The 135,522-nt window shown below is 35.5% G+C and overlaps 1 protein-coding gene across 6 annotated transcripts; it reads left to right on the top strand.

Moving 5' to 3' along the window:
- Positions 1–15,847: 15,847 nt before the first annotated feature.
- On the top strand, positions 15,848–131,903 carry YAP1 (Yes1 associated transcriptional regulator). 6 transcript variants are annotated; one of them, XM_081261246.1, is made up of 9 exons: positions 15,848–17,123; positions 20,645–20,895; positions 63,953–64,068; positions 91,838–91,951; positions 108,528–108,721; positions 111,565–111,612; positions 122,226–122,356; positions 126,301–126,413; positions 128,063–131,903. In XM_081261246.1, exons 1-9 carry the CDS (start codon positions 16,803–16,805, stop codon positions 128,299–128,301), a joined length of 1,527 nt encoding a protein of 508 aa, XP_081117372.1. In that variant the 5' UTR covers positions 15,848–16,802; the 3' UTR covers positions 128,302–131,903. The 6 variants fall into 6 exon arrangements, with proteins under 6 accessions (XP_081117372.1, XP_081117371.1, XP_081117373.1 ...); XM_081261245.1 differs by having other exon boundaries at positions 91,838–91,957; XM_081261247.1 differs by lacking the exon at positions 111,565–111,612 and having other exon boundaries at positions 63,935–64,068; positions 91,838–91,957.
- The last annotated feature ends 3,619 nt before the right edge of the window (positions 131,904–135,522 follow it).

Genomic DNA, 135,522 nt, shown 5'->3' with positions numbered 1-135,522 from the left:
TGGGGTTCAATCCCCAGTACCAAAATAATAAAAGAGAGCTGAGAATGTAGCTCAGCAGTAGAGTGCCATTGGATTCAATTTCCAGTACTTGGGGAGAAAAAAGACACAAATGTTAATATTACTAATAGTATAAGATAGCTGATAAGTATCAGAGATGATAATTGCTAAAGAGTTGAGCAGAAAAAATCATATCTATACAGGGTAGTCAGGAAATTCTTCCAAGAGGATCTGGGGGTCTTGTTAAGAGAAAGTTGGTAAAGGAACAAAAGAATATCACTTGAAGAAAAACAAAAACCAAGAAAGATTAAAATGTTTCACATTCATAAGTACATTACAAAGAAATCTACTTAAGTTTTTTAGGGGTTACTACATCTTTCTCCTTTACATTAACTGTATGGTTAAAATATTTAGCAAGAAATCAGATTACCCACTTATTTCTATTTTTATACTAGCAGCATTATTTAACATTAATTACACGAACAAACTAGTATCCCTCACCAGAAAGTGTGTTTATAGTTCCAGAAGCAGAATGAAAATATTATTTTTATTTCCTTTATTTCAGTCACTGATGTTATTGCATGACATATTTTATGTAATCCTCTCATCAAACCCTTTTGAGATTAACTAAATCAGTAGAATCTTGGGTTTATAAGTGACAGGAAACTTGATACAAATTATTTTTAAGCAAAAAAATAGATTTATAAGCTCATGTTACTGAGAAGTTCAATAGTATTTTGACCTGACTTTTCTCCTGATTTAATACAGGACATATTTTTTTCTCTCAGTGCATTTTCTCTCTGTTGACTTTTTCTTTTTTTAAAAAAATATTTATTTTAGTTTTAGGTGGACACAATAGCTTCATTTTATTTTTATGTGGTGCTGAGCATGAAACCCAGTGCCTCACACATGCTAGGCGAGCATTCTACCGCTGAACCACAACCACAGTACCCCCCACCTTTTTTTTTTTTTTTTTGGTAGTAGAGATTTAAACCAGGGCCATTTTACTACTGAGCTATATCCCCAGCCCTTTTTATTTTTTATTTTGAGACAGGGTCTTGCTAAGTTGCTTAGGGCCTTGTAAGTTGCTGAGAATAGCCTCGAATTTAGAATACTCCTGCCTCAGCCTCCCAAATCTCTGGTATTACAGGCATACACTGCCTATTGACTCCATTCTTAAGCCACATACATCTTCTCATGTAATGCAAAATTGTCAGAATACCCAGCATATATCCTATGGAGTTCAAAAACAGTAACAAACTAGAAAATAATATCTCTCCCTCTCCCAAGAGTCTATTTTTATACTAGCAGCATTATTACTAGCATACTAGCAGGAGAAGTTCCATTGGCTCTCATGGGGTGCTGTGCCTATTCCTTAACCAATCCTTGTAGCCTGAAATGCTAGCATTGGATTGACCAAACCTGAGATACATACCACTCAAACATATACTACTCAGAGATGGAGTGTAATGAGAGCCCTAAATTCAAAATGAGGAGCAGTTACAGAGAAACAGCTTTCTGACATTAAAAACAAAAATAAACTAGCTCCCCTCGTTAGTCAGAGGATGTACTTATAGTTACAGAAGCAGAAAATAAGCTAGTTGTCAAAGATTACTATCATATCTCCACTTTACATGAATAAGCTAAAAAGAGGTTAAATAATTTGCTGTATGTCACAGGGCAATAAGTGCTGAGTTAGGATTTGAACCCCAACCGGTCTCAATCCAGCAAATAAAAAATGGTTTTCAATCCTGGTTTGCTTGAGAATGATGGAGGCTTTTTACAAACACAGATGACTAATGTCCACCTACTTTGATCCCTGGTGATTGATCATCTCTGCAGTGGATCCAGCCATTGCTTTTTTTTTTTCTCTTAATATGTAAAAAACCCCCGGCCTTACCTCAGATTTTCTTAAGGAAAGCTTCTACTCTTAAAATACTTCTCTCCTTTCTAGAAGTAACCAATATCTTGAAATCTGTGTTCATCCTTCTCCTACATATATTTTTGCTTCTTATATGTTTCCTTTAACAATATATTATGCTATTTAATGAATTTTTAAAAGTTCCATAAATGCAAACACTATCCAAAGGGTTTTGGTTTTTTTTGTTGTTGTTGTTGTTGTTGTTTTGTGGTACTAGAGATTAAACCTAGGGCCTTATGCATGCTAGGCCTGTGCTGTACCACTAAGGTATTCTCCCATCCCTTTTTATTTTTTTATTTTGAGACATGGTCTCCTAAGTTGCGGAGGCTGGCCTCAAACTTGTTTTCCTTCTGTCTTAGCCTCTGGAGTAAGTGGGATTACAGGCATGAGCCAATATGCCCTGCTCAACCTTTTTTCCTTAATATTTTTTCAAATTTATCTATATTGATTCTTGTAGCTTTTATTAATCCATCTTAATTTAATGGCTTTACCTTATTTATCCACCCCCTTATCATTAGATATTTTGATTATATGAACAATGCTGAAATGAATATAATTGTACTTGTCTTTTACAGAGTGTTCTCTAGGCTTATATTTTGTAAAATTCTTGAGTTATATGATATATTTAGCCTCACTTGATCTTCACAAATTGCTCTCTGAAGTAATTGCACCAACTTATGCTTCTACCACAGATGTAAGAATTCCTATTGCACCATTGTCTAGCCAACATTTAGTATATGTCAAATCTGTAATTTTTTAAATTTAATAAATATAAAAAGGTTTTATTATTTTAATTGCTCTGACTTTTTGTAATGAGGTAGAGAGTTATTTTGTTTATTTCTTTGAACATGTGTATTGATTCTGGTGAGCAACTCCAGGGTTGAGAGCCACTGCTCTATTTCTGCTTCTTGAATTTAAGAGACAGAAAGAAAATAGAAAAAGAAAGAAAGAAAAAAAGAAGACACAATAAAAGGTAAATATGCTGTCTCTCAGTAAAAACTATTATCACTGAAAGCTGCATTTAGTGTTACATTTATCAAGATCTCAACTGGTAAACTCTATACCAGCTGATATTCCTGATCTCCTCCAATGTTGTCTTTAATCTCCTGACTTGGGTCACACATTAAATATTATTGGGATAGGCATGCTAAGCAAGGGTTAAACTTATAAATAAGGTTGAAACTTACCTTTCTATTTATATTTTTTTCTCTCTATCATAAAGAAGAAGAAAAAAATAACCTCACTGGGCTTTAACAAACACTAAGAGTCTGTCAATTTTCTTTTGTTTATTTGGTTCCTAACAGAATAGTAAAGTAGAAACTACCTATGACCACATAAATTAACTTTTATTCAACCAAATTTTATCAACAGCTACCCTTTATATATTGAAAATAAAATGCATGTTTAAAAATACTTAATAAATATTTTTTAAAGTTAAAATATACCACTGAGGGCCTAGGGGATCAAGAGAGCCATATCAGAGTCAAGGATGATTCTTAATGAAAGGTGTCTTTAAGAAAGGAATTGAGGTTCATTTAAAAAGTAATAACATCCATGGGTTGGTTTATAGAAGGAAAGATTCTAGGTAGAATGTTCCATGCAGGTGCAGAGGTAGGAAATATGTTTGGGTTTACAAACTTTCTTGAATAGTGACAGATCTGCTTAAACACAGTGGTTAACAAAATACTTAATAACTACTTTCAAGAAATTTATAATTTAGTGACCAAAAAACATGGTAAAATACATAACGTAATTATAAATTGTAATTTTGTAGGAAATAATAGTGGTAAAGCTGAGAAAACTCTTCTAAGGAGGTAATAATTAAGGCTTAAGCATTCAAATATTCCCAGAAAAATTTCAGCATATGCAAAAAGTGTGGTACCACATAACTTTCCTCTCGTATATGACTATATGACCAGGGTAACTCCACATAATGTGCAACCACAAGAATAGGATCCTAATTAGAATAAGCTGTACTCTATGTATGTACGGTATGCCAAAATATACTCTACTTTCATGTATATTGAAAAAGAACAACAACAACAAACCATATTAAAAACTAAAAAGACCAACTTAGACAATTCATTAAGACCCATCTCAAAATAAAATTTAAAAGGGTTGGGGGTGTAGTTCAGTGATATGGTGCCCCAGGGGTCAATTCCCAATACCACTCCCCTCCAAACAAAACAAAACAAAACAAAACAAAAAAACTAAGAGGGATGGATTAAAAGGATTAAAATATGTTTTCTAGTTATATGCAGCATAGTTATATTATATTGGGTGGAATCACGTATGTCAAAATTTCAAAACTTCTTTAATAAATTAAGAGTTATTCTTTTTGTATACCTGCATTTGTTAAAAAAAAAAAAAATTTTTAAAAATTTGTTCTAATTACAGATGACAGTAGAAAGCATTTTGACACATCGTACACAAATGGAGCACAACTTCTCATTCCTCTAACTGTACATAGTGCTGAGTCACACCAGTAGTGTAATCATACATGTATATAGGGTAATAATGTCTGTCTTCTTCTATTGAAAATAACATTTCTTAAAATTGCAGTTCTTTGAAACGGCAAATATGGTGATGACCCATAGCAGTTTTCAATCAATCTTGTCAAAAGTTTTAAGTTAGGGGTTGAGGTTGTAACTCAGTGGTAGAGCGCTTGCCTAGCATGTGTGAAGCACAGGGTTTGATCCTCAGCATCATGTAAAAAAATAAATAAAATAAATGTATCCATTTAAAACCAAAAAATTTGAAACAAAACAAAACAAAAAAAAAGATTTAGGTTATCCATCAGGGTATTCTAGATAACTGCAGTTACAAAGCTGGGTGCACACAATTACCAACCATAGAGATATGCATTTATACTTTTTTGTTTTTACTATTTCTTTTTTTAGTTGAGGATCGAACCCAAGGCCTCACACATGCTAGGCAAGCACTCTACCACTGAGCCACAACCCTAGCCCACTTTTTGACCTATTTCTTTATGGAAATGATTTATCTGGTCATAACTCTTACATTTATGCTACTATGGTTAGTAACTCTGAGCATTTATTCTTGCAAAAATATGTATGCTTATTTTATTATAGCCTATTTTACTGTGTAAAATTATGTAAGTATTTATGAAGTAAAATTATGTAATAAATACTTATAAAGTATTCCATCGTGTTTTATGTTTCTCAAATAATTTCCCTTTAAAATTTTAAGTAAATGTCTTTTAACAAATTAAAAAAAAAAATTTTCCAGAATATGTTTTCAGGATTTTGATTGTTTGGGATTTAGAATTTATGAGTTTTAGATTTTAGGGGTTTCACCATTCAGGATTATGGCATTCAGGATTGTCTTTCAGGATTATGACCCAAACCCCAAAGTGTAGCATAATTGAAGCAGGAAAAATAGAAAGATCACATACCTCTTGTAGGCCAATGAAAGGAATTTGAAATTTAATATAAATGCAATGGGAAACCTCCATATAGTTCTAAGTAAGGGAGAACTGGACATTTTCAAATGATCACTGTGGCTATTATGTGATAAGTGTATTCAAGAGGACGTGGAAGTGGGGAAACTGTATGGGCAGGAGGTTTCAGTGAAGATGGAGTGTCATGAGATGAATGAACTATATCCCTCTCCCCTAATTTTTATGTTGAAATTTTAACCTCTAGTACTTTAGAAGGTGACTGTATTTGGAGATGGGCTTTAAAGAGGTAATTAAGGTGAAATGATGTCATATGGATAGATCCCATTTGACTGATATTCTTTTTAAAGCAAGGGATTAAGACAGGAGACACACGGGGAAGGTCACACAAAGAAACTGGAAGAAGACAGTCATGTACAAGCCTTGATCTTGAACTTTCAAACCTCCAGGACTATGAGAACAATTTCTGGTGTTCAAGCCACCCAGTCTGTTATGATAGACTTAGCAAACTAATACATGGAGGGAAGAATATATATTCCAGATGTATTTTTGGACATGAAATCTACATTATTTGCTGATGGATAGAATTAGGGAAGTCAAGGAGGTTTATTGGCTTCCTAATTTTAGAAATTTTAGAACAGATCTACTTAAAATACTTAACAAGAAACAATCTTATGAAATAGAAAGGTGACAGTTAATTGAGAGTTTCAAAATCCAGATAGAAGGTTGGGAATTAAGTAAAACAGGATAGTAATTGTAGAAGTTTTGAGAACAACATAAATGTCATTGTTGTTAACTTCACTATAGTTGATGTTAGTGTATAATATACCATGGGGTTCCACTATAGTTTTCATTGAATGAGCAAGGGTGAAAATGGCACTCAAGGGAAGTTGGTATAGAATTAAAAACAATTGATAGGAGCAGGAAAGGCTGGATGGAACCTGGGAGACCAGCCAGAAATGGAAGTGTGAGCTGAGAAGAGTCTGATGTCCCTGAGAAAGCCAGGACTGGAAATATCTAAGTAAAACACATACTTACATATATAAATACATTAAATAGCTGGGGGCCAAAAGGGAAAATGTGATCGCATCACCTATCATTTTCTATCCAGGCAGCAATCCTACCTAAATTTATAGACTTCTTAAAAATCTATGTGGGGTCAGGATTCATTCCTTGCCCAAGTGCTTTGTACACAAGATATGATTGTATATTAGTGAAATCATCTTATACTTTGCCTTCACACCCCGCCTTTTGATTTGCTTTGTTTTTTGATAGGGTCTTGGCTAAAAATGCTAACTCTATTCTAGAAATCATGATTCTCCTGTTTCAGCCTCCTGAGTTGCTAGAATTATAGGTGTCTACCATGGCTCCCAGGGAAGGTCTTTTAAACTAGCACTGCCCAATAGAAATTTCAGTGATAAGAAGACTGTTTGTTCTATAGATGGATCATCTAATATCATAGCTACTAATCACATGTGTGGCTTTGAGCCCTTGACACACAGCTAGTGTACCTAAGAAACTGAATTTTTAATTTAAATGTGGCTAGTGGCTACTATATTATACAGTGCACTCTTCAAGACCTCAAAGTCTTCTATAAAAAAGGGAAATGGGGTAAAGTGCTTTCCTTTGCCTTTTAGTTTTGAAATGCCATTCAAATTTTGAGTTTTTGAAACAGTGTATCATGAAAAAATGATAAATTAGACACTTTTTTGCATATAGGAAATCTTGACACATTTTAATTAGCTATGTAAATACAAGTGATTTTGGGGCTGTATATAGCATATATTGTGACATTAAAACTGAAGAACATAGAGTACTTGGAGAGGATACAGATGATTGCAAGAAGATGATTAAAGAGTTGAGAAACAAGACTGAGTAAAGGTTAAGGAACTGGGATTGTTTAGAAAAAAAGACTAAGGGAAGATTTAATAATTACATTCAAACATATGAGAGGTTATTAGACAGAAATGATACCTAGCTGTTTTCCATTTAATAGAACACTAGGAAATTAGTTAGATATTAAAAGACATTTCCAGAGAATTAGGCACATTAAATTCTTAAAAGAAATTTAGTTTTTAATTTAATGGTTTTATAAATATTTTTGTGCCACATGCCATGCTGAAGTTATGCTTATGTCAAAACAGAAATCATAGATGTTGAAACAACAATTAAGCTGGACACCCACTGCCTATTGTCTCCAGTTATTCAGGAGGCTAAGACAGGAGGATCGCTTGAGCCCAGGAATTCAAGTTCATCTTAGGCAACATAGTGAATAAATTTAAATTTATTTAAATTTAAATTTCTTTTTAAAAATTTTAACAAAACAAAAAATTACAAATAAATTGGAATCACTTATTTAGAATCTTTAAAAATAGTATTGTCAACTCTCACATAAGATTGAAGACATCACTTTTTAAAAAAATATTCTTTTTTACAATTTTTTAGTTGTAGTTGGACACAATACCTTTATTTTAAATACTTTTATGTGGTGCTCAGGATCAAACCCAGGGCCTCACATGCGTTCTGCTACTGAGCCACAACCCCAACCCCTCAAGGCATCACTTTTAAAGATCCTTTATAACTCAAACATGTTATCAAGTAGACATTTTCAGTTGTCAACTAAATATATATTATATATCAGATACAAGTATTTCTGGAATAAATGAGATTAAATGACTAACATAATGAAAGTGTTTACTTTGATGCATAATGCTCACAAAACATGGCATTATATATAGAATGAACAGTATGCAGAATATAGAGGAGCAGTTCTCAAATTAGGATATGTCAAAGTCACCTACAGAGCTCATTAAAACCCAGATTGCTGATGTGTCCTCCTGCAGAGTACCTGAGTTAGTTTGTTTGGGGTATAGCCCAAGAACTTACATTTACAGTATGCAGTTTTCAGTGATGCTGTTGCTGTTGGTTTGGGTACCACATCTTGAGAACCACCGGTAGAGAATAACATTTTTAGTTTTCAGAAAACACCATCTAATTTTTAGTATAATTTAGTAAAGTATAGTAAATAGTGGGATCAGCTAGCCTTTATTTTCAAGCCTGGAAAGCACAAGCCTGCATTTGATAACCTATATTAGCACTGGAGAGGCTATTTGGGGACCCATTTGATACATGCCTCACTCAGTTCTGTCCTAAGAAAGGCCTATTCCAAAATTCCTCACCCCCAGCTCTTTGACCAAACTTTCAAATTCTCCCATATGGACAACTGTAGCTATATTTTAGAGGGAAAAATATGATTGAAAATTATACATATGATCTTATATTTTTCATTTAAAAGTCTATTAATCAAAATGCATCTGTAGTTGGAATAATATATATATATATATATTTGAAGGAAGTGGACCTTATTATAACATCTCCAACATACAAAAGAACAGAACTGAGCCAATTAATTCACCATACAAATCAGTGTCAGAGAAACCAATTAATATAAGTAAAATGCTGTCATTATAGTTTCTAAAAAATATATTTTTAGTTGTAGATGGACACAATACATTTATTTTATTTACTTATTTTTTTATGTGGTGCTAAGGATCAAACCCAGTGTGCCTCACGCATGCTAGGCAAGCACTCTACCACTGAGCCACAACCCCAGCCGTATAGTTTTTTTTTTTTAAGATATAATATTATTGTCATATACCGTTGCTCACATTTTTTCTGACCCCAGGCTCCCACCCTAACTGACACTAAATAACTAAACATAAGTGAACATGGTTGTAGTTTTTTTAAATATTTATTTTTTACTTGTAGTTGGACACAATATTTTTATTTTATTTATTTATTTACTTATTTTTATGTGAAGCTGGGAAACAAACCCCGGGCCTCACACATGCTAGGCAAGCACTCTACCACAGAGCCACTACCCCAGCCCTGGTTGTAGTTTTTAAAATATTTACTTTCATATGAAATCTGTTTTTAAAGTGCTTTCAAGGGGCTACAGTTGTAGCTCAATGGTAGAGCACTTGCCTAGCATGTGTGAAGCACTGGGTTCAATCCTCAGGACCACATAAAAGAAATAGAGAGAGAGAGAGAGATAAAAAAATACAACACCATTAAAAAATAAATTGATTTCAAATTGTTCTCTAAAACTGATAAAAAATGACTGTGTATTTTTCTTTGCTTAGGCATATCATAGACAATTATAACCAAGGTAAAAAAATCTCAGAATGACACTACTTATTGTGACAGATACCAAAGTCATGTTTTTTTTTTTTAACTTTTAAACTGGTAATTTTATTTTTAAGTTTTTTAAATTCTAATTTGTTATATATGATAGCAGAATGCATTACAAATCATATTATACATATAGAACACAATTTTTCATATATCTGGTTTTATACACACTATTCATGTCTTCGTACAATGTACTTAGGTTAATGATGTCCATCTCATTACACCATATTTTCTACCCCATGCCCCCTCCTTTTAGAGTTCATCTAATCTTCCTATGCTCCCCTCCCAACCCCACTATGAATCAGCCTCTTTATATCATAGAAAACAATTGGCATTTGGTATTTTGGGATTGGCTAACTTCACTTAGCATTATATTCCCTTAATTAACACATACTCCCAGTAGCTTTGTGGTCAGTTTGTCTTCAAACATCTGTGTGCTTAATCCCTTTTCCAGCTCTACCTACTATCTGTACTTTATAAGGAGTTTTGTTTTGTTTTTTTGTTTGTTTGTTTGTTTGTTTGTTTTTTGTTTTTTTGGTTCAGGGATTGAGCTCAGGGGCACTAAATTACTGAGGCACATCTCCAGCCCTTTTTTTGTATTTTATTTAGAGATGGGGTCTCACCTAGTTTCCTAAAGCCTTGCTACACTGCTGAGGCTGGCTCTGAACTCACAATCCTCTTGCCTCAGTCTCCAAAGCCACTGAGATGACAGGCATGTGCCACCACACCCAGCTGTAGGAGGTTTTTTTTGTTTTTTTTGTTTTTCCTTTTTAAAAAGCAGGTAGTTTAATTGGTAGATTTATGATTCCCTTCCACTTATAACTACAGATGTTCCTCAACTTATGATTGGGGTTATATCCCAATAAATCTATCAAATTTTGAAAGTTAAGCCAAACTATGTTGAAAATATCTAATCTGAACAACATAATTTAGCATCACAGTGCACTGTGGAGTATGTAGTTTCTTCTAGCGAGTTTGTGGCTGCCTGGTAGCCATAGCTCACTGATGCTGCCAAGCATCTCTAGAGTATCATACTACATATCATTAGACAAAAGATGAAAAATCAAAATTTGAAGTATGGTTTCTATTGAATATGTATCCCTTTTACATTATCATAAAGTCAAAAATTCTAAGTTAAACCATCTTATGTCAGGGACTGTTTACATAAAGATGGAAAACAGTGTTCAAAATCAGCAAGGCTCCTAGTCATTATGATATGCATTTATTGTTCACAGTTGTTTCTAACTCTTTGCAGGGGTATCCCTTTCAAGTAGAAATCTTTCATAATTATTGATTAGTATCTAGAGTGTAACATGCATAACAAGGAAAGCTGTAATAATAAACATTTTATATTTGAGAATTTAGAACATGAGTTAAAATGAAAGAATAACTTCAGGGCTACATAAATTTACAGACACACACTAATTTCTTCTAAGCCATGTGTGGCGGTGCAGGACTATCCTTCCAGCAACTGGAAGGCTGAGGCAGGAAGATCGCAAGTTAGAGGCCTGCCTCAGCACTTAATGGTTAAGCTCCCTTGGTTTTAATTCCTGGTACCACCAATAAATAAATAAATAAAACTATAAATATAGAAGTAGAGGATTCTGAAATAATGTCCCTGAGTTCAATAATTAAATCTTATTAGGTGAAGTGGAAATTTCTTTAGCAAGTTGTTCCTTATAGTTTCTCTTCATGCAATTTTTCTAAATCAATTATATCTTTTTTTTTTAAAGAGAGAGCGAGAGAGATAGAGAGATAGAGAATTTTAATATTTTATTTTTTAGTTATCGGCGGACACAACATCTTTGTTTGTATGTGGTGCTGAGGATCAAACCCGGGCCGCACGCATGCCAGGCGAGCGCGCTACCGCTTGAGCCACATCCCCAGCCCCTCAATTATATCTTTAGTATCCTTAATCTGCATGATACAATAATAAAAATTCATTCAAACTTCTTATTCAATCCTCATTATTATCCTGTGAAATAGGAATCATTATAACAATTACTACCAATGCCCAGCACAAAAATCAGCACCCTAGAAGTGCTTTTACAAGTGTTTCACCTTAGTTTTTCATTCACCCAATGCCAGATATGTAGTTAGCAAATAGTAGGAAGACCAGAAACAGAAGAGAATAAGCATGATGAGCTTTGGAAGCCATAAATAAACAAATCACAAGGAAGAGAGGAAAGTCTTTGCAGAAAGGAAGACAGAATCCTGGTTGTGGCTCACCATGATAGGGGAACTCACAAATAGGGAGGGATGGATTTGGAGGGATTATAAACCACCTCCAATGTAATAAGGGCTACACTGAGTCCTGAGCAATACACAGAGCTCTATGAGACACAGCTACAGTTGCTAGGACTGTTTTTCCTTTTCTTCCTATCAATTCTTAAGTTGATCCTCACTAACTGAGGTCATTTATATCAGTTGCAATATGAAAACTCCCCAAACTTATATTAACCAGTAATTTTTTTCTAAGCAACGCCTTATTTGGAAGAAAGATTTTTGTCTCCTCACTCATTTATTCTGACTTCCCAGAGATCAACTCAGCTTTGTCCTTAATGTTTAAGATTATATAACCTAAACCAACACTATTGGTCAAAATAAATAAATAAAACTCTACTCCTTAAATTACAGATTTCCTATACTCCCTTATCTTTCTATATACATAAATTTATTGATAAACTTTTCACAATGCATGAAATTAAACATGCTACGGATGGAGTGTTTGAGCTCTGGAATCAGAAATGTAGGTTCAAACTCAGGTCTGTCATGTTCCAGCAGTACAATTTGGGGGCAAATATTTAACCTCTGTACCTCAATTTCTTCATGTATAACAGCTTGATTTAAATTTTGATTTTTAATTTTTAAGAGTTGTGTGAAATAAATGAGATATTCCATTTAAAGCACTTAGCAAAGTGTCTGGCACAATATTAACTGTTACTTTTATTCTATTGAAAATATTTGAGGACTGGGAGTATAGCTCAGTGGCAGAGCGCTTTGCCTAGCATGCATGAGACCCTCAATTCAATCCCCAGAACTGAAAAACATTTATTTTTTAAATTTAGGCAAAATTCATTAGTGTTTAGTAAATGATGTAAAGTTTTCAGGTGTCTGGTAGAGAAACATCTGTCTAGGCTGTGGAGATTGAATTCTCAAAAATAGAATCATAGTAGCTAGAAGTTGAGATTCAAACCCATACCTCCCTTCACTTCTGGGCTCTGGGATTTCTCCTTAATTTCCCTTCTCCCACTTTTCCACATTTATTGAGCCCATACTATTGGGTAAGCATTGCTGTCATGGGGACAAAGAAATGGGAGACACTGTTGCAGAAGCACTCAGAGGAATGTTGAGGAACCAGACACATATATAAATAAATACTTAAAAAAACCTGTAGTAGATTTCATGATAGAGGCAATGGCCAGATTCTGTTAGAGCCCAGAGAGGAAGCCTGTTGACTACTGTGGGGTGGCAATCTCTGAAAAGGGGACTACCAAGGAGGGCTTCCTATTAGAAGTTAAGTCTTGAAGTTTGAGTACCAAGGGAAACCAGGTGAAAGGCAGGTAAGAGAGACACAAACATCTGCAGAGGGAAAACAGCTTGTTCAAGGAAACACAAGTAACTCAGTATGCCTGGAAAACAAAACAAACAGATGTGTGGTAAAAGATTGAGGAGAAAAGCAAGGACTAGGATGGTTAGAGGCCTCCATGCCATACTCTGGGGGTTAACCCAAATTTGTTCTAAATGGTACCAAACCATGAACAAACTTGCATGTTGGAAAGATCGTGCTGCCATCAGAATAGAAGTTTGATGGAGCCAAATCACACTAGAAACAAGAATATGATTTTGCAGGTGCTGCAAAAAGTGACAGAAGATATAATAGACCTCTTTTATAAAGGCCTTAATCACATTCATGAGGGAAGAGCTTTCATGACCTAATCACCACCAAAAGGTGCCATTTCTCAATACTAATGCATTAGAAATTAACTTGTTTTGTCCTATTGTCTCAGATGTGAAACACCTATAAAAACGTAAGTATGGCATATAGTATATGATTATATAATATGTAATATATAATAAGCATATATAGTACTTATATTAGCTAATATAACATTACATATAAATTTTTAGATTTATATATAATGATTAGATTACAACTTCCAACCTATTTAAATTTTTAGATTTATCTATTGATTAGATTACAATTTCCAATCTATTTTAACCACCTGTGTCAATTTCATTTACATATTCACATAATTGAAAACTTGGAACTTAATAGGTTAAATCGAAACTTGAATTTTTTGGGACACAAACATTCAAACCACAGCAGAATGAAAAGAGGAGGGAATGATAAATTGTACAAAAGGGAAAGAGAGAAGTTAATAATAAATGAGGTTGAGTAATAAAACAACAGAATTCAATGGCTATTAAGAGAATGTTTTAACAGTCTGATTTAACAACTGGAGTAGTTCTGGATGATGACAGGGACTAGATTTAGAAGCAGGTAGCTAAAGTGAAATAAAGATGAGGGTCCACTGTAGTTGAGAGGTTGAGGAATTTTCTAAGAATAATGTTTTGAGATAATAATCTCCATAGATTTAGATAATGATCCAGGATAAAGGTGTATCTTTTTTATGAACAAGATACCTCTCCATTTCCAGGTGCCTTAAACAGATAATTACCCCAAATGGGGAGAGGGGAGAAAGAAAGAGGACAAAGAATCACATAATATTGTCTTTATCCCTTGTATGTGACTGAAATTTTATAGACAAGGAACAGTAAATTACAAAATCTTGGTTGATGATACAGAGGCACTTATAGAAGATAAAAATCACTCCCAAATGCTTTCAATCCACTTATCAAAGTAATTTAGTTCTCAATTTAATGTCAGATGAAACAATATTGAACAAAGCAAACTCTTGTTGTCTCTTAAGCCCTTTAATTATAGTGTTCATAGTAGTAAATGCTCTAGTTAAGGGACAGCTTCCATTACAACCTCATCATTTTAATTATTGAAGTTTTCTTTTAGTTGAAGTGTTTAATGTATACTTTTCCGGCGTTTTGTTTGAATTGATCACTGGAAGGGAGTGCATACAGGGTTCCTGAGACTGCATTAGAAAGGGCTGCAAAGGAGGAGCTGTGTCATTACTTGTGAAGTAACCTGTAAACAAGGGACAATGATGATAGCTGACATTTACTCAGAACTCACCATATGTCAAAAACTGGGCTAAGCACTTTATATCCATTGACTCATTTAATGCTTCAACAATGTATGAGGTAGGTGTTGTTACCCCTGACGCCCATATTAAAGAACAGGAAATAAGTAACTTGTCCAGTGTCTTACAACTAGTAAATGCTAGAACTGGAAAACAAGCTCAAAACTCTAGCTCCAGAATCTGCAAATTTGTGGTTAAATACACTTGACATTTGGGGGCTGGTGGGAATGAAACCAAGAAGCAATCATGGGGGTCATTTATACCAATTCCTTTCTTCAGAGGGGAAACTGGAGTTCCAGAACAGTTCATAATCTTGCGTGTCTGAAGCCTGTTCACCCAGCTCTACTACACCAAGTGATATGGATTTCTTCTCAGAATTCTCTTGGGCATGTCCTGGCTGGAAGAAGATTATCTTTTTGCTCAGGGGCCCTTTCCTTGCATAATCCTATTTATACCTCTGTTTCACTAGCATTGCAGACAAAATCATTAAAAGCAGCAGCCAGGTTTCTTTAGAAAGGGTTAGATTTAAAATTAGAGTGATATTGCGCAATCCTGTGAATGCACTTTTAAAAATGCCCAATTCTGTGAATATACTTAAAAAAAAAAACTACTGAATTGTTTAAATAGACCAACTGTACGGTAAGTTTTATCTCCGTAAAGTTTCTTTCCAAAAAGGAGTGTATAACTTAAAAAAAAAAGAATTCCATTGTTTTTGAGATTCCAAATGGACTCCTCGCATGTAAAACACGGTGACCTCCTCAACCATTTCTTCTTCTTATTATTTTTATTTCACATTAGAAATTCAACTAAGAGGTAGGCTCCCAGCGCCTCCAGGATGAAAGATAAGTACAGAGGAATGTTTGTTCCTGAAGTTAAGCACTGATTTTAGATGTTTGTGTGTTGAGATTTCCAGTGACTACGTTACAAATTTCACTGCTTAAAAAAGCTGAAGAGATTTTCAATTTTTTTTTTAGTAAAATACATTGGGTTATAGACCTAGTCCCAAAGTTTTAATTACAGCAATCATTTATTCCTTTCAAGTTTTTTTTTCCAAATTAAAGGTAAGTGAAAAAATTACAAAATTAATGTTTTAAAATGGACTTTTATTAAAGATCGGTGCCTGTTAATAGTATCTATTTTTAACTGGAACCTCTTTGCGGCTTTAAGCCCGGACAGCCACTCCGCCGGGTGCGAGTTAAGTGCCTGTCCACGTTCTCTCCCGATTTCTTTCGGCCTGGGTCAGTTCATTTGTTCATGCGCGCTCAGAGTCTGTCCTGACCGCTGGCCGGGAAGGGGCCAGGCAGGGTGGGAGGACTTCCTGCGGCCAAAGGCGGCCGAGCCGTCAGCAGAGATCTGGGGGGTCCGAACTCAAAGTTTCTCAAGGAGCCTTACACAGGTCCCTGCTCGGGGAAGCGCTGGGGGAAGACTGGATGGAGGACGAACTGATCACGTGAGGCCGGGAGAGGAGTGGGAGGCCGGGAGTCTGGAGGAATGTAGTAACTTGCAGGGAAAGTTTTCCTCCGAGGCCGGCAGCAGATTCGGCGCGGGCGGGCGCGCAGAGGAAGGAAGAGCCGGGAGGAGGCGGAGCCCGCCAGCGGCTCGGGCGGGCGGTTCTCTCAACTTTAGTTTTGGCGTCTGAGGCGAGTTTCTGTCTCAGTCGGGCGCAGCCGCCGCCGGGAAAAAGAAAGGGAGGAAGGAAGGAACAAGAAAAGGAAATAAAAGAGAAAGGGGGAGGGGAAAGGCAACTGGCTGTCCGGCTTCAGTCAAGGGAGTTGAAGGGAAAAAGTTCTCAGGCGCCGCAGGTCCGAGTTTCTCGCAGCCCCTCCCGAGGCGCAGCCGCCAGACCAGTGGAGCCGGGGCGCAGGGCGGGGGCGGAGGCGCCGGGGCGGGGGATGCGGGGCCGCGGCGCAGCCCCCCGGTCCTGAGAGCGAGGATAGCGCCGCTCCCGCCGCCCAGCGCCGCCCTCGCCGATTCTCGCGTCTCGGCCCGTCGAGCCGGGGCGTCCGGGCGGAGCCCTCGCCGCCTGGCCAGGGGGTGCGCGTCGCGGGAGGCCGAAGCCATGGATCCCGGGCAGCAGCCGCAGCCCCAGCAGGCCCCCCAGGGCCAAGGGCAGCCGCCCGCACAGCCCCCCCAGGGGCAGGGCCCGACGCCCGGGCCTGGACAGCCGGCACCCCCGGCGTCCCAGGCTGCGCCGCAGGCCCCCCCAGCCGGGCACCAGATCGTACACGTCCGGGGGGACTCGGAGACCGACCTGGAGGCACTTTTCAACGCCGTCATGAACCCCAAGACGGCCAACGTGCCCCAGACCGTGCCCATGAGGCTCCGGAAACTGCCTGACTCCTTCTTCAAGCCGCCGGAGCCCAAATCTCACTCCCGACAGGTAACCTCGTCGCCCTTCTCCCTCCTTCCCGGGCGGGCGGGCCCCAGGCTGGGGGGGGGGGCGCTCGGGAGCCGCGGCCTCAAGCTCGGGCCTGGGGAGGGGGTTCCGGAGCTCCAGCGGGGGATGGGGGGGTGTCTCGTGGTGAAGTGGAGAAACTGGAGGCTCCCAGCCACGGTTGCCGGCCACTCCTCCCAGAGTCCCAAGCCGAGATTTGTTTTTCCCTTTGGAGTTTCTGTGGTTGCAGCCCCCCCCCCTCGGGGGGGCGTGCTTTCCCCCTTCTTCCTTTCTTTCTTCCCGGGGATCCCGGGAGGTTGGCGGGAGTGGAGGGGGATGTGGGGGAGGAAGGAAGGGGGTGGGGAGAGTCGGGCCCCGGCCGCGGTGGGCTTGCACAATGCGCGCGCCTCCGCGCGCTCTGCACCTTCTCTCCCGCCGGGGCCGGGCCGGGGAGGGGGGAGGGGGACCTCTGGCATTTGTGTGTGGGTGAGTTGCCAGCGGCGGCGGAGTTTGTGAAGTTGAGCCCTGGGCCCCCTTTTCCTTCGGGGCCTCTCGGTCCACTTCAGTCTCCTGGGGAGTCAAATAATTGTTCTCTTGTTTTCCAGTGTTGATTAGGGGTGGGGGTTGAACCGGTCCATTTAGTTTCTTGCTCCTTCTCTCCCTCCCCTCCGCCTCCAGCTCCCGAAAGCATTTATTTCCCTCGCGGCCCAGGCGCTTTCAAAATACAGGATTCGGGCTTCCCCTGCCCAGACTTTCCTGGAAGTTGTTTTTGGAGTTTTTTTTTTTCCTCCTCTTTTAAATCCCTGCGTTTCCCTTATGCGTTGGAACTCGGGCAGGCTCGCCCTTATCAAACTTTTTAAGTTCACGTGTTAGTTTTCCTAATTGTAGACTATTATTTACAGTCTGCCGAAATGCTTTTTAAATTAGCCACATCTGTACGTTGCGCAGGAACTGAGTTGCGCATTACAATACGGAGGTTTTAACACAAGCCTTTGATAATACACTGCAGGTTGACTCATAGTCCGAGTCCTGCCTAGTTCAACTGTGATTAAAAGTTAATGTTTGGGAAGCGATGACTAATTCTAGGATCGCCATTGCTTTTTAATTCCTATTGAGGATATGAACATGGCTGCTTTTCTACACACACATCGTTCGATTATTTTGCCAACTTGATTCAACATTGAAATGAAACGATTAAAATTCCGATAGGCCCTAGTAGACTTATTCAGTGTAGGATTTTCTTTCTTTCTTTTTTAAAGAACTCGCTTCAGGCTAAACTAGCAAGGAACTTTGCCCAAGAGTTAATTGGTTTTCCAAGTTAGCCCACTCGGGCTGTAACTTGAGTGGAAAGAAGAGGTACCGCCCCCACTCCTATTCCCCTCCTTTTTGCAGGCCTGTTGTATTTTCTGTTGCAGACCAAGGGATTTTTGGAATAGAGAAAAGCTCACTAAACCTGATGACAAAAACTTGGGTTAAGGAGGAGGAAGGAAAAATTATTTAGTTGCTTGCCTAAACAATTTGTTAGATGCAGACTTGGATAGGTTTTTTTCCATACCCCTGGAAGAGGGTTTCTGGACTCATTATGGGTAAATGTATATTGGCATGCACACTATAGACAACGCAGTGAAGTTGTTAGTTACATAATAGCCGTTGAAAATATACACAGGAGATTTAACTACTCGTTTTGTGGCGTCTGTAACCCAAAAAAAGAAATGCAACTGAAACATGAAAAGTGTACTTGCACTTACAATACACGGTGTCACAAGAATTTATATGCAGAAATTTGCAGATACATGTTATTCATAATTCCCTGTAGTTTGTTTAATTTTTTAAAAAACTTAAGTGTTGTGCATCTGAAAAATTATTTCTGCTAATGATTTCCTCATTAAAATTTAATCTGGCTGGGCACGGTGGCGAATACCTGTAATCCCAGCGGCTTCGGAGGCTGAGGCAGGAAGATTGCTAGTTCAAAGCCTACCTCACCAAGCAAGTTAGTGAAACCTTGTCTGTAAAGAAAACACAAAATAGGGCTGGGGATGTGGCTCAGTGGTTAAGTGCCCCTGAGTTCAATCTCTGGTACCCCCAACCCCCCCAAAAAATTTTTGATGGGAAAGTCAGAAACATATATGACTTTGCCTTAAGGTGTAAATGCGTGCTTGATTCCTTCTGGTTTTCTTTTCCTTGCCTATATGAATCTTGGAAATCCTAAGTTTTTGATGACCAAGCCCTAATTCTATTTTTTTTTTAAGAGAGAGGAAAGGGGGGGGGGGGAGAGAGAGAGAGAGAGAGAGAGAGAGAGAGAGAGAGAGAGAGAGAGAATTTATTTATTTATTTATTTTTTAGTTCTCGGCGGACACAACATCTTTGTTGGTATGTGGTGCTGCGGATCGAACCCGGGCCGCACGCATGCCAGGCGAGCGCTCTACCGCTTGAGCCACATCCCCAGCCCCAAGCCTTAATTCTAATAAAGAAATTTAAAAAATATACAATATATGCTATGAATCTGGGTTGCAAATATTGTCCACAAATTAGGAACTATAAATTCTCATATCTTCATTTTCCTATTACAGAAGAAGACTATTTTACAAAAGAGAAAACAGATTCACAGAGGTTATGATATTTGTTCAGGGTCACATTATCCCACTTGGACTTGGAATTCACATCTTTGGGATTTTGAGTGCAGAATTTTCCTGCTGTTGCATAGTTGTAAATATGCATGTACATTCTTAGATTTGCTAGGTACAAAGAGGGGTTTTTTTTATTCCATTCATTTTTGGACAGTTCTGAATCTTCTGAACTCATATAATGTTTGATGACTGATTTGTTCATCAATAAATCAGCATTTGCTCATAGTGAAAAGTATGAACTTGTTCACAGTGATTTGTTTTTTTTCTAGACCTAGGAAGAAACAGTAACTTTAAAGCCTAGTGAAAGAATACTTAGTAGTTCTTTGGGTTGTGCTTATACCTGGAATATTTTAGAACTTGGAAAAGCAGTGCTCTGCTGAGCACTGAGCTACACCTCCAGTCTTTGCCTTGTCCTTTTAGAAATTAGGTTTTAAAATTTAGTATTTACTATCTAGGAATCTTTCATTCTGTACTAGTTGTCTCTATAAGATGTAGAAGCCATGTTTTATTTGTAGCAGGTAAAAATTCATTTAGATGAACTGCTCATCCATAAAATTATGTTTATAGAGCATATTAAAATTGCATCATTTAAGTGTTTTAAGAGAAGATCTCAACTGTATTGCCCAGGCTAATTCCTGGGCTTAAGTGATTGATCATCTCATTTCTGCCTTTAGTAGTAGCTAGACCTACAGGCATGGACCACCACAGCTGGTTTAAAGTTACATAATTTTATAGTATTTATTTGAACATCTGTGTTTCTTAGTGTTAGATATTAAATGTTGAAATTTGCCTTTGTTATTTAGATATTTGGTTGCAATAAAATTCTATCTAGGAAATTTGAAATTTTTTTTTTCTAAATTTTTTTTTTTTTTTAAATTTTCATTTTAATATTCCTAATAGGCCAGTACTGATGCAGGCACTGCAGGAGCCCTGACTCCACAGCATGTTCGAGCTCATTCCTCTCCAGCTTCCCTGCAGCTAGGAGCAGTTTCTCCTGGGACACTGACCCCCTCTGGAGTAGTCTCTGGCCCAGCAGCTACACCTACAGCTCAACATCTTCGGCAGTCTTCTTTTGAGATACCTGATGATGTACCTCTGCCAGCAGGCTGGGAGATGGCCAAGACATCTTCTGGTCAGAGATACTTCTTAAAGTAAGTGAAAATAATAATAATAAAAGCACGTATTAGAAAACATACTAAAGAGTCAAGATACCGAATATTATTTTTAATATTTTACTTAATATTTATGTCAAGCTCAATGTCTTCTATAATTTTTTCTTTCTAGTTTGGTATGAAATACCAAATCCTGTATACCTTCTTTAGCATGGTTAATATTATCGAATGCTTGCTTGATTCTTGGTTCAGAGCCTTTTTACAGTCTCTTTTGGCAGTTTGGATAGTCTCATTTTGAGTTTTTGCCAAACATGTTAATTAGTCTAGCAGAAAATAATTCTGAGAGTTAAAAGACTGTCATAGTCATATGAAATGTGTATGGTATTATTTATATAATTGTTCTATTTTTATTCTTTGGTTCTGGGGATTGAACCTAGAGCCTTGCAAATGTCAAACACACACTACTACTTAGCTGTACCCCAAGCTATCTATATTTTTATAAAATATGTTATTGTTAGAGAAGAATTATAAGTAGGACTTTTGGAGGAGTCTATTTGTACAGTATTTTCAACTATCTTATGACAAACATTTTAGCTGTAGTTTGATGTGATTTACCAGTTTTTCCCCAAAATGTGAAGAGGAATATACATTTTTAGGTTTGATATACACTCAGTGGCAAGCTTCTTTCAAGGTCATCAAAACAGAACCTCTCCTGGGAAAACAAGGCCACCTATTTGTTTTTATCAGTCTTTCTGTCTTTAATGAAATGGCAAAATTACATTAGGCTGAAAAGACCTAAGTAGAATTTCATCCTCTCTAATTTTGAAATTATTGGTAAAACTTTAATTTTGTCTGGTTTGTTTGGATCTAGTGTACACATAGTATTGTCTAAAACTAGTTGTTTTGAGGCTGAAATTACTCTTTAAAAATTCTTTTTAAATAATGAGATTGAGATAATAAAGTGAAAATTCATGTTTTGATTCAGATTTATCTTGATAGTCTACTCCCAGCAAATGTAAGATGTATTTATTAGATCAAATAATGCAGTTAATGATATTCTTTTAATGTGTGTCTTAAAATGTGTTTTATATTGACTCTTTTGTGGTAGGTTGCTACTTTGCATTGTAAAATATAGAGTTTTATGACAGGCTTTTTAATAGCAGCAGAGGAAAAGGTTTGATTTTGAAAAGTTTCTACCAATATTTTTATTTCTTTTCCTGCAACTTTTTCTTCTTTTTAAAAATTGGTTTTCTGGTATCCTGGTTTCTATTTCAAACGGTTAGGTTTCAACCAGAAAAATAAAGGGCCTGAGACTGGAAAGTACACACAAGTCTGGCAAACTCATCTGCATGAGCAAGATCATTTGTTCTCAAGCAGACATCCAAAGTAAATGATTGAAAGAGCTGCTAGCTGAGAGGGATGTGTCTTGAAGGAGAGACAGTGGAAACAAACCAGGTTGTTAGGAAGAAAAAGAAAAAGCTGTACTTTTTGAACCTCTCCCTGCTGGGTCACATGTTGACCTGGGGAGATTTTTAAACAGCCTGATAGCCTGTTTGCCTTCTTTCTTTGATGCTGTGTTTGAAAGTATAAGGTTAAAAGAGCAACATTTACATTCTTTGTCTTTTTCATCTTACCATAATTGTAGGCGACATCTGCCTATATTTTTATTATTTTGAATGGTCTTTTTTTTTTTTAGCTGAAATAGACTCTAGATATTTGTTTTTAAAATTTTCCAATAGGTCTTCCTTTGAAAAGAAATGTTTCTCTTAAAGATATTAATATGTAGATGAAATAATTAAGGGTGTACACATTTTCCCTGCTCATCTCATTTCATCCCTTCCCAGCCGGCCTTAAAGAAGGTAAACCAGGCCAAAGTCAGAGTTACGCTCTTTGAGGAATGGTTGCAAGATTGGGGAAAGCTTCCTCCAGAAAGAAAAAACTGGCAAGTGGAGAGGTTAGACAAAATGTTCTTTCCATATTTTTGAGAGAGACTCATGCGAAAGTAAGATTCGGCTTATTATAATATGAGAAGGTTTGATTCTGTAAAACTTTCTTGTATCACTTTTCAGAAATAGAATGCTTTTCCCTGAGAAGTAAATCTTGGTCAGTAAAAGCAGGTGAGATGAATTAGTTGATACCTTTTGGGATTGTATATAAAGAGGGCCTCTAAGCATTGTATGTGGAAGACAGATTGTGGGCTTATAAAATTTCATATTTTGGGGGCTGGGGATATAGCTCAGTTGGTAGAGTGCTTGCCTCACATACACAAGGCCCTGGGTTCAATCCCCAGCACCATAAAAAAGAAAAGAAAAAAAATTCATAGTTTTCAAAGTTACCTGCCCTATGAAAATATGCAGTTTGAAGAAATGTTAAGATTAGCTTATCTTCTCAAGTTGTTATTTTTGTGTATACTAAACAGCTAAATGGAATTAATATCCTCCCTGAATAAAAGATGATGATAACCTAAACTTCAAATTCATTTTTGTCTTAGTTTTAATGTCTTAGATCAGAATCTCATACTGGGTATATGGTGAATGCCTGTAATACCAGCTACCCCGGAGGCTGAGGCAGGAGGATTGAAAGTTTGAGGCAACCTGGGCAATTTAATGAGACCCTGTCCCTCAAAATAAAATAGAAAAAGGGGCTAGGGATGCAATTCTGGAGAGCACTTACTTGCTTTGCATGTGTAAGGCCCCAGATTCAGTCCCCAGGACTACCAACCAAAAAAAAAAAAGTACTTTTTGCAATGTTTCTTATGTGTTTTGTGTCTGAAGATTATTGTTAGCAGCTGGAGGTAGACTAAAGTTTTAAACTTGTTGTATGCTTATATTTGAACAGTGAAAATTTTATCTTACTATACATTATTTTAAATATTTGATGGAGCTTTTAAGTTACAAAGTATAGCATTTATTGAGATTTATGCTCGGCAGGTAAATGGCCCAAACATGCAAGGTGATGTAATTTGAGAGAACACTTAGAAATGTTGACTTTGGAAACACTAATTATTAGCTTTGACTGTAGATAAATGTATTTTTAAGTCATTTGGCCAACACTCTATTTTGAAGGCAGTATACTGAAGAATTACAGCCATCATTAGTATTTTTAAGCCCTCCCTGGGTCAGTGAGACCTTCTGGAGAAGACTTGACCCTTGTCTTGGCAAGTGATATAATGGAAATATGGTACTAGGACAGTTATCAACCATAACGTTTTCAAGCTCTGAGAAGATTATGATATATGTGAAAAAGACTAGTCATTATATACTACATATAATACTTTTTCTACTGAACTTCCTGTTTGAAACTAATTTCTTCAACATAGTACCTTGAGATTTATTTTAAAAGAATTAATTCTCCTAGAATGGCAATATGTAAATCAATGGAAGTGTAACTGATGTGATACAGCAATCTGTATACGGGGTAAAAATGGGAGTTCATAACCCACTTGAATCAAACTGTGAAATATGATATATTAAGAACTATGTAATGTTTTGAACGACCAACAATAAAAAAAAAAAAGAATTAATTCTCTTTACAACTCAGTTACTGCCTTCTTCAGCTGTCCTTATAGTTTTCCTACAGGAAATAGTTTTTCAAGTAGTTGGTCAACAACTTCCTATTTCTTTATAAGCTGCTGAATAACTTCCTGAATTGGTATTCTATAATATCTTTGGTTACTAGGAGTGTTTTTACCTCTCAGATTTATTTTATTGACTCTTAATACCTTGTTAACCATTACCACATACAGTGAACTTTTTGTACATACTGTACTGTTATAATTCAATTTAAAGAAAGTGATCCAGTGATTTAACAAGCTTGTATACTTGCATTGTTTTAATATTGCTGTTCTAATAATTTTTAAAAGATAGTTTTATTTCATTTTTATTTATCATTTTCTGAACAGTGGTGTTATTGTTTTTACTTCTTGAAGATTCAAGATTTCTTGTGGTTGGGATTCACTTAAAAGTTATACTGAGTGGGGCTGGGGATGTGGCTCAGTGGTAGAGTGCTCGCCTAGTGTGCATGAGGTACTGGGTTTGATCTTCACCACATCAATATAAAATAAAGATATGTGTCCATCTAGGGGCTGGGGTTGTGGCTCGTGTGAGGCACTGGGTTCGATCCTCAGCACCACATAAATATAAAATAAAGATACTGTATCCATCTAAAACTAAAAAATAAATATATATTTTTTAAAAATTATACTGAGTATCTTTGTGTGTGTGTGTGTGTGTATAGTTGTTGTTGTTGATGATGAACCTTTTTTGGGGGGATACTGGGGATTGAACTTAGGGGCACTGAACCATTGAGTCACACCCCTAGCCCTATTTTGTATTTTATTTAGAGACAGGTCACTGAGTTGGTTAGCACCTCGCTTTTGCTGAGGCTGGCTTTTGCTGAGGCTGGCTTTGAATCTCAACTTCCCAAGCCACTGGGATTACAGGTGTGCGCCACCACGCCCTGCTTATTCTTATTTTTGTGTGGCTCTAAGAACCCAGTGCCTCACACATGCTAGGCAAACACTCTACCACTGAGCCACAATTCTGGCTTGGATATTCTGAGTATCTTGATCTATAGTTTAAAAGGGTATTTTTTTCAGAGTTGTTTTTTTTTTTCTTTGACACTGTGCAGGATATAATTTAGGCACATACCATCATTAAATAAAACTTGCCTGGAGGATCCAATTGATGCTACAACTATTTTAGAAACAAATGTTCTACTGCCCTAATTAAAGCTTCCATGATCACCATTGTTTCAGTTAAAGGAAGCAAACTGCTTTTTTGTTATAATTTGATCATACCTTCTCTTCTCAAATATTTGCCCAATGGAAAATCATAAACACATATGGTGCATACTATCAGAATAAAGATTAAATTATTTTTAAAAAGGAACAGTTTCATAAAGAATATAAGACTATGCTGTTTGTTTTAACTGTAGCTAATATAATTCAAATGACTTTCATTTAAAAATGAAAAGCTCTTAACTTTGCCTTTAAACATCAGTTAAGCTACATACACATATCACAACAAAACACAACAAAAGCATTTCAAATTGCAATCAAAGTATTTCCCTGTCTGAGGGGAGGGTCAGTCTCTGCCTGTTTGTCTTGCTATTGAAACTGAGTGGAGAGAGATGATGAAAGTATGCCTTAGCTCTCAGAAAAAAAAGTGCTTGCTTATGCTCAGTGGGTGGGCATCCCTGGGAAGAATGGCCCCCACTGGCACATTGATTTAGGGAGAAAAACTCAGGAGGAAATGTATTCACCAGTGGCAGAAGAAAAACAGTTGGAAGATAGTGGATGTGACGGAGTAAATAGAACATAAAGATTAACTGATTTCCTGGGGAAAATAGTACTTCTGAGGTGATCTAAAAAAAAAAAAATTTAATTAAGAAACCAGATATTTAATACCACAACCTATTGTTGCAAGATGGTAGGCTAATTTTCTTTGAAATATAACATTCAAAACTACCCCCAAGCCTCTTATTAACCACTTTTAAAATAATTAAAAACTAGATAGTATTTGAGTAAATTAAAAAAAAAAATTCCAGAAAACTTTTTGATTCCCTGAGATCAGTTCTTCAATAATATAAAGAAATATATTTTTCTTTATAGTTGGGAAAAAAATGTAAATTAGCAACCTAACATAGTAATGAGGTCATGATTCTGAATTGCCTTTTACCTTAATGCTTTTGGGGAGAAGTGAACTCTAAACTTATATAACCTTTTAGTTATCAGAATGTATGTTGGAATTTAGATTTAGAAAAAAAAAAAAAGAACAAAATGAAGTCATTTTAGAAATCAGCTAAGATTTAAAATTATTCAAAATTAATTTATTCTCTATTGTAATAGCATAATTTAGTCATTAATTATGGCTTGAAAGTTTAATGACTTGAGTAGCATTGTATGAAGGGAACTCTTAAAAAACTGTGGTTGTATAGCTGTGGTTACTAAGTGATAAAGTTCTTACAAAAAAAGCTTTTGATTCTAGGATTAATCAGAACTTTAAGCCATGAAAGGGACATTGCTGTTTTTATGAAGAAGAATTGCTTCATGATTCTGGTTGCTCAAGTACCATAGCACCAAAATTCCCAGGAATAAGTAATGCCACTCGGGAAGCACTTTATTTATGTAGGGCTTGACCCCTCCTAAAAGAAAACAAAGAAGTTGGTATTAATTACAACAGTCCTTCTTTCCCCCCTTCATATTCAAGATGAGGAAAAGTAGTAAATAGTTTAATTTTTATTTGGCTCTTAGCATGAGAAGGATAATACTCTATATTAAATGACAAGTTATTATTTTTCATAAAATGTTGCAAATTAATAAAATAATGGAAATGGAAGTGTTGATTAAAATACCAGGTTTTGCTGGGCCTTTGTGTAGACCTTCAATCCTAGCTACTCAGATGGCTAAAGCAGAAGGATCACAAGTTGGAGGATAGCCTGGACAATTTGTAGATCCTGTCTCAAAAGGGGTGAAGGTATAGCTCAGTGGTGGAGTACTTGCTTAGCACTGCATTCAATTCCCAGAACCAGACATATAAAAACCTCAAAACCAAAAAAAAAAAAAAAAAAAAAAAAAAAAAAAGCCAGGTTCTCAAATCAAATATTTTCAGTGCTTTATTTGTGTTTAATGCTTTTATCACTTCGTCTTATGTGCTTCTCTTTCTCTTTGTGGAATAATTTTAGTAAACTTACTAAATTATTCTTCAACTGAGTCCTGATTTAGTGGGGATAGGTGAGGGGACATTTTATTAAAAGCTCATTCCTACTCCTCCTCATAATTGTTTATTTAACTTGAGGAGGATTGAACCCATTGCCTCATGGGTGCTAGGCGAGCACTCTACCACTGAGTCATAACCTCAGCCCGAGGAGGGTTATTTGTTTGTTAACCAGGGGCTTTATTTGGCCAACAAATATATTTAGAGAGATGTGATTTTTGATAAATGCATGAAAACTTACTACAGAATATTTATTAGGGGTTTAGAGTAAAGATAACCTTTTTTGGAGTGCTAGTATATGCTTTGACAAAATCAAATATAGATTAGAAAGTTGTTTGAACTCATATATCCCAATTTACTTATAATATGGAATAGGTTCTTGGGAAGTAAGCCCTCCAATCTAGGAGATGTGAGCTATTTATTTATTTTTAATATATTTTTTTTAGTTGTTGATGGACCTTTAATTAATTAATTTATTTATTTATACGTGGTACTGAGAATCAAACCTATTACCTCATGAATGCTAGGCGAATGCTATACCACTGAGCCACAACCCCAGCCCAGATGTGGATTATTATTTTGTATAAGACATGAATGTGGGGTTCTTTTGTTTTTTATTTATAAAACTATCCTTCTTCACTTTCCTTCTTCATTAATCTGATTTTGTGGATTTTTTTTATTAGTTGCTCAAGACAATACAATGATCTTGACATATCATACATTTGATTCAAATGGGGTATGAATTCTCATTTTTTTGGTGTGGATTTTTTTTTAAATAAAAGCTTGTTTTTTTATTATAGAAGTATCACTTTCATTAGAGTATTAGAAAATTCTAGAAAGGAGAAAGGAGAAGAAGCAGCTGGATCCTACCAATGAAGAGTGTGGAAATACTTGCTTCATCATTTCATTTACAAACATATACTTTGAAATTTAATTTTAAGGGAGTAATGTATATTGATGTAGAAAATTCCTTGATATTATGAGGGTTTTTGTTTATCGTTTTATCCGGTACTGGCCATTGGCCTAGAGCCTATACCTATGCTAGGCAAGCACTGTATCACTGAGCTACATTCTCAAATCAATACCGTTAAGACTTTTATTTAATTTTTTTTTTTTTTTTTTTTTTTTTTGGTATATGGATTGAACCCAGGGAAGCTTTACCACTAAGCCACTTCATCAATCCTTTTTATTTTGAAACAGGATCTTGCTGAGTTGCTGAGGCTCTCACTAAGTTGCTGAGGTTCTCACACTTGCAGACTTCCTGCCTCAGCCACCCAAATTACTAGGATTATAGACATGTGCCACCATGCCTGGCTATATAAGATTTTTAAAGACAACAGTGATCTCTTTTTAATCTTTGGCTTTCAGTCTCCAGAAGCAAATACTTTTCCAGTCCTTTCAGATTTCCCCCTCCTTGATACTTTTTAAAATTCCATGCTTTTTATAAAATTATTAATATTTTCTATATGCTTATTCATTATTTCTTTATTTTCTTCATCCCTTACAATTCTCATTTCCTTAATCTTCCCAGTAGAATTACTAGAATTTGGGAGGGGGTTATTTTTGTGTTTTTATGATGATTTAGGTTTTTCCTCCACCTGAGCTGTATATATGCTATGATTTTCTTGAATACTTTTATATTTTCTTGGAATTATTAATTGCATTTTTATTTGCATATCTGTAGCTTTTTTTGCCTCCCCGCTATCCTCCCCATTTACCTAAGAATCCTTAGTGTTTTTTGCTCTGGGTTACCTAGATTTGTTGCTTCAGAGTTGTCCCATTAGGATGTCCTTTGGCGCTCATCCTGAGAATTCCTGCATCACTTTTCTTGGTTGGAGACTCTGTTTTTCTCTTTCTGGATTTGTTCACACTTAGAATTTGTTTGTCCCGGGCTGGGGATGTGGCTCAAGTGGTAGTGGGCTCGCCTGACATGCGTGTGGCCCGGGTTTGATCCTCAGCATCATATACAAACAAAAGATGTTGTGTCCGTCGAAAACTAAAAAATAATATTAAAAAATTCTCTCCCTCTCTCTTAAAAAAAAAAAAAAGATAGCATTGTTTAAAAAAAAAAACAAAAGAATTGTCCCTCAGAAATTTGCTGAGACTGATACAGGTTATGTTTCCAAAGTCATGTAGTTTGGATAGGCTCCAAATGATGTAAGAAGATTTTTTGGGAGGTTAACTGTGTTGAGTTCTTTTGTGTCTAAAAATATCTTTATTATCTTTATTTGTTAACTTTTGATGGGCAGTTTGGTTATAGAGTTCAAAGTTACTTATCCCTGGAATTTTGAAGGATATGTTCCCTTCTTTCCAATTTTTTATTGAGCAGTTAAACCCAGTTTGCTTTCCTTGGGGATTGTATTCATTTTTGGGGTTCTGAAAATTCGTCTGCCATGGTATGGACCTTTAAAATTCATTGTAAAGAATGCATGGTGTGGAAATTTGGTTTTCAGTGTGTATGATGCTCCTTAAAGTTTTGTAGTGTAGTTTCCCTAAATGTCCTTTAGTCTTAAAACATTTATAAGTTCCTAGATAATTTCTTTTAGTCTGTTTTATCTGTTCTCTTTTTCTGTAATTCCTGCTTGTCAAAATAATTCTGATATTCTTTTTTTTTTAATATTTATTTATTTTTTTAGTTATCAGCAGACACAACATCTTTGGTATGTGGTGCTGAGGATTGAACCCAGGCCGCACACATGCCAGACGAGCGTGCTACCGCTTGAGCCGCATCCCCAGCCTAATTCTGATATTCTTATCCCTACCCCACCCCCACCGCAATATTCCTTCACTTAGCTTTTTGCCCTGCTTTCTGGGAGATCTCTTCAACTTTGACTTTTTAATGTTTTATTTTATTTTATTTTTTCAAAAAGCTATTTATCGTTCTTAATTTTCAGTGGTTTCTTTTTTGAGCTCATTGTTCATTTGTTAGTTTTAATAATATACTGTTCTTATTTGATCCATGTAGTATCTCTCTGGGGATATTATATAGGGAGTTTCTTTTTAGATTTTCTTCTTTGGGCTTCACTGGTGAGTAATATAATATGGGACCAAGCCCTGAAGTTGTTGGGAGCTCTAAAAATTAGCATCTTAGTTATTTCTTCTTATATTTGCCAGTTTCTCTATATAAAAATCTACCAGTCTCTGAGAGGATATCAGGGACTGTGGGTGTGCCAGGTGACTGTATCTAGAACCTCCTGGTCCATTTGTCTGACACACGTACATCCCATATCTTGCTTGAGCTGGGCAGTTGTATATAAGCTGAATGGATCCCATTTATCAGGTTGACTACATAAAGTTGCCAGTTTAATAAACCATTCTGTGGTTATGTAAGCATTTTTAGAGTGCTAGAATTTCAGGAAGACTGGGTTTAGGTTAAAATAAGTTCAAGTAATCTCTTTTCTTTTTAGGTAAAAATCTGTTATATATGGAAAACTACTAGTGGAAAAAAAAGAAAGCAAACCTTTGAAAACCTGCATAAAATCTTTAGTGAACAAAACCAGACCAGAGCACTAAATAGCAATTGCTTGAGAGGGTTAAACATCCCCTCCCCCAAAAGTGGATATTTCTAAGTTCTAAAATGTATTAAAATATTGAATAATGTAGGGAAGAAAGGAATAGAATCTATACATTTTAGTTAAACACGTAGAACAAGGAAATGTGTTAAAAGTAGTAGTAGTTTAAGGTTAGAAATGAGCTAAATAAATGGAGATTTCTCAGACCCTGCCTGGAAATAATACTCACAGTTTAAATTTACCAAGCTCTCCTGGATAACTCTTTTAAGATTAAAAAACAAACTAGTGAAGAGTTATCCAAATACAGATGTTTCTGTTTTTCTTTTACACATGTTCAGACTGATACAGGTTATGTTTCCAAAGTCATGTAGTTTGGATAGGCTCCAAATGATGTAATAGGATCACTTTTAACCCCTTCTAGCTGGAGGGTGTGTGGACTTTCCTGTTAGGACTGGTTACAGATCTCTTATGAGTGAGAAAATAATCATTATTTCTTCACATCGATATCTAAATATCATTGTCATCTATATTTTAGGACAAAGCATGCCCTTTGTTTACCTGTCGATAGACAGGTAAGTTTTCAGTTAGTGCCTATGATACTACAGACAAGAATTTGTGCAGCTTGGGCTTGAGATGTAGCTCGGTGGTAGAGTAGTGCATGCCTAGTATGTTTGAGGCCTTGGGTTTGATCATCTCTAGCAATCCAAAAGAAAAAATAAAAACAAAAAATACACACAGCAATCCTGGTGACTCAAGTTCGAGGCTAGGCTCAGCAATCTAAAAGTCTGTCTCAAAAAGGACTGGAAATATAACTCAAAGGTATAGTACTTCTGGGTTCAATCCTCAGTGTATGTGTATATATATATATATATGTGTGTGTGTGTGTGTGTGTGTGTACACTGCTGACTAGGTGCAGTGATGCATACCTATAATCTCAGCTACTTGGAAGGCTGAGATGGTAGGATATAAAAGTTTGAAGCTAGCGTTGGCAACTTAGTGAGGTCCATCTTAAAGTACCACTGAGATGGAGCGCAGTGGTAGGGCCCTTGCCTGGCATGTGTGAGGCCTTGGATTTAATCCCTAGAACTGAGAGAGAGACAGACAGACAGACACACACACACACACACCCCACGATACTTTCTTCTTGATATAAATTAACAGTAGTTCTACCAAGTTACAAGTCACGTGCACAGTGTCTGACTACTTTAAAATTAAATAAAAATAAAATTATTTTAATCCCAGCAGCTCCCGAGGCTGAGGCAGGAGGATTGCAAGTTCAAAGCCAGCCTTAGCAAAAGCGAGGTGCTCAGCAACTCAGTGAGACCCTGTCTCTAAATAAAATATAAAATAGGACTGGATATGTGGCTCAGTGGCCAAATGCCCATGAGTTCAATCTCGGATAACACCCACCCCGGCCAATTATTTTAAATTGACACATGAGAAATGCATATATTTGGGGTTACAGTGTGATAATTTAATACATGTATACGGTGTGTGTTGATTGAATCAGGATAATTAACATTTCTGTCAGAAATGTGAAGACACAGTACAAAGGTGAAGTAATGAGGCAATAACAATGAGACCTATGCAAAGAGGTATTACTCATATCAGGCTTATAGGAGTTGACATTTTCAATTCAAGGAATGTGGGGATAGACAAGGTAGAGAGTTGAAGACAGAGCTGCAGACAGGTTTTCTGGTAAAAACCAAAGGGCTTGCTCTGATGAGGTACTGTGTCATAAGAGAATTCTTTTGTATTTTAAGAGATTGGGGCTTGATATACTGTCCAGGATGGCTCAGAATTCCTGGGCTCAAGCTGTCTTCCTGCCTCAACCTACCAAGTAGCTAGGACTGTACTCAAATGCTACCATGCCCAACTGAGAGTCCTCTCTGATGTTGTTGATTATGGTTAACTCTGCTCTGACTTTGGCATTTTTTCATTTTTTTTCAACAGTTCTTTTGTTATCAAAATACTTAAGGGGAAAACCCCACTAAATTACCTCATTTTATTCACATGTTGAAACAAATTGTATAAAAATGAGAAACATGGATTACAGAACATTGTCAAATATAATTGTATCCTGTACACATTTTTAAAATTTATTTAAATTTAGTTTTTTTAGTACTGGCAATTGAACCTAAGCATGCTCTACACTGAGCTATATGCCAGACCTTTATTTTTTTAATTTTTATTATTATTTTTTAAGTAGTAGTTGGGCACAATACCTTTATCTCACTTATTTATTTTTACGTGGTGCTGAGGATCGAACCCAGGGTCATGCATGTGAGAGGTGAGTGCTCTACCACCGAGCCACAATCCTAGCTCTATGCCAGACCTTTTTCTTTTTTCTTTTTACTAGTTTGCCCAAGCTGGCCTCAAACTTGGGACCCTCCTACTTCAGCCTCCTGAAAAGCTAGGATTATAGTTGTATGCCACTGTAACTGACTCCTAGTATTTTAAATTTATTAATACAGTTTTAATTTATAATAAAACTGTGGAACACATAGCAGTCAGAATTCTTTTTCTAAACTCTTTAGGTCAGCTATTCAAAAGGGCCAGCTATTTAGATAGTATATTAAGGGTCTCTAACTTTTTTCTTGGCATTGACTTACTAGGGAAACCTTTTACTTTTTCACTTGGAGGTACCAGACTAGCAACTTACTGCCATACTTATATATTACTGCTCCTGATTTAACAAGGTAATAAACAGCGTATACATTATGTGTAAATGTGTGGTGTGAGAATTCAGTTTTTTACACTACAGTATTTCTTTGTATATTACCTAACGGTACATACTATGTGCTGATATGGTATGCTCCTTTTATTTATTTTATGAAAAACTTGAGATATATGGGGAGAAGAACGTATAAAACATACTTAACATGTTTAAGATGCAAATACTTACATAAGCACTGTCTAAGTTAATAAGAGTACTGCTAATTTTTTAGAAACCTTCTATGCTGCTCTTTCCATTCAGAGAGGTAAACACTGTTTTGACTTTTACTTTACTTTTTTAAAAAATGTTTTTTAGCTGTAGATGTACACAATACCTTTGTTTTATTTATTTTTTATTTTTATTTGGTGCTGAGAATTGAACCCAGTGCCTTACATTTGCCAAGCAATTGCTCTACCACTGAGCCACAACCCTAACCCCTTGTTTTACTTTTTAATTTACTCTCTACATCTACATCCCTTTCAGTTAGCTGCTATTGAATAATAAACTACCCTAAAACAAATTATCTTATAATTAAAACAAATTATATCTTATAATTTTGTGAATCAGAAATTCATTCAAGACACAACAGAGTGATTCTTTTTTATCTTGTACTAATGGAGGTCATGTAACTACTGGACTATGTCATTCCCAGGGTTTGGGCTTGGGTGTAGATGGAAGGCCAACTTTGCTGGGTCTATTGACATGAATTCCTTCATGTGGCCTTTCTAGTGTTCCAGTCTCAAGGTGGTTGTGTTTCTTAAATGGCAACTGAAAATTCCTGGAGAGGAGACAAACATGCTCAGGCCAAAGTTTCAAGCTTCTTGTACATCCCATTCTGGTTGGTTAGGCCAGTTGGTCAATAAAGCAAGTCAAAGGAATTAGACTTGTTTTTTCTTTTCTTTTTCTTTTCCAGTGCTAAAGATAGACTTCATTCATTAAGAATTGGTGGTGGTTATTAATTTGCCTCAGTCCTTAAATCAGTTTTCCCAATTTTTAACTTTATATAAATAAAATACTGCAAATATTTTTATAATGTGCTGCTTTTTTGTGTGGCTGAGGGAACTGGGATAGTACTGGGGATTGAACCCAGGGCCTCCTGATGCTTGGCAAGTATTCTACCACTGAGCTACTCACCCAGTCTATTTTGTTTTGAAACAAGATTTTGCTTAATTGCCTAGGCTTGCCTCCAATTTTGCAATCCTATCTACAAATGGTAGAACTCCATTTTTTTTTTCTCAAATAGAGATCTAATTTGTGATTGTCCTGCCTCAGCCTTCCAAGTAGCTGGGATTACAAGCATGCACCTATAATATGCAGCTTTTTATCAACTTTGTGAGACTCATGAATGTTGGTATAGATTTTTTCATAGCTGTATGGCCATTTTATATGATTAGACCAGTATTAACACATTCTGTTGTTGAGGAACATTGGGTTAAGTAACTGATATTTGATGAACATTCATATTCTTATGTAAAGGATTTTTTGCTTATATGTAAAATAGGTTTTCTAGGTTGTATGTAAAGAATTGAATTGCCATATGTTATAGGTTAAACGTATCTTCAAATTACAAATATTCCTGTGCTTGGGCAGGGATGTAGCTCAATGAAAGTACACTTCTCTATCATACATGAGGCCCTGGGCTCTATGCCCAGCCTTGCAAAAAGAGAAAGAAGAAATGAATTCCAATGCTTAGTACCTTTGCTAGTTTTCTGTGTTTTATTGGTATCCCATTGTACATTTTTTTTTTTTTTTTTTTTTGGTACTAGGGAATGAACCCAGGGGCACTTAACCCCTAGCTGTTTTTTTTATAATTTATTTTGAAACTCTCACGAAGTTGCTTAGGGCATTACTAAATTGCTGAGGCTGGCTTTGAACTTGGGATCCTTCTGCCTCAGCCTCCCCAGCCACTGGGTTTACAGATGAGCACCACTGTACTCAGCCCATTGTGGTTTTAACATCACTTGGATCATCATCAGTGAATCAGAGTATATTTCATATACTTTTTTGGCCTTTGGCTGTTCTCTTTTCTAAATTTTGTATTTATCTGCTTTTTCTGCATAATTTGTGCTTATTTTCTAATCTTACCATGTCACTAGAACATGAATCTTTTCTCTATATTCAGAACATTTCATATATAGGTTTGTTTAATGCTCTTGGAAGTGATGTTTATGAATAATATGAGGAAAGCGGCGCGGGTTAATTTTTCTCAAAAGCCCACTCCTTTCCTCTAGGAGGGATTCCACCTCTGTCCATAATAGCTGCATATCTCTCTTACTCTATCCTGTTTGTTGTTGTTTTTTTCCCTAGCCCTGTGCAAGTATCCTTGTCTTAATTACTAGAGCATTAGAATAGTGGAGAAAGCCCTTTTATCTTGTCCTATCTTGACTATTGTCTGTCATATTCAAATGAATTTTAGAATTGATCTATCAAGTTCCACAAAGGACCTCCTGAAATTTTCATGTTGCCATGAATCAATGGAAAAACTTGAAGAATTAGCATCTTTATACGAGTAATCTTCCAATCTGTGAGGATGGTATGAACACCTCCTTCCTTTTTCCCCCTTACATTACAGTAACCTAAAGGTCTAGAACTAACAGACTAGATTTGGAAACTCAGTTTGTTTCTTATTGACTTAGGACTTTAGGCAAATCACATAAACTCTATAAACGAGTTTTCTTACATATAAAATTAAAGTGGTGATACCTACCAAGCAGAATTGTAAATTCTTTGCATAGAAACTGCTGAATAATAATAATCTCCCAATGAATACAAATTAATACCTTGATTCTATACCACAATTTTTCCCATGAAGTTTGTGAAATGTTCATTTTTAAACTGGATGTTCAGTTTGTTTTGTTTTTGTTTTTGGTACTAGGGATTGAGCCCAGAGGTACTTTACCTTGAGCTACATCCTCAGTTTTTTTTTTTTTTTTTTTTAAAGGCAGGGTCTCACTAAGTTCCTGAGGCTGATATCAAACTTGTGATCCTCCTACCTTAGCCTCCTGAACCGCTGGGATTATAGGCATGTGCCACTGTGCCCAGCTGGATGCTCAGTTATTTTATTATCATTTTTTGATGTTAAAAAAGTTAAGCTTATAACAGATTCATCATACTGTATATGGTTAGAATTAAGATGATGGGTATATGAATGTGTACTGTAAAATTCTTCTGATCTTACTGTATGTTTGAAATGTCTGTAAAAAAATTTTTTTTGAGGAAAATAATAGGAAAAATATACAGTGTTTAAAAGAATTTGCTTCATCTCTTTCCTCCCTTGTGAGGTCACAATAAGGACAAGTTAAATTTTACTTTTTTTAGATGACTTTTTTGAAATACAAGCACACATATATTTATTTTTTTGCCATTTTTGGGATTGAATCTAGGGCCTTACACATACTAAGCAAGCCCTGTATCACTGAGCTACATCCCCCACCACACATGTATTCTTGTGGGCTGCTGCTATATTTCTAAATATTTTACAAATTATCATAGTCATTGAGCTTTTTTGTTTTTGATTTAGAGTCATGGAGTTTCTTAACCTTATCTTCTTAAAGTGTTTGTAACCCATCTCATAATTATCTTTAGATTTTTGGAGAGGTGAAAGGGTTCACCAAGTTCTTTCCTTAATGTATTAAGTATTATGCAGTAAATTAGTTACTTAAAACAATGATTCTGCCTTTTGAATTGGGCTCAACTGTACATTTTTTCTACTACTGTTACTTGAGGTCAGTCATATAGCTATATTTAGCAGCTGCATTGGGATTGGAAGGTCTGAGAAAATCTTTTTCAAATGTCTGGATGTTGGTGCTGGCTCTTGGTTAAGCCTTTGTTTTCACATGGTCTCATGGGTCTACTGGTTTCAATCCCCAGTACCATCCCAGTTCCCCTACCCACACGAAAAAGCTGTAGCACATTATATCTGTTACAGGTTTCCTTACATGTTGGTGGGAGCATTCTCAAAGGGTGATAGAGGAAAGTTTAAGGCCTCTGAAGGTCACTATATAGTGTCTCTCCTATATTCTGTTGGTCAAAGCAAATGAGTTAGGCCAATTTCAAGGGGCTGGGGAATGACTCAGCCTGTTGAATTAAGGAACTGTGAAAGATTGTGACCATGTTTTTTAATTGACTGCACTTGGATTAAAAGTTTTATTAAATAATGGTAACAGTAGAGAAATTATCTGGGCTCTAAAAACATCATAGTAGAACGTGGCATCAATGGAAAACAGTTTATACTGTTAAAAATTTCATTTCTTGTGAGTTTGATAGGTGTTTCCTTTTGAGGTGCCATCAGATCAGTTAGATTATTTTAGGCTATTCATTAGATTGGACAGAATATATTCATAGACTTTTGGCTAACGTTCATTGTGTTCATGAACATGAATCCTAATTGACACTTAATTGTAATTACCTATAAAACTTGACTCTGGTATTACCAAAAAAAAAAAAAAAAAAAGGCCCCCCAGACTGTCTCATGTTACTTATCTTTAGATAAATTTAGGCATGAACTCAAATGAAAAACAGCAAAAATGAAACCTGGATTCCTAGTACCTGTGTTATTTAATTGCTTTGAATTACCAGTTCAAATAAGTTGAAAAATTGCTTATTGTTATTACTGATAGATTAGTCTTTATTAATTTACTGTTCATTGAATTTTTTTGTCATTTTGTAGACTGGTAAATTATTTGAATTATCAAGTTATAGATTTGTATTAAAACAATGTAGGAAGTGAATACTTACAGTGACTTTAGAATGATTACTTAGTTATGTTGTTCCTGCTTCTCCGAAGTACTTTCTGTGATCACACCACACTTGTCCAAGTTTCCAGGTTTCTTATAATGAACCCTTATCTTCCTTCACTGGAAGATAATGAAGACATGCTCATTTAATTTTCAAACTAAGCGTATAAATCTATAAAAATGATAGTTTTTTTCCTCTTCATGAATTTGAATCATAAAATCATTCAATTTTTAATTCAATAATTAAAAGACCGATTTTATCCACTGTAATTTTTTGTTACCTAGAAGTTGAATTTAAACAGTGAATCAGATTTTAACAGTATGATTCATACTCCCCAAATGAGTAATGAGTAACATGATTAGTGGGATATCCCTAGTTGTTCTCTTGACTTAAAAAAAAAAAACGTAGTTTGGTGACTCCTCCATTTTTGGTAGTGGAGTTGTATTGGATCTATGAAGAGGCTTTGTAAGAAAAAAGAGCAGCTATTTATGGAGCATTTCCTCAGGCCTGCAATTTGAAGCCATTATAGCAAAGTTGCTGAGCAAGTCAGTGATTGCAGGCTAGCAGTCATTGAGGCCCCTACCCTGTAGCCTGTGTGGCGTGAGAGTTTAGAACTACTGCTTTGCAAAGTTTGCCCTCTTCAAGGTTTTTTTTTGGTTGTTGTTTGTTTGTTTTGTTTTTTAACTTATTTTTTGAAGAGCAAGAGCATCCTAAACCCACTTTGTTAATAGCTAGAGTAAGCGATTATAGGATAGGAGTTAAATTTGGGGTTTTAAGGAAGTCTTTCAGTATCCAAGAATACAGAGATGCCTCTATCCCCTATTCCCTTTTAGTTACTTAAAATTAGTTCATCTTGTCAAATGTAGACCTGTCTACCAATTTTGCTTAAGCTCATAGAAACAGATATTGGACTGTCTATCAAAGGAATTACATCCCTTAGACTTAAAGTTTGTTTTTAGGGAGGAGTTTGTTTAATTTTAGGTAACTCTGTTGCCTACCTATGAAACTTCATTTCTTTGTAGGTTGTTTGTTTTTGTTTCTTAAAATAGTGTACAAAATGAAATCAAATTGGTTTCATTTGTCTTGTCATCAAGGGATAAAATTGGCATATGATATTTGCACATAATAAACTGAAAGTCATCAATCTTGAGTCCGCTCAGAATAAAATTAGTAATGGTTTTATCTTAAACAGGACACTTTTAACCTGTGAATTTTACAACTTATCTGTGGTATCAAACTATTAAAACATAATAAGCTTTTCTATTAAAAAATTTGGGTGTTGTTTCATGGTATTCTCTAGCTCTGTTTAAAAAACAAAATATTTTTCCATTGTTCTGGATTCAGTTTCAGGAGAAATATAAATAACTACTAGAAAGTTTATTTAGCAACAGCTGTAATTTTAATTTCAAGAAAGCATCAGATAAAATCAGGAATTATATAAGATTGAAATTTGCTTTTAATTGACATTCTTTGAAAGTGTTGACATTTGATTAACTATAATAATCTACACAATATTAGAAAATGATGTTTTAGTCCTGTGGGCATTATCTAATAAGAGATGAGTATTTCCTTACTGTGATTATTTAATTTTAACCACCCCACTCCAAAAACAAACAAAAAACATAATAGCAAGATTAAAATGAAGAGAAGAGTATCATTATTGCATGTCCCCCAAATTATCCCCTTTTAAAAATGGCACCCTAGATTGCATGAAATATGTGCATGAAATATGTTTTTTTAACCATGGTAGTTATAATTGGGAGAAATTTCCTAGTTCTCTGTCTTAAACAGAAACATTCTAAATCTCAATTTAGGTAAAGAGTGCCTTTTTAGTACTGCTCTTTGGACTTTCTGCCTCACTTTTGCTCCACCACCTTTTTTTTCCCTTTCCCTCTCATTTGAATTTTAGCTGCCTGTTTATCTCCACTAGATACTGCAGGACTCGTTCATTGGGTTCACATTGTGTCTCAAGCACTTAGCACAGTATCTGGAATATAATAGATGTTTAATAATGTTGCTTTCTGACTGAGAGGACTGGTTTCCTCATCTGTAAAGTTAGTGGATTGGAATATATGATTTATAAGAATTTTTCTGCTCTGAAATGCTGTGAAAGTCAATGAAAAATTTTCCTGTAAATTACCAGTTGTCTATATAAATATCAAAATAAGTGTTTTTGCTGTGATAATATTGTATTTACAGTGCTTTTCATTTAGAATAAAGTAATACTGTTTAATATATAAATTTATCCTTTAACAACAACAACAAAACAAAACAAAAAACCCGAGTAATGTTGGCAAATGGAGTTGTTGTTATAGAAGAGGAGTTTTTCTTGTTCTAATTTAACTTGTGGAGGAAAATGAGAAGTGAAAGCTCTTAAAATAGACATTGCAAGGTCTTGGTAGAAATTAATATGGACTTGATAGGGTTGAGTTAGGAAAGAGAGGGCTGCTCTTTTTGGAGAAAGTCAGCAATATGTTTTGGGTATAGTTTTGCTAAGAATGCAAACTAATTTTAAGAAATATTTATCTGTTTCAGAAAATACTAATATATCATCAATTGTTTATCATCTGTCAAGCTGTAAAGAAGAAATAAAATTTGAGATTTAAACTTCTGTTTGGTTTTCATTTCTACCTCTTCTTTTAGCACAAAAATTGAGAGGCAGTCACCATCTCTCAATGCCAGAAAAAGGCTTTTTACAGTATTCTGGGAGAAGAGCTATTCATTCATGTCAGAGCCAGATGCTTTCCATGTCTTTGGGAATCTGTTTTTCATAATCAGTTTTAATTTCGGACTGTTGATTATCAAGTAAAACTTAGTATATCTGAATATGAAGTATTTTCAATTCATTCAACTACTACTTGATAAGAGGATACATATTATCTGAATCACCTGAGGAGCATTTGAACCAGTAGTTAACTCATTCTTACTGTTTTTAACTCATTATAGGCAGTCATCAAATTGCTGGTGATTGTTTAGTTGTGTTATTCATTAAGGTGTAGGGAAGAATGTTTGTTTTGTTGAGTAGGTTCATAATTTATTCTGTGATTTAATTTCAAAGAAAAGCACAGCAGTTAATAAAACAATATAATTTTCAGTCTTCATCAGTATTTGGATGCTAAAGAAACTTCCTTTGGAGTGTGCAAAACTTGTTTTGTGTGCTGCATTTACTATTATTACTTTAGAATGAAAGCAACCATGTCTTGGATACTTATGTGTATGTGACTGTCTTACCATGCCATATCTCATTGAATTCTCCCCGTAGATAAAACTGTTTTATAGATTGGGGATCAGTTTTGGGGGAGTGAAGTTACTTACACAGCTCAGGCCTCTGTCACTGCAAGGCATGAGCCATTTCTACTAAACTATTAAAGGTTTTAATTTTTTTTGTTTTTGTCTTGTAAATACTTTCTGAATTAAACTTGTTATGTTTTTAATATACGGGTATTTATCATGTTCTTTATAAGAAATAGTACCAGTAAGAATGAGTTAACTATTGGTTCAAATGCTCCTCAGGTGATTCGGATAATATGTATCCTCTTATCAAGTAGTAGTTGAATGAATTGAAAATACTTCAAATTCAGATATACTTGTTACTCTTTTCTGTCATCAGACACATATCAGACTGTGAGATGGGTAGATCTTTATTTGATGCATGTAGAAATATTCACAGACTATCCAGCATCCCAACTCTCAAGTGCTGCTGATAGATTTCTCTTTATTATTTTATACACATGTTATGATGAGTGACAGAACTATACAAATGTCCTTTATAGCCTAGTTATGGTTTTTGCTAACAGCAGGTCACACGGTATAGATACTGAAGAAGAGGTTACATAATTATTTGGACAAATTACATATTAGATAAGAATTTGATGAGGATTTCATTTAGGCTTGTGTTGCTCTACTTTTGTATGATAACCAAGAAAATAGCAAATTCAAATTGAGAGTCACTTATAATTTTCTTAATGGACCTTTTCCTGGTGGAATTTTCCATTTGTGAAGATGGTAAGCAAGAGGGATTTTTAAATTTTGATTTAGTTTCTTTTTGGGGAGTACTGGGGATTGAACACAGGGGCACTCAACCACTGAATCACATTCCCAGCCCTTTTGTTTTCATATTTTATTTAGAGACAGGGTCTCACTAAGTTGCTTAGAGCCTCTGTAAATTGCTGAGGCTGGCTTTGCACTCGCAATCCTCCTGCCTCAGCCTCCAGAACCACTGAGATTATGGGCATGTGCCACCACACCCTGCTGATTTAATTTTTTATTTTGGTTTTCTTTACCTTTTACAGGATCAGGAATTAAATCCATGAGTGCTGTACCACTGAGCTGCATCCCTAGTCCTGTTTGTTTGCTTGTTTGTTTCTGACAGGGTCTTGCTAAATTGTCCAGCTGGTCTTAAACTTGCAGTCTTCCTTCTCTAGCCTCCCTAATCACAGGTGTCACCATGCCCAACTGGAATGATTTCTTTCATAATAGCTGATAAAGTGTCCTTCATATGATGATATGTAAAGACAATAAATAAATCTGGAGACTGGCCGGTGTATTTGTGGAGGGCAGTCTGCTGTTGGTAAACAAGCCTAAGAAGAGACAGGATGATTTCCAGGTGCCTCCTGGCTTCACGCCCATCATCAAGAGTCCATAACTGAAGTATTTGAACACTGAAAGTAGTGGTTTCAGATTAGCCCATTTTAAATAAGAAGTAAAAAAAAAAAAAAAAAAAAAAAAAGTACAGTAAAGATTATACCTGCATACAAATCCTATTAATCTTTTCTCAATTATATATGGAATTGACCAAGGTTACATCCCCAGTCTCCTTTTTTTTTTTTTGAGATGGTCTCATTGAATTGCTGAAGCTTGCTTCAAACTTGATCCTTCTGCCTCAGCCTTCCAACTTGCTGGAGTTACAGGTATATGCCACTGTGTCTGGCAAGTTGCATAGTTCTTGTTATGATCTTAGGGCTAAATATTTAATCATAATTTTATATAGAGAATATAGTAGTTTATTTAAGGAAACATCATATGATACTTTAGGACCTTTAGATATAATTAAAAACCAGTCACCTATTGTATGAATCTTAAATATGGCTTATTGATTTTACTGGGTGCCTATTTTTAAAGTACAGAATAAGCTTCTGCTTTCAGGAATTCAGCCTAGTATTTCAAATGAGAGCTCATGTATTGCAACATTATTTATCTATTTTTGTAGAGGGCTGTTAATCACTTGGTGCCACCCTGTCTGAGTAGCGTGCTTATGGATTGTCTACATGAAATCACTTCACAAGGTCTCCCGTTTCTGCAAAAATTTTTCCTGTCTTTTTAGCCCACCACCATGATATGAAGTTGAAATATTTGCAGATTAGAAGCTTGCTTCTAATATAACAAGTGTAATTCATCTTAAAATAGGACAGTCTTTAAAAACATGTATCAATATAGTTATGAAATATAAAAATTATTTTATCCTACCTTTGGCCAGCAAATACATACACATGTACAAAAATACACAGTGTCTCCTTAACTATTAACTAGGATTAGTATGTCCAGTTTTTTCCTATAGTTTGCTTAAAGATGTGAAATTTTATGAGATGTTTGGTTTTGTTGGGACTATCATTTAATGCCTCTTGAATTATTCCTCTGGAGTGTTAGCAAGGGTTGTATGCTGGAGTTCCTATGTGAAATATGAGACTGTGACCTCTTGATTGAGAGGCTAGGAGTATTGGCAACTGAACTAAACCCTGCTGTTTCCTAAGAATAGAAGTTCTTTGCTTAATGATTGGAGTTCAACTCAGTGCTTATGGTGTTATCCAGTAATTGGTCAGAATCCCAGATGCATGTGTTTGTTCTGTATGTGTTCTGAGTGGATAAGCAAGTCTGTCTTTCTTTGTGTTGGGATTAAACCCAGAACTTTGCTCATGCTAAGTAAGTGTTCTTCTGGGCTATATCTCTTTCCAGCCCATAAGTTGTTGTTGTTTTAAATGGAGGAGGGGAGATAAAATGTGAATTATTTCTTCGAAAAGTTTGTGAACAGGTTCTAGTGCATTAGAAATGCCACCAATACATAGGCCTACCTCTGCCCCTTCCCCCAAAGAAGTTGTTATAAAAGTATGGAAAGAAATGTTCATTTTTATATTAGCCAACTTGAAAAGAAACATGTAAGAAATGAATTATCTAGGTCTCTCATGCATCTGTGAGACATTAAATTTTTGTGAAATGCTGATCATAATGTTCAGTCTATTAGTTCGAACTGTTCAAAATTAAAACACAGTAACCCTTACAGTTTTTCTTTTGATGGATACAATTAATAATACTTAATAGATTGAGGGTTCCTATTTTCAGATCCAAACTGCCTGATCTGTATTTCTACTTTTCCAATTCCATTGCTCCCTCATCTTGTTCTTTGCACATTTTCTGAATTTCAGTGCCTGAATATTTTGGGAGTCTTTGGGGACAGTTGGTTATAAAGCCATTGTCTGTCAAGAGAGAATAGAAGAAAAGGCCTCTTACCTGACCCAAGTAGTTAATTAAAATTCAGTTGAGTTAATTAAATTACTTAAATCAAGAATTAGTTCAGTTAGTTAAATTACTTAACATTGGATATGTAATGTACTTTCATAAGTCAGTAGAACCACTACCTTGGTCCATACATAACCTAGTCCCAGATCATCTTCTAGTCTTAATCTCTTCTCTCAGCCCACCAGACACCACCAGTCAGGTGCACTGAAGGGTCCTTAAATGTTTGCACATTTTTGACTTTGCACATACTTTTACTAGTTGGCTTGCACATGTTCCTACTATTTGGGCAGAGAAGGTCTCCCAATCCTCCTATTTTCATTTACCATTTAAGATTTAAGGATTAGCTGTAGCTCAGATGGTGTCATTTTTTTTCTATAGCATAATAATATTTGAAGGCATTAACCTTACTTATCTTTTTTTTCTATAGCATTTTAAAAATTCTAACATGTATATTTTTCACACTTTAACCTCTGACATTAGGGTACTTAAAATTCATGTAATCTTAGTTTTGACTAAATAAGATAATCTCTGATCTGGTGTATTCTATAGATAATTGAGGTTCTTTCTGTGGTTGCCCCTATTTTGGAACTTTTAAACTCTTTTTTGTCTTTTATTATATCTCAGGCAAATTTCAAGTACATGATTGGTTCTAAAATATTATCAACAATAATAACTAACATTTATTGTTTGCTTATATATGCCAGGTACTAGAATAGGTTCTTTATCTGGAGTAACCGAGTGAATCTTCACACTAACTCTTTTGTTCCCATTTTATTGATGAGGACAACTAGAGCATAATTCAATCAAATTTACATAGCTAATAGGTGGCACAGACTGAATTTTAGCTATGACAGTCTGACACCAGAGTCCATGCTTATAACCATGTATAATAAGATATATTTGAGTATTTATTGCATTTCTCATTTAATCTTTCTCATAGCCTCATGAAGATTTATATTGCCATGTTAATACATCACTCCACTAGTCATCTTTAGATATAAATTTTAATACCTATCTAATACTATAGAGAGATACAGAAGATACAAATAAGTCCGTTTATGTGCATCCTGTACATGCTGGGTTATGAAGGTTGGTATGATGAGTCTTTTATGTCTCTCCTGTCTTTTGAAATTACTAACCTTAAGGGAGAAGGACATTGTCTCAGTTTACAGATGTGGAAAGTAAATTCAAATATTTCAAGGAGATGAAATAATTTGACCCACTGATTCAACAAAAAGCTCAAGCAGAGTTCATCTTCAGCATTATATCTTTACCTTTAGGAATGATTTCTAAACAAGCAAGTCATCTGTGGTGTTATTTTTTTTTTTTGTTTGTTTTGTTTTTAATTTTAGGGTATTTAGGAAGTCTTTTTTTTCCCAGCCAATCTTTTTTTTCTAGCATTGAATTATCCTAAAAATAATTTGCTCTCTGTTGCCTCTTATGTAACTTGTTGATATTCAACAGCAGTTATCAAAAGGTTCATAATCTTATATCTGTTTATATAAACAGTTATATTTACTGTGAGCACATTCTTTTCTCTACCACCTATGCTATGGACTTTAAAAAATTGGTATAGTACTAGAGCAATTAGAATGATAGTCATGAAAAAAAAGGAACAATGTTTACTATGTAGATTTTAGACATTATTTATGTTTAGTATAGAATATCTGTAAAATAAAGCTTTAGAAAGATTTTAAGAGCTGTGAGTGGTATGGTGACTTATGCCTATTATTCCAGCTACTCCTGAGCCTAAGGCAAGAAGGTTGTGAATTCAAGGCCAGCCTTAGCAACTTAGTGAGACTCTGCTTCAAAATTAAAAATAAAAAGGAATGGAGATATAGCTCAGTGGTAAAGTGCCCCAGAATTCAATCCCCAGTACCAAAAACAAAACAACAACAAAAAATCTTTGTGACTTTTCGAAGTCTGTATTAATTTTATGACTACCCTTGGTTATTTAGAACAATTAGCACAGTATGGTTTGTATTGTACTTGAACATTGTTACTCTGCTTAAATTTTTGTTCATTTCTTTTTTAAAACTTTTAAATATCCCCCCCCCACACTTTTAAAATAGTGCATTATAGTTGTACAGTCTGATGGAATTTGTTTACATATTAGTACATGAACACCTACACAATCTAACAATATAATTTGGCCAATATCACTCCAGGCTCATCTGCTATCTTCTTGTTCACTTTATGACCTCAAATTGATAGCATGTTTAAACTTGGGAAACTGGTGTTTTTTGGTGACTTGGAAAGGAGATTTCAGCTTTGATCTTTTATGCTGGAGTAAACAATGGGTTTAGGGCTTTTGAAACACTTAAGATCATTGATTTGAAAGCTGAAATAAGTATACATTTATAACAGCTTGTGCTTCTGTAGAAGGATAGTGGGTTTGGATTCAGTATCTTGTGTATGACATAATAACTGAAAAATCAAGACCTACAACTAAGACCTACATGGTTCCTTAAGTTCCATAAGTCTTGCATGTTCATGTTGATGGTTTCTGGATGGTTTTAATGTAGCAAATTTAAGAAACTGTGTTAGTGATACTCAGTATTGGTTTCAAGTTGAGGGTAACCATACAGCACTGGAACCATTATAAAGTATTTGGTGTGTTTTTAAAATAGTAACTTAACTGTTCTCTAGACAGTATGCTCAATGTCTCAGATGCCTTTACTCATCTTCTGTCCATTCTGGTCATTTTATCAATGCACTTTTAAAAATGAATTAAAATTGTATTTTTTATTTCACAGAGGTTTAATGTGGGGAGATTGGGAAACATAGGGAGGCCAAATGAACAAATAAATAATTCACTATCATCAATAATTGATAACATATTGTTTATATATATTTTTTCAAACTGTTTGCCTTAAGGTCTGGATATTGCCAAACAACTCTTCAGTAAAGTTATAACTAATTGTCTTCCCATTAGCAGTATATGATAGAGCCTATTACAGTATGACCTTTTTATTCTCTTTGTGGTATTCTAATATATTGTTTTTTACCTCATTATGTCTTACTTTGTAGTTTTTACTTGATTACGTATTAAAGTAAGTGTTCTTTTAGGTTTATTAAAAAATAAACCTAATAGCAAAATGCTATTCTGGAAGATATAGAGGGAAATTTCAGATTGTTTTATACAGAAACAAATTAAAAGTATTTTAATGCTATACAGCCCTAGCACATTAGATAGGAGATCACCAGCCAGTGGAGTCAGTTTGAACAAGATATATTTTGTAGCCAGAATAGGATAAGGGAAAGAAGAGGCATAGTTTGTTCAAGGAGAAGGAACAAATGAATGTGACCTTTGTGCTGGATAAGAAGTTAATAGCATATCTACAACAGGGTAACAAACTGGTGAAATAGAGTGTTCAAAGTGAGTGTTAAGCCAGAGGATGGTTGAAAGGGAACACTGGAAAGTTTATTCCCTTGAATCCCTTGTTGTGTTGAAAGTTTGGACTCTTGTTAGGAACTGGATCTCCCTTATTCTATACCTCATATTACCTCACATGATGACTTTGCCCATAATAGATATTCAGGACCATTCACTAATTACATAAATGAAAGGATGTATATTATTGGAGGATACGTTTCAGTTCCTCTAGTATAATTTGCTAAGAGATTGTGATCAGTGCACTTTTTTTTTCTTACTTTCTGTTTCCTTTCCTCTCCTCTCCTTTTTCCCTCCTCCTCTTTTTTCTTTTTTTTCCTACTCTTTCTCCTTCCTTCCTTTCTTTGTGGTACTGGGGATCAAACCCAGGGTGTCAGGCATGCTAAGTATGTGATGTACACCTGAGCTATACCCCCAGCCCTGTACTCACTTCTTAAAGAAATGAGGGGTATCGTTTTAGAATCCCTCACATTTTGTATTAAGTCTCTGAAAGTTTTGATCTTTAGCCAAGTGAAGTATTGCCATTTAGTATTATGGAAGCTTTTAAAATGATAGTACTCAGCTGGCATAGTACTCAGCTGTCTGGCATAGAAAGTTGATGAAATATAAAATTTAATGGCAAATAGCTTTATTTGTTAAGCCTTAGTTGTATAATTTATTTGGTTAGCTAATAGTTACACTCAAATCTTTGTCTCTTTTTGGGTGGCATCCTAAAGAGGGTCAGTTTACAACTTATTTTGTTACAATCATACTTTGTATTATTTTTTAGTTTCTACGATGTCTATAGAATTGTCATGGCCTATAGTAATTTAAAAATATGTGTATACTGGTTTAATTTTTATGCTGTAATTCTTAAAATGTTTTTTATTTCACAGATAAGATTAAGAATAGTAATAGAGGGCTGGGGTTGTAGCTCAGTGGTAGAGCACTTGTCTAGCATGTGGGAGGCATTGGGTTCAATCCTTAGCACAACATTAAAAAAAATAAAATAAATATATTGTGCCCATCTACAATTAAAAATTTTTAAAAACAATAGTAGTAGAACTGTAAACAATGAAAAATTCATAGACTCGTAAATATTTTTTTTTCTATCTGCATTTCCCTAGAAAAATTTATGTGTAACCGAATAGCATTTTACTTACTACATAGTAACTATGGTGTTGTAAAATTTTATTTTCTTTACCTTAATGAAATTATCAAACTTTAATTCAAGTATAGTTGGTTTCTGTCACTTTTAATGGCTTAGGTTCCATTTTGAAGATGGAAAAAAAATTCACTTACTTGATTTTTCTTTTTGATAGGGGAGGTGCTAGACCTTGAGGGTGATGCTCTTCTACTGAGCTACACTTAGCCCCTTATTTATTTAATTTTAATGATTGTGTAAGAGTGTCATCGGACATGTACCCAGTCTTCCATCCAGCACACCTTAATATTCTACTTGACTTATACCATTATTTCCAGAGTCAATTAAGATTGTGCCTTTTGGAATATGAAATAAGCCAGAACCCTTTACCTAAACAGAGTATATATATCCCATTATTGATTGTTCGAAAGGCTGGTCTGCTTGTCATTCTAGGTTTGTGACTAGAGCTCATTGGTTATGGCCCTGCCTTAGTTCCTTAGGCGTTTCTCCTGCCTCGATTGTTATAAATGTTTATAGCTGCCAAAGCCCAGATCGTCCAGTGGAGTCAGATGAATTTATGAAGTCAGTAGAAATTGTACAGAATTCTTGATTTTCTTTGAATATTCCCTATACCTACAGGCAGTAACTTGCTTTGAATTCCATTTGGTTGCAATTCTTGGAAGACAGATTTTTTTTAAAATTGTGAATACATTAATTAATCACTTTAAAGTATACAATTCAGTGGCATTAAGTACATTCAGTGTTATACAACCATTGCCAATATCCATCTCCAGAAGTTATTTATCATTCCAAATATAAAGGATTCACTTATTTTATTAAATAATAATTCCTCATTCTTCCTTTTTCCCTAGCCCCTAATAACTTTTTTTTCTACTTTTATTAATTTTTTCTAACCAGGTATCTTACATAAGAAGAATTAACACAGTATTTGTCTTTTGCTGTAGTACACTTTAATTCCTTTCATAATTGCTGAATTCCATTATACTTGTATATCACATTTTGTTTATCCATTTATTTATTGACGGATCCTTGGTTTGTTTCTATTTTTGGCTATTGTGAATAATGCTGCTATGAACATTGGTGTATAAGTGTCTGAGTCCCTGCTGTTAGTTCTTTGGGGTGATACTTACAAGTGAAATTGCTGGATCATGTGATATTTCTTTTCTTTTTCTTTCTTTCTTTTTTTTTTTTAAGCAAAGTGTTTTTCACAGTGGCTATATTGTTTTACATTGCAGCAATGCACAAAGGTTGCAATGGCTTCATATCTTTGACAACACTTATTTTCCATAGTTTTTGATAGTAGGTATCACAATGGTGTGAAGTTGTATCTTCTGGATGTTTTCTGGCTTTCCTTTTGTTTTTAATGTATAGTGGTAGGAATTGAACCCAGGGTGTCTCACACATATTGGTAAGCACTCCGCCACTGAGGTACGCCCCAGCTCTACTTTGTGTTTTTCGATTGCATTTCTCCAGTGGCCAGTGATGTTGAACATCTTTTTATGTGTATATTGGCCATTTCTTCCTTACTTGTTTAAACCAAATTTAGTATTCACTATGAAAATTTTGAACTCTTGTGTTTTTCCCTGTGATATATGAAGAGTTTAGAACCTATACATATTCTTCAGGAAGTGCCCTTATATCTTAAACATCTGAATAGATATGTAAGTGACCCTTTTCTGTACTGTACATTAGGATAGACTAGGTTATGCAGGATAACAGTGCAATAAAAGCCTTGAGTAGTTAAACACTTTTTTTCTCACAAAATATTTTTTGTATTGTTGGCTCCTCAGGGTGTTCCTCCCTTAGTGGGGATTTATGCGTCCTGAATGTATCTCCCCTGTGACTTTGCCTTTTTACCATGTTACCATTGTTGTCATTACACAAAAAGCTAATTGACAGAGACTTGGAATTCTAGTTGTAGCTCAGCTACCCACTAATGTCATGACCTCAGGCATGGTTGAATGACCATCATGTGCACCTCTTCAAGAGAGAGAGATGGAGGATTGGGTTACATGGTAGAGAAGAGCACTCAACCTGGAGCAGTGTATCACAGTCCACTTAACTGAGACCAGACAACTTTACTGAACACAGCTTTGTGTCGAGGACCAAACAGAAGAGGCCTCAGTGTAATTGCTGGATGTTTCCCCATAATTTAAGAAAACAGATCAGAAACATTAGTAAACACCAAGCAGTGGGCATCCAAATGGAGAGGTCCCGTCATTTGTGAAGGAATTTGGGGGGTATATTTTCTTTTTCTTTTTTTTTTTTTTAACTGATGAACTGGATAAGTAAAATATTCCATTTGGTTTGCATATAGTCTTCAGTAAGCATTTCTCACTGCACTAATGAAGAACTAGCTTTAAGATGCTAATGAGTTTTTCAACATCTGAGTCATTAACATTGAAGTAGTTGTAGATGGCATATGCCAGTAACCTTGGTATTACAGTTGAGCAAGTGACAGGAAGTACCCTTGCACTTTTCATTCTGGTCTCTATATACCAGAATCAGATTTGAGATGCCACTCTGGGTTTTGCTTAAGGAAAGCCATGCTACTCAATCAGAAAATGTGTGTTAACAGTCTCATTGCAAGCATTTAGTTAAATGACTAAATTATTTCCTCATCTTCTAGTTCTAACATCATATGGTTTGTACTTTGATTTTAGAAATTCTTTTATTCCTATTGGCTTAATCACCAAATTAAGCCATTCAATGATTCAGAAGATTCAAATTATGCCTAGGGAATAATTGAGTAATCCAAATATATTTTAGGGTCTTCATCAATTAGTAGAAGTAAGTTGTGTTGTCTCTGGGTAATTAAAGAGAAACATTAACAGCCCATTTTGGAAATAACATTAGTGTTCTCTTATCTGTAGGAATACATTCCAGGACTGTGAGTGAATGCCTGAAACTGCAAATAATACTTAATCATACACACACACACACACACACACACACATGCACACTATTTTTTTCCTATACTTATGTACAAAAGAGATTAATACTAACATATTAGAATAATTACAACTATACTTTTATTATAGTATGTAATGCGCTCATAAATATAAGGTGAATATGGTCTCTTTCAAGACTGTACTAAATTCATCTTTGAGATGATGATACAGTGCTAACATGATGGGATGAAGTAAGATGAATGATGTAGACATTGTGATGGAATATTGTCCTACTGCTGTTGTCCCCTTTCCTAGTGGTTTTGCTGTTCTCTCTCTCTCTCTCTTTTTTTTTTTTTTTAGTTTTGCTTTTTGCTGGTTCAGTTATCTATGATAAACCTGTGGTCCAAAATTATTAAATGGAAATTCCAGAATTTCATCAGTTTTCAATTTTAAGCTGTTCTGAGTAGTGTGATGAAATCTCTTGCTGTCCCATTCCTTCATGCCCTAGATATCAGTTGTATCTTTTTCCAGCACATCCATGCTGTATATGCTATTTGTCACATAATAGCCATGTCAGTATCAGACCATCACAGTATCACTGTAACCCTTACTTTATTTAATAATACTCCAGCATGCTAGAGTAGTGATGTCAGCAATTCAGATATGCCAAAGAGAATCTGTAAAGTACTTCTTATAACTGAAAAGATAAAAGTTCTTAATAAGGAAAGAAAAAAGTATATGCTAAGATTGCTAAGACCAGTTGTAAGAATAAGTCTTTTGAAATCTGTGAAATGTGAGGAAAGAATTTCCAGCTAGTTTTGCTATTACGCCTCAAACAATTTATAGCCAGTGTGTATAATAAGTGCTCAAATTAACGTGAAAAAGACACTGAAATGTAGGGTCAAGTTTTATCTGTGGTTTGGGGTATCCACTGGGGGTTGAGTAATATTCCCCTCTGCAGAGGGGAGCTACATACCTAAAAAGGACCTGACCATACATCAAAGGAAGATGATTGAGCCAGGCTAATGCTTGAATAACTGAACTCCTGCAAAAGCAAAACCTCTGGATAGGACTTTAACTACTTGTATGCATATTCTGGGGTTGTTTTTCCCCTCCCTTCCTGTTTAACCAATGGCTTGAGTTTGCTATTCTGTGCCTTGCCATAGTGTAAAAGAAAAGAAAGTGAAATTTATTGATGAAGGATGATGGTGAGATAAGCCATAACAAACAGTTGCCTCATAGTAGGCTTAGAATCTTTCAAAACTGAAATATTTCCACTCATTTTTGTTTTCCCTGTACCCAATTCTATGCGTAGTATTAGGAAATTGAATGTTTGAATGACAAATAACACACTATAACTACCGTAATTATTTTGGAAAAGTCATTAAGAAAGTTTTATTAGTTGGGTCTAAACAGATTATTGCTTCCTATGTTGATGATTTCTTCATAGCTTTTACATGGTTTTGGAGGTTGCCTGAACTAGCAGGGGTTTTTTGTTTGTTTGCTTTGTTCCCTCCCCCCCCTTTTTTTTCGTTTACTACTATCCCTCATCTTCTTCAGAAACAGAAACTTATTTGTCATGAAACTTATTTGGGTATTTTCAATTGTTTAAGAAAAGGTCAGTTTTGTTTGTCATTTTCCTAATTCTTTTTTTTTTTTTAATAGAGCTTTATAATGTTATATAGTAGTTGGGTTCATCCCAACAGACTTGCACATGCATGAAGTACAATTCCAGTTTATGCTCCCCCCTTTTCTCTCCCTTTCTTTCTACCTGTGCATAAAAATGAAGTTCCCTGTGGTATATTTATATACGCACATAGCATGATTTTTAAAATTTTTTAAATTGTTGATGGACCTTTATTTTATATGTTGTATTGAGAATCAAACCCAGTACCTCACACATGCTAGGCAAGTGCTCTACAGTGAACCACAACCCCAGCCCCCAGGCAAGCCTTCTTAAGAGTGGACATTGAGGTGGCTTTGTAGACTTTTGAGAGGAGAGGAGTGGAGAAGGAAAGGAATTGAAGAGATACTGTGTGAACAAAGGCATAGAGACATGAAGTAGTGATTAATAGTTGAAGTTTTCCTTGAGGTGTGATGTGTTTTTCATATTTTAAGAATTTTAGAATACTAGAATCTTACCTTTCCTCCACCTGGGCTTCATTTTTTTTTTTTTTTTTTTAACTACAAGATAAGACTGAATTTATTAGGTACAAATGTTCTGGAGATTCAGAGGAGGAAGACAACTAAAGTTTAAACTGTAATGGCAGAGTTAAGCATAGAAACAGATCATATTGCTCACAAAGTTGAATATTTTGTATCTGGCTTTATAGAAAATGTTAGTTGGTCCTTATCTAAGGTGCCATTATCTAATGCTATTTTTTATATATGTATATATTATTTTTATTTGCAAAATAAAAATGTGTTAACAAACACTGCAGATAATACTCACGTCAGGCAAACCATTTAAAAAAATATCTGCAGTAGTTCTGTGTTTAAAAATTATTTATTTATTATTTTTCACTAGTAACTTTTAATTAACCTAAGATTCCATCACCTATTGCACATTAATTTTTTACTTATTTGTAACTTGTTAAGCCCGGATGTATTGATAATTTGAATGTAGCCATAAATATGCAATGGATGTGGTTCCGAGTTTATAACTAAATATGAGCCAAAAGACTGAACAATGTTGACTTCAGATACTACTTTACTAAACAATGGTTGCATGGATAAAATGCTTCCTTTTAGCACAGCAAGCAATCTCTTAAGTGAGGTATTCTTGTTTAACATAAGCCTATCACATATCACAGCTGCTAAAACTGAGGTCCAAGAAAGTCAATGAACTTGACAGATTGGATAACTTATTTCTCAGGTAAATCTCTTGCCTTTCCACCAGTGTCCTGTTTTCCTTTCTGACTGTGGAACTTCTGAAGTTGTTGTCAAAATTTTAAAGTTACCCAAATAATTTCCCTTAAAGTGACAACTAATAACGAAACATAAATAAAATAAATTTTATATACCATCTAAGTATGTAAACAAGTAGTTAAAAGATCCAGTAAGACTATGCTTGGTATTTACTTATATAGAAGCAATCTCATGGATTGATATACATGTATCTTTTCATCCTAAAAAATGTGGCATTGAATATTTAAGGTTGTCAGGTTACTCTGCAAGTTACTTTGCTATCTTGGATATAAATTTTTTTTAGATGATTAAAGACATTTTATAGTGTTAACCAACTATTGTTGAAAGTAAGTAGTAAAGAAAATATCTAGGATTTTTTCACTGTTTGTATTATTTTCATCAAAATGGCCTGATATGGGGAAGGGTGTCAGCAGCCGTTTATGTTAAAAATTCCATACATGCTTTAGCTTCGTGAAGAAGGCCTTTTACCTCCTTTTCTCAGAAGTGTTTGGTATAGATTTTCTTGACTATCTTTCTCGTGATTACCATTTGCTAAAATGTTTTCCAGGCTATCAGACTGATCCTGTATTAGTAGTTGTAGCTTGAAGACATGTTGTATTGATAAAAATTGAAAACTTGAATGTAGCCCTAAATATATAATATATGTGGTTCCTTCACAGTAGACACAAGCCAGAAAACTGAACAGATCCTTATTCGAAGCCACTGGTGACTGATGTAGCCACAGAAAGTTGATTATAGCATTGTTTGACTGCCTAAACCTGTCTTCCTTCTGTTCCTTTATTGAAGGCCTTAGGCCTAAGTCATGTCATGGCCAATTTGGTCAGAGTTGGTACTCAACACAGTTGTTTCCTTGTCTTCACAGGGTTTACAACCCTTAGATAGACCATTATAAAATGAGAGGATAATACTGCCAAGGTCTTTAGTTTGTAATAAAAAAATTTCACTTCTTTTTGACATTTGATATGTAGTAATTTCATTTAAACAGTATTTGCTTAGGAATATCAGTTTAAGCAAAACAATGGATTATGAGAACCATCTTTTGAAGTAGTTGAATTCCTAATATGACTCTTGGGGTTAATAAATGCCTTTTTGTATCTAAGGGTCTCAGATTGTGAGTGAACATTTAAAATTGTTAGCTTGATTATTCTTAATTTTTACTATTCTTAAAAGCACTCATGAGCTAATTAATGTCTTCCAGGTAATTGAGGGTGTGGAGGGGTGCTGGGGATCAAAGCCTGTGCTTCATGATTGCTAGGCAGGTGCTCTACTGTTAAGCTACATCCCTAGCCCCTCCCAGGGAATTCTGTAGGTTGATTGAGGACCACATTTGAATAACATTTATGGTAGACTTTCTGACACTTAAAAATTTTCAGAGCTGTTTCTTGTAGTTCTGGCATTTCTTTGTTCTTTTTCCTCTGAGGTGACTTACAGAAAGAGCTATATAGACATTATTCTGGAAAATCAAGAAAGTGTTGATTTCTGGTTTCTGTTCTCATTCCTATTATAGTAACCGCTGTAATTTTCTGTGTCATAAAAGGACAAATACAGTTTTTGAACTTTTGGGAGAAATTATTTCAGTCATGGAATTATGAAGAGAACATTATTGAATATAACTTCAGATAAAAGTCATTTGGGTTCAAGCTGAAGAGAACTGTGTGTGTGTTTCAGGAAGTCTCCACTTGAGTTTTGGCATTATACTCATGACTTCTCTATCATCATTCCTTCTTTAGGGAAAAATCATTCCCAAGGGGAGATGTATATAAGCCTGCCACTTCTTAAATGGCAACATGTTTAAATTATGATTTTAACTTGATTTTCAGATAGTGAGTGAATATTAATTTTATTCAATCTAAGGCCTTAAAGTCAATGTGTATAATTTGCAGAGTATAATCAGTTGTCACATTTGTTTTTAATATTTTTGTCCACACTTGTTTCTAATTTTAGCTCATTTTTAAGCATTTAGCAATAGCCTACTCATTTAAATTTCATTTTAAAATTTTGATTTTTGGTGACATGAAAACTGTTGTCATAGAGGCAAAGTGTTAAAAAGTTATCTCATCCTTATCAAGGAGTTATAATGTATATACATCTGAACTTTTTGAGGGTTCTAAAAATAGTCCATAATAGACATATACAAATATAAAAAGCGTATGGTTGTGGCTTAGGAACTGTAGCTCGTAGAAGGATTAGATTGAACAATGCATCATTGTTCATAGAGTCAATTAAGCGTGTATGGTTAGCTGGTTTGGGAACAGTCTCTAACATGTGACTCTATAAATAACACTTGCACAACAAACATGTGTTTGATAAGTGAGCAGTAAATCTGGGCTGACTGCCCACTCCCAATACTGCTATCATAGTATTTTGAGGGCCAGACAGCAATAATAGAAGTTTAAAATTAAAACATTTTTCACACCCATTTTGTATTCTTAGTTTTCCAGTTTTAATATTGTTTTCCTGAAAGTCAGATAAACTTTTCTTAATTAAAAAAAAAATCTTCAGTTTGGTCACTTGATTTCTCATTAGCTAGTTGAGTTTTGTGGTCTCAAATAAATTTAAATCTAAACTTTCCCACTTTTTTCTGGGTGAAAATGATTTAGTTGCCTCGAGTCTCTGGCATAAAAGCAGAGCACATTTATTTTATCTTTTTGGAAAAAGATAGACATTTCAAATAGTGCCCATTATACAGCCAAAATTACCAGTCTAGGCAGCAAAAATGAGTTCACAAAGGTATATTTAACATGGTGTCTGAACTTGTTCTTGCCAGAGTGTTTGGTTTTGCTTTGTTTTGGTTTTGGTTTCAGTTTGATTTTTCCTCTAGCAGTACAATGAAGAAAGTCTTAAAGGTGTGTTAGGAGCTTCAGTTCTTGATAGCTGCATTTTAAGAATGTTTCTGTTCATAAAGTTCATAGGTGATAATTACTGAATTCTTATCAGACATCACAGAATCTTAGCAGAATTGGAAGAATTGGCTTAAAGGTAGCTGTGCAAGGGTACAAATAATACAAAATTATGTTTCTGGGATTTTGTGAAAATAGACTTTGCAAGTTTTATTGTTTAGAAAACATTTTCAAAAGTGAACTATAGAAAGGGGATAAAATATCCAATATAATTAGGTTTATATTTATAACAGCATCATTTTACTGATATTAGTTCTGGATTTTAACCAACTTTGGGTCATTTTGAGATTGAGAGTTTGAGAGGATCCTTTTTAAGTTGTTGGTTCTGCTCTTTATGTCTACTATATAAACCATAGTTTTTTTTAAAAAAAGTTTTGTTTTAATTAGTTGTACATGACAGTAGAATGCATTTATGCACTTCGATATCCATAGATGGGGTATAATTTCTCATTTTTCTGAGTGCACATGTTGTAGAATCATTGGTCAATGCAGTCACAAAATACATAAAGTAATAATGTCTATTTTGTTCTACTATTCTTCCTATTCCCACAACCCTCCTCTCCCCTCCCTGTACTTCCTCCTACTTAATCTAAGGTAACTATTCTTCTCTAGTGCCCTGTCTGTTCCTCTTTTTTAAGTGAATTAGCATCTGCATATTAGAAAAAATATTTAGCCTTTGGCTTTTTGGGATTGGCTTATTTCACTTAGTGTGATATTCTCGAACTCAATCCATTTACTGGCAAATGCCATAATTTCATTCTTTTTTAAAGCTGAGTAATGTTCCATTGAATATATATACTACATTTTCTTTATCCATTCATCTATTGGGGGACACCTAGGTTGGTTCCATAGTTTAGCTATTGTGAATTGAGCTGCTGTAAACATTGACGAGGCTGCATTAGTGTAGTATGCTGATTTTAAGTCCTTTGGGTATAAACTGAGGAGTGGGATATCTGTGTCAAATGGTGGTTCCATTCAAAGTTTTCTGAGGAATCTCCTCCATACTGCTTTCCATAGTGGTTGTACTAATTTGCAGTCCCACCAGCAATGTATGAGTATACCTTTTTCCCCACATCCTTGCCACCATTTATTGTTGCCCGTATTCTTGATAATTGCCATTCAGACTGAAGTGTGTAGTGTTTATAATTCAGAAATTTTTCACCCTTTTAAAAAAAACCAGTTGAGCAAGTCTCAAAAGAGTCTCTAAGGCAGTACTTCTTAAGATTGCCTGTGAATCTTATTAAACTGCAGATCTTCATCAGTAGATTGAAATGGAGCCTGATGTTCTGTGGTTCTGACCAGCTCTCAGGTGTTATTAGTGTTGCTGGCCCTAGGAAGAGGGCTATAATACATTCTTTGAGATTCACAACCTTTATCACCCTATTAGAATCAATATTAATCACTAACTTTTATTTTGCTAACTTTACCTTAATTCTGTGGTACTTTCACAAATTAGCAGCATAAAATTAATCCTAAAATTTGAGGGTACATGTAAGAAAATCTCAGCATTTTCCTATTACTATAAAGCCCATTTTCCATTATGTTAACTAGTGTCCTGTAGATAATAAGATTCAGTACTTGAAAATAAAACAGCCAAGAATTTGAAGTTTTAGAACTTATTGGGATGATCTATAGCTGGTACTTAGAAATGTTGCTTGTTCTCTACCTCGGTTTAAATTGACAGGGTTGATCATCTTCTAGCTTATGTTAAGAAATATATGTACAGAGACGTTTCCAACAATTATTTCTTGACATTTGGTTATAGGAATGACATTTTTCTTTTATTCTCAACTTACTTTATAGTTCTTCTTCTAAGAAGTAGTACGTCTTCGCTTGCTGGATTCCTTTTCTAGTTCATTCCTAATTCTAACCTGATAGCTTTGTGTAGATTGAACTAATCATTTAGAAATACTTTGTTCTGTTCCCTGCATCAAAATCTAATGTGTCTACTTAAGGCATCTTTTTATCATCTACCAGATGAAAACCAAATTCCTTTTAAAGCTCTTAAAGCCCTAGATCTCTCATCCTCCCTTGAATGAACTCTTAAACATATTTTTGGCCCATTTACCACAGTTTTTCCTATTCTAAATGTCAAGCTAGCAAAGGAATGAAGCCAGGAAAACTGTTTGAGGGACTTTTGCATACCAGGAGCCATAGTCCTAGTTGGTTTTATAAATGTTACTGAATTTAATCCTCATAACCCTAGGAAGTAAGGAAATAATTTGAGGCCTCCCCCTTCTTTTTCCTTTGGTACTGGGGATTGAACCCAGGGGCATTTTACCATGGAGCTGTACCTCTAGTCCTTTTGGGTTTTATTTTGAGACAGTGTCTTGCTAAATTGCTTAGATTGACCTCAGACTTGGTAATCTTCCTGCCTTAGCCTCCCAAGTTGCTGGGATTTCAGGTGTGTACCAACACATTCAGCGAAATCAGTCCCATCATACTGAAGATGAAGCAGATTAATAAAACTTGCCTGCACAATCTAGATTGTCATTGACAGAGATGGAGTTTTAATATATGTCTGCCTTACATTTCCACAAAAGGTAGCCACGTGGGTCTTTAAAAAGTCAAATAGTTCTTTGTGGGTCAGTTGGGGAAAGATTACATGAGGAGCTTCAAGAAGTAATAGCAGATCTTTCCAAAGTATCAGTGATTGATATTAAGTATGTATAGTTGACAACACTGTTGATTTACATAAAGGATTTTTTTTTTAAAGCAACATAGGTTGTCTAAGCCCACTCCAGGTACTTGTCTTATAAATCAGTATTTTCAGAGTTAAAAATAGAAAATAATTAGAAGGATTAATTTATCTTGTTTCTAAGAATAGTCTAATTGATAAATGTGAAATTCTACATTCTTTTCAAGATATGTAAATAAATTATTCTCCGCTACTATTTTTGGAAAGAAAAGGCCATTGGATATATGACCAAGTTAAACCCTGTCATCTCACTCTATCTGGGAAACAATAAAACTGACTGATAAAACTCACACAGCTATACTTGGACCAAGGTCTGTGTCCAGCAGCAGCCTCTCCCATGTATAATCACCTTTCCCTACTGATTTTTGTATCTTTCACATTGTATAATTTGGTCTTTCATATTGGAAGACTTAGCAAAATGTAGGAACCCCAAAAGGCAGAAATTCTTAAATAAATCATTCAAACAATGACTTTGTATGATCCCACTAGTTAATTAAGGATACAGTATATAGAAATATTTAAAAAGAGTTTATTATCCTTCTATGAGATGTAAGTCTTGTAAAACTCAAACCTGTACCTTCAACACATAGGGGTTCTGATCTTAGGAAAGGTGACAGTTTTATCATTGCCATCAAATTGGTGGGGAAACCATTAAATGCTAGCTGAAATCTTACTTCCCTAGGACTAGAGTTCAATAGTGAGGATGATGATGTGTCATTCTGAGTCTCTCAGAAGAATTGAAAAAAAAAATCACTTAAAAAGAGGATGGAGCCTGTGGGTTTAGCTCAGGGGTAGAGCTTAACTAGCATACACAAGGCCTTAGGTTTGCTCTCCATTTCTGAAGCAAAAAAAGTTCCTAAAATTTGTTAAGATTAAGTGACTTGGCTCATATGGAAGATTGAAAGGGAAGAGGAACAAACCTTTACTGAGCTTGGTCTTTTAGAATAAAGTGTTTAGATAACAAAACTTGAATAAAGTATGTCCTGTATTGTCTAGACCTGAACAAAAGCTAGTGCTGCTGCTATAAAACAGATACAGACACTGAAAAAAGAGGTGCTGGGAGGAGACATTGCATACTTCGCTAAATAAATAAATATTTTTTCTTAACATTTACAGTTCTGTAATAGCCTTAAAGTGGCAGGTACCATTAAGTATATAGACCCTTCCTAATTCATCCCTTTTCTGCTTGCTAAGAAGCTAAAAGAACGCTTCTCCAAATCTAAGGCCTATTCTGAGTAAATGACCCTTTATTACTATGCTAATGATAAGGTAGAATTCCAGTTCTATTTCCATATAGTTAAGACACAGGTGTCATTTCTTAAGGATTTTCTTGGTTATTTGTCATGGGATGACTCAAGAAGTAAGAACTCAGATTTAAAATTTTAATAACTACAAATGATTTTGAGATTTCCTTTTGGAAAATGACTCCATTTCTCTCTCCCATTTTAAAAATAATGAGTTCGTAATTATTTAATAATAGAGAACCCTAGCAAAGCAAAGTGGTCTATTTTCTACTTAATTTTGTTTTTGCTGTGCCACATGTTGAATGCAGGACTTCGCACATGCTAGGCAACACTCTACTGCTGACCTACACCTCCAGCATAGCAGAATTGTAATATGATTTTATTATTGAAAATAAACACTGATAAAACATTTTAATGTTTTTTTCTATATGCTTTAACTATATACATGTACTCTTTTCTTTGTTTTTGTTTTTTTTATATGCATGAATTCTGCGTATTCTTTTTAGCAATTAGCTTTATGTTTTACATACTATTATATAACCTTTTAAAAATTGAATTATGAATGTTTTTCATGCTGTTAAATATTCTAAAATATTAATAGCTGCACAGTAGTCATCATATGTAAACATTTATTTAACTGATCTCCTATCATTGGACATTTACTGGCCTCCAAATTTTTGCTATTGAAAATGTGTTTCTTTTTTTTTTTTTTAATAGTTATTTTTTTAGGTGTAGGTAGACACAACACAGTGCCTTTTTTTTTTTTTTTTTTTTTTTTTTTTAATGTGGTGCTGAGGATCGGACCCTGGTCCCTGCCCATGCTAGTTGAGCGCTCTACTGCTGAGCCACAACCCCAGCCCCAGAAAATGTGTTTCTAAAGAGAAGTTCATGCACTCTTCTGGCTATTATTTGGAATAAATTTTTAGGTAGTTTTATTTATATAGTATTTGTAGTTTTGTTTCACTGAAACAATGAACCTTTGCTGAAAAATAAAACTAATATTTATTGAAAGTCCATATACCAGTCACTCTGCTAGATGTCTTGTAGTTTTTATCTTTCATAGACTTTAGCTGTTTTCATCCCCAATTTTATGGGGATACATATATTTTACAGTAAGTTCTCAATATGGAGGAAATGTTTAGCAAGTAACAAAAATTTTGTGTAGACATACGTAGTTAGTTACTCAAATCATAGGAGAAAATTAAAACCTATAGATGAAGTTTTCAGTTATGTTTTAAAACTGGAGTATTTATTATAATTTGACTTTCAGGGTTTTGTTTTTGTTGTGTTGTACTTTTAAAAAGGGGTTTTAGGCCTAAAAATGATATGTTATTTGACATTCTTAGCTCTGGGAGAAGAAAATGGGCAAGTCTCTTGTGAATCTTGAATTTTAGTTATATGATTACTGTTTTAGATGCTTAATTTACAAACTGCATTTTAATCTTTAAGTTAGAAGTGAGAAATAATTGTCTACTAGGTGGGAATTATTTTTCTTCACTTAAAATTCCAGGCATAACTTTTTCAAATCTTACACTTAAAAAAATTTAAGAGGCAAATTTTGATGAAGAAACGTTGCAAAGGAAGAGTGAGAACAGTGAGATAATTAGTTATTAGTCCTCATATCTACTCTGTTTTGATAGGGGATTTGTTGGGTTTATGGCATTGTATTTGTTAATCTAATGCAGTGGTTTGTTTTGTCTCAGTCACATTGATCAGACTACAACATGGCAAGACCCCAGGAAGGCCATGCTATCTCAGATGAATGTTCCAGCCCCAACCAGTCCACCAGTGCAGCAGAATTTGATGAACACGCCCTCAGGTGAGGAGACACTTTAATTAGAGAACAAAGAGTAATGTTTACACATTGGTAAAATGTGATCTTGAAAATAGTCCTTATTCATTTAAGGAAACTGGAGCATCATGATGTTAATTTCTATTCAGTTTCATTTAGAGACATTTTATTTCAAAACGTGTGTTGTATGATGGCCTCATTTAGGCATTAATCCATAAGGAGGCCAGTAACTGTAAGCCAGTAGTTACTAAAGTTTTGGTTCTCAAGTGAGTATCTCAGATTTCTAGTTTTGTTAATCATGACATGATTGTGTTTTATTCTGCTGCTAAGACAGATGTCTGGGGTCTTAATAAGCTATGGTATTCCTTTTTTTAAAAAAGGCGGGGGGAGAACACATAAAATTTATTATACATGGCCAACCTCATGGGAATATTAGACTCCACACTATGGTGTTCTTAACCTACCTTTTAATAGATATTTATTCTACCCTGAAAATACCTAGGAGGAAGTAAATTATGGAACACACTCCCCACCACCACCAAGAAAAATCATTCTTACTCCAGGTCTGGCATGTGTTATTCAACACATCTCTACCTTTTTCACAAAAGATAGACCTGAGAAAAACTCAGATTCAGTTATTTGGTAATTTACTTGAGTCTGCAGGTTTTTTTTCCTTCCTCTTATTTTGCAGTTTAGTTGAATCTGCAGTTTTTCTCATATATATTATGGGGAATAATAATGCCCCTTATGATAGAGAAGAAGATATTAAAGGAAATAATCTAATAATACTTCTTTAGGTACCAAGAATATTACTAAGTATAGAATCGGTACTAAGTGGAAGTTAATTTCTTTACCTTCCCCAATCAGGTACTGTCCGGCAGCCTCTTTTTACTTTTTACTTTTTTTTTTTTTTAGGTCCAAAACCACAAGCTAGCTTATTATGCACCTTTGTATGTAATAGGGAAAAGTGTTTCTTCCTCTGGCCTGGATTTCTGATCATTTTTTTGTCCCCAACACTTATCTCCATGCTGCATACTTGGATCAGGACATAGGTAGCAATAACCAGTGGTTAAGTTGACTTTCTCCTTTACAATCTAGCCATTTTTTCTATCCAAAAACTTGGCTCTAATTCTACCAATAATAGCAACTGCAGTGTAGATTTTTCTCAAACAACAACCTTTAGAAAAGGACTGCTAAGTGTGGGAGAGTAGTCCTATTGGTTGCTGGGGAAGATTCTTTGAGTAGTAGTGCTCATAGAATTAATAGTGGCTTTTTACTCAATGCCAGTTTGTGGGAATATTTCTGCTGTTCCATACTTCTTTTAGTTTGGGTGGATTGAAAACTTGAATTCTGAAAGTTAAAAGCTAAAAATGAACAAGGCAAAATTTGTGATTAAAATTTTCTTGTCACAAATTTATTCCTTATTCCTTAATAAAAATTCCTTAAGCCTTTAGTTACTATATAAATATATATATTTATTCTCAGAATCTGTTTTATATGTGGCATTTAATTTAGCTCTTAAAATTTTTAGAGGCAAATTTATGCAAGTATTTTTGGTTTTACTTTGTAATTTTTATTATTACCAAATTTTCAAATAAAAGTTGTAACATTTGCGTTGTATTTATGATCAAAAAGATGATTCACAAATATTCCTTTAAAAGTATACCATCTAAAATTATACTGAGGAAATTAGTAAACATTCTGTGTCTTAACAGGGTTTTGATTTTTTTTTTTAGAACATTGATTTATTTTCTTGTTACATTTTCTGATGTAATAGTATAAGAAAATGGGAATCTTTACATTCGAAGTTATGTTTTAATCGAGGGTATGTGGGTGTTAAAATAATTATGTATATTTTATTTCAACTGTGTTATATTAAAAATGTTTTGTACTCTGCATATAAATTAGTTGACATGCTTACTAAAAGCTGTATTTAGTAAGGAGACAACTTTGCTGGAAATAGTTTTACAAAGTGGTAAGAAACATAACTGTGGGGCTGGGATTGTGGCTTAGTGATGGAGAACTTGCCTAGCTACGTGTGAGGCACTGGATTTGATCCTCAGCACCATGTAAAAATAAATAAATAAATAAAATAAAGGTATTGTGTCCATCTACAACGATAACAAAAAAAAAAAAATTAAAAAAGAAATACAACTGGAGGGTTAGAAATGACAGGGAAAAAGCATGAAGAGAAGGCTATGGGTAAGGAAAGAATTGAAATGCAAAAAGCCACCTCCATACACTTGAGCATGTTTAAATAAATGGTGATAAGAGGTATTTATTAATAATGATAGTAACAAGTTCTATTTCTATGCCAGGAATTCTGCAAAAGTCACATCGCACTATCTCATTTAGTCCTCATGATGGCTATTAGGTGGTGTTATCACTCACACTTTTGTATATTAGAAAACTTGAGCCTAGGTGTGTTAGTGCTTACCTGTAATCACACTGACATGGGAGACTGAGGCAGGAGGATTGTAAATTCAAGGCCAGCCTCAACAACTTAGCAAGACCCTAAACAATTTAGTGAGACCCTGTCTCAAATTAAAAAGTGCCGGGAATATGGCTTAGTGGTTAAGTGGTACCTGGTTCAAACCTGCTACAAAAAAGAAAAGAAAAAGAAATAAAAACAACAAAAAACCTTGAATAATTTTCTCCAAATCACACAAGTTTTAAATAACAGAAGCCAGATTCAGATTTTCGTAATGGGCTTCCTGATCCTATGCTCCTTATCTCTGCATCTGAACCATGGATAGGATAAGTAAACCCTTCAGAGAAAGCAGAAGGGGATATGACCTCATATGTTAGAGGCACTGTTTAAAAATACTAGTAGATTCTGGGGGCTCCTGCCAGCGGTGTAATGGCCGTGCTTAGTGCTGAGTTCTGGCTTTGAGAAGGAGAGAAGCGGTCCAGTTCGGTTCTCAACACCGGTTGGACCACGGAGGAGGACAGCGGCCGCCATCTTGGAGAGCTGATGGAATCATCCCTGTTTTTTACTGATCTCAGCTCATTCAGCTACGGAACAGGTGATTTCAGGCTGGCATTTGCCTGCGTCTCGCAGACAGATCGCTCAGGCTCAGGGGTAGAGAACCTGTGGAGAATACTCCTTGGGGCTCGCTCCTAGAAAAGCGTGCACTGAGCTCTGAGCGGCCGGGTTCTGGTTCCCGCAGCTGCTTTGGCCCAGGGCTGGGGAACCCGCGGAGACTGCGTATTGAAGCCAGCTCCTAGTGGAGCGTGCATCGAGCTCTAAGCGGCTGGGTTCTGACCCCCGGAACAGTTTTGGTCCAGGGCTGGGGAACACGCGGGGTCTGCGTCTTTGAGCCTGCTCCTAGGAGAGCGTGCACCAAGCTCGGAGAGCTTGGAGCGGCCGGGCTCTGGCTCCCGGAGCTGCTTTGGCCTGGGGCAGGGGAACCCGCGGGGGTCGCTCCTTGGAGCCTGCTCCTAACGGAGCGTGCACCGGGCTCGGAGAGGCCGGGTTCTGGCTCCCGGAGCGGCTTTGTCACAGGGACGGGGACCCCGCGGTAACTGCTTCTCGGTCCGGGTCCTGCTGGGTGCAGTGGGGGCCAGAGGGGCAGAGGGGAGCTGCCGCCTGCGCCCAGAACAGGCCAAGTGACCCGCCGGCGTGGTATCACGACACCCCAAGTGCAGCTGGGGCCGAAGAGAGTAGCCGCGCACGCCTAGAACAGGACCAGCGACCTGATGGCCCGGTAGCCAAGTCACCCCATTTGGAGTAGGGGCTGTGTAGAACCGCCGTCTGAGCCTGCAAGGTAGGCAGACATGCGACCCACTGGCAGGACAGGCCCGGTAACCTGCCAGCGTGGTGGACACGTAGCACCGAGGCAGTCACGTCACACTGGTTGGAGTGGGGGTGGAGCAGAGCCGCCGCCCGTGTCTGGAAAAGGCCCAGCGACCCGTTGGAGAGGCAGTCAGGTAGCCCCATTTGGAGTGGGGGCTGAGCAGAACTGCCGCCCGAGCCCACAAGGCAGGCAGACCTGCGACCCACTGGCGGAACAGGCCTAGAGGCCTGCCAGCATGGTAGACACGTCACACGTCACCAAAATTGGAGTGGGGGCAGAGCAGAGCTGCCACCCGCGCCCGCAGGGTGGGCAGACCTGCTACCGACCAGCGTGGTAGACAGATCACCCTAATTAGAGGAGGAGCACAGCCACTACCCGCCCTGCAAGGGAGATTTTCCAACTATACAAGAGCAATATAAATAAATAGGGGGAAAATTTCAAAAACACAACAGTTTCACCAAGCAGAAAGAAACGCGAGCAGTATGAAAAGACAAGGAAAGAAAGGACCACAAGCAATGCAGGTCAACTCAACTTTAGAAGAGGTAAGAGCTGCAACAGATGGAATGTCAGATAAAGAGTTCAGGATATACATGCTTCAGATGATCTGGAGTCTCAAGGAAGACATGAGACAGCAAAATCAGACAATGAAAGATCACTTTGACAAGGAACTACATAAACAAATCCAGGAAGCAAAAGATCAATTACACAGGGAGATAGAGGTAATAAAAAACAAACAAATAAAAATCCTAGAAATGCACGAAGCAATAAACCAACTTAAAAACTCAATTGAGAATACTATCAGCAGAGTAGATCACTTAGAAGATAGAACATCAGACAATGAAGACAAAGTATTTCAACTTGAAAAGAACATAGACAGCTCAGCAAGGCTGCTAAGAAACCATGAGCAGAACATCCAAGAGATATGGGATAACATTAAAAGACCAAACTTAATAGTCATTGGGATACAGGAAGGCACAGAGCTCCAAACCAAAGGAATAAACAATCTATTCAATGAAATAATACGAGAAAACTTCCCAGACTTGAATAATGAGACAGAATCCCAAATCCTAGAAGCCTACAGGACGCCGAATGTGCAAAATCATAGACACATTAAAATGAAGATGCCCAACATACAGAATAAGGAGAGAATTTTAAAAGCTACAAGAGAAAGGAAGCAGATTACATTTAGGGGTAAACCAATCAGGATAACAGCTGATCTCTCAACACAGACTCTGAAAGCTAGAAGATCCTGGAATAACATATTTCAAACACTGAAAGAAAATGGGTTCCAACCAAGAATCATGTATCCGGCGAAATTAAGCTTCAGGATGGAAGATGGAATTAAAACCTTCCACGATAAACAAAAGTTAAAAGAATTTGCAGCTAGAAAACCATCTCTTCAAAAAATCCTTGGCAAAACATTACAGGAAGAGGAAATGGAAAATAACAATGAAAACCAACAGTGGGAGGTAGGACAGTAAAGGGGGGAAAGTAATCAAAGAGGAAAATAAATCAGGTTTAGTAACATTAATAAACAAATATGGCTGGAAGAACAAACCATATCTCAATAATAACCCTAAATGTTAATGGCTTAAACTCACCAATTAAGAGACACAGGCTACTTGAATGGATCACAAAACAAGACCCAACAATATGCTGCCTACAGGAGACGCATTTGATAGGAAAAGATATACATAGACTGAAGGTGAAAGGTTGGGAAAAATCATATCACTCATATGGACTGTGGAAACAAGCAGGAGTGTCCATACTCATATCAAATAAAATAGATTTCAAGCCAAAGTTAATCAAAAGGGATAAAGAGGGACACTACATACTGCTCAAGGGAACCATATACCAACAAGACATAACAATCATAAATATATATGCCCCAAACAATGGTGCAGCTATGTTCATCAAGAAAACTCTTCTCAAGTTCAAGAGTCTAATAGACCACCATACAATAATCATGGGAGACTTCAACACACCTCTCTCCACACTGGACAGTTCTTCCAAACAAAAGTTGAATAAGGAAACTATAGAACTCAATAACACAATTAACAACCTAGACTTAATTGACATATATAGAATATACCACCCAACATCAAGCAGTTACACTTTTTTCTCAGCAGCACATGGATCCTTCTCAAAAATAGGTCATATATTATGTCACAGGGCAACTCTTAGACAATATAAAGGAGTAGAGATAATACCATGCATCTTATCTGATCATAATGGAATGAAACTGAAAATCAACGATAAAAGAAGGAAGGAAAAATCAGGCATCACTTGGAGAATGAACAATAGGTTACTGAATGATCAATGGGTTTTAGAAGACATCAAGGAGGAAATTAAAAACTTCTTAGAGTTAAATTAAAACACAGACACAACATATCGGAATCTATGGGACACATTGAAAGCAGTTCGAAGAGGAAAATTCATTGCTTGGAATTCATTCCTTAAAAAAAGAAAAAAAACAACAAATAAATGATCTCATACTTGATCTCAAAATCCTAGAAAAAGAAGAGCAAAACAACAGCAAAAGAAGTAGAAGGCAAGAAATAATTAAAATCAGAGCTGAAATTAATGAAATCGAAACAAAAGAAACAATTGAAAAAATTGACAAAACTAAAAGTTGGTTCTTTGAAAAAATAAATAAAATCAACAGACCCTTAGCCATGCTAACGAAGAGAAGAAGAGCGAGAACTCAAATTACTAGCATACGGGATGAAAAACGCAATATCACAACAGACACTTCAGAAATACAGAAGATAATCAGAAATTATTTTGAATCCTTATACTCCAATAAAATAGAAGATAGTGAAGGCATAGATAAATTTCTTAAGTCATATGATCTGCCCAGATTGAGTCAGGAGGATATAGACAACCTAAACAGACCAATATCAATTGAGGAAATAGAAGAAACCATCAAAAGACTACCAACTAAGAAAAGCCCAGGACCGGATGGGTATACAGCAGAGTTTTACAAAACCTTTAAAGAGGAACTAACACCAATACTTTTCAAGCTATTTCAGGAAATAGAAAAAGAGGGAGAACTTCCAGACAAAGACACTTCAAAGAAAGAAAACTACAGACCAGTATCTCTAATGAACCTAGATGCAAAAATCCTCAATAAAATCTTGGCGAATCGGATTCAAAATCGTATCAAAAAAATTATACACCATGATCAAGTAGGATTCATCCCTGGGATGCAAGGCTGGTTCAATATACGGAAATCAATAAATGTTATTCACCACATCAATAGACTTAAAAATAAGAACCATATGATCATCTCGATAGATGCAGAAAAAGCATTCGACAAAGTACAGCATCCCTGTATGTTCAAAACTCTAGAAAAATTAGGGATAACAGGATCATACCTCAACATTGTAAAAGCAATCTATGATAAGCCACAGGCCAGCATCATTCTGAATGGAGAAAAATTGAAGGCATTTCCTCTAAAATCTGGTACAAGACAGGGATGCCCTCTCTCACCACTTCTGTTCAACATAGTCCTCGAAACACTGGCCAGAGCAATTAGACAGACGAAAGAAATTAAAGGCATAAAAATAGGAAAAGAAGAACTTAAATTATCACTATTTGCAGATGACATGATTTTATACCTAGCAGACCCAAAAGGGTCTACAAAGAAACTATTAGAGCTAATAAATGAATTCAGCAAAGTGGCAGGATATAAAGTCAACACGCATAAATCAAAGGCATTCCTGTATATCAGCGACAAATCCTCTGAAACGGAAATGAGAACAACTACTCCATTCACAATATCCCCCCCAAAAATAAAATACTTGGGAATCAACCTAACAAAAGAGGTGAAAGTCTTATACAATGAAAACTACAGAACCCTAAAGAGAGATATAGAAGAAGACCTTAGAAGATGGAAAAATATACCCTGTTCATGGATAGGCAGAACTAACATCATCAAAATGGCGATATTACCAAAAGTTCTCTATAAGTTCAATGCAATGCCAATCAAAATCCCAACAGCATTTCTTGTAGAAATAGATAAAACAATCATGAAATTTATATGGAATAATAAAAGACCCAGAATAGCAAAAACAATGCTAAGCAGGAAGTGTGAATCAGGCGGTATAGTGATACCAGACTTCAAACTATACTACAGAGCAATAGTAACAAAAACAGCATGGTACTGGTACCAAAACATTGGGTGGACCAATGGTACAGAATAGAGGACACAGGAACCAATCCACAAAACTACAACTATCGTATATTTGATAAAGGGGCTAAAAGCATGCAATGGAGGAAGGATAGCATCTTCAACAAATGGTGCTGGGAAAATTGGAAATCCATTTGCATCAAAATGAAACTGAATCCCTTTCTCTCGCCATGCACAAAAGTTAACTCAAAATGGATCAAGGAGCTTGATATTAAATCAGAGACACGGCGTCTGATAGAAGAAAAAGTTGGCTATGATCTACATACTGTGGGGTCGGGCTCCAAATTCCTCAATAGGACACCCATAGCGCAAGAGTTAACAACTAGAATCAACAAATGGGACTTACTCAAACCAAAAAGTTTTTTCTCAGCAAAAGAAAGAATAAGAGAGGTAAACAGGGAGCCTACATCCTGGGAACAAATCTTTATACACTTCAGATGGAGCCCTAATATCCAGAGTATACAAAGAACTCAAAAAATTAGACAATAAGATAACAAATAACCCAATCAACAAATGGGCCAAGGACCTGAACAGACACTTCTCAGAGGAGGACATACAATCAATCAATAAGTACATGAAAAAATGCTCACCATCGATAGCAGTCAAAGAAATGCAAATCAAAACCACCCTAAGGGGCTGGGGATGTGGCTCAAGCGGTAGCACGCTCACCTTGAATGCGTGCGGCCCGGGTTCGATCCTCAGCACCACATACCAACAAAGATGTTGTGTACGCCGAGAACTGAAAAAAATAAATAAATATTAAAAAAAAAAAACACCCTAAGATACCATCTCACTCCAGTAAGATTGGCAGCCATTAAGAAGTCCAACAACAACAAGTGCTGGAGAGGATGCGGGGAAAGGGGTACAGTTGTTCATTGTTGGTGGGACTGCAAATAGGTGCAGCCAATTTAGAAAGCAATATGGAGATTTCTTGGAAAGGTGGGAATGGAACCACCATTTGACCCAGCTATTCCCCTTCTCGGTCTGTTCCCTAACGACCTAAAAAGAGCATGCTACAGGGACACTGCTACATCGATGTTCATAGCAGCACAATTCACGATAGCAAGATTGTGGAACCAACCTAGATGCCCTTCAATAGATGAATGGATAAAAAAAAATGTGGCATTTATACACAATGGAGTATTACTCTGCATTAAAAAATGACAAAATCATAGAATTTGGAGGGAAATGGATGGCATTAGAGCAGATTATGCTAAGTGAAGCTAGCCAATCCTTAAAAAACAAATGCCAAATGACTTCTTTGATATAAGGGGAGTAACCAAGGACAGGGTAGGGACGAAGAGCTTGAGAAGAAGATCAACATTAAACAGGGATGAGAGGTGGGAGGGAAAGGGAGAGAGAAGGGAAATTGCATGGAAATGGAAGGTAATCCTCAGGGTTATACAAAATTACATATAAGAGGAAATGAGGGGTAAGAGAAGAATAATACAAGTGGAAGAAATGATTTACAGTAGAGGGGGTAGAGAGAGAAGAGGGGAGGGGGGGAGGGGAGGGGGGATAGTAGAGAATAGGATAGACAGCAGAATACATCAGACACTAGAATGGCAATATGTAAATCAATGGAAGTGTAACTGATGTGATACAGCAATCGGTATACGGGGTAAAAATGGGAGTTCATAACCCACTTGAATTAAACTGTGAAATATGATATATTAAGAACTATGTAATGTTTTGAACGACCAACAATTTAAAAAAAGATTACAAAAATATTTCATCTTATTAATATTAAATTTCTATCTATTAAATGTTTTATAAATGAAAAAAAATACTAGTAGATGTACTAGGGAAACACTTTTTCAGAAGGTGGGGGAATGTGGGCATGATGTTTACTTAAGAAGGTTGTTTCTAATAAAAAAAACACTGTCCTTTAAAGAGGAGAAAATATTTGAAGAGAACACTTGAGGTCATTGCCTTTAATGGAGATGGTCAGACAGCATAGTGAATTAGGAAAGGAAGAGACTAATTAACATGTTGTGTACCTAACCTAAATAGTAAAAAAAAAAAAAAAAAAAAGGCCTAAAAAGATAAAGAGTCACCAAAAGTTTTGCAATGAAAACGAGGTATTATATTGGATATACATACAGTCATACCTTGTCATTCCTGAGTGATTGGTTCCAAGACCCCTCCCACCTTCCTACCTCATGGATATCAAAATCTGCAGATGTTCAAGTACAACCTAGGCATATCACCTCCTGTATATTTTAAATCGTACCTGGATTACTTATACCTAGTACTGTGTAAATAGTTGCTAAACTATTGGTTATTAAATAATGACAAGGAAAAAAATTTATACACTTTTAGTACAAATACATTTTTTTTCCCTCAAAAATTTTCCATCCATGGCTGCTTGAATCCATAGATGCAGAACTCATGGATAATGCGGCCAACCATATCTGAAAATTCCCAGAATCAGACAAATTTAAGTCAGGATTATTTTGAGTTTTGTCACAAAAATACAAATGGAGGCATAGCTGTCAAATCAAGTGCTTAGGCTATTGATATATCTGTGTAGTGTAGGCTTTCTCAGAATTATAGGAACTTCTTTGTCATTCTTCCATTTCAGTGGATTTTTAAGAATAATGAGGACCTATGTATGGTATTTATACACTTTGGAATGAGTGTCACAGAAACTATAGTTTTTCCTTAGTGCCAGGGATTGAACCCAGAGCCTTATATATAATAACGTGTGCTCTGCCACTGAGTTATAACCCCCAGCCTCATGGTAGTTGTAATTTAGATATATCTCAAATTATATAAAATTATAATCATGGCATTTTGATAAGATTTCAATCTAGGAACTTCTGTTTATCTAGAAAGCAGCCCTGAGCTGTGGTGGATGTGTCCTCTCTAGTGAAGCACACAACAGTTTCCTAAATAGTTTAAAAAAAAAAAATGATTTTACTCTTGTTCAAGAATTGAGCGCCGGGCTGGGGATGTGGCTCAAGTGGTAGCGCGCTCGCCCGGCATGCATGCGGCCCGGGTTCGATCCTCAGCACCACATACAAACAAAGATGTTGTGTCCGCCAAAAACTAAAAAATGAATGTTAAAAATTCTCTCTCTCTCTCTCTCTCTCTCTCTCTCTCTCTCTCTCTCTCTCTCTCTCTCTCTCTCCTCTCTCTCTCTCCTCTCTCTTTAAAAAAAAAAAATAATAATTGATCGCCTTTTGAGATAGGGTCTAGCCAAGTTGCTGAGGCCAGCTTTAAACTTGAAATCATCCTGCCTCTTCACATTTTTATGACTACGTAATTTAACCAAAACTGCGTAGTTTTGCTCTTTTTTTATATGACAGCAGAGTGCATTACAATTCATATTATACACATAGAGCACAAGTTTTTCATATCTCTGGTTGTATACAAAGTATATTCACATCATTTGTGTCTTCATACATGTACTTAGGGTAGTGATGTCCATCTTATTTCACTATCTTTTTTACCCCTCTGCCCCGCCTTCTCCAGCCTCCCTCCCCTTTGTCCTATCTAGAATTCATCTTATCTCCCATGCATCCCCTCCCAGCACCACTATGAATCAGCCTCCTTATATCAGAGAAATCATTCAACCTTTGTTTTGGGGGGGATTGGCTTATTTCACTTATACCTAGTTTCCAGTTTGCACCCATTTACTGGCAAATGCCATCATTTCATTTTCTTTATGGCTGTGTAATATGTAATATTCCATTTTGTGTGTGTGTGTGTGTGTGTATGTAGAGATCACATTCTCTTTATCCATTCATCTGTTGTGAGGCATCTAGTTTGGTTCCATAGCTTAGCTGTTGTGACTTGAGCTGCTGTAAACATTGATGTGGGCCATTGACTCTTATCAAAGTAGTGGGTTTCTCTTCTGGCTTTCAGAATCATTTATTTTCTTTCTGGTATAGGCAGTATAGTATTAAATAAATAGATTTCTTTTAACTTAGTCAGAAATTTTCGGATTCTTCTGAAAGTTCTTGGTTATTAAAGGACGAAACTTCTAAATCCATATATTATAATAATATATGGAACAAGACTACACCAAAGTGAAATCAAATAGACATGAAAAAACAAAGCCAGTTCAGTAAAGAGACTGAGACTGTATCCTATTATTTTTCACCTCCTATCTCAAATATCTGTAATGTTTTTTTGAACAACCCCCCTCCCCCAATTCTGGAAATTCACATAAAAGAAGAAAAGATGGTAAGTGGGTAGCTCAGTGGTAGAGTTCTTGCCTAACATGTGAGAGTTTAATCCCAACACTGAGAGAAATGAGGGAAGGGAGAAGGAAAATAATAAAAGCTAAATAATAATTGAGAATCAGTATAACCAGTCCTATAAAAACTTGGTTCATTTGCATTTGATTTATTTGATAATTGAGTTCCTGGAAGATGGTTGGTAATAAAGGAACAGCCATCATTTTTCCTATTTAAAAATGTAGGTCAGTCCATTTCCGCCCCCCCACCCCCCCTTTTTTTTTTGGTACTGGGAATTGAACTTCAGGGCACTCGACCACTGAGCCACATCCCCAGACCTATTTTGTATTTTACTTAGAGACAGGGTCTGAGTTGCTTAGTTAGTTGCCTCACTTTTGTTAAAGCTGGCTTTGAACTCTTCATCCTCCTGTCTCAGCCTCCTGAGCTGCTGGGATCATATTTCATTTTAATAAAAGTCCAAACAATAATATACAGAGAATAAGAAGATTTTTTTAAAAATCTTTTTGTAAAATAGAAAAAGCAATATAGTGATAATGCCCAATCAAGTTGCTGATGGCATTAGATTTTCTCTAGTATAGGAGTTCTGAAGTCTTTGTTGGCCAGTGATGGCCAACCGTTGATAACTTTGAAATCACGGGTCTTGATTAAGTACATAATGAAGCATGCCACTCATGTCAGAGTAGCTGGTATCTTCTAGTTTATTCTGGTGGCAAGAGCTTTTAAATCTCTCTCCTGGGGATCACTCTTTATGTTACCTGATTCCAGGTATTTTTAGAGTATTAATTTCTTTCTTCCTTCTTTAAAGAAACCCAAATTAGTTGAGAGGTGGGTGTATATAGAATTATCAGTAATTTTTTACAGTGTTGCATTTTTTTAAAAGATCACTTTAATTTGAGAATCATGACATCCAAAATAACTAACACTCAAGTGTTTGGGGAATACTATGTTTGTATGCTGAATTAGATACTTAAATATTTCAGGTAAAGTGATTCTTTCCTTTCTGCTTTCTTTTAGAAATTAGCTTCTAAAGCAAGAGGAAAAAAAGAGAAACTCAATATTACTGGTGTCTTGACCTGATCTTGGAGCACATATACTTAGTATTTTTTTATGTAGTGGAAGTCTTTAAAAGTTTATTATTATTCTGAAAGTTATTAAGTTTTTAGTATAAGCACTGAGTCTAATAAGAAATATATTAACATCTGCTAATTTTACCAGGAAAACTAATTTAGAAGAGTAAGAGGATGCGCTGTATAAGGAAAAAAATTTAGATATATGAATGTCATTGCTACTAAATAATTCTCTTAGTAAAATGAGTTAATAGGACTTAAAAATACAAATGTATATGTTCAAATTTTCTTCAGTGATTATTTGTATATTTTTTGAAACTTTGCTCAGCTTTACAGTGAGTGAAAAAGATTAAATTATTTACATTTAAGAGCAAGATCAAATTCCTGTTTTATTTCTTCTCTTGATAAGTGTTAGACTATTATTTTTGTCTTTCCCACTGATTTCTAAATCCTGGTTACTCAATTGCTACAATAATTTTGTGACTCATAGGAGGAATATTTGTGTGAAAGATTGAGATGCTAATTCTTTTAAAATGATGTCCATATACTACCATATATAGGCAGTATAAGTGAAATGGAGTAAATCCTGCAACAATCGACTATTCTAAAATAATACTTTCTTTTAGTGTTAAAGAGGCTGATAAGGCAATGAAACTTGCTTTTTAAGTTAAGATTTTAATGAAAGATGATTGTTGTATTTGAGCAGTCTAAACAGGCTGTTTGATTTTGCTTCAGTAAAACTTTAGAGAAACTAATTTTACTAAATAAGCTTACTAAAACTCTAAGCTATTTCTTCAAGTTAAAATATAATAGACTTGAGTTGCCTGCTTTTCTGAGCTTATACTTTATCTTTTAGTAAGTTCATCTAACGATGATGTGACAAAGAGGAATGTTTTTTAATTGTCTCACAGTTTTGAGACATTGTATTTTTTCCTTCTGAAAAGATTCATTAAACAAATATCAAATGTTATACTTTCTGCTAGGCACTGTGATGGCTACTGAGATTGTATAGTAACAACAGACTTTTTATGTATGACAGTGAATGTCATGGCAGATGTGTGCACTGAATGCTAAGAAAGTATGAGAAACAAATGAATCAGTAGTGGGGTAGGAAAACCTGAGAAGACTTCTTTAATGGATAATTATGAATATAATGCATTCCACTATTGTCATGTATGTAAGAAATACATAAATTTTTTAAAAAGAAAGAAAGCAAAGGTGTGTCTATTCCTTCAGCCTACATTGAATATTTGGTACATGCTGAACTATTCTAAATCATGAGAATGCAGATTATAAACGAATACATAATGTTTCATGGAAATAAAAACTGTTATGAGTTAGAGTGATTGGCTGATGATGGAGTTGGTATTTTAGATAGCATCTCTGTTGTAGGCCCCTGTAATTGAGGTCTTTGGAGCATCTGAAGGCACTGAGGGGGAAGCGTTGTGCATATCTTGGGAAAAGGAATGGAATATCCAATACATAGAACAACAGGCCCATCTGTTGGTCTGGTGAAAGGTAATGAGGAATCCATATTATTACACAGATCATGTAAGTTTTGAATCAGGGGTAATGGGAACTAAGTAAGTTTGTAAGCCACTCTTGTATTTGTTTGCCTGAAGCAGATTTTTATCAGTGTATTTACAGTATTTTTAGTTTTACGCTTTTAGGCCTATACACAAAAATGATACTGTTCAGGAGGTTGAGGCCACTGTATCTATCCCTCAAGGCCAAGATGGGGAACATAGCTAGATACTCCAAACCCCATCTCAGCAACAACAAAAAAAGACAGTCTCTGGGTTTATGACTTAAAGCTGCATGCTTCAGGTCAGTTTTCTCCTGGGGGTGCCGTGGGGGAATAGTTACTCTGGAACTCAAGAGAAAAAGCTCCTTTGACTAAAACTTGATTTATGAACTGCTCTTACTTCAGTAAGTGCATTTATTGCCCCATGTTTGACTTATTGAAGCCACAAAAAAGATAGTGATAATATTTATAAAGTTCTTCAAATTTGTATATGACAAATTTCTTCCATTGTGTCTGCCTCATAACTTTAGTAGTATGGACAGAACTTTATGAGGAATTGTTTAGGGCTTACATGGTAAAGCACATGAATTTCAGATATTTATGTTTGTGGAAGACTTTTGTAAACAAAACCCCAGAAGAATCAGGTGATTATAATTTTAGTCCCCTTTGAAAGTCACAACTCTACACATCCCAAAGTATTATAAACTGACCTGGCTGTAGTTTTGATAAATGTTGCCATCTTTGTCCTGAGCAACTGTGCAAAAATTTGAATACCCACTGGGGAGTGTGAAAAAAGACAAATTTTTGGGGGGGTGGGGGAGGTGGGAGGATAAGGTATTGAACTGAGGGACGCTTAACCACTGAGCCACATCCCAGCCCTTTTTATGTCTTGAGGCAGGGTCTTGCTAATTTGCTTAAAGCCTTGCTAAGTTGCAGAGACTGGCTTTAAACTCAAGATCCTCCTGCCTCAGCCTATAGAGCCACTGTGATTACAGGTATGGACCACAGTGCCCGGCTGAAAAGACAAATTCTTCTGTATTCTAGGGCAGAATGATAAATTATTCCTGTAATACTACTTCATGACCTCTAGTTAAACTCACTGTAGAAGAGTTAGCATAAGGGCTGGGGATGTGGCTCAAGTGGTAGCGCGCTTGCCTGGCATGCGTGTGGCCCGGGTTCGATCCTCAGCACCACATATAAACAAAGATGTTGTGTCCGCCGAATACTAAAAAATAAATATTAAAAAATTCTCTCTCTCACTCACTCACTCTCTCTTTGGAAAAAAAAAAAAAGAAGAGTTAGCATAAGACAATATATAATAAGAACCCAAGAAATCAAAGCAAATGAAGTTTCAGTTCACAGTTGGGGAAGAGCCTTAGTAGGAGGACAGAATTGAGAAAAACTTCACAAAAATACAACATGAGAATAGAGTAGAATTTCAGGGAATGAAGAACGTTGGAGGCCAGGAGGAGGGGGGTATATCAATGACACTGGTAAGTGCTGGAAAGACAGGAGTAAACAAACTATGTTGCTGGAAGGACTGAGGCTGAATGATGACTAAATAGCTAAAGTGATGGAATCATCTTACCAAAGAGAAGGTACCTGATCAGAAGGAGAGGGAACTATGTCAACCAGGTTAATGAGGAGTAAGTGGCAGTTACACCAGCAAGAGATGAATAGGTATTAATTAAGCAAAAAAACCTGCATTATTGAAAGTCCAGGAGGGAAGAGAGGAGAAATTTGTCTAACTGAAAGAAGACTGAGTGAGGATGGATGTAAAATGATAATGGAGGAATAGAATCTGGACTGTTGGATGTTTTCAGTATTTATACAGTGTTATAAAGACTATAAACGATAAACAACTTAAGATTTGAGAATTTTTCCTTTGAAAGTTTTATTTGAGGGACAAATGTAATTGATGTTTTAAGTAAAACTCAAAATATTAGAATGTATTTTGTCAAAGTGTCAGTATCTAGTTGGTGGAAAGGCCTAGTGTTGACCCTGTGAGAGGCCTTTTAAAGATAAGGGAATCATCTATATAAATATGATAGAAGCCATGGGATTTTATGAAACTTTCAGGAAAAGGACATGCTTAAACAATTTATTTTATTTTTGGTACTGGGGATTGAAGCCAGGGACCCTTAACTACTGAGCCAATTCTCCAATCCTTCTTATTTTTTGAGACAGGGTCTCGCTAAGTTGCTTAGAGCCTGTAGATTGCTGAGGCTGGCCTTGCTCTTGTGTTCCTCCTGCCTTAGCCTCCCGAGTCACTAGAATTACAGGCATGTGCTACCATGCCTGGCTCGGGGGGGAGAAAAAACCCAAAAAACAACTTTTGGTTGCTGTTTATCATACAGTGTTCTGGAGAGCTAGACTGTCAAGTTTTGAATCCCAGCTCTGCCACTTACTAACTTACTGAGTGATCTTGGGCAAGCTAATTTTTGCCTTAGTTTCCTCATCTGTAAAGTGGGGATGATAATTGTACCTATGTCATGTGGTTGTTAAATGAGTTACTATTTGCTAACAAAGAATTTAGATAAGTGTCTTGTGTATTGTAAGAACAGTCTGTGACTCATCAAAAATACAAGAGACTAGAATTTCAAAACCAAAATTGGCAAGAATTTTAGGATTAGGTTCCTTTAAAGGATCACAAAATCTACTTTCTAAGGAAACAACTATATGATAGCCCTATACTTTGAACTATTCATCATCAGTGTCCTGGGTGACTTCTTTATTCCTGAATTGTGGAGCAGTCATAAGGAGAGGTTGATCATTTAACTTGTGGTAGAGTTAATCAAGACTTCCTTGTTTGGTTAGATATTACAAATGGTTTTAGTAACTCATTACTAATGCAAGAGAATCCTTAGGCAAGAGCAGGAAGTTAATATTGAGTCATCAGCAATATAATGACAGTATTTTATTTGTTTTTAAAATATTACAGGAAGTAGTATTTGTTACAGTAGATAAGTTACTAATCAAGCAGTACTAGTAAATCTCACATAAAAATTTTATTTTCCCCCAGGATAAATAATTCTAATTTTGTATTATTCTAATATCTTTTTTAAAAAAATTTTTTTGTAGATGGACAGCATGCCTTTAATTAATTTTTATATGGTGCTAAGGATCAAACCCATTGCCTCACCCATGCTAGGCAAGTTCTCTGCCATTGAGCTACAGCCCCAGCCCATCTAATGTCTTTGTTTATCCTAATTCAGATTTCCTATCCTTTTTACATCTCATGAAAATGTTGGCCTCTTTTCCCCTCCCCTCCAGATATAAGACTTATTTTTTTTTACCTTCTTCCCCAAAAGGCTTTGGTGTAGAGATCATTCATGGTAGCCTAGCCTTAACTCCCATCTTTTCCATGTCTAAAGATCTAGTTATAAAGTATGTACAAGTGAATTGGGATGAAAATATTGATTGCCTCTTCTGTCTTATCTGGAGGTTGTCCATGAATTTGAGGGAATTGTTATTAACCTTTAGTAGTACTAATCCTCCTTAAATATTACCCATTCAACCCTTTATTGGTTGAAATGATGAAAAATTTTCTAGCCTATTTTCTTTAATATATATATATTTTAGTTGCAGATGGATATAATATCTTTGTGTGGTTCTGAGGAATAAAACCCAGTGCCTCACACGTGCTGGGTAAACACTCTACCACTGAGCTACAACCCCAGCCCTCTAGTCATCATGCATACTAAGTGAAACACTGTACCTTACTTGTTGCTTATTTTGTCCCCTTCACACACACTGTCCTCCTCAATGTGTGTGTCCCCTACCGGGAATGTTCATGACCCAGATCATTCTGTTTTGGATTTGCATTGCATTCAGAGGAAAGCTTAAAGATCACCTGCTTATTGCTGCTCATCCTGATCTGCATTTCTAAAACATGTATGTTGTGTTCATCCACATTTATGCTGCCTTTCTTTTTTTTCCCTTTCCTGTGCTTATCATTTGTTAACATTGTACTATATGTTGTAGAATGTGTTTTCTTGGCTAGAACAGAAAATCGGGACAATTTTGTTTATTTCTGTTAACACTGGGGAATGGAACAATGCTTGATTATATAGTAGAAGCTTAATAAATACTTATTGTATTAAAGGATTTGCTATATCCCTATACCTTTGGTTTTATTGACACCAAATAATAGAGAAATTGGAATTAGAAAAATAAAACAGAATATCTTGTTCCACATAAATAAAGGATTTTAACTGAGTTTCATTTTGATTATGTTCATGTCAGCCATCATTCCCATTCTTTCTAAGTAATACTATACTGGATAAGATGGAAAAATGCATGTGTATGCTTTTGTGTTCAAGAATTTCAATCATGGGGGGAAAAAACTCCACATATAATGAAATAATACTGTATGATAAATGCTATGACCTTGCATAAAGAAAGTGATCTCCTAACAAAAAGAAAGGGCTCTTTGCTTTACATTGAGAAAGTAGAGTTCTTAATTAAAAATTATTTGAATTTAAGTGGCCAGTAATAATTCCCATGGGTCATGTCAGTTCTTAGGTTCAGATGCCTACTTCTCGTTTCTATCTGGTCACTAGAGGACAGATGAGAAATTAATTTTGATCTCCTCCTCCACAGTTCTACTTTGGGTCATTCTAATATTAAAAAAAAAAAAAAAAATTCACAATGACCCTTCTAAATTGCCTTCTGATAAGTTGGAAGCCATTTGCCTCATATAACTCTAGCAGACTTGGCTATGTGCTGCCCATGGTGCCTAACAATGAACAGATGTAATTGTATATAAGTTGAATAGATTCAAGAAGCAGTTATGTTCAAGCTAAAGAATGCTAAGCAGTTATTTTAAGTCAGTAGTTATCATAGTGTGTTTCCTAGACCAGCAGCATCACCACCATCTGGGAATTTTCAGGTCCAATCCCTGACCCACTGATCAGAAACTATAGGAGTGAGACTCAGCAGCATGTGTTTTAGTGAAGTGTCCAGTGATCCTGATACATAGTAATGCTTGAAGGCCATTGTTTTAGATCATTTTTTTTGTAAATAAAATTTTGCCACTTAAATTTACTTCATTTTATATATTGCATATTGGAAAAGTGGTAATATTTATAGCACACTAAAATCCAAATATAAAATTGAACTTAAAGTCATCTTTATTTATTTTGATCTATCCCTGGCGTCTTCTAGAAACTTATTATTGGGGGAAGCCCAGATTTCTTAGACTTGTTGTCCTTATTCCATTCTATCTAGCCCAAACAGATGCTTGAACTAGTAGCCTAGTTTAATGGTATTTAACAGCTTAGTTTAATGGGATGACTTGGAATCTGCATTGAATTTCTTCACAAGACCACTTGATAAAAAGTTTTTCTATTTGAATTATATGTTTTTTAATTGACATTTAAGCTTTGAAGATTTTTCTTTTCAATTTTCCATTTTAATTCTTCTACTAAATACTCAATTGTGGTGCAAAACTATTTAAAGGTTATCTTTTCTAATCTACACCTTGCCTTTTACCAGAGGTGTTTCTTTAATATAAAGAAAGCGCTATGCAAATGAACCAAACAGACATTTCTCACAAAAGAAATACAATGACCAACAAATACATGAAAAAATATTCAAAATCCTTAGGGATCAAGGGAATGCAAATAAAAAACTATACTGAGATTCATCTCATTCCAGTTAGAATGGCTGTTATCAAGAATACAAATGATAAATGCTGGCGAGGATTTGGGGGAAAGGAACACTCATACATAGTTGGTGAGTCTGCAAATTAGTACAGCCACTTTGGAAGGCAGTCTGGAAATTCCTCCAAAGACTAGGAATGGAACCATTATATGGCCTAGCTATCCCACTCCTTGATATTTATCTAGAAGAGCTAAAATCACCATAATATAGTGATACATACATACACTGCTTACAGCAACACAATTCATAGTAGGCAGGTTATGGAACCAGCTGTAGGTACCTGTCAACAAATAGATAAAGAAAATATAAATATAGTATATGTATACAATGAAATTTTACTTAGCCATAAAGAATGAAAGTATAACATTTGCTGATAAATGGGTACTAATTATGTACCAGTGAAAACATTCTTTTTAAAAAACACCCCATCTTGGGCCTCCTCTTTCTACATAACATTCTGTTTTTATCCAGAAAGTTTTAAAGATATAAATAGACATAAGTGACTATATGAAGTGTTCTTTTCTGCATGCCGTGCACATATTGTATGTGTGTGTATATGTGTGTTTCTTGGTAGTAGGGATTGAATGCAGAACCTTGTGCATGGTAGGCAAGTGCCTTGCCACTGAGCTATATCCCCTGCCCTTAGCACACATATTTTGATATACATTTGAGTGCTTATGAAGTGATTAGTATAAGTATTCTAATTGATATGCTCATTATTTAATTCTTTAATACAAAATATAGAGAGAAAATAGACAATAGTGATTACACTATTGATTTTCCTAGGATTGCCTCCTTTATATTTCCTGAATTTAACTTTTTAATTCTACCATTTTTAGTGGGATCTTAAAAATTTTTATTTATTTTTATTTTTTGGTTTTTGAACTTGGGCACTCGACTACTAAGTGATGTCCCCATCCTATTTTGTATTTTATTTAGAGACAGGGTTTCACTGAGTTGCTTAGCGCCTCACTGTTCCTGAGGCTGGTTTTGAACTTGAAGGTTTCCTGCCTCAGTCTCCTGAGCCACTGGGATTACAGGTGTGCACCACTACCCGGCTTTTTAGAATTTCTGTGTGTGTGTGTGTTAGGCAACAAACCCAGAGCTTTATACATGGTGGGCAAGCACTTTGCCACTGAGTCACATCGCCAGCCCTCGTTTTTATTGAAATTAATACTTCATGATTAAAACTTGGGAGTAAATGGGATAAATTCACTCTTTCACTTTTAGAGTTTAATTTTAGAAGGAAACACTAGCATAAAATAAATTTGAGGGGAATATATTTATATCTTTAGGACAGTACATTGTATAGGTTAAAAATAAATTGAGACTATTTCAGATCTCAGTATGGTCATCTGTATAAAGGGACAAAAACAGAACCTAATAAATCTGGATTTTTTTTTACATGTTATTAAAACCATATAATACTGACAAAATACTAGGCAAAACAGTAGAACACAATAGAAAGCTCAGAAACAAACTCAAATGAGGGCAAGAATTTGGTATATGATTCTTTCTTTTTAATTTTCCCCCCATAGCTTTAATTGAGGTAAAATTGAAGTACCAGAAAATGAACATTTAAAAAAAAAAACAAAACTATTTTTTAGTTGTAGTTGGACACAATGCTGCTATTTATTTATTTATTTATTTATTTATTTTTTATGTGGTGCTGAGGATTGAACCCAGGACCTCACACGTGCTAGGCAAGTGCTCTACCACTAAGCCACAACCCCAGCCCTAAAATGCATCTTTTTGAAGTATGCACTCTGATTAATTTTGACATGTATGTAACCAATACAGTCAATATAAAAAGAATTTCCATTACTTTTTTTTTTTTTTTAAATTTGAAATCATGCAGACTGTTTCCTGCATGATTTATTACATTAGGGGATGTGGCTCAAGCGGTAGCGCGCTAGCCTGGCATGCGTGCGGCCCGGGTTCGATCCTCAGCACCACATACCAACAAAGATGTTGTGTCTGCCAAGAACTAAAAAATAAATATTAAAAATTCTCATTTAAAAAAAAAAAAAGATATCAATCACCTTAAGATACATAGAACCCCACCCCCACATTTCAAAATTAAATGGTATACTTATAAATATCTCAAGCCAAGGAAGAAAGTACAAGAAACATAAATAAAAAGTGCTTTAAACTAGTGATAATATAAGCTTAAAATAACAGCAACTCCAGGATGAAACAGTACTAGATGAACATTTGTAACTTAAAGTACTTGTATCAGAAAGAAGCTAGAATAAAAAATTACTTTCAAGTTATATAGTAGGAAGGAGAAAATAAGCATAGGAGCAGATATATATGAAATAGAGAAGAAATAATACAGCTAAAATTTAATAAAAATCAAAGGAGTCTAATCAAGAAAAAATAAGGAAAACAAATATTAATATCAATGGAAAAAGAGATCTAAATAACCCTACAGATGCTAAAAATATATTAAGGTAATATTACAATTGTATGCCAACATATATGATAGCTTACATAACATGGTCTGTATTAGAGAAAGATCCCTGTGCTATTGAGAAGAAAGTGTATTCAGTCATTTTGGATGAAATATTCTATATGTTTGTTAAGTCCAAATTATCAATTGTATTTTTTACTTCTATAGCTTCTTTGGTTTTTGTTTGGAGGATCTAACCAGTATTGACAGTCATATTAAAGTTACCTAATATTATTGTGTGTGGTCTATTTGATTCTTGAAATTGAGAGGGTTTATTTGATTTGTGTAGATACTCCATTGTTTGAGACATAAATATTTACGATTGTTATGTCTTGTTGATGTGTAATTTCTTTAAGCAGTATGAAATGGCCTTCTTGATCCCTTCTGATTAACTTTGGCTTAAAGTCCTCTTTATCTGATATAAGGATAGAAATCCCTGCTCATTTACGCAATCCATATGAGTGGTATGTTTTTTCCCATCCTTTTACCTTCAGTCTGTGGACATCTTTGCCTATGAGGTAAGTCTTCTTGGAGATAGCATATGTATTGTTGGGTCTTGTTTTTCAATCCAATCTGCCAGTCTGTGTCTTTTGATTGATGGTTTTAGGCCATTAATATTCAGGGTTATTATTGAGATATGATTTATATTCTCGGTCATTTGGGTTTATTTCTAGTTTTTAATTTGAATTAGTTTCTGCTTTGATTGACTATTTCTTTAGTGTAGTTCCTCCCTTTGCTGGTTTTCATTTTTTTTTTCATTTCATATTCATGGAATATTTTGTTGAATATTCTGAGATGAAGGCTTTCCAGTTGTAAATTCTTCTAACTTTTGTTTATCATAGAAGGTTTACATTTCATCTTCGAATATGAAGCTTAATTTTGCTGGATGAGATTCTTGATTGGCATCCATTTTCTTTCAGAGCTTGATATATATTATTCCAGGACCACCTAGCTTTGAGGGTCTGGGTTGAGAAATCAGCTGAGATCCTAATTGGTTATTCCCTATAGGTAATGTGATATTTTTCTCTTACACCCTTTAAAATTCTATCCTTATTCTGTATGTTAGGCATTTTCATTATAATGTGTCTTGTTGTGGGTCTGTTATAATTTTGTACATTTGGTTCCCGTAAGTCTCTTGTATTTGGTTTTCCATTTCATTCTTTAGGTTTGGGAAATTTCATGATGCTATTTCATTAAAAAGATTGTGCATTCCTTTGGTTTGTATCTCTGTGCCTTCATCTGTCCTGATAAATGTTAAATTTGGTCTTTTCATGTATCCTATAGTTCTTGTAAGTTCTGTATGTGGTTTCTTAATATCTTCTCTCCATGGTCAATTCTGTTTTCAGTATTATATATTTTGTCTTCATTGCCTGAGGTTCTGTCTTTCTAGTGGTCTGGTCTGTTGGTGATGCTTTCCATTGAATTTTTAATTTGGTTACTTGTTTCCTTCATTTCAAGGTTTTCCACTTAATCTCTGCCTTTTTATTGAAGTGATTTACTTCCTGTATTTTCTAATTTCATTTCTTATACCATCCTTAATTTGCACATCAGCTTAACTATGTACATTTTGAACTCCTGACATTTCTAATGCTATGGTGTCAATATATTATGTTATTGGAGTATATTGGTTAGTTTGGGGCAGTTTGTTTCCTTGCTTTTTCATGTTATTTTTGTGTCTACCTATCTGAGAGTATGGATCTAAGGTAATAGAGTTTCTGCCCTGTGGACTTAAAGTATCCCTTAAGGTTTCCACTATCTTGCTGTTTAGGGGGAGACAAAATAATAATAACCACTAATGCAAACACTATACAGCATTAAACCAAATAATTATTATTTGGTTTAATTATCACAACAGATAGAAATGATGTGATAAGCTATTGCCTACAATAAAAATAACAAGTTTGCAAAAGGGTTTATAGTTTCAAATGGTAGACGGGGGTGGGGGGAACAGAAGTGATATAAGATGTGATGATTTTAAGGGAAGAAGAGAGAAGAAGTAAAAAGTTAAAGGAAGAGTGAAAGAGAACAATAGAGAATGGCTGTTAGCAGAAGAAAAGAGAATCAAGGGAAACAGGAAGAAAATATGTGTGTGTGTGTGTATATATATATATATATATATATATATATATATATATAAAAGTAAAAATTAAAAAAAAAAAAGAGGGACTGGGGATATAGCTCAGTTGGTAGAGTGCCTGCCTTACATACACAAGGCCCTGGGTTCAATCCCCAGCACCACAAAAACAAACAAACAAATAAACCTAAAATATACTCATCAAACATCCTTGTTCACAAAAAACTTATCCAGAAAAAATAACTTGCTTCAAAGATGTCAGAAATTAGAAAAAAATATGAATATGTATAAATGCCCATGTACCATTAAGGCCACAATTAAACAGACAAAAAAAGTAAGAAAAAATAAATGATCTTGATGAATTTAAGAATTCTTTCTGTTGGAGTTTAAAAGATTCTCAGTAGTTTTAGGTGGGGTCATCTGGAGGGTTATGCTTCATCCTCTGGATTGCTGGAGTGAGTGAGGTAATTCCTTAGGTGGAATATTTGGAGGCAGGGTTCAGGCTTATGTAGGTTCAAGACTCTTACTGAATGCCAGTTGGTCTGGAGATTTTAAATCATCACACTTCTCAGTGCCCATACTTGCTGGTCCACACCGGACTGTACACCAGGGATCTCCCCTGGTTTCCACTCATGTAGTGAGAGACCCAGTTCTTAGTCCCCTAAGTCACCTTCAAATCCCACATTTCCAGGTCTTAGGTTCAGTCTCCAAATAATCTCTCCCATCCACCGCCCTTCAGAGTTCTGGGCAGATCACGAATCTGTGGATTTAAATGTGTAATTTCATCATCTTGTACTGGTGATGATGAAACTATTAGTGGTGGAGGTGCTATTGCTATCAGCTCTCTCACAATGTACTCTTGTTAATAATAGCATAAATCAATAAATGTATACAAAGAAGAACTTCATGGAAAGTTGAGAAAATTGGGAGAGTGAAGCCAATTTAAGAAATAAATCCAGCTGGATGCAAGGGTGTATGCCTGTAATCCCAGTGACTCAGGAAGCTGAGGAAGGAACATGGAAAGTTTGAGGCTAGCTTCAGCAACTTAATGAGACCCGCAACACCTTAGTAAGACCTTGTCTCAAAATAAGAGATAAAAAGGGCCATGGATAAAGCTGAGTGGCAAAGAGCTCCTAGGTTAAATCCCCAGTACCAGAAAAGAAGAAGAATGAGGTGGCACACATCTGTAATTCTAGCTGCTGGGGAAGCTGACATAGGAAGATCACAAATTCAAGGCCAGCCTGAGCAACTTGGTGAGACCCTGCTTAAAGATGTAGTTCATTCGTAGAGCCCTTGCCCAGTGTACATGCGGCCCTGGGTTCAATCCTCAGTACTGAAAAATAGAGAGAAAAAAAGAAGGCAGTCCAGTTGGTGTAGGATTTGGGCATTTTCCTTTTGATAGTAGAGAGCAATGGAAATACTTTTAGTGAGAGAAGGAGTGACATATAAAAGTTGATTAGAAAGGACTTTAAGAATGTGGTTCAGAAATAGAGCACTTACCTATCATTTGCCAGGCCCTTGTTTGTCCCCAGACTCTAACCCACCGCACAAAAAGAAAGAATTTTAAGAAAACCCTGGTGGCTGTTTGATACGAAGTAGTTGAGTAAAAGAGATGAGAAGTCAGACACCAAGGAAGGAAGCTCTGACAGTTAAGAAAAAGAGATGGTAAATATTGATGTCTGAGCTCTTAGAGACCAACTAGGGGAGATAAATCAGAATGAAATTGAAATGTCCAGGATGAAATGGATGGAGCAGGTAGGAAAAGTTTTGTTTGTATCTAAGATACGTCTTGTAGTTCTAACTCGGATAACTAAGGGGAAGAGTAATGCTACTGAGAAATGATATAGAGTCACACTGGAAATATAGTGTGGTGGTAGCATGCACAAGACCCTGGTACTGCAAAAGAAAGAATCTGCATAGTTAAGCTTCTAATGAAAGTTTCTTGTGGTTGTTGAAACTCTCAAAGGCATTCATTGACTACTGTTGGACTTGTTTATCCAAGTTATCCAAGGACTGTTACCTCCCCAAAGCAATTGTCTGGCTACCCTCATTAAAACAAAAGTCTTAAGAGTATTCTATAGTCCTATCTCCCAGATGTTGTTTCTTCATTCTGTAGCTTTGAAATGTTTCGTCTTCCTCCTTTTCTTCTCGAGAAATTTGCTTTCTAACAGCATTAGCATTACTAGCATTTAACTCTGCCCCTCTTCCAAGCTTTTAGCAAACTTCCAACTATCCATCCCCACCTGGCCTTTTTAAAAATGTGCTTTTTTGGACAGTAGTTTTCTGAATTATAGTTTTTTTGGTGTAAGCCAGTCAAATAAATAATGGAAATAAATGGAGCTTGGCAGTTCTTGCTAAAAGTGTGCACTGTATTAAATAAAATGTTTATAATATTTTAGATGTTCTAAAAACACCTGCATGTATTTCTTATTGCAGAACCTTGAAGTCCCTAATAAGGTACTGTCACAAAACTGATTGGACTGGGAACTAAGTCCCTGTACTATAGCACTTCCATGACTTGTATTAACAGTAATAATTATTTGGGTTATGACTTCCAAAAGGATTTTTTTTCCCTGTCATTTGTGTCTTTGGGGATGTCAATATTATTATTTGATAGTTTCTTTTTAGTTGAGAAAAATTAGGTACAAGGTTTAACTTTCTTCTCTGAACACAGACTTTTAATCTGTTTTAATGAATTGTTTTATGTTAAGATGTGTTTTCTCTTTAAAATAGCATTCTTCCCACTTTTTTTTTTTCCTTAGGTGCACCAAATTGAAACCAATCCTGATTTATTTATTTATTTTTTCTTCTGTGTTATAGGTCCTCTTCCTGATGGATGGGAGCAAGCCATGACTCAGGATGGAGAAATTTACTATATAAACCATAAGAACAAGACCACCTCTTGGCTAGACCCAAGGCTTGACCCTCGTTTTGGTAAAGGTTCATCTCAAAACCTTTTTAGATATTTTTGATTACTTTTTTAATGTGTGAATTTAGGAAAGCACATTTAAAACTGCATTGCTTCATAGAATTAAAAATGACTGCTCACTGAACTTTTCCCATTATTGTTTTTTTTACCTTTTCATTTTCAATTTTAGAGGTTTAGGTCTAACTTGACTTTTTAGTCTGGATTGGATGAGAGAATGGTATAGTCGCTTACTAATCAGAATTACTGTTACTTACTTACTAACCAGAATTCATGTTTTGGGGAAACACATCCACCTTGTTGATAATGGTCTCTCTCTACCTGATTGCTGTCAGATAACACTGAAATAATTAGGCTATCAGATAACACTGAAAATCTGGAATACCAGCTTTTGTCAGTGACCTGGTGTCTGCTTATGTTTAACTTCTGAGAGTGATGGGCACTATCCCATGCTTGAGCGTTATTCTAAGTGGTAGTGATTGGGGGGACCTGTAGCCCTAGAAATGGTCTAATGAAAGCATTTTCCCCTTCTTTTTTGTAAATAAAAATACTTCCCTTTGTTTTTTATATAAGAAGTAAAAGTATACAAGTTGTTTAGTGCCCTTTTATCCACATTTTCCCACTGTTTTTAGTTTCTTCAGTTGGGTTTCTGAGATATTTTTCCAAAGCCATGGAAAAATGAATCTAAAAAGAAGCAGATAATTGTGGTTTTGAAGCTCTCATCATGGACTAGATGCAGTTTAATGAAAACAACGTGCAGATCACGGAGTATGTCAGACTGAAGGGATGCGGAACCTTTGAAGCTGTACAGGGGTTGACCTAACAACAACTGTGAGGCCCTTATAGAAAGAAGAATTAACTCTGAATGCCATCAAAACACAACTCTAGGAGGAGAAAGAAAAAGAAAATTATTGGGAGTTGGTTGGATAAAACAACTTCCCTGTCAGGAACATTATGAACAAGTTCTCCTGTGTCTTAGATATGCTTTAAAAACAAACAGTATTCAGTTTTACCTCAGATTGCCTGACTATTTGGCTTCATTGACTGACCGAAACCTCTATTCAAAGTAAAGTCAAAGGTGCGATCAAGGCAGAGACTGTGACTTTGACAGAGATCCGGTTTTTCTTAAATGCCAGGCTTTTGAGCTTTAAGACTTCTTTGGGTGTTAAACAAAACAGTGTGTCACGTTAATAATTTGCAGCTTCAGATTTTATTTAATGTTTGAATAAGCCTGTGGTTGAAGTAGGAAATCAAGTAAGGTGGAAAATATAATAAATTTGTATGGAATGGAATGACAATGGACATGTTTCCTTAAATCATATTTATTGGAATGAATTAAACTTGTCCACATTTTGGAAAATTCAAAGAATAGTGTTATGAGTAAAATACCCCCCAAATCCTTAAATTATGAAAGATGATAATTAACTCATAATTAACTTCAGAGATCAGGAATCAAAGCTTTTTTAAAAATATTTTCACTGAAGGGCTGGGGTTGTGGGTCAGTGGTAGAGCACTTGCCTCTGGGTTCAATTATCAGCACCGCATATAAATAAAAAAGAAAGGTCATTCAGCAACTAACTAAATAAAATATATTCTTTATTCTTTTTTTAAAAAATGAATAATTTTACTTAAAACAGCTAAGTAAAATAACTTTGCTGTGAGATTAAGTACATTCACTGATTATACCCATCACTTAGTCTTTTGTTTTAATCATGGGAAGATATTTTTTAAAAAGTACTTCTTTCTACCTCTTACACACACACACACACACACACACACACACACACACACACACACACACACACACATACAATTAGATATGCCAAAAAAAGTTTCATGAAATTCTCCTATTGCATTTGGTTTCCCTTTTTGGGCCCACTGTGTATGTGTATTCCAGACAGGCTTGACAACATGCCAGAGCTTTTTATTTTGTGGCCGACTTTTAATCTGTTCCAGACCTTTTCGGTCAGAGAGCTCAAGTGTAACTGAAGGGGGGGCAGGAAAGAAAAAAAAAATGTGGGTTTCTCTGATCTAGAGTGACAGCAAATAGAGACAAGCTGTTAGCTGCTGGATTTGAAGTTTTCCCTGAAATCTGAAGTTCTGTATAAAGGATTATGTTTTATCTCTGCCAAAGAAATATAAACTATTCTCTTATTTCTGACCTTTGAGCCATGAAAACACAAGCAAATGGTATAGGTCATTGCTTTCATGGTTGGGAAGTTCACTTTCCTGTATTTTCTAAATCTGTATTAAAGTATTGGCCAGTTTTTAGCTAAGTCAAATGGACCTGTCTTTTGACATCTTAGATTGAAAGATAACACACTGTGTAAGCTTAATTTTCTTATCAGATTCTTTAATTTAGAATTTAAAAATAATTTGCCACTTGTTTGCATCCTCTATGATGTTAGTAAGATACCGATATAATACTAGAAAATTAAATACTAATTTGTTGGGGATTGGTTCCTTTTTTGTCTGATTTTTTTTTCTTTTAAAATTATTACCTGTATGTCTTTATATTGTTTAGATAATTTATTAGTAATTTATAACAAATCAAATAGTAGTATGGATGTACTGATATTGTTAAGCTTTTAAAAAGAAGGCTTTTATGTTTATATTTTAAGGAATCATTAAGAATGATTTTATTCTGTAAAAAGAATATGGATCCTTGAGTATTATGCAGACCATTAAATTATTTCATAAAATATGTTAGGTATACTTTTTGTTGCTAGAAATTTTATGCCAGTAAACATGAAGAATCTCAAGTTTAAATATTACCTTGTATATTGTACAATTATGTTTTATATAACATAGTCATCTGAATGTTTTCCTGAGAAAGCCTTAATGAAAACACACATTAGTTTCTGTTCATCAAAATGAAAAAGGGACTCTAAACACTTAAAAAGCCAGTGAAATGATCTTGTATAATATTATTGTCCTTTTTACATAAAAGATCTATTAAAATAATGTTAGTGCTCTGTATTCTCAGACATAAGTACTGATGGTACTACTGAAATAAAACAGGTATAAACAAATTATTGAAGCCAGATATTTGGGGAAAAAGGTATTCCTTTGAATTTTAAAGGAAGTAATGAACAATCTATTGTGGTAAAAGCAGAATATCCTTTAATTCCTAGCTACAATTCTGTGCCAGAAGTGTTAAAAGTAATTAAAATTCAGATGTTGATTTTAGCCCCTTGTTTCCAGGTTTTCCAAAACTTACTATATGTGTGTGTAATGTTTCTTGATGTAAGAAAAAATTTGCCTAAAAATAAAATGATAAGTAAATTACACACATATGTATAATTATTTAAAATTGGTCCCTAAAGCCAAAAATTCTTTAGCACATCTTTCATTTCAAAATTAAATTATATGTGCCATGTACTGTGGTATAATCTACAGAACACCTATAATCACAGTCAGGATGGTGAGACAGGACGATCATAAGTTCAAGTCCAGTCTGGGCAATGTAACAAAATCCTGTCTGAAAATAAAATAGAAGTGAGACTGGGAATATAGCTCAGTGGTACACCCTTTGCCTAGCATTTGTGAGGTCCTGGGTTCAATCTCCAGTACTGCAATCAGTCAATCTAATCAATAAATATAATTTGTATTGATAATTAAATATCTATTTTAATTACAATTGTTGACATTCATTAACCTTCTCTTAAGATTGAATATTTCTGGTAGCTGTTATAAGTAATATTTTTCTTTTGATTAAAAAGTCACAATTTAATGGCCCACTGAATACCTAAGAATCTGTACAATCTGTCCAATTTAGTGATGGGGGGGGGGAACACTAAATAGGCTTAGAAACTAAAAGTGTAAATTAATTAATAATGTCATGGTTACAGTGTTGACACCAAATTATTTGAGTTTATTGAAGGATAATTCTCTTGACATCTATACATTAAAAACAAGAGATTTTGTTGTTGTTTTTGGGTTTTGTTTTTTTTTACCAACTCTATTAAATTTGTCCTGGTAATCCTAGATAATCAATCAATATTTGGTTGTGTTCTACACTAACTACTTAGAATAGAAAAATATGATGTTGCATTGTGTTTTAGTTACTAGCTAAAATGTTAACAATTACTAGCTAAAAATGTTAACAATTTCACAGAATTTGACCTGAAAAGAAATTTGTGATTCTTTCATCAGCATTTCTCAGTGAAAGGAATGTCATTTGGGGCACTGAAGGATACTCAGCATCCCTAGACCACTAAATGCTATAGAGTCACCCAGTTATTTTGATTCTCCAGATAACAAACACATATTTTAAAATACATTATTAAAAAATAATGATGATGGAAAAAGTAGGGAATATTTCTTAAGCTTGAGCTTCTCCGAGGTCTAGGGAAATGGTAATCTATTCAAGGTTGTATAGTTAAGCAATAGAACTAAAATCTAAACATTTTTTTTTCCTAGCCCTGCCAAAACAAGGCCTCAAAAGTTAGTTGAAAAACTTGGAATTGTTTCTATGGAAATATATAGTAAAAGGCAAAAGATTTATATGATCTGAAGAGAAAACAGAGTATCTAGATTTCTGTTGATAACCAGGAATCCATAAGATCTTTAGATTGCTTACCAATATCTTTCAAACACACTTCTAATATACCTGTTCTAATATATATAGGGCTTTCAGAGGGAGGAAGCACAGTAGTTAGTGTACTTGTGTCCTATATTGTGATTCATCTTGAGCAAATTACCCAAAGCTAATGAGTTTCTTAGAAGAGAATTATAATATCTCTAATTGGATCAGACTTTGAAGCCATCTAGTTGAATTGTCTAGGCAGTTCATTCCTCACCTCTGTGAAATTCTTAAGAGACTATCTTCCAGTCTGAGCTTGACCTTTTCCTTGACAGGTTTACTGCATTTTACAGCAATCCATTCTATTTAATGAAAATCCTAATGATCAGAAAGTTTGTGTCCCTTTATTACTTAGAAATTACTTCCATTTTTCTCTTCTGTGGTTTCCCCAGTTTTTCATGTTTGAGAGTTCTCTGTTAATAGTTCAATCACTTCTTTTTGATGCCTTTCATTTTAGTATTGCCTCTTTAAATGTGATAGTCTGTGATGTTTTATATGTACATTATCCAATAAGAAGAATGGTTATGGCATTGACCTGACCTGGCATTTCCTGTGACCTCTGCCAGACCACTTTTCAAATCTGCAGTAAAGGCTAGCATCCTCTATTGCATAAGACAGTTGTATAATGTACTAGATTTAATTAAATTGTCATGTAGAAAAAAATACCTCCTCAATTGGGAATCAAGAGATCCAAGTGGTTCTGATATCAGAAAGTGAACCATCTGATTCAGAAAGTATCTGACTTCTCTTGACTTAATTTGACTCATGTAAATATGACTGGATTAAATTGGATGCTCTTAAGAATGTTTCCACTCTTTAATTAACTGAATATAGTATGCTACATTTTTAATTCTTCAATAACTCCTTTGGACCCTTGTGGAAGGTTACTTCTCAATCGACTTAAGTTGAGTGCTTTGAGATTTCAGAGGTGAAGAGCTATTTGTTGTACCATTTAAGTTTATCTGGTCACAGGAATTACTATTGAAGAGGAGACAGTGAAATTCTGAACCTTTAATTTAAACATAAGCTATATCACATAAGGATACTGAGACAGACAAATCTGATGGGGGATAGAAAGTAATGACGGGTGGAATAGTGAAGCTGTATCCATACTCTCAAACTTGCAATTATTAGCAGGTGCAGCTTTACTACCTTAAAGATAGTTCATTGTTGGTGTGCTATGTTTTTAAAATTTAGAATACCCATAATGTTGCAATGATAGAAAATCTAATATGAGTGAATTTGGGGATTAGTTCCAGCCTATGTGCTTATTGAAGCCTGATTTAAGGCATTCTCTTAGAGATTGATACTGTTGACCTTTTTTTTTTGTACCAGGAATTGACCCACTGAGTCACATCCCCAGCCTGTTTTGTTTTTTCTTTTTGAACAGAGTCTTGCTAAGTTGCTCAGGGTCTCACTAAGTTTCTGAGACTGGCTTTGAACTCAGCCTCCCAAACTGCTGGGATAATAGGTGTCTCCCACTGTGCCCAGCTGTTGCCCTCTTTCTGACTTAAAAAAAGTTTGCTGACATGAATATTTTAATACATAAATTATTAAATATCAAAATTAGCTCAGTACTTTACTTTTTTTGTTTGTTTTAATATATGGCAAATTCAGTAGAATAGTGCCAAAATCATTTCTTTCGGCAGTGCTAGGGATTGTACTCTGGGCCTTGTGCATGCTAGGCAATAACCCCTTCTACCATTGAGCTATATACCCAGACTTAATATGTAGTTTCTACTTGATGTATAGTTCAGCTATAGATAATTATAGCTAAGAAAATGCTTGTTTTTGAAGTTACTCATACAAGATTTTTAAAAAATAAAAGTTGATATTATAGTCACTATAAATTAGTAGCCTATTTGTGTTATTAAAGCCCATTATATCAAACACACACATACATAAACTGTGCTTTGTTTCTGAGAGTGTTTCGACTTATATTTGTATTAACTCTGCATTAAACACAGGTATCTTATAAAATATGATGGTGTTGCTTACCACTTTTTGTACCAACCCAGAGATTCCGATAAGAGTAAAGAAAAGGAAATTATAAAGATCCTGTAATCTCAGCTACTTGAGAGGTTGAGTCAAGAGGATTACAAGTTAAAGGCCAGACTAAGCAATGTAGGGAGGATACCCTGTCTAAAAAGAAAAAGGGATGGGGATTTAACTCAGGGGTAGAGTGCATGCCTAGCATGCGTAAGACCCAGAGTTCAATCCCCAGTACCAGATAAATAGAGGTGGGGGAGATTGATTAAAGCATTCCCAAGGGAAAAGTCAAATCTCATGAAATAAACTAGAATGCTTTAGGACAAGAGTGGTTCACAGTTCTTATTTTGTTTTATACTCATTTTGTCCTACTATCCCAGTTGCTTGAGGTCATTTCAGTACTCATTCTGAACTTGCTTCAATTTAGAGATTTCTCCTATGCATTACAAACAGCATCCTTCTAACTAGGGATAGGAATTGTTTCAGGATTTATATATTCATTCAGCAAATGTTTGGGTAGCAGTTATATGCCAGGCCCTATGTGAGCCATTGGGAAGCGGTACAAGCTACTAAAGAAATAAATAAATCATTGTATTATGTTCTGTGCGAATGAAGAGCAATAAACATGGTGTGAATAAAGGAAATAGGTAGCATTTCTGGGTGGTTAAAGAAGGCTTTTTTGAAGGAGTCCTGATGAGAAGACGACAAACTCTTAAGGTATAAATTTCTCCAGTGAAAGAAATTCATGGTAATTATGTGAAATTAGAAATATAGTATAATTAATGGGCCTGTTTACTCCTTAATCTAACATGAATTTTACGGTAGCAGATACATTTTAAACTGTGGTAACCCTTCTCTTTAGAGCAGTAGTCTCATGATCTGAACTTGTGTTCCAAATTAGACTTAAAGCTTTATTTTTATAGTATGGGAGTAATGTGGTTGTGCTCTGGAGGCAGAGAGCTGAAAGCCCCGTTAGAACACTTTCTCCAACTCATGTCATTTAGCAAACCCTATGTCCTACCTCAAAAGTGCTTAATGAGGCCATAAGGAGAAATTGTTCTGTTCAATGTGTTTTTTTAGCTCCATCCACAATTTTTTTTAAAAAAAACAACCACTATAATAAATTTTATGCCAATCTTTTGATAGAAGATTGAAGGAATAAATTGGATTGCCCTGAATATTAATGTTTGTTATCAATTGGGTAGTTATAGATATGAGCACTTGGCCTGGTGTAGTGGTGTACTCCTGTAATCCCAATGACTCAGGAGGCTGAGGCAGGAGGACCACAAGTTCAAAGCCAGCCTAGCAATTTAAAGAGGCCTAAGCAACTTATTGAAACTCTGTCTCAAAATAAAAATTAAAAAGGGCTGAGGATGTGGCTCAGTGGTTAAGTGCCCCTGGGTTCAATTACTGGTGTCTCCCCACCCCCCCCCAAAAAAAAAAAAAACCAAAAAAGATGTGAGTACTTTAACCCAGCTTTGGGGGGCTTAAGAAGGGATAAAAGTGCAAAATAAAAAGACATTAGTTTGCCTTTGAAAAGACTTAGGGAGGGTCTCAGAGTTACTACATACTTGTCATTAGAAAAATGCAAGTCAAAACCCCAAAGGAAATACTCAATTTACTCTCATTAGGATGCCTCCCCCAACCCTGGACCAAAGAAAAAAGGACAATAATAAGTTTGTTGACCAGAATGTGGAGAAATTGGAACCCTCAGACATTGCTGGTGGGATTTAAAACTGATGCAGCCACTTTAGAAAATAGTTGGCAATTTCTCAAGAAGTTGACTATAGCATTCCCATATGACAGGCAATTTCATTCCTAGGTATATATGCAGAATTGAAAACGTGTGTGTACACACATACAAAAAAAAATCCCTTGACCTTGAATGTTTATAGCAGTATTATTCATAATAGCCAAAAAATGAAAATTCAGTGTCTATCAGGTGATGAACTAACCAAATATGGTATCTCCAAATATGGAATATTATTTGGCAATAAAAAGGGGTGCAGTGTTAATACAGAAAACAACATGGATGAATCTTAAAAACATATGGTTAAATGAAAGCAGGATACGTGCTATTTGGTTTTATTTGTGTGAAATGTCCAGAATAGGTAAATCCATAGAAACCGAAAGGGGATGAGTAATGGCCAAATACTAGGGGGAGGAGCATTGGGCAGTGATCTATTGATAGATATAGCGTTTGATTTTGAAGTGATAGAAATGTTTTTAAATTAGTGGTGATGATTGTACAGTTCTACAGATGAAAACTACTGAATTGTACATGTTAAATGGGTGGCTTTGCATTTGAATTATCTTAGTAAAAAGTGATTCCTAGGTGTGGTATTATCATTTGTGTACATAGCTTATTGGGAATAATTCTTTGGGAAAGAAATATTGGGAAACATTCTTTGTGTGTTGATAATAAAAATATTTATTCACTCCTTAGGTTAGGCCTGATATTTTGTTCCTTTTTTGAGAGACTTTTTATGGTGAATCATATAGTAATTGCATGTGTTCACTTGCTCACTCTCCCTTTCTGTCTCCCCTTCGAGCTTCCATAACCTGGGCAGTTTTCTTCTGCTGTGGCCTTCCACCATTTTTCTTCCTTGGAGGCTGACCATAGACTGAACTTATAAAACCATGAACCAAAATTAAAATCTTTATTGCTTTAAAAAATAATATTAATTATAAAAATTTTTTTACCGAAAAACTGGCATTTTAAAATGCTAGATAAGTAGATAAATTATTGTGACAATTTATATAAATTCAGTCCTATTGGTCAAGTAGTAAACACTTAGAGCTGCCAGCAGGTGTTTTTACTGTTTGAAGACCAACAGATAGTATGTATATTTAGTTTGTAGTTTTAGAAAAACATTCATTTCTTTTAATAAGTGTTAGAGAAGGTAAAGAAGTGCTTTTATTCTCTTACTGTGGGAGATTTGGTTTATAGTAATGTTTTAGTGGTTTAAAAATATTTGTGTTTTTGAATATCTGACGTTTGAAAATTCAGATGATTGGAATGAAACTCTGAGGGAGTTGGGGAGAGACCTATGGTGATGACCCCCCACCCCCCCCCCACCCCCGCCGCCTTTTTTTTTTTTCTTTCTTTTTCAGGAATTACAGTAAAGTTGTCAGGACTGATTTGTTAAGTAAAACCTGAAGCAAGTTACTATTTCATATTCCAAACAGTACAGACTCTGAATTTTAAAATATGGCATACTATAATTTTTTAAATTCAGACATTTGTAGAGTTTATTATCTTTAACTTTAAGAAATTTTATTAAAGCTAGAAACATTGGGATTTCAATAGTTCATCATGGGGGAAGAAGTTGGTAATGCTATTCTTTTCTAGCTGCCCTGCCTCCTTTCCCTGGAAACAAAGCCTGTTTTGTTTCTTTCCTGCTTGTGAGGTCTCTGCTGCACTCCATGTGGGTACACTGCTCTGTGCTTTGTTGAAATGCTTAAGATAATCAGAAGGTGAAGAACAAGATGGTTCTGGAGAGGAATAAATCCCAGCTTCAGTAGATAAACAAGGTTGTTTGAATTGGTCATTTAAAAGAGCTCTTGATATGGAAACCTTGTAGTGCTCCTTGTATCCACAGGTAACAACACTTAGATAAACACAGCCAGAAGTGCTCAGCATAGTCACTAGACTTTCTGATAGATATTTTGTGCAAGTTTCTGTTTAGTTTGGGAACACATTTTTCCTCCATCTTTTGATATCCTGTGTCACCCCATTCTGTGGTTTTGAATAGTCGGATAAGCCTAGATTTGAAAAGGACCTTCCCAGCCAGTTCAGTTGGCCATAAGCCATGGCTTTTATCATTAATGAATGATTTCTGCTTTTGATATTAAATGCTGGTAAGCTGGTGAGAAGCAAAGGATATTTACCTTTTTATTTTCATGCAATTTTGTTATTTTCCAGCTTGTTTTCACCAAGTATATATTACTTTATATCTTATTAAATGTTAGATTAATACAATTTGTAGAAAGCTCAAGCTTTTCCTAATGTTTTTTAATAGAAGAAATATTTAAGAGCCTTGGAATCTGATGGAGGTTGGTTTGTTTTTGCTTTCTTTTGCCTTTCTCTGCTTTCATTTTTTTTCCACCCATTTTATTAGTGCCTTGCATAATTACACTAACAGTAGAATTTTTTGTTTTGTATATGCATAAAATATAACAGTATAGTTTGGTCATTTTGGTCCCCAATACCTCCCCATTACCTCCCTCCACCTTCTCCTTGGTTCTCATCATCTTCTCTACTGGTCTGTCTTCTGTTTTCATAAGGCCCCCCACTTTATTTTCCCCTTTTTTTCTCTCTAGTTTCCACATGTGAGAGAAAAAAATAACAACCCTAGACTTTCTGAGTTTTGCTTATTTCACTCAGCACGATGTACTCTATTTCCATTCATTTACCACCAAATAACATAATTTCAGTTTTCTTGATGGCTGAATAAATAACACTTTTTGTGTATACATAGCACATTTTCTTTATCCATTCACCCATTGACAACACATAAGTTGGTTCTATAATTTGGCTGTTATAAATTGTGCTGCTATAAACATGAGTATGCATGTATTCTTTACAATGAATACCAAGGAGTGCTATAGCTGGAGGGGTACTGGTTGTTGAACTCAGGGACACTCAACCACTGAGCCACATCCCCAGGCCTATTTTGCATTTATTAATTAATAAAATTAGAGACAGGGTCTTACTGAGTTGCTTAGCGCCTCTCTTGCCGAGGCTGGCTTTGAACCTGCAGTTCAACTGCCTCAGCCTCCCAAACCTCTGGGATTACAGGCATGTGCCACTGTACCTGGCTAGTCTTTTTTTTTTATTTAAGATACTGAGGATTTAACCCAGGGGGCACCTTATCACTGAGCTACATCCCAGCCCTTTTAATTTTTTATTTTGAGGCAGGGTGTTGCTAAGTTGCTTAGGGCCTCATGAAGTTGCTGAGACTGGACTGGAATTTGGAATCCTCCTGCCTCAGCCTCCCCAGTTGCTGGGATTATAGGCATGTGCCACTGCACCCAATCATTCCTAGTCTTTAGAGGAACTTCCATACTGATTTCCATAGAGGTTGTACAGAAGCTATTTTGAAATCAGTTATGTTTTATAATTCCAGCACTTCTGAACTTACTAACAGACTGTTTTCTAGCCTTTTTTTTAAAATTATTTGAAGCTGAAAATATCCCCCCCCCCAACTCCCAATAGTCATTTGCTGAAGGGCTCAGTTTACAGAATGTTCACTATACCTAATGGATCTCGATGAGTCCTCCATTCATATTTAAGTCAATACTATTGAACCTGACATAGCTCAATGCATAAAATGTATCTCTATGAGTGTTCTCTTATAATGTCAGGAACATGATTCACCAAAAAGAAGGAAGGATCCCCTCAGTTTAATCTCTACCACTCATCTTTTTCCATTTAGGTCTTGTAGGAAAGATAAACATGCATGTCTCTGTGAGTCATAGATGTACTTAGAAACAGTAAATGTCGTGATGAAATGATAGGAGGTTTGTTTCTGTGGAAGAGGAGGGAGAAATAGGATGATTATCAGTAGAAGAGGTAATCTTAAAGCCTAGAACTATTCTGGAAGTGGGGGGGGGGGCTAACATTTATGGAGCACCTACTCTTCCAGATCTGCAAAATAATACTTAGTCTCCATGGTAATTCCAGAAGGAGACTTCAGTACCCCCAGAAACAGTTCAGGAAACTGATGATTAAACGAATTACTGAATTGATGTGCCCAACTCTGATCCAGGTTTGTTTTGACTTTATAGGCTATTTAAAAATATCATACCATGGTACCTATAAATCATATATTTATGTTGGTGACAGATAAATTAATATAAAGAAATCAAGATTGTTGATGCCTGACAAATCTTGGCTCCCAAAAATGGTTAGCTTATTTTCTATCTATTCCCCTATAATATTAAACTATAAGCCATAATATGAAAGTTCTAATCATTTATCCTTTGGTAAACATTTCATAAGTCAGTATTATTTATTTTTGTCATGAAAGAGGTTTAAAGGGCTTTGAATAAGATTGAGCAATCCATTGTATTGCAATATCCCTTTCTGTTCTTCCAGACAAAATATTAAAATAAGATAACCAAAAAGAAAACAAAACTACACAAAGCAGTGAAGAAAGTCCTGGAGACTGCCAGCTTTGAGGGCTTTCAGCTCCTGGGGTTATCAGAGTATAAGTATAAGAATAAGGAAGGCGATTCAAAAATAGGCTGCATGGTAAAAGCCAGGCATACAGTTGACCTGGCCCTAGTGTAGTACAGACACTTAGAAGGATTGACCAAATGTCAAGTCAGAAAGAAGTCACAAACTTTCTGTGGAGTCAGTATACAGAGCATGTTCCTATTTATCTACAGTGCAATTAAATTAGAATCCCATAATTTAAAGTTCACCAAAAAGTTATGACTTGCCCTTACAAAGCTTGGTTAAAACATTAATGTTGCACAAGAGTAGTTAAATTAGCAATAAAAATATCCAGATATAAAATAACAAAATATGGAAACAGACTGTGATACAGATTATTGGGGCAAAAATATACTTGTACATGAGCAGTATTGGGACTAATGAATAGTCCTATAGAAAAAGATAAAATTAAATCCTTTTGTACTTTATGCCAGGACAGATACCACTTGATTGGATTAAATTGTCGGATAAAGCAGAGCTACATAGGATTTTTTGTTATTGTTTTGGTACTAGGGTTGAACCCAGGGGCACATAGCCACTGACCCACATCCCCCCCACACCACCAGGCAGGGTCACACTGAATTGCTCATGACCTCTCTTAAGTTACTGAGGCTGGCCTTGAACTTGAAATCTTCCTGCTTCAGCCTTCTGAGCCACTGGAATTAGAAAATGAATTTCTGTCATTTGCAAGTAAGGAAAACAACTCAAATTTCAGAAAAGATTGATAAATTTGGCTGTTTAAGAAAGCAAAGCTCATGTAGAAAAAAGTATAAAGATGAAAAACAGGAAGTCATTTCTAACATCATAGACAAAAGTTTCCTATCCTGTATAAAATAGAAAAGGTAAACATCAATAGCCCTAATGAAAATGATTTGTGAAAAAATTCAAATAGCCTTTAAAATAATGATACTTTTTTAAAGTAAGATATAACTAAAATGATATCAGACTCTAGATACTATTTGTCATCTTTTCATAATAGCAAAAATCCAAGAATTCAGCAAGAGTTTGGTGAAAGGAGGCCCCCTCATCACATGAAGAAACAACAAAGTACAATCCTTCTTGGGATGGGCAGATTTGGCAATATCTTACAAAATTACTTATGCTTTTAACAACTAAGAGATCTATGTTTGAGCTTATTGTACAACATTCTTAAGTAGTAGTGAAAACCTAAAAGAAAATGGATTGAATAAAATGGGAATCAGCTATTTCCAAAAAAATGGGGGGAAAGCTGCTGCTTTGGAGTAATGTCAAGGTTATATTAAATGGGTGGGGGGAGCAAAATGGAGGAAAAAATTCATAGCATGTAGCATGGTTTTCTGTTACCTGTTGGAGGGTAGGGTAGGAAGATAAGGAAATCAGGTTCCCAAATTCAAGAGCAAAATCTCCCAAGTAAATCTTTATATTGAATTGTTGGCCTAATCATATAAGGAGGAATTCTTTCAGGCAACTTTAAACCACAAAGATTTCACTGTATATACCTAATAATATATAAAATTTGCAAAGAAATCTGATACTTCTTAGTAATCATTTGTTCATAGTTTTTATTTAGATGATTACATATATATGGAAGTATAATATTAATGTTAAAATCAACTTTTCATCATGAGATAAAAGTAATTGTTTTAAGATCACGTAGCTAGACATGACGGTACACACCTGTAATCCTAGCAACTTGTGAAACAGGCATAAGGATCTCAAATTCAAGGCCAGCCTCAAACTTAGTATGAGACCCTTCCTGTCTCAAAGTAAAAAATAAAAAGAGCTAGGGATGTGGCTTAGTAGCAGAGCATTCCTGAGTTGGGTCCCCAGTATGGGCTGGGGGCAGATAATCTTAAGTAAAAACTGAGTCCTAAATTTGAATTAGAAATACAAATTTTCTGAAGGAAGCAACCACCTAGAATCAGTGACCAAAGAATCAACAAAATAATAGGTACCCTGATTCCACAGATTAATGTTAAATAACATTTTCTACTAAAAGAAACAAGGGCTTCTTGGGAAAAAAGTGAACTAAAATCTGGGGGCAGGGAAAAGTTACAAGATGAACCTGGAAAAAGCAAGCAGGGGAAATAATCAAGCCCACTGTAACCATAGTAAAAGGATCTAATTTAAAGGTCTTCCACTGGCCAAAATGGTGCTTTTTGAACATTGGTCAAGACAACTCTGTTGGATTAAAATGTATCATAAAAATATTTAAAAATCTGTGATTTTATAACTTTTAAAATAATGCTTGTTGGCTACCATGGAACTACATTTTAGCTCATCCTAAAAAATGTAGACATTATCTGGGTATAGTACCACATGCCTGTAATTCCAGCAACTTGGGATACTTAGGCAGGAGGATCACAAGTTCAAGGCTAGCCTCAGTAATTTGATGGTACCCTCTCTCAAAATAAAAAATTAAAAGGGGAGGGGATATGGCTTAGTGGTTAAGTGCTCCTGGGTTCAATCCCCAGTATGGGGGGACGGGGACGGGGGACGACGACGACGCTGAGGAAGGAGAAGCCAGAGTTGGGATTATAAAATCAAATCTACCTAGGAAACTTAGCAAGACCCTATCTTAAAATAAAAAGGGCTGAGATGCAGCTCAGTATTAGCGTATTTCTGGATTAAATTTCCAGAACATTCCCCATCCAAAAAAAATTTGTGCATTCAAGGAATGATTTTTTTTACCTTAAAATTTTTACCTTAGGGCTGGGGCGGGGGCTCAGCTACAGCGTACTTGCCTAGCATGTGTGAGGCACTGGGTTCAATTCTCAGCACCACATATAAATAAAATAAAGGTCTATCAACAACTAAAAAAATAAAATAATTTTTTTTTTACCTTAACTTTCTGCCTCAGTGAATAAATGCTCAATTTAGAAATAGTTTTTTCAGGAATGAGGATTTGTAAATAAATAGGATGTTTCCCCCACTAACAATATCCTCCTTATACAAGTATAAACAAAAAAAATTAGAATTCAGTGAGAAATGTCAATAGACAAAGTGGGAAAATTCTGAGACAGTGTCTAGAGGGAAAAGGATTCTTCTTTCTTTTTTGTATAACAGTCCAAGAAGTTTTTTATTTTTGGTTGAGGGTGGAGAGAGAACAGGGAACAAACCCAGGTGTGTTTTACCACTAAGCTATATCCCAACTTTCTCACCCAAGTTGCTGTGGCTGGCCTCAAATTTAGGATTCTCCTGCCTCAGTCTCCCGAGTCTTTGGGGTTAAAGGCATGCACCACCAAATCAAGCCTCAAGAAGACTTTTTAATGTTGGACTCTGGGAAACATTCCTGTGTTTGCACCAAAGCGGGTGGTGTTTACCATGTGGCCACCATTCTACCCTACAGGACACATGAAAGTCACCACAAGAAGTCTGATCTGTGCCTGGGAGGCCAGTAATTTAAAAAAAAAAAAAAAAAAAAAAAAAGCCAGTTATTTGAGAGTTTTTAGCAAGGGTTATGATAGAGAATGGCCTGTCACCTTGATTTCTTTTAATGTCATTGTATCAAAAGTTACAAAAAGTCCCTCTCACTCAGTGTGCCACCTTCAGAGTTGACAGATGTTAATTTGCTTCTTGACTATTCTTCAGTTTATATTTTATGGAGCTATCTCATGTTTCTTTCCTCTTATTACTGCTTTGCATCCCATAAAAACGATGAATGACAAGTTATGTAACCATTATACTATTGACATATTTTTAGGTTATTTCTAGTTATACTACAAAAACAATACATTAAATATTCCCAGTTGCTTTTGAATAACTAAGTCATCCTTTAAATTTTTAGAACAAATCTTTTGTTTTATTTCAGCCATGAACCAGAGAATCAGTCAGAGTGCTCCAGTGAAACAACCACCACCTTTGGCTCCCCAGAGCCCACAAGGAGGTGTTATGGGTAGTGGCAACTCCAACCAGCAGCAACAGATGAGGCTGCAACAATTGCAGATGGAGAAAGAGAGACTGCGATTGAAACAGCAAGAACTGCTTCGGCAGGTGAGGCCACAGGTTAGAAACCAGCCTTTCAATTTTGGGAGTTCCTACATGAATGAAATTGGGCAAATTTCATTTTATCATTTATTAGTTACTGGGGAATGTTGTTTCAGTGAAATCAGTAACAGAATTATTCTGTCCAGTTCTGATTTTGTTTTCTTTCTTAAATGGCCTTTGATCATATGGGATATCATAACCTTTATCATAAAGAGATATTTTGGCCATGGTTATTACAATTGAGCAAAAATTGAAGAAAATGAGGATGTTTCCACAAATGTACATGATATTTTGAATTACTGTGTTTCTGAGGATTTTATTAATGAAGAAACTGTGGAATATCACTTGGGAAAACATCTTTAAATCTAGTGTGTGTCTGTGTGTATTTAAATGACAGATGTGTTTCAGTATTACTAAATCTAAGAATTTTTACTTAAAACATAATGCCAATTACTCCCAAATTTATAATATCTTGATATTTCTTAAAATTACCCATTTATGGAATTGGGTTTGTAGCTCAGTGGTAGAACATTTTTTTAGCATGCACAGGGGCCTGAGTTCAATCCTCAGTACTTATAGGTATTTTTTCATAGTGAGAAAGATGGGACCTGATAGTAGAGAGCTTGAAATTATTTTTCACCAGTTTCTTTCAAAAAGTACTACTGGTCTTTATGTTGCAAAAGAACAGATAATCCCTCGTGTCAAAATTAATTTTTACTTTATCTTGTTTGAGAAAATTTAAGATAAAAGAGATGTGATCTTATGTTAAGTAATACAGATTTTAAAATTCGTTTTATGAGCATGTTTTGAATAGCTAGTTCAAACATGGTATAACTGAATCAGATAAAATTATATTCCACACTTTTATAATTATGTCAAAATGAACCCTAATATTATGTATAACTAAAGAAACAATAAAAAAAATTCTGTAAAATAAATGATATAGCAGGAAAAGTATATGAAAGGTGAATATACACTAGAAATAAAATTTCCTTTTCCCTATTTCCCTGGTCTTTCCTCTGGAGGTAAAGTAAATATGTTGGTTTTTGTGTTTTCTGAGATATTGTTGACAAACAAAAAATACATGTATCTATACTGTGTCCTTTTGAAAATAACATGCTAAGGGTAGACCTTTAAAAATCAATTATACATGGGCTGAGGATATAACTCAGTTAGTAGAGTGCATGTCCTGTATGCACAAGGTCCTGGGTTCAATCCCTAGCACCATTACCACCAAAAAAAAAAAAAAAAAAAAAAAAAAATCAATTATACAGCCAATTGTGGTGGCACATGCCTGTAATCTTAGTGACTCAGGAGGCTGAGGCAAGAGGATCTCAGTTTGGAGGCCAGCCTCAGCAACTTAGGTCCTAAGCAATTTAGCAAGACCCTGTCTCCAAATAGAAAATAAAGAGGGTAGGAGACATGGCCCAGTGATTGAGTGCCCCCTGGGTTCAGTCCGTGGTACCAAAATAAAAAAGGGTTAAAAATCAATTATACTCTACATTTTTATTGCCAAGATATTTATATTTAAAGATACTTTTTTTAAAAGGGCTAGTTTTTTAAAGTACCACTTCAGTATTATCTAATACATGAAGTTAAGTTTTCTGAACCCTGAACTCTGATTTGGGATGTAAGGAACTACTAGTACCTAAGGAATTGATTATATTATGTAGTCATGGAATCTCAGACAGACTTACCTTTAAACTGTTGTGCTCTGTCAGTAATCTGTCAATGTAGTTCTAGTGTGGTTGGCCTTAAAGGTGATTCCTCAGAGAGAGTAAGAGAGTTTGTGCTAGCATATGATGTCAGGAATTGGTCTTAAAAGAAATTTCACCATAAGGAAGATGGAGAGAGGACACATAGTAACAGTTTATTGTTCCTCTTACTGACTTTCTAGCAAATTAAAGAAAAAGATATTTCTCATTTATATGAAACTGTGTTGTCAGAACAAGGTAGCATTGAGAATTTAATTACATGATTGTTAGAAGAAATAAAGAAGTTTAAAAGCTGTTTGCATGATTTGCTTTTTATTTTGTTGTGCGTGAGTCCTAGTCGGTCTAAGTAAACACAAGTGTCAATTTCACATGAATGAGAACTATTAAAATCAAGAAACCTTAATGAGAAAAAAGTTGCTAGTAATGTCAAAGTCTTCGCTGTTCTTAATTTTTAAAGTCTAGAAATGAGCCAGTCATTATTTTGTTGTGTGCCATAGATCAGTTTAGTTTTTGGTTTTTGGTGGGCAAAATGTTGCTACTTATAAAACTCTTTCTTTGAAGAATTTTTCTAAATCTTGTACTCATTCTTACTTTGGGTGATGGGTCCTAGACAGAATAGCTTCACTTCTTTTAAAGGTAACATCTTTGTTCTTCTTTACTACCTACTGTGTTGTCTTTCTTATGTTGAAGTGACCAATCTGCTCTGACTCATATTAATAGTCTATTTTTAGAATTTTTTTTTTTGTTTTTGCTTTAGCAATCAATATAAATTCAGTATATCTTAAGTCATCTGGCTTCCTGCAAACTTCTTCCATTGACAGTATCTCATCACTGAAACATCAAAAATATTTTACCTGCTTCATCTAATACCTAGAAGGAAAGAACCTACCTGACTGTTACCAAATTTTATTTAGTCCTGACATTTGAAGTCTTGCTGTCCTATCCTCAATGCTGTTAAAAAACTTCTGAAGTTTCAGTTGTTATGTGGTGACTCCATTGGCTCCTGTCTTCCTCAGCCTGCTGCTCTTTGGGTAGCTTGGGAATTCTGTGCTATGGTGATATGTCTGGATACAATTTGTAAGAGCCTACACAGCCAAACCATGTGGCTTAAAAGTAATCTTTATCCGTCTTATTTTTCACTCTTAGGCAATGCGGAATATCAATCCCAGCACAGCAAATTCTCCAAAATGTCAGGTAGGCTCTTATATGATGTTATAGCCTTGGAAAAAAAAAAAAAAAGGTATCACTTCAGGAACAAGAGAAACTTATATTCCAGGGTCCTGTCCTCACTGAAGATTAGCCAGAGCATAACTTTGAGTTATCTTTCTAACAAAACACTTAATTTAACATTACTTTTCCAAGAAAATCTGTACTATCTACTCCCTTCCCAATCCTCCTTTCTAGTATTCATTTTGATTCCACAGAGGTCTTTTTATTCCACATTTGATACGTATTATGTCTCATTTATACATGCTGTCAGCCTCAAAGTATGTCGAATTTTTGAGTAGTTTAATATAGATACTTTTAATGTTTTAAAGGAATTAATAATTGAACAATAGCAAAAGGTAGTACAGATTATTTGCTTGGGTAGGCTGGGGTTTTTGAAATGTTACTAAGAATCATAATACTCTGAGGAAAAGAAAATTTCTTTCTAGTAGACATTCCAAAGGAAGAATATCCTATCAGAAGAGAGAAGGCTTTGCCTGGTCATGTCTCAGGTTTCTTTGGCTTTTGTCAGCATTTCTCTCTGATTTACCCCAGGGAGCACTGTTATAAAGGCATTAGATATAGATGGAAAGATTGTGGTCATTTTTTCTTTCTAACACAGATTCCTCTGACTTATTGGAAGAATCTCCTTGAAACCAGAGAGATTCTGTATGTTCCACAAGATTTGAAGAAATTAGGAACTAAAGGATCATTGTGCTTCTCTTGGATGGGCAAAAGTAACCATAAAATACCTCATATTCTATGTTGGTCTTTTTGCAGTGGGCTAAATGAGTGCATTGTTTTAGAATCAGCTGTAGAAGTGGGAACTGTTAACTTGTCCGTTGGAACATCATATTGACAAAGTTAGATACAGTCCTCATAGAAACAGTTAACTTTGTAAAAGAGTGAAGCCTGTTCTTTCTGATCTATTTTATAAATGCTTCCATTTAATCAAAAGACCAAGTAAGGGAATAACTCATAACAAGTCATCTTTACTAAATTAGAACATAGACATTCTTGTGATGAGGGGTACTCCTACCACATTTGACTGGAAGAATAGCATAGCATCGAAACTTCATAAAGAAAAGACATTTTTTTCTTTGCATTTTCTCTGAAGTATTTCTCAAAGGAAGCTTTTTTTTTTTTTTTTTTAAAGAGAGAGTGAGAGAGGAGAGAGTGAGAGAGAGAGAATTTTTAATATTTATTTTTTAGTTCTCGGCGGACACAACATCTTTGTTTTTATGTGGTGCTGAGGATGGAACCCGGGCCGCACGCATGCCAGGCGAGCGCGCTACCGCTTGAGCCACCTCCCCAGCCCAGGAAGCTTTTATTAATAGTAAGTGAAGTGGAAATCAATATAGGAGCAGAAATTAACTCAAATGAGGATTAGATTCAAGTAAAAAGTCCTTCAAGCCAAAGTGGGTATTGAAATTGTTTCTTCTTTTGTTCCTACTTAGACTTTAAACCCTAAATTTGACAAATAAATTAAATACTTTTAGATCTTTATTTTATAGTCAAAGAGAAGATAGTTGATATAATTAAAATTATTAGGAATTCTTAGATACTTTTTAAAAACGATGAAGTTTTAGAAAAGTTAAGGTTTGGCCTGGGGGTTGTAGGTCAGTGGTATTATTTGCTTGGCATGCACAGGCCTAGAGTTTAATCTCTGGCACCACAAAGAAAAAAGAAAAAAAAAAGGCCAGACTTATAAATAATAAAAATTCTAAGATAGTAAAACTGCATTAGATTTTTGGAGGCCAGAGGAAACAATCTAAAAGAGAGAGGTTTTAAAAATTCACTTTGCACATGCCAGAGATTAAAATACTTGATTTTTTAATGTGTTTTTTAGTTGTCAGCATATTTATCTAACACAATTTTGAAAAAGTCAGTAAATGTATGAAATTTCAGATAGGGTTAAATTTACAATAGCTCAAATACCCAGAATCTGGTGGTATTTGGAAGCATTTATATGTGTTTTTCTTATCCTATATATTTTCTACAAGACCTTAAAAGGTTCATGTTAGATGCAAAAGTGCAGCAACCTTGCTCAACTATCATAATGTCAAAGCCAGCACTCCTGTAACAAAACAGAGTGTGACAAGAGAAAAGCATAATAAATTACCTAACAAAGTTTTATGTAACGCAGGAGACTTCAGAAAAGAAAACCCAAAGATATAGGGAAAACTTTTTTTTGCTGAGGTTCAAAATGGACAGCCCTTTAGAAATCTTGACAAAACTGTTTTTCCTGCTGGTGATAGTCTGAGAGAGGAAGGCCTCTTTAGATTCAGCTTGGCATCTCTGTGCAGCATTCCTTCTGGATTGAGGTATTATGAGCTATCAGATGAGGTAGGTCAAAGAAATCGAACGATTGATTGGTTGATTATGTTTCCAGAGTTTGAACTCAGGGGTGCTTAACCACTGAACCACGTGCCCAGCCCTTTTTACTTTTTATGTGGAGACAAGGTCTCACTAAGTTACTTAGGGCCTCGCTGAGTTGCTGAGGCTAATCTCAGGCTTGGAATCCTCCTGCCTCAGCCTCCCAAATCCACTGAAATTGCAACTCAACTTGAGGAAAAGGAATTCTAGTTTCTACGGCCTTTCTTTAGGGAGAAAGGGAGAATAAGAGAAAGAAGGGGAGGAGAAGGTTAGAAAGAGACTTGACCTCTATGACCCTTCCAGTGTCTTTCATTTCAAAGTACTCAACATGTCAAATCACGATGCTATGGGGTATTATTTTGTAAGTTCCAACAATATCAGGAAAGTTTTCACAAAGAAGAGTCATATTTTAAGTAAAGATGGCTTTAAATGGGATTTACCAGCATAATCCAGAAAGCTGTAAAGCACTTTCTAGTCTCAGCAGAATATATTAAAGGTGTAACTCAAGTTGTGAATATCAGGCATTATTTAAAGTTTTTGTTTATTTGCTTGTTTTAAGTTACATACTTCACATGCTTTGGAATGTGAGAACGTGCCAAACTTCAAAACTTCAAAATGTTTTGGAATTTCCATTCTCTTTTTTAATTTTTTTTTTTTTAGGCCATCTCATTAGTTGCCCAGGCTGGCCTTGAACTTGAGATCCTTCTGAGTTGCTGGGATTATAGCCATGCACTACTGGGCCTGGAAAAATTTTGTTCATGTAGAGCTTAATATTTTAGTTTCATTATTCAATTACTCCTTTTTTAATGTTCCAAAAGCAATTTCTATTAGAAGAAACTTTTTAAAAATATTTTTAGTTGTTTATAATAATTTATTTATATATGGTGCTGAGGATAGATAGAACTCAGTGCCTCACACATGTCAGGCAACTGCTCTGCCATTGAGCTACACTCCCAGCCCCTAGAAGAAAATTTTGAAACCATTTAATGCTCAAGTTTGTTTGTCATATCTCTTCCTCACATGTCACTGCTTCTTTGTAAATGAAAGAGACCTTTTTAGAGAAGGAGTAAGATAAAGTCTAAACTCTCAACAATCAGGGTCAGTCACAATTTCAATGAATGATAAAACCCACAAGTATTACTATTAAGGATATTTTACTTTACCTCTCTGTGGTAAAAAGGTTCAGATGTTCACAGTTTTAGTCAGATATAACATGTAGTACCACTGTTCAGAGCTATGTGAAAATAGTTGTTAGAGATCTTTATTTCCCCTAAATTAATAATAGAAAACAATTTGGCTTTTCCCCCCTCCAACTCTCTGTTACGTTAGCAGGATCTAGGAAGGCTATTTCAAGATCCTTTAAACAGTTTTTTCATCATTATCTCTTTTCTCTTCGAAGACCTAATTTTGAATAAATTACATATTTGTTTAGGTATTTTGCATTATATAAATTTTATTTTTGGTGGGTAGGTTGAAAACTTTGTATAAAAAGGGAAGGGGAAGATTTAGCATCACACCCTGGACACTGTAATGTTGCCTCTTGTTTGTTATTTGAACAATGCCATAATAACCTCCTTTCTTTGAGACACAGATTACAAAAGACTTAATTCCAGAAATCTGTCAGAAACATGTTTAACCTCAAGATAATGCTGGGTACACTATATAGCACCTCTGTTTTAGATGTTACTTTTCAGATGTAGGATTATTATTTAGTTCTCATAATTGCCCCCAAATCTATGCATGTTTTTTTTTTTTTCAGTTAAAAAAAATAGTCCTAAAGTTTAATTTGGTAAATGATACAAAATTTAACAGGGCTAGGTGTATAACTTAGTGATAGACCCTTACCTAGCATGTTGGGGTCCTGGGTTCAATCCCTAGCATTGGGGTACAAAAATAAAAGAAAGAAACAGAATCATTGTAAGTATTGGCTAAGTGTTTTAATAACTCTAGATATAATGAAATATTCCATGACTATTAAAAACTGTGTTTAAAAATGGGATATGGCAAGGCCCCTATATTGAACAGTTGGAAGAAATGGCTTTTTCCCTCTCATCAGCATTGTTGATATAAGCCACAAAGACAGACTCTTTATGTCTTTAAATTTAATACATATTATTATATTAGCTTTAGAGTTATATATCTGTAATATATGTTATACATATATATTTATAGAAAAAAATTGCTTTAAGAAAATAATTAAGGTTGACTTGGTAGTCCCCTCCAACAATTTAGGAATTGCTTCCATAGGCAATTTAGGAAGACTGTCTGAAAATGAAAAGAGATGTAAATACATAGGTCAGTGGTTGGGTTTAATCCCCAATACCACTTCTGTATCTGTATATACCTATGTAGACAATGCCTATTCTGTTATACTAAAGAGATTTTATGGATATGAACATTATTTTGTAATTGGTTAAATCTGGAATAATTGTTTTAAAAATAAGCTTTGGGACATAATTAGATTGTCTTCATAGCTGATTTAAGTTGAAACATTTTATACAGAATATAAATTACATAGATTATATCTCTCTCTCTCTCAGGAGTAAGAGATTGTTTTATACTGAACACAGTAACTAAGAATACTGAGCTAAAAATACTAATTGGTTAAACTTCTCTTTTCCCAAAGGTAGAATAGTTTGATGATCTTTCAAAAATGGGAAAATAAGCAAGTAATAGGAAATTCAGCCAAAACTTGGTCATGTTTCTATTCTGTATTTCAAAGGACAAATAGTTAGTCTAGAGCATTTGACTTTTTATAAATGAAGTAAGTATTTTTAGCTCATTTTCTCCTGTAATAATATAAAAATATAGTAGCTTTTCCCATTGAGCTTATAAATAAATCTTAGCTAATGTGGGACACATTTAGAGTCAGAGTTCTTTGTACTTCAAGTAAAACCAGTGGTCTCATCTTGGTCTGGAAGGAACTTCCTAGAGTGGTTCACAAAGAAAAACAAGTTTGCCTACTTCATATAGTGGACTTTTATGGATCCAGAACCAAAGTAAACCATTGGCCCTTCTATTTCCTCCTATCATTTGAAATAACAATATAATTTCCCATAGAGTAAAAAAGACTTTTTAAGAGTCAGGGATATAGCTTGGGGTTTGACCCCCAACATCTCACCCACTCCCCGCCCGCCGCACACACACACACACACACACACACACACAAAACTTGAAAAGACAGGTGTGGTACTCTATGTCTATAGATCTAGTTACTCACAAGGCTGAGCAAGGAGGATTACAGGTTTAAGGCCAATCTCAGCAACATAGTGAAACCCTGTCTCAAAAAACAAAAACTTTTAAGACAATATATACCATATTTAGGCTTGCTATAAAATTGATGCATATTATTTAGAAAAATAACAAGGCAGTAGAATTGGTCAGAAGTTTGGAGACCCTAGAATATTTCTAAGTTTTTAGATTTCTAAGATGTTCAAGAGAAATGAAAGCTCATATCTCCACAAAGCCAAAATTTAAAAACAACCAAAATGTTCTATCAGCAGGTGAATAAATGATAGTAGTATATCCCTACAGTAGTGTTAGCAATTGAACTATGTAATTATAACATGAATCTCAAAATATGCTAAATTTAAGTGAGTACATGCTGTATGATTCCATTTATAAAAATTTTATAAAATAACAACTAGTCTATAATGGAAAAAAAAGCATATCATTAGTTTCTGAGGGTAAAATTGGGATAAGAAAAAGTAGGGGAAAATTGGGGGTGGGTATCTTGATTGTAATGGGAGTTTCAGAGGTGTGTACATATTTCAAAATTCATCAAATTGAGCACTTTATGTACAGCTTATTACACATCAATTATGTTCCAGTAAATTCGTTAAAAAATTACTTAAGATATCTAATCAATTCTGGTAGGTTTGCTGTCACTAGAAGAAATTCTCATACCCTGCACCCATAATAAAGTAGCCTTCTTTCATTAATCCTCCCAAATTCAGTTCAGTTGAATTCTTGCTCATGGCTTACATATAGGTTTGAGAAGATATTTCCATATTTCTTCTGGAGTCTGATTATCTCTTTAGGTAGCTTGGCATTATTTGCCTTCTTAACCACATCTCTAAGCTGCCTTTATTTATGATTGGGAGAGTTGGTTCTGAGGTGCCTGCTGACAGTAGAAATTCAGTTGTTAAATGAAGCAAAAAGTAAACATTAGCTTTGAACAAGCATAGTGGCAAAATTCAAAGAAGCAAAACCATGGACGGTCTAATCCGCACATAACTATTAGTTTTATCCTCATAAAATAATCTTGAAAAATGAGAAGTTTATGAAAAGCTAAAATAAAAAGTTATGAAAATCATAGCCAATTCAGTTTTTTCAATAATAATTTACAGGGTAGTGTCATGTACTTGCTTTGTGATGAAAGAAGTTCAAAACTAGGCAAACAAACATAAAATGCAAAATAAAGAACTGTGGATATAGCTTCATCCATGGCAGATCTTTTGCCAAGTATGTACAAGGCCCTGGGTTCAATCACTAGCACCACAAAAAAAAAAAAAAAAAAAAAAAAAAATTTTTTAAAAAAGCAAATGATCTTCAAGATCCCCTCAATGCTTACATATTTTTAAAGACCCTTAGCTTCATCCTAGAACCCTATGCATCAGCCTCTTATACTCCAGTAAAGCGATTCATCGTACCTTTAGGGGTCATAGAGGAAATTCCATATCATCAGAAGTTCTATAAATGTTTTACATATGCTCAGGATGTTAAAGACTTGGCATCTTTGTGTTCAGTCCAATCTTAATGGAGATGGAATCATCTTGGGGAGTTACCTAGAGAACTTGGTATCCCTATAAGGTTTTTTTTAAAGGGAAGAAAGAAAAGTGTTCTGTGCAAGAACAGTATGTAGGAAGATGTGATACTGAGAAACTGTCTTCTTATAGGTCTGTAAGAGTGTACTATCATTTGGGGTTGTTTTGTTTTGATTCTGAGATTGGGTCTCACAATGTTGCCCAGGCTGGCCTTGACAATCCTTTCACCTCAGCCTCAGTAGCTAGGATTACAAAGTATGCTGAACCTCTGCTTTACTATCATTGTTATAAAGTTACTTTTCACTTTGGAAGATGAGAATAAGAGGGTTCAAAGAGGATACAAAGAAAAGAAATAGAAGGGATCTCTAGAAGCACTGAGAGTGGGTTAGTCTTCAATAAACTCATTTTCTGAAAGTGGAAGAAAGATTATAAAGATGGTGCAAATGAAGATACCTTTGAGGGGAGCAGGAAGAGATGGCAGGAGCAGTCAGAAGATCCCAGATTGGACCTCATAATCTCAGTGTTGTTTAAATTAGAAAGAGATGGAAATGGACTTGACCCATTAGGGGCTTAAGACATTATGCCATGTTAGAATATTTGATCATGAGAATATGAGAAAGAACTGAGCAAGGACTATCTCACCCCTCCAAAATCAGTAAATGGCACTAAGGGCCAAGGCCTAAGACCATTAATTTGTCATTATTCCATTCTGCATAGTTGTATGATTTTTTTCCCTGTAGCATTTCTCAGGAATCTCAGTATAAAAACTAAACAAGCACATTTTAGCATTGACTCAGGTTGGGATTTGCTGGACTGAGGTAAAATTATCTGTACATCAGGAATCTGAAAAGTGCTGTGTATATCTCAAATGATCAGGCATGAATTCAAGCTCGTAGAGGAGAAAAACTTACAAAACCAGAAGAGAGCCAACAGACTGGGATAGTAAGAAGAGAAGGTTCTAGAGTCTCTGAGTCTGGATTGCTGGTAGAGTAGAGGAGGAAACTGGTTAGGAAGAAAAATATGGTCAGAAAGTAGGAAAAGTGTACATAGTTTTCTAGGAGAGAAATTTCTAAGCCAGTTCCAGGGTGTTACTGAGGGAGTTTTATGCTTGAAATACAATAGTGAAGCAGTCAGCATCATTGCATTTTCAACAATGGGTTATCATGAGTTTTGTATGTGGTTATCGACAGTTCCAGGATGATAGATGTAATTGGGAAGAAGTGAAACACAGATCCTTATTCCAAAGGATTGGGATTTTAGGGATAGCTTGATTTCAAAAACAAGATCTTGGCAGCTATACACATGGGTAATTGAGGTAGGTAGAAATGAAGGTCATTGGATTCTAGAAGGTAAACTTGAGGCATGTTAAGAATCATGGGGTCTACTTGGCAAGAGTCCCTGAGCCAGCCTTTGAAATTATATTATACCTAAGGTAGAATAGCTTGAGTTCAGTAAATCGTGTACAAGAAGCAGTTAGCCTTGTCAGAGAGTACGTGGTACTTTGGCATTCAGCTGAACCCATGGATCCATTCTCAGAACGTTGGGCTTTTTTAAGTATATAGGAAGGATGATAATCTATAGGATTATTTTTTAAAAGGGAATTTCATTGATAGTTATCAAAATATTAAATAAAAAACTGTGATATAAAATTTTCTTGTAATATTGAGAATAGAATCTAAGAGTGCTCTACCACTGAGCTACCTCCCAGCCCTTTTTATTTTTTGAGACAGAGTCTTATTTAGTTGCCTATGCTGGCCTTGAACGTGGAATCGTCTTGCCTCTGCCTCCCAAGTTGCTGGGATTACAGGTGTGTCTCCTGGAAACACACAATTCTTTTTGATGTATAAATTATCAAGATCTAGAAATATGTCTTACCCCTACTGTAGCATTGAAATAGTAATAAGTCTAAGTGGTATTTTAAGATGTTTTCAGCAATTACAGTGTATTATGAAAATATCTTTGTCTTATATTAATGATACATCAGAAGTACCATGACTACTGTTGTATTTCCTATATTCATAAATGAAGAAAACACAAATTTTCAGTTAGAATCTAACAAAAATTAAGGTGTACATTTTTTTCCTCAACCAAGGTCACAAACCTCAGACTTCTTTCAAAGTCTTCTGGTTAAGAAACCCATGTTTAAAGGATGATATATCCAGAAGGCATAAATCTGGACAAAAAGTGGGTTTTACACGGGAGAAATCATCATCTATAAGGGACAATGAAGAGCTAGGAGGTTATTTCCACACTTCCTAACCTTTTGGGGAATGTGGGGATGATGGTGCCTGGGGGTGATGGGGTTTTTTGCAGGGAGCAGACTTGGCTCTGAAAGCTGCTGGGTGGAGAAGAGCAGGGTGCTTTGTATTTAAGAAAAATAAATAAAACTATATTTATGAGAATAAAGAACAATGAATGAATAAAAAGGAGAGAAAAAGGTCAAGGATACTAATGAAGAGGGAAGGAGTCCCTCAGAGTGAGATGAACTAGCCTGGACCATACATAACTGAAGCCCAGGATGTCTGAAAGCCTGTTGAGGTGGGCCTTGGGGAACCATTAGTGTAGTAGCCAATAGCATTTGCTCAGATATTCAGGTAAAATTCTGCTGAGCAAAATTGTTGGATATTCCTGAAGAAATTTTAAATATCATGGTTCTGGTAGAGAAACTTTGGGTTCGTGTTTTAATTCCTTATGTCTTTCTTTTCCCTTCCTCTGTCCCTGCTAGAGGATAGAACATACACTACCTAGCTCAAGATAGAAAAATCTGAAGTTAAAGGAGACATGTGATAACAGTGGTGGAGGTGGGGTGAAGGGGAAGATTACTGTCTTTATATTATCAAATGTTCTTTCTAGTTTATTTTTATTGCTGGTCACACACACACACACACACACACACACACACACACACAAAAAAAAAAAAACCACATGAGCACTTAAGAATTAATTTTTTAAAGACCAGACTTATAATTCTGTCCCAAAAGGGAGGATTTGAGAGTATCAGCTAGAGTAAGGAAAATTGCAAAATTGAATTAATTAGCAAACTGTGCTTTGGTGTTAATATTACTAGATAAACTTTCAATTTATATAATTTGCAATCACTTGAAGTGTAAAGAAGAATTTGGTTGTTCTTACTAGGTAACATATCAATTTAAAATAAATACCTTGGGCTGGGGATGTGGCTCAAGCGGTAGCGCGCTCGCCTGGCATGCGTGCGACCTGGGTTCGATCCTCAGTACCACATACCAACAAAGATGTTGTGTCTGCCGAGAAGTAAAAGATAAATATTAAAATAAATAAATAAATAAATAAAAATAAAAATAAAATAAATACCTTATGTGTACCTAGATATTCTAATGTGAATTTAATTTCCTTTAAATGTAACAATACTTTTGCTAATTGGTAAATTAATTATCTTTATACTTGTTTTTTGTTTGTTTGTTTGTTTGTTTTTTGTTTAAGGAATTAGCTCTTCGTAGCCAATTACCAACACTGGAGCAGGATGGTGGGACTCAAAATCCGGTGTCTTCTCCTGGGATGTCTCAGGAATTGAGAACAATGACGACCAATAGCTCAGATCCCTTTCTTAACAGGTTGGTAAGAGTGCTAATAGCCAATATCTGAAAAAGATACGTTTAAATTTATTCTGCCTAGTACTTAGAGTGGTCTGTTTTTAAACATACATGCAGGCCAAAAACCATAGCTGTAAATAAATCTCCATGTATGGTAAGTACAATAAAAATTGAGGATAAAACATGTCTCTTTTAAGAGGAAGTAAGCTGTTCAGACTTGTGGAAGGGATACTTATTTAATTACAATGTGTTTGCTTCTACCTATACTGTTGACTAACAGTCACTTAAAATTAATAGAATCACGAAGGAACATGTAAGTGCCTTTCTGTGAGAGCAAATGAACTGCATCTTAAACCTACTTAGGGTTACATTGTAAGAATCATTGGCAGGAATTTTCCACACAGCTGTGCAACCTGAGTGGCTCCATCCCAAAGCATTGTCAATGCCTCATGTTCTTAAAAGTCTGTGTAGTTCAAGGAGATAAAGTATAAGGTTGTGACTCTTTAAAAAGAAAGAAAAAATTCATTAAGCTGGGTGTGTTTTGCACACCTGAAATTCCAACAACTTAAAGGCTGAGGATTGCAAGTTTGAGACCAGCCTGAGCAACTTAGTGAGAACTTGTCTCAAAATAAAAAATAAAAAGGGTTGGGAATGTGGGGTGCAATGGTACATGTTTATAATCCCAGTGGCTTGGGAGGCTAAAGCAGGAGGATCACAGGTTCAAAGCCAACCTCAACAATTTAGCAAGGCCCTAAGAACTTAGCAAGACCCTATCTCTAAAGAAAGTATAAAAAAAGGGTCTGGATGTGGGTCAGTGGTTAAGCACCTCTGGGTTCAATCCCTGGTACCCCACCACCAAAAAGAAATGCATTAGGATTGGTGACTGTATTTGAAATAACAGAGCTTGAAGGATGCTTCTTAGTGACTTACCATAATTCTTAAGTGTCAGGCAGATTGTAATTTTTTTTTAACCTCAAAAGCCATTTAAAATTGATACTTGACTAAAATTTGTTTAGGTTATAAAATAGCTTTAGAATTTTATTTTTAAAAAGTGCAAATATCTTGTGGGTTGCTTTTTTTTTTAAACCTCCTAACCAATTTTAAGTAACATACTTTAAAAAAATATTTAAAGGTATATTGATTTAGGAAAGCTATTATGCTACCTCTTAATTTCTCACCAGTTGAATTAAAAACTTCATGATTGTAGGAAATAAAATTTATTCTAAAAATATTTAGAACAATGGAATTCCCCATTGTTCTGTCTGTCTTAAGATTGTACTATGACCTGGTTAGGTTTGATTTATTTTGCTTTGCAGTGCTGAGGATTGAACCCAGAATCTTGCACATGCTAGGCAAGTGCTCTACTACTGAGCTACATCCCCAACCCAGGAGCTTTGATTTTAGAGGCTAAAACATATTTTAAGTACAACTTGTATTTTATACAAGTTTACATATTTGAACTTAAACTGAGGCTAATGAGGAATAGTCTTAGGCACAAAACTTCTTTTTTTCTTCCACAAGGAAAATCTCAGATCAGTATTATTGATAAAACAGTACCGGTTTTACCAACAACCTTTGGTTCAGGGATAAAATTAAACTTTTTTTTTTTTTTTTTAAATAATGGAGTCATCCATAGTGGCGCATGGCTAAAATCTGAGCTATGCGGGAAGAAACCTAGGCAGGAAAAGGACTAGGGATAACTCAGTGAGAGAGTACTTACCTAGTTATGAGGTTAGTCCCCAGTAGTGAAAGGGGATGGAGGGAAATGGACAGGCTGCATATCTCTCTGGCAGTCATTGGTGAAAATTGTTAAAACTTGATGAGAGTTGAGCTGCCATTTGAGGTTCTCTTCCTGGTAAGATCACAGAGTGACAGATAGTTGATGTGATTAATCTAAGGGCAGAATCATATATTCATTCTCTGTAGTATGCCCTAGTTTCTGAAGTACACATCTGTTGTGTTTTTTCTTGAAACTTCGCCTTCTGAAGTTTCTCTGTTGCTTGCTAGTTGGTTTATGATTGTTCCTTAAGCTCTAAACAATTTGATTCCCCTCACTTGCCATGGAATCGACTAGTGGTATATAGTATCCCCTTATCTCCCTCTTGTTCTAAGATCCTTTGAAGCAAGTTCAGGTATCCCCCTCCATGAAAACTTTTCCCTTTTACAAATTTTCAAGCTCACTTCTCTGTTTGTCCTGAAAGAACCTTACTTACATAGTTCATGTAGCCCTTAATTCATTAGTGTATTTGTTCACGTCTCTTGGTGCATTTGTGAGCTTTTAAAAAAGCATCACTTGGGCTGAGAATGGTGGTGCACACCTGTAATCCCAGCAACTTTGGAGGCCAAGGTACAAGTATCACAAGTTCAAAGTGAGCCTTAGCAACTTCATGAGACCCTAAACAACTTGGCAAGACCCTGTCTCAAAATAAAATTGAAGAGGGCTAGGGATGTGATTAAGCATCCCTGTGTTCAATCCCTGTTACCAAAAAGAAAAAGAAAAAAAAAAAATGTATCATTTGGCATGCCAAAGCCCAGGGTTTGATACCTAGCACTTCACGGGAAATTGGCAATATTTGTAATTTATTGTTGTTAACTTCTATCCTCAGAGCCTAATCTAATGCTTGTGGTATAATAGCAAATGTTCACTGAACATTTATTGAATGGGACCTGCAGATGGTGGGATTGTGCAGAGAGCTGTTCCTAGGAGGAAAGTCTTCTAGGGAATACCCATGTACTTCCCTGTGGTTTAGAATGAACTGTTTAACTCTGTAAATTCATCTGTTTTGTAATGGACTGTAACATTGATGAGGCCCTTGTCCCAGATCAGAGCATTCAAAATAAAAACAAACCACATCCTGAGGTCTTTTCATATATGGCTGTAGTGTCTACAAATAGTCTTAGAGACAAATTTGTATTTTCTTAGATTGGTGTGAGGCTCTGAATCTTGCCAAAATCTGGCAGAAGCATTGAGCCTAGCGTAAGCCTGGTTGGTGTGTGTGTGTGTGAAGTTGCTTTTTTGTTTTTAAAACAGTTGCTTAAATGTCAAGATGTGGGGAAATTTAAAGCACACATTTATGTTGAGAAACATTAATAGCAATTGTCTATGATTTTCTAGTATTAGGGACTCACAATTTTACAGTCAATACCAGTTGATGTCTTTGTGCTACTAGCTTAGAAAAAATATTTTATTTATGAAGTAATATTCTGAGGACTTTTGCAATTTCTTTATGTAAATCTGGGAAACTTTTCATTTAGACTAAAGTAAAAAATCTGACTTGGCTCATGTTTTTCCTCAAGGGATGTGTCTTGTACTATTTTCTTTTGTTCTTTCCTACAATTGGAGCTATAAGGCCTTATGCTAAGGTATTTGAGTTTTTCCCTCCTCTAAGCAGAAGCAAGGAAATCAAACTACAGGAATTCTTTTCTTATCAGCAGTGACTCATATATTTTGGCCCCAGTTATTTTATTTTGGGTTCATTTTTTCTTGGTTTAAGTTCTCTGCACAAGAGCTAAGAAGTCAACATGAGTCCCATCCACTTAGTATTTGGGTTTTGACCTCTCTGCCTTTGCTACTACCACCTGGATAATTGAAACCTTGGAACCATTGAGCTGTGTGGAGTGTGTGCCCCTACCGCCCAACTTTATTCCTGTATTCAGGTGGTGTCCAGACAGAATACCTGTGCAGAGAATTTTTTTTTTTCTTTCATTGCCATCGTAGTCAGTTCCTTAGGAAAGATCTGGTCCTTTAGAGCTGTCAGCTTCAATTAGGATTAACTTGTTTATTACAAGTTTATAGGACAAGGGTTATGTATGCCCATGAAGGGGGATCCTTGTTTCATGTATTTCAGGTCAAGAATTTTCACTAATCTTTGAGAATTATTTTGACTTTTTGTTGTTGTTATTTGTTTATTTTTGCTTTGTATAAAAAAAATTTGCATCAGTCTTCAACTATCATTTTTTTATAGTGGCACCTATCACTCTCGAGATGAGAGTACAGACAGTGGACTAAGCATGAGCAGCTACAGTGTCCCTCGAACCCCAGATGACTTCCTGAACAGTGTCGATGAAATGGATACAGGTTAGTATTCTTCATTCCTCTGAGAAATCTGACTGGCCTGGTGGTGCATGCCTTTAATCCCAGCAGCTGGGGATGAGGCTCAGTGCCCCTGAATTCAATCTCCAGTACCCCCCCCCCCCAAAAAAAAGAAAGAAATCTGTTAGTCACAGATAATCATATTATCACCAGATCTAATAAGCTATTGTGAGCAAAGAGTATTCAGAGGAAAACCATTTAAAATCCTTTAAACTTTAATTTGAGTCTACCTTTTTTTATTCCTATGAGATGAATTATGATTTTAAGTATGTTTCTGATATTTAAATGTCATGAAATGGATATCTTAGCTCCATTTGAATAAAACTGATAACATGATTTATTTTAACATGTCTATTGGCAAGGTAATTGAGGACCCTATTGGAAGTGTCTCCTATTATAGATTTGTGTTTTTAATTTTGGTGAGAGTTTTCTATATGCAGTTCATTGTTTGCTTCTTTCTTTTTTTCTGGTGTTTTTTTTTATTCAACTTAGGTGTAATGGGACCAGGAAACTGGGTGGAAAAGACTTGGTATTGAGCCTATCTACTTAGGGTTAGAATAATTAGTAGAGGTCTTTCAGAAGTTAAGAAATTGCTGCTTCACAGAGATAGTTAAGGAACTGTTTCTCCCATAGCTTACCTGGTGACCATTGTCCTGGATTTGATAACTGTAGAGTATAGGAATTTGCAGAGAAGAGAAATAAAGCAGCTCCTCAGCTAGCCAACTCTTTAGTTACCAACTTCTCTTAAAAGTGTTTGGCAAGTCTTTTGTGCTGATGCTTACTTATTTAGCTCATGACTATGATACTTTCTAGAATCCACACTACCCTTTTCTCTTTGCTTACCTAGATCTTAAGCCGTACTTAGTAGCCATTTCAAACCCAATTCATGAACTATCCTTCCTCCTTTTATCATTTTTTTCTTCTTTAGACCCCTATAGCACTTAATGGATTATGTTTTTTCAAAAGTATATATTGTTTAAACTCTGAGGAATGTTAATATGTCTATGGGAAGCTTGTTTTGCTTTTATGAATGTGGAGTAGATGTAGTCCTTTGATTTTATGTTCCTCATATGTAAGAGAGGGCTGGAATTGTACCTCAGTGGTAGAATGCTTGCCTAGCACATGTGAGGCACTGGGTTCAAGCCTTAGCACCACATAAAAAAATAAATAAATAAAGGTATCGTGTCCATCTACAACTAAAAATATTTTTTTTAAATCTCTTTTAAAAGAAAAATATATGTAAGAGAAAGGCAGGTCTATACCATTCATTTTATATTTAATCTTATTATGGTGGTAAATATTCGGAAAACAATAGGCAGCTATACTGTCATGTGGTGTGCTTCTTCTTTCTTCCTTTGCTACATAAAATTTTTCAAGGGATTTTTGCTTTTTCATCCCTTTCTGTGCTCAGTCCTTAGTGGTAAGCATTCAAGCTATACATTGGATATCTGAACAAATGCTGAAACACAGATAAACTTGGCATTGTAGTTTTGTTATCTCTGTGGTGTCTTCTAGAATAAATTCAGGCCAGTCAGGAATGCTTTTCCATTACTATGCATTTCTGTACACTCATAAGATACAGCTTTGATGTAAGCTTTTCTAAAAGGATCTGTCTCTCCCTTTGATACAACTAGGTGATACTATCAACCAAAGCACCCTGCCCTCACAGCAGAACCGTTTCCCAGACTACCTTGAAGCCATTCCTGGGACAAATGTGGACCTTGGAACACTGGAAGGAGATGGAATGAACATAGAAGGAGAGGAGTTGATGCCCAGTCTTCAGGAAGCTCTGAGTTCTGACATCCTTAATGACATGGAATCTGTTTTGGCTGCCACCAAGCTAGATAAAGAAAGCTTTCTTACATGGCTATAAAGCCCTCAGGTAGACTGAATTCTAAATCTGTGAAGGATCTAAGGAGATGAGACGTGTGCCTGAAATTTCCAAATAAGCCAGCTGCAATTTTATGGCTAATAACAAACAAAAAATATATATATATATGAACAAACAAACGTCCAGCAAGATTCTTTCATCCACTATTTTGCTCTTCCTTGTCCATTGCTGCTGTTAATATATTGCTGACCTCTTTCACAGTTGGCCCTAAAGAATCAAAAAAAAAAAAACCCAAAACAACAAAAAAATTCTTTGCTATTATAACTACTGTTTATTTGGGGGGCTGGGGGAAGTGAGCCTGTTTGGATGATGGATGTCATTCCTTTTGCCCAGTTAGATATTTGACTCAGACTTGGAAATCAGATGCTTCATGTCACAGCGTTTAGTTTGTTCACAACTAGGTGATACTATCAACCAAATGCTTCTTCAGCTGCATTTGGCCAGTGGAAAAACATGTCTTACTGGTCTAACAAGGCAAAAATGTTGTATCCGATATTAAGTACTTAATGCTAATTTGAAGAGGTAGCTGAAACCAAGGCTGAAGACTTATTTTCAGTGTTTTGTTTTTTCCTCCTAGTGCTATCATTAGTCACATAGTGACCTTGATTTTATTTTAGGAGCTTAAGGCATGAGACAATTTCCATAGAAATATATTAATTATTGCCACATACTCTAGTATAGGTTTGGGTGGATATTTTTGTGGATGTTTTGGGTTTTCTGGTTTTTTGGGGTTTTTTTTTTTTGTTTGTTTGTTTGTTTGTTTGTTTGTGTTGGTTGGTTGGTTTTGTTGAAACTTAGGCAAGTTACTCTATTAGTAAATCTGTTTAATCTGTTTATAGTTGTAGTTTGGGACATTTATTGTAGTTCTTTTGATAAAATTTACATTTCCTGAGTTTTTTGCCATCTTATTTAAATCTTGATTATCTGCTCTCTAAACACACACACATACACAGTGTTTATAATAGTGTGATAGCAGAATGTACTTTTTTTTTAAAGTTTCCCTACTTTCCAATTTATTTTTAAAATGGTAGCTTTGAATGTATACATTTATAATACATGACTAGTAGTGCATATCTCACAAGCAGTTTTAATCTGGTTGGGGCAATCTGCAGATGTTTGAGACAGTTTTGTCTTCTAAAAGGGCTATTACTAAGGATAGTGCCTAAAGGAATACTCTTTGCTCTCTGGGCACAAGATAAATACCTGATGAATTGGAAAGGAGCAGACTAGAAATGGTTTTATTTTCTCCCTTGAACAAGTTTGAGTCTTAGAAATCACTGAGTAGGTTTATGATGTACGTGACAGAAGTGAGCTTTACAGCAACTCACCTTCCTTCAGCTTTGGAAATTTACACTCGCCTTAGTTTTGGAAGTAAAATCTGGTACTTCAGTTCTCATTTATAATGAGTACATTGAAGACTAGATTAAAATATTTTCTATAAAATTGTTCTTGTAAACAGAGTAGACAACCCTCCCGAAGCCACACCTCCACCCACCCCATCCCAAGTGCTGGGGCTCGAATCTGAGGCCTTGCTTGTGCTAGGCAAGTGCTTGAGCTACATCCTCAGCCCCTACAGGATTGTTCTTAACAAAACTTGCTCCTACTTTCACATGCTGAACATTAAACCTCTAGGTAGTATGTAGACTAGTATAAGGTCATGAGTTAGCTGGTAAAGTGGTCAGATTAATAAATGTATATTGGTTGTTGAATTTAGCAAAGTAGTAGAGATAATCATGATTATACTTTTATTTTTACAGGAAGAGATATAACTAGAGTATGTGTCTACAGAAGTAATAATGGTTTCCAAAGACTATTTTTTAACGAACAAAGTGAGCATGAATTTACTCTTCAATATATAAGCTATAAAGTAGTGGTTATGAATTAGAGTGGTACCAGCTAGTATCTCTGTGATTTAAGGGTCTTTCAGTGCTTCTAGCATAAGCCCTTATTTTCAAGGGTTTATAACAGACAGAATCTGTTTTCCTGGGTTCAGCTACTATGAAAAAGCTTCAGCTCTGGAAGGTAGATTTTTTTTTTTTTTTCCTTTTTCCAGTTACAAAATCCAAGCATTTTGACCCTTCAATTTAGAGGAGTGCAAAAGTGGAAGTAAGAAGTTTTATTTTAAGTACTTTTCAGTGCTCAAGAAAAATGCAATCACTGTATTATATATAATGATTCATGGGTTGTTATTCATAATAATTTGACTCAGCTTTTATTTTAAAAATAGCAGAAAGATTCAGTGTTGAATCAAGTTGGGGTGGGGATGGCCAGTGTGCAAATGCATTGAGTTTTAGAACAATAATGAAATTCTACCTAGAATGCATAATTGAGCATTTGGATGAGATAGCATGTTGTTTTTAATGTGCAGATCAGAGCTACTTAGTGCCTATAATTTGCCAGTAAGTCACAAATTAAAATCATATCTTATATATCAGCAGAGTAGCTTTAGCTTAGGGGGAGGGTGGGAAGGTGGGAGTGGGTTGTGAAGAGTTAGTGGGACCTTGATAGAAAACTTTATAAACTTTCTCTTCAATAAAGACTTATCTTGCATCTTGCTATCATTAAAGGCAGTTGTTCCTAAAATTTCAATCACCTAAGAACACCCACAAAGCAAAAATACATAGTCTTCGTTTCCTCCCAAATTTAATTTGCCCAGTTATACCTCAGTGTTGTAGCAGTGCTGTGTACCTGACATAGTGCTTTGATCTTATCATACCCTTGTAGTGATCTGGAAGAGATTTAAGAGTCCTTTCTCTTTTTGAGTTTGAATCATAGCTTTGATGTGGTCTTTCTTGTTTTATGTTCTTGTTCCTAATGTAAAAGTGTTTAATGCTTTTTGGTTGTATTGGGTAGTATGGGGATAAGGTTTTAACTGGTTATTCTTGAATTGCTTTTACAATAAACCAATTTTATAGTCTTTAAATCCATCAACTTTTTATATTTTTTTTTAAGTTACGGCTTCTTAAATCTACTTATGATTGATGGAACACATTGATTTGGAATTTCAGATCTTCCAAAGCACTATTTGTTGTAATATTATTTTTTAAATATAGTGCCTTTTAAAAAAATAACATAAGGAAGTGACTGTGATACAAATAATGTTAATGTTTTAAGTTCTTCTCATTTTAGGTAGATGCATTCTATATAGAACATGGCAGAAAGATGAGAAACAGTAATTGTGTATTCAGAATTCATACCAATCAGTGTTGAAACTTAGTACAAAAGCAGGAGGCAATATCCATTGATTAATGATTTCATAGCTTTTGTATATCTGAGAAATGAGTGCTCAGATGAATTTTTGCAAGCATGTTTTTGTAAGAATTGTGGGTGTGCCTATCTTAACATTTATTTTCTGTATTTTGAAATCAAGTATTCTCCACGTTTTAAATGTTTTATATTAGAGATTTCTTTAATGCACACTTGTCAGATATATATATATAGTACCAATGTACCAATGTTACCTTTTGTTTTTAGATGTTAAGCGCATGCTCATGTTAGGTACTTACAAAAATTGTTACATTATTTTTTCTTATGTAATTCCTTTTTTGTTTGTTTATGTTGTCCAAATATATTCTTTCCTTAAACTCTTCCTTGTTGTTTTTAATAGTTTATAATATTTAAAACTCTTTGGCTTAATAGTCTTTCAGTAGAAGTAGTACTAAAAATTAAAGGTTAGTATAGTAGTAACTGGTAGAGAGATGAAGCCAGGTTAAGTTTAAAATTAGTTTGCTCCCTGAAGTTAGGCATGGCATTTGGAACTTTAAAAATTTAGGTAAAGGGGTGGGGTTGTGGCTCAGTGGTAGAGTGCTTGCCTAGCACGTGCGAGGTGCTGGATTTGATCCTCAGCACCACATAAAAATAAATAAAATAAAGATATTGTGTCCATCTACAACTAATATATAAAATTAGGTAGAGTTCTTTGAACTCTTTTCTATATTCTTCATATGTATCATCCCCATCGTCAGTGGCAGGGTATACGCAGAATTCTGTCTACTTCATTCTAAAATGACCTGACTACATGTAACAGCACAGAGGAAATTGAGATGAACATGACACTATTTTTCAAAATGGCCTTTGGTTTTCTTTCTCCAGAGTATTCTCTTATTGTCTTCAAAACAGAACACTTATGTTAGTGAAAAGTATAACTTATTGATTTGTAAATAAGTGTTCACAAATTCACATGGTAAGTCCCAAACTTTGAATAAGATTTGAGAGGGAAGAAAAAGGAGATTTGATTGTGTTTAAAAATGACTTACTTTTGTGTGTTATGTGTAATATCTCCCATTATCGGTATGTCAGTTTGGTGAGGCAGGTCTGAAAACTTCTTATTTTTCTATGCATAATTTCTTTACATTGGTAGAATGTTCATTTTGTGGAGCTTGAAATCATTTCTCTTATTTAGTACAAAATATAGTGATCATACATCTTAGCTCAAAGCCACACCTTGAAACTAGTGGTGTAGCTCAGTGATGGAGCATGTGCATAGCATGTGTAAAGCCCTAGGTTCAGTCCCCAGCACTACAGAAGAAAACAGTGGGGCTGGAGCAGGGTAACATTCTACCTCTTATTAGTTGCTCCAATGGGCAGTGCACTTTGGCTGTGTACATGGCGACAACAACTAATAATAAAAGGAAACCAGGGTAATTGGTAGATGGTGCATTATGTTTGATTCCCTTTAGTTTCCGTTTTTAGACAGCTGGGTTGCAGAAGAAGAGCAACCTCAAAAAACCAGTCACATTTTCTCACCTTCCCTAATGGCAACCACAGTCTCCCTGGCTCGGAACTGTCATTTATACTGATAACCTGTCTTTATTGTGGGTAAATTCATGTTCGGTTCTCTGTGGCTCCAGGTGGCCACATACACTAATGCTGACGGAATCAACAGTGACCTTAACAGAGTGTCTACCATTTTATATCCCTATTCCACTTTTTAAATTGTTGACTTTGGTCTATAGTTTAATCATGAGAAATTTGTGATAAACAGTCTTTTCTGTTTTGAAAGTTTACTGAATTTAGAATCAGATGTGGCAGTGGCATGTACCCATTTTCTCAGCTACTTGGGAGGCTGAAGTAGAAGACTGTTTGAACCCAGGAGTTTGCAATCAGCCTGGGTAACATAGCACAACCCTGTCACACACACACACAGACACACACACACCAAAAAAAAAAAAAAAAAAAAAGAATTATGACTTAGTACTGTAGGTTTCCAAGTCACATGTGGAATATCTTTTGCTATATTACTTGAATATACACAGCTGTGGTATAAAGCTGAGGATGCAGCTCAGTGGTACAGCATGTACATCTAGCATGTGTAGAACCCTGAGTAGGATCAGGATCTCCATTATCACACAAAACCTGTGATTCAAGTAAAATGCATAACTTCTTAAACATGAACATAGTATATTGTATATATATGTATATATACAATATACAAATATTTAATACTGCCACAGATTAAAAAGTCACAAAATTAAGACACTGGGAAAACAAGATGATATTGAAAAGATGTTCAGAATTTTCAAACTTGTATTTTAACAAATCTCCCAAACTAAATGATCTGACTTATAAGCTGTTCTTATACTGTTAAAAAGTAAAAACAGCAACATACCAACATTTTTCTGTGCTGAATTTAAAGCAAAATTTGGAGAACTCTGAGCAGAATTTATTGTTATAAAATTCCTAAACATCTGTTCTAGTACTTAAAACTATTGGGTGCAATGGTGCACAACTTTAATCCCAGCTACTTAGGAGTTTAAGGCAGGAGGATCAAAAGTTTGAGGACACCCTCCACAATTTAGCAAGACTTTGTCTCAAAAAGGGCTGGGATAAACTCGGTGATAAACTCCCCCGAATTTAGTTCCTAGTACCAAAAAAAAAAAAAATAGTAATCCACAAGTTGTGGCACATGCCTGTAGTCCCAAATACTCTGCAGGCTGAAGCAGAAGGATCAGGAACCCAGGAGTTCAGGGCCAGCCTGGGCAATACAGCAAGATGTCCTCCACCAAAAAAAGAAAGAAAAAGAAACTTTTAATAACTAGGATTACTGCAACTTTGTGAAATTGTTACCAACTTACATTCAAAATGTGTAGATGCACAGAGCTTGATTCTTAGTAACTTTTTTAAAACTGTAAGTTTGGGGTTAGGGAAATGGCTCAATAGTAGAGCATTTGCCTGCCTAGCATGCATGAGGCCCTAGGTTCAATCCCTCAACACCTAAAAAAAAAAAAAAAAGAAAGAAAACTTCTTAAAGTTATTATATACTTTTCCCTGTGTGTCCTTATTCTAAGTATGTATCATACAATTCCCATGAAGTAGTCTATAATTTAAACATCTCTTTTTGGGTGTTAATTTTCATTGTGAGGTGTTATTAGAAGCCATCTCTCAGTTCTTTTTAAATCAGGTACTTATGTTACAGTGTATTTCCTAATGACTTCTGGCCAGTGTGAATTAATTTTCTCAAAGACATGGATCCAGTGTCAAAATCTGAGAAAAAGCACTACTGCATTTCTCCATGAGCCACCAACAATGATATAGCCACTGGCAAACCTGGCAGAAGATTATTTCTCCCCATTCAGGGAATGTAGCAACTTTATACTTCTATCTAAAGATGAAGAGGTAAGCACATCTGCTGCAGAGTTCAACAGAAGCATTCTCAGTGATGGCTGAGAATCACTGATCCCTGGGGTGACCCTGAATTAAGACCTGAGTTTTTTTGGAGATGCAAAGACTCATGTTCAGGAGTAGCTAGATCACGAGGAATCCTGAAGTCAAACTGCAAAAACCACATGTGCATTATCTTTCGGATGGAGGCTATTGGCTGAGGTGTTTTCTCTCTGAGCACCAGTAAATCTCTTGAGCCCTACAAAATCTCACTGGGACTGCACAGAGAAGAATGTGGACTAAAGATTTAGTTGTTCTTTTATAATCCAAAACAATATACAATTTAGCTCTTCAATATTGTAAGCCAGATGAGTTTCTATGGAATCCTGCTATGAGGTTTTCAGAAGATCAGCATGAGCCCATGTACTGTCCATTCAAAAAACAGCTGATGCTACCTTGGAATATGTATATTACAAATAGTTCAGAACTCTCCTTTGAAGGGACTATATTGATTTGGAATGAAGTGGCAAGCACTGGTAAATTCAGGATATTGTTTAGTTTATTTAACACTGATTTGATCTGAAAATTTAGTGACCAAAATCC

The sequence above is a fragment of the Spermophilus citellus genome (assembly GCF_964194105.1).
Source record: "Spermophilus citellus genome assembly, chromosome: 2".
Taxonomy (NCBI): domain Eukaryota; kingdom Metazoa; phylum Chordata; class Mammalia; order Rodentia; family Sciuridae; genus Spermophilus; species Spermophilus citellus.
Note: the sequence above shows the minus strand (reverse complement) of the source record. Positions and strands in the feature narration are given on the sequence as shown.

Excerpts from the sequence above, each read along its gene's own strand:
- YAP1 (XM_081261245.1), top strand. The coding sequence starts at position 16,803 with ATGGATCCCGGGCAGCAGCCGCAGCCCCAGCAGGCCCCCCAGGGCCAA. Across the intron at positions 17,124-20,644 it reads CCAAATCTCACTCCCGACAG|GCCAGTACTGATGCAGGCAC; the intron begins GTAACCTCGTCG and ends TATTCCTAATAG. Across the intron at positions 91,958-108,527 it reads TGACCCTCGTTTTGGTAAAG|CCATGAACCAGAGAATCAGT; the intron begins GTTCATCTCAAA and ends GTTTTATTTCAG.